Source organism: Acomys minous (genome assembly GCF_964271855.1).
Source record: "Acomys minous genome assembly, chromosome: 17".
In the NCBI taxonomy this organism is placed as follows: Eukaryota; Metazoa; Chordata; class Mammalia; order Rodentia; family Muridae; genus Acomys; species Acomys minous.
Window position 1 is genome coordinate 53,138,239 of NC_140500.1, and position 121,896 is coordinate 53,260,134.

The window sequence follows — 121,896 nt, forward strand, 5'->3', positions numbered from 1 at the left end:
TAGGCACATACATCTCATCAAGGCTGGATGAGGCAACCCAGTAGGAGAAACAGAGTCAGAAACAGCCCTGCTTCCACTGTTAGGAATCCCACAAGGACACCAAGCTACTCCGCCATAGCATACATGCAGAGGGCCTCAGTCAGACCGCAACAGACTCCCTGATCTCTGTGAACCCCCAAGAGTTCTTATACAGCATAGGCCCACCTACCTAAAGATGGCGTTGTCCACAAGTGGTTGAACTCCTCACCGGGAATTATTGATATATATTTTTTTAAATGGCCCACAGACATGCCTATAGGCCAATCCGATGGAGGGCCCACAGGCCAATCTGAAGGAGGGAATTCCTCAGCTGAGGGCCCTCCTTCACAGGTGTGTCAGCAGCTCCCGGTTACATAGGCAGTGTGTAATGAGGGGAGGGCTTGAATCTATGCTATCCTGCTGCCTGCAAGCCCTGAGGACAGTTCCAGGTTCCTACTTTTTGTGAGCTGTGTCACCACCCGGGCTGGGGTGGGCTTTCAGCGGTGTAGCTGGCTTTGTGTCATTCATGCTCCTGTAAGACGATCCTTCCCCACCTCCTGTAAGTAACGTAATACACTCACTGATCCACCAGACTGGATATGGGTGGAACTAATAGAGGATAGAAAAGTCCCTCCTCCTCTCACAATACAGGGCTGACAGCCCAGAGGGCAAGGACCTAGCGGTGGACGTTCTGAGAGCCTACAACCATGAGTGACTGGACAGGTCCCAGCTGCCGTCCTCGGAAAACCAAATGTCTACTTCCCCTCAGCTGCTGTGGCGGCAAGGGAGTGACGCGCGCACACTCACAAGAGCCCCTGGACATAGCAGGCTGTGTTTATCTACCCAAACAAGAGAAGCCGCAGCCCTCCCTCCCCTGGCAACATGGAGGGAGGGAGGGGAACAGACCCAAGTGGCACGGCCTTCATGTTTTGGCAGGCTTTCCCTTTCCCCTCCCAGGATTGACATCTCTTTCTCGACTGGTCCAGATCTGCATGGTATTTGCAGGCACACACATTCAGTAGCCAGGCTCTGCGTGCTAGACAAGGGCCCCCACCTTCAGTGGGATGAAGGCTGAGTCTTGAGGGGCTGGGCTCACATATACCCACACAGGTAGCCACCAGGAAGTTAGAGCTGTGTTGTGGTTCGGCAGTGTGAACGGCTTTTGTTACCTGGACATGTTGCTTTTTGCAAGTGGGGCTGAGACCTTTCCTTATAGCGGGGCTGTCACACAGCACAGCCTGACCCAGTTCCTCATGACCTGAGGCTAGTATCCAAGATCCTCAGCTGCAGAAAGAGAAGGAAGAATTCAGGGCCAGGTTCCTAGAGGACTCCAGCTGGCTCTAGGCGGGAGGATACTAACCTTAAATACCAGAGACACACCAATGGGAGGTCGCAGGGAACTCGCTAGGGCTCCCAGTGGCCTGTCCTCTGTCCTCCGAGAAGCCGCAACCTGCTGCTCCAGCCTCTAAGACCTGTGGGGGTGGGGGTGGGGGCCAGGGGGGGTTGGAGGTTGGGGGGCTGGGGTAGGGGGTGGGGAGGTGGAGGCGTGCTCAGTTTGCCTCTGGCTGCCATCAGGTCTCAGTGGCTGCCTTTCTATTCGCTGAATCTGTAGTTCCTGCTGAACCATCACTGCTTGCAAATGAAGTCCTTTGTTCTCTGCGCACTCCACTCTTGCAGGGGAGGTGAGAACCCGAGGGCAGAGAATGACCACCTCAGCACTGTGACTTCGCCTTGTCATCAGTTCCCTGTCTACGGTGAGTAGATGTTTGTTCGAGTCTCCACAAGAAACTGACACATGACACAGGGACTGGGAGTGTGGCTCAGTGGTGCAGCACCGCATAGCGTGTTCAAGGTACTAGGTCCTGAGTTCCAGCCACAGCATCGAAAACAAACTAAAAATCTATCTCATTGCACTTTGAGATTCCACTAAAACAAATCTGTTGGACACACAAAGGGTGCTCGCGATTAAAAACAACCCTGTAATCCATGTAAGAAGCAGAAATTGGGAGTAACTAGGAGGGGGAAGAAAAAGGAGCTGTCTGAGGGAGGGCAGAGAGGGGACAAAGTATAACACCATATGGGCCTGGAGAGAAGGCTCAGTGGTTAAGAGCACCGCCTGCTCTTCCAGAGGTCCTGAGTTCAATTCCCAGCAACCACATGGTGGCTCACAACCATCTATAATGTGATCTGATGCCCTCTTCCGCCTTGCAGGTGTACATGCAGGCAGAACACTGTATACATAATTTTTTAAAAGTGTAGCAACATGTGTATGCAAGCAGAACGAAACCAATCACTTTGAATGCTAACCTAAAAATATTAAAAGAATGAGGTTTGCAGAAATAGCCACAGAGAACCACCTACAGGAATATGCTGTGATACAGTGAGTGGCTGGTGCCCAGTGCCTGGTCCGTGTTTGGTCATAGTCACAGCTAGAAACCTTGGCGTGGTGGGCACAGCGGCTGTACATGAGCCACAGCTTTGTTCATGGCCAGCAACAGGTCCGAATAGCAAGGCATGAGAACGGAACTGGTGGCACAGGGGTGAGGCTCAATGGCTCAGAAGGACTGTATGCCAACCTGGAATGGAATGTGTGTAGCTGGTGTTTGCTACTTTGTGGGTTCTCCTTTCTTCTACCCTTCTCCACCCCTTTTCTTCTTCTGTCTCAATTCCCTAACACTAGATAGGAGAGACAAGAGGAAAGAGAGGAAAGGGGTTACCACAGGATTACTTCCTGTTGATCAGGAGTATCCTTGGGGCAAGTCAGAATATCTAATTTCCTCCCCCTCTCCTCTTCCTCTTAGTTCTTCTTTGTCCACGACTACTTAACAAACCACAACCAACAGCAAACGACAACCAACCAGCAACCCACACACCTTTTGGGGCCCTAACATTCATATACCCTCTGAAAACTCTCCAGAATTCCATAGGTCACGCAATCGCAGAAACTATCTGCAGCTGACAAAACCATGCCACTGCTAGAGCACGAGGCAAATCACAGTCAGCTGCTGCAAAGCAGCCTCATGTCCCCACATCTGGGATTAAAATGAAAGCATAGTCTTTTTTTTGTTTTGTTTTTGTTTTTGTTTGGTTTGGTTTGGTTTTTGCTTTTTCGAGACAGGGTCTCTCTGTGTAGCCTTGGCTGTCCTGGACTCACTTTGTAGACCAGGCTGGCCTCAAACTCACAGCGATCCACCTGCCTCTACCTCCCAAGTGTTGGGATTAAAGGCATGCAGCACCACACCTGGCTTATTTCTGTTTTTAAAGAAACCAAAAATTATAAAATTCTCACTACAAATGTGGCGTGTGTGTGTGTGTGTGTGTGTGTGAGAGAGAGAGAGAGAGAGAGAGAGAGAGAGAGAGAGAGAGAGAGAGAGAGAGAGAGAGAGAGAGAGAGAGAGAGAGAGAGAGAGAGAGAGAGAGAGAGAGAGATCTCCTGGCTTCTATCCCCAGCAGCAAAACCCAAAGCCAGAGAACTAGGGAGGAAGAGGAAGTGAAGTAAGGGGGAAGGAATGAAGAGGGTGCTAGGGTGATAGAGAGGGAAGGAGACTGACTTTGAATTGTTGGACAGGGTGAGAAAGATCTTATTTCCTAACATTCAGGGAGAGACACTCACAGACACAAGACTTTTGTTGTTTGTTTGTTTGTTTGTTTTTTGAGACAAGGTTTCTCTGTGTAACAGCCCTGGCTGTCCTGGACTCGCTTTGTAGACCAGGCTGGCCCTGAACTCAGAGATCCACCTGCCATGCTAAATAAGGCACAAGCCACTCCATAATTTTGTTGTTGTGTTGTGAGGTTTTTTTCTTTTTCCCCTTTAGGCATGGCCCACACCTGGGCTTTCTCTTTCCTTTGACTTGTCACCAGTTTCATTATGGGAAGGTTTAATTACCTCCCATTCATGGAGAGGGGGGGAGCTCTGCCAGGGAAGTGGTCAAAGCAATTAGCTCCCATTTTCTCCCAGCATCAGCACCAGCACAGGAGTTAAGTTCATCTTTGATTTAAAGACAAGGTCACTGATACAGAGAGAGGTTAGGAAAGGTCAGAGCATCCTGGCCTGGAAAACAACTGTACAGAGTTGTTTACAAAGGTGGTTTTAATCCACCAGACTCAATATCTGTGTCTTTTAAAACACTAATTTTAGCAGTGCTGGGTGTAGTGGCGCATGCCTTTAATCCCAACACACCAGAGGCAGAGGCAGGCAGATGGCTGTGAGTTCTAGGATAGCCTGGTCTACAATGCAAGTCCAGGACAGCCAAGGCTAACATAGACCTTGTCTCAAAAAACAAAGAACAAAAAACAACAACAACAACAAAAAATTGTTGAGAAAGCAGGAAGTTATGATGGTGAGAATAGAATGTTGCATGGGGCTTCTTCCACCAATCATAACAGCGTGCCATCTTAGATGGTGCCCTGTAGCCATGGCAACCAGAGCAGACTCAGACAGTAGTAAGTAGTAGACAGGTCTACGGTCATAGTGATGAAGTTATTGATGCTCCCTTGGGAGGGTCAAGAGACTCTTGGGATTTCAGCTATGACTTCCTCCTTCAGCTGTAAGTGATGCGATGACTAATGTTAATAGCTAACTGTATGTTTACAAGTTTAAAATCTCTGTGCTTAAGAAAACTATAAAGCAAAATTAGACCACCAAAAGTTAAGGGCTGTTAAGGGATCATTTTAACTGTTTTTTTTTCTTTTTTTTTTTTTTTCTGCTTTGTAAACAAGCTTGGTTTGCAGAAGCAGACCTTCTGCTTGAAGGAGAACAAACTGTAAATTTGTATTCTTTGCCTTTTTAAATTCCTGACTGAGGGGGTAGGGCTTTGTATCCAGGAATCCTGAGTCCTGGGTATAGCCCTGGTGCCATTATTAAGCAAAGCTTCTTCTCTGTAAAACTGTACTCCTGGTCAGAGTAGGTAAATACCTGAATGACCCCAGAGCCCAGCTCGTTTGGGATTTGGGCATTCAGCCAGATCCACCTTCTTTTTCTGGCCAGTCATGCTGGAAGTGAGAAATCAGATAGGCCCAGTGTTTGGAGGAAGACACTGGCCCGTTCTCAATGCTTAGATGATGAGAGAAGAGGCATCAGGAAAGCTCCTAAGGTATATAGCTAAGGATCTTCACTGTAGCATGCATTTGTGAGACTTTTGCAAGAGCTGGACGCAGCACCAATTCCCAAGTCAGAGGGACTGCTGGGTCGCTAAGGGCCCTCTTTGGGGTTTGGTTTGTCTTGGTGGCCACCAAATTGTTGAGTTGTGTCCATCTTTTTTGTGTTGCTTGAAGTTTTTTTGCGTTTAAGGTGTTGCATCTTCTCTCTTAAAAAGGAGTAGACCTGCTGCAACGTGCCCACGCTCCTCCCTGACTCGTGCGTCTCTCAGGCCCTCCTACTGCATCCTGTGTCTCTCAGGCAAGGCTCAAAAATGTTTTATCTCTAAAGCCTTCCTTGTTCTCAGCCTACTCTCTTCCCTCCCCCTGGTCACTGGGCTCAGTTTTGCAGGGACTCACGTGCCTTTTAGCTATGGGTAACACTACAGTGTTGTTTCATGCTGTTCTTCTTCAACGAAAAGCTGGTTCTGGACCCGAGTCATGGCTCCCTTCCAGTAGACCTAAGCCTGCTTGTTTAGAGGTTTCCTCCAAGATCTCTGTCCCAGCCCAGGAGGACCAGCTGACTGTGTGACAGAGGACGGGGCGGGGGGGGGGAGTTTGGGGGGAAATGGAGGGGGGAACAAGACAAAAGGATGGCTATTCCCAATGGGGATTGTCGCTACTCGATTCATACTCTTTGGTTTTGGTTTAATTCTTGAAAACTTTTGCTGAAGTATGAATCTTATTTCAAGATTTGCAAGATTATTGTGTAAACTTTATTATGTAAGATAGCATGTATCCGTACCTCAAGACTTGTAAGTTTATTGCTTATGGTTAAAGATCTATAAAATCTTTAATGAAACGTTAAATTAAAATTTACAGCATGAGGGTTGAAGGTTGAAAGTCTATAGGTAGATTATTGTTGTGACCTGCTTAAACTCTACAGCCCCTCCGTTGAGACCTACTTTAGTTCCTAGCATGACTGTAGCTCCTCTGTTAACACCAGCTCTTAGCATATGAGAAACCATGTTGATTCCAAGTCTCCATTTTGACTATAAGGTGAAATCAAGTTCAAGTTCTCAGGCTCTACGTGCCTGAAACCAGGGAGGTTCAACGCTTGCTGCTTAGAATAAAACAATAGATGATAAATGGATGTTCTGCTTGGGTTTAAGATAAATGTTGTTCTATTAGCGTTAAGGCCGCTACATCCTGCTGTGTTCCTTACTCCCAGAGAGCTGGAAAGCCCCCAAGAGCTTCCCTACCCTAAATCCCAGCCAATCAGCTTAAAATGCTTTATGCTTAGAACACAATTGATTCTGCTTGTGTTTAACTAATCAAAATGATGTAATGCTGTTTGCCCCCACACCCCCGGCCCCCACACCCCACCCCACCCCCTCTGCTTCCTACCTGGTTACCTGGTTGTTACTTGGTTACAGTTTTTTATTAAAAGCCTGCCTTAGGAGCAGACCAACATCAAGGTCTGATTCCCAAGTTCCAACCGTGGCCCTGACTGGTCAGTTCTTGCTACAAATATCACTGTCTGAATTTACAGGCTGTCAGTTCTTGTTCAGCCTTCAATAACTTCCATCATCTGAGTCTGGTGTTGGAGTGGTCAGTATGTGGCTATCTATTCCTGACCCTAACAATAATCTTAATTTACTGCAGTGGACTATATGTAACCTGGTTTCAACTCTTAGTGTAAAAGGCTTGGATGTTTGTGCATAACAGGGTCTACAAGATAGTTTGGATTGGGATGGCTTTGTGTATGGTGATTTTTGTCCTGAGAATGTGTGTCAAAACAAAAACAAACAAACAAACAAGAATAACAGGAGGGGAAAAATCATAAAAACAAGGTTTATTGAAACAAATTGGGAAACAACACTGAAAAGGCTATGATGATTATACATGTAATAACTGTTATTCTTCAATCAGGGCAACATAAATGAGGTTTTGTTCAGAAACTCTTTGCTCTTTTAAAAGTATGGCTAAATAACTGGTCTTAAGGATGTCTGCTTTATTTCAGAATGATGTCTTGGGTTAACCCAAAATGTTTGTCCTTGAATGTTCTCAAAAATTCATTATGTCTGCAAGTGTCAGTGGTTTGATATATGCAGAGATTGCTCTAGTAATTTTGCCAATTCTAGTTTTTACTTTATGAGCCACTATGTGGTTGCTGAGAATTGAACTTGGGACCTTTGGAAGAGCAGCCAGTGTTCTTAACCTCCGAGCCATCTCTCCAGCCCTTCTAGTTTTTACTTTAAACAGAGACCTATTGCCAGACACATACATAAGCTAATAGAATACACCAGCTCAGGACCCAGATGACTAGGCCAAAACAGAAAACGGTGCCAGAAGTAGAACCAAGTAGGAAAGCTTCACAAAGGAGTTTGTCACCGGGCGGTGATGGTGCGCACCTTTAATCCCAGCACTTTGGAGGCAGAGGCAGGCAGATCTCTATGAATTTGAGGCCAGCCTGGTCTACAGAGTGAGTCCAGGACAGGCAGAGCTACACACAGAGAAACCCTGTCCCCTGTCTCAAAGAGAGAGAGAGAGAGAGAGAGAGAGAGAGAGAGAGAGAGAGAGAGAGAGAGAGAGAGAGAGAGAGAGAAAGCCGTCAAAGGAAAGAAAGAAAGAAAGAAAGAAAGAAAGAAAGAAAGAAAGAAAACCCAATCTGAAAGTCACTATCTGGCATTTCTAGCTGGATCTATTGATTAAAATTATTACTTGGGCCAGGTATGGTGGCCCTTTAATCCCAGCACTCGGGAGGCAGGTGGATCATTGTGAGTTCGAGGCCAGCCTGATCTACACAGCAAGTCCAGGACAGCCAAGGCTACACAGAGAAACCCTGTCTTGAAAAACAAAACAAAACAAAACAAAATGACTTGGAAAAAAGGCCAGCAGAGGTTTGATGTCATGAGATAAGATCTGAGCAGAGTTTTGGACAGACGAAGATAGCAGCGAGCTTTATTATTCTAGATAAGGAATAACAGAGGCTGGAAAAAGAGGGTGAAATATGATAAAGTGATAAAAGAAAAATTAAAAGCATAAGGAAGGCGATGAGACGCTAAGGAGTTAGAACCACAACGAGGAGCACCAAAATCTGAGCTATTCCTGTCCTGTGGGGTAGCAGGACAGTGGCCTAAGCAGTTGGCCAGAGCCTATGGCTGTCTCTCGTAACTGGGACTTTTCTCAGGCCTTAAGCTTGGATTCCAGCCACCACGCTGGACACCATTTGTAGCCACAGGGTGCCTTCCCATGCCCTAGTTCCCAAAATAATGACCCTGAGACTTTATTATATATGAATAAATGCATAGGCCATAAGATTCGGCTCATTCCCCAACTAACTTTTATTGCGCATTTATTCTATACTATGTGTGCCATGTGGCTGGTTACCTCTCCTCAATTTCATCTTCCTCAGGATTCCAGGGTGAATCTCCTGCCTCTCTCTATCCGAGAATTCAGCTCTCCTGCCAGAACTGCCACCGCTCTATTTCCTGCCTCAGCTGATAGGCCTTCACCTATTCATTGACAAGTGATGGTTCCATAGAGTACACAAGAGATTCTCTCTGCATTTCCCCCTTCCAGTCAAATAAAAGGCTCTTTCTCTTACTTAGGTGAATATAAACAATAAGAACAAATATGAAAACTATCGTGTAAGAATTACATTCACGAGGTTCAGTCCATTTGTATTTGACAACTGTCTTTAAAGTTTTGTACTTAAATCATTTCCTATCTTAGTTCGTATTTATCAACCTAAAAAAAAACATGGATTTAGACATAAAATTATTTTTGTAAAACATTTTCTTAAATCCTAAACATGTAAGCTTAATTGTGGGACTATAACTATCTAGTCTTCCACCCCCATCAGAGACTTGAGAAGGAATAAATACTACCTGAGTGTTCAGGAAGTGCAGTGCAAGAAGCTTCCAATAAAATGGCAGAGGCAGCTGGCTACCTGGACAGTCACCCTAGTTTCTCAGCAATTGTTGGATCATTATCCTAGCTGTCTCGCCCCAAATATTGGACAGACCTTTTGTGAAGCAGGAATTAAGAAGGATTGCCTACGTGGTCTTGGTAAAGCTTGGCAGTTGACTTCCCTGCATCCAGTTTGTCCGTTTGGACATCATACTGTCAGCAGTTGAAGTGAGTGAAGTTTCTTGCCCATTGGCTGGCTTTCCACATCCGAAGCAAACTCCATAAGGAGATTCTTTGATGCCCATCATCTTTGAAATAGAAAGCTCAAGTTTTTTAAAATTTTCATTTGGTTGTTTTCTAAGGTACTACTTGTCTTGCTAAAACCATCTCTGTCACATGTGTGTGTGTGCGTGTGTGTGTACATAGATATATCATATCATATCTGTCCCTCCAGATTGCTACTCAGCTGATAGACAGTGCCCGTGAATCAGGATGCACACTACAAACTACTCCAAATGGCCATGAGCCCTGGACCTTCTGAAGGTGATGTAAATCAGCCCAGCCAATGTGATTGCTCCCTGCCTCTTCAGCTGGGTCAGGGAACAGATGCTTCTGATGAAAGCACTCCCTCCCTCGCCCACCTGAGACCCTACTCCTAGGCCTTTGACTAGCATTTTAGCTTTCTTGGGCCCTGACAAAAGTGTCCTAATTTCAGCTTAGAGCAGTTACAGAAAAGAGTACATTTTTCCCTTATACACAACAAAATGCTGGAGTTTTAGGTCTAAAGGAAACTGGGACCCTGCTGAAAGAGATCATACCTTGCCATCCTGACCACCAGCACTGCTGTTAAGGTAGACATGTCTGCATTGGATATATCACTCTCAGGCCAGGCATGTCACAGTGGACGACTGACCTGGCTGCAGAAAAATGGACTTCCGCCAAGGCCTGATAAGATCCAGTGAAGGTAAGACTGACATGGGTTATAGACCCATAATGTTGTTTTATCTGTTTCCTCCTGCTCTTTCATGGGATATATGCCTAGATCCCCCTTTAAGGGTAAATGCAAACTTGCCATAAATGTCTCACAGCCCCTGGCCACATTGTTCTGCCTTGTGCTGCTGTGACCAACACTGCTATAAATGTGGCTGTATCTCTTAAAGCTCCTGATTTCAGTTTTGGGGAGTATATATTGAGAAGAGATATCTCTGAAGGCTGTGATGATTCTATTTAACGTTTTGAGGAAATCCATACTGTTTTCCAAAATGGCTACACCATTTTCCCACCAGCAGCATACAGAGGATTTGAATTCTCTATGCCCCCACTAAAGGACTTGATGCTGTGTTTCAAGGTTGTCCATTTTGTGGGTGTGAAAGACCCATGCCTCCTGCAGTGCCACCTCTAGGGGTTTTATACCTTGCTGTGGTGGCTACATTGCAACAGGACCAATGTCTCCCCAGTTGCAAGCCAAAGCCCCACAGGCGTCCACTGTCTCACTTGAGCTACCCAGGTGCCCTGAGAGGGTAGAGATACGTCATCAGCACAGCCACCGGCTGGCCAGCTGCCAGATGTGTATCTGAGTCCTTCAGAGGCCTGCTAGCCCAGCTGAGAGCTAGGTGACTGGAACAGAACCCAGCCAGAATCAGCCACACGTGGCCCAGGGCAGAACTTTTCAGCTGACTCAAAGTCATGGACAAGAGTAAATCATTGTGTTGACAGAGTGTCTAGTTATGAAACTCCAGTTCGTTTTCAGTCCCCACAGACAGAGCAGCAGGTAAAACTCTTGCTTACCAGTAGTCTGAGCTGTTCCTTTATTATTATTATTTTAAAGTATCCCTACCATATATGCTTTCTCCTGTGAACAGGCATGGCTCTCACCAACACTGATGTACAGGAGTTCCTTTGTGAGTCGGTGATCTCATTTAACTTCATGAGAAGTTGACAAACAGGTCTTAAAACAGCGCTTGTGTCATTTCAAAAAGCCAACACCACCACTAGATCTTGTCTCTCTGGGTCTTATTACAGAGCTGAGACTGACCTAGAACTCCCTGTGTAGGCTACTCTCAAATTCCTCATCTTCCTGTTTCAGCCTCCGGAGCCCAGGCATGACAGGCGTGTGCCGCTATGCTGTTGTATACGTTTTTGTGAGTCCTATGCTTTACTCTCCTGTGTAAACAAGAGATTACTAGCTTATTCGATGGGTGTAATGTTTAACCTTTAAAAGTATCCTGAATAGTTTCCCAAAGTGCTTTTTACCATCTTTCCTGCCAGCACAGGGTGAGGAGCCCAGTCCCAGCACGTCCTCATCCATAGCAGGTAGGACCAGGCTTTGCCAGTTACATGACTAGATCTGTAATGAACTAAGACAATCAATTCTCCTGTCTCAGGTTCTTGTCTGTCCTCATTCCAAGAACAAATTGGGCTGACTGAGGAGGGAACGGGGAGATGTGTGTGTGTGTGTGTGTGTGTGTGTGTGTGTGTGTGTATGTATTTGTATATATACATATATGTCTATATAGACATACGTATATTTCCACAATAGAATAACAATTTGAATAAGAAAGCAAAAAATCACTTCCTCTTTAAAAACCCACACACATTCTTGAGGTGCTAATTGGCTGGGTTTGTGTGGGAGTTGATAAGTTATAAAATGGGAGTAATCAAAAGAGAGCTGTCAAACACAGAGGGGTAAGAGAAAACCCATCAAAATTTAAGGGTGTCTCAATTAGGTCGACCGCTCTATCCCCTTTTCCTCCTCCCTCCCATGTTATAAGAGAAACTTGAAAAGTTGGGGAAAGCACCTAAAATTTCTGTCTGTTCCCTGCCACCAGCAGGTCTGAACTCGGTTTTATTTAGGTTTTTTGTTTACTTATATTGTTAATTAATTAATCAATTCTTGAGACATGGGACTGGGATTCCAGTTTATAGTCTGTGGGTCAGAGTCCCAGGCTTTGCAGCAGCTCAATTCAGAAGTGGGGACAGTTTGGGGAATGAGCCCTCAGCATGCAGATGCTCTTGCTGTTGTCTCAGTTTACGTGAATGCTCTAGCTACAGTTCTGCAGTCTAGGCAGGCTTGGGGTGCAGGCCACAGGCTCACGGGCATTAGGAATCTAAGCACAAGAGGCCAGGCAGTTTCTTCAACAGCAGTAGCCTGCTGCGGCAAGCCGCCAGCCGCCTTACCTTCCTAAATAGTGTCTGAGGCTGGAAGCTCTAGCTAAGTTATATTATGTGAGAAGAGAGAAGCGTAATTGAGGAGATGCCCCCAAAGGACTGGCCTGTAGACACAAGACCTTAATCCCAGCACTTGGGAGGCCATGACAGGAGGATTTCTGGGAGTTCAAGGTCAGTCTGGTCTATGTTACAAGTTTGACGACAGCCAGAACTTCACACAGAGACCCTGCCTCAAAAAAATAATTTAAAAATTGGCCTGTAGGCAACCCTGTGGGGGCATTTTCTTAATTAGTGATTGATGTGGGAGGGCCCAGCCCACTGTGGGCACTACCACCCCGGGAAGGTGGTCATGGGCTGTATAAGAAAACAGGCTGCAGGTGGGAGGATGGGTCAGTGGTTAAGAGCCACACTGCTCTTCCAGAGGACCTGAGTTCACGTCCTGGCAACCATTACCAGGAGGCTCAGAAACACCAGCAATCCTAGCCTCAGGAGATCTGGTACCCTCCTCTGACCTCTGTGAGTACTACACACACACACACACACACACACACTTAAAATTAAAATACAGTCAAAGAAACAAACAAAAGAGAAAAGGCTGAGCAGGCCACCGGGAGCAAGCCAGTAAGCAGCACTCCTCCATGGCCTCTGTTTCAGTTCCTGCCTTGAGTTCCCACCCCGACTTCTTTTAACGGTGGGCTGTGACGTGGAAGTATTAGTAAAATAAACCCTTTTCCTCACCGAGTTGTTTATTGTCATGGTGTTTTATCACAGTAATGGAAAAATCCTCCTAATATAACCAGGCTGGCCTTGAACTCAGAGGTCCATCTGCCACCTCCTCCTCCTGAGTGATGGGAATAAAGGAGCGCATCAGCACACTGTGTCTCACAATATGCTTTTAGCAGACAATGCTACAACTATGTCATCTAACCATATTGATCCGTCGATTTGAGCCATCTGTTTAAACTGCTGTGCTCTAGTGTCTGCCTTGACTATCATTCCATGCTCTAGTTAGCCGTGCTCTGATCTTGTAGAGAGAGGAAGATTCTTCCAACCTGCTTGTCCTCACCATCTCTGGTAATTAACTGTCCCCCTTGTGTGAACTGTGAGTATGTGCCGCTATTACAGTTGTCCTTTCAGACTGTGTCCTGCGCGCTCAGATCAATTTTTTAAAACAGTCTTGTTGTTGTTCAATTTTCTTGTTTGTGTGTTTGTTGAGACAATATTTCTCTTTGTAGCCTTTGGCTGTCCTGGATTCACTTTGTAGACCAAGCTGGCCTCAAACTCACAGAGATCCGCCTGCCTCTGCCTTCCTGAGTGCTAGGATTACAGGCATCAGCCACCGCCGAGCCCAGCTTTTTTTTTTTTACCATTTTAATGAGACACAGTTCATACATTGTAAAGTTCACCCACTTACAGTATTTCTTAGTAAATTCACAGGGCTGTGCAATAGTGGCCACAGTCTAATTTAGAACATGTTCCTTGCCCCTTAAGCCTGCCACCACGAGCAAACCACGCCCACTCCCACCATCCCCATCCTCTGTGCTTTGGCTCATTCTGGACATTTCTCACCCACCAGTTCCTATGGTAACCATCCCTTCTCAGATTGCTTTCTTTCAGGACTCATCCATGCTGCAGCATGTATCAGAATTTCCATTAAACTTCTTCATAGCGAGGCTTGGTGATGCATGTTCTTAGTCTGAGTACTTGGGAAGCTGAGGCAGGGGGATTCTGAGTTCGGTGCCATCTTGGGCAACATAGCAAGACCCTGTGTCAAATAAGAATTTCTTAACCTATTACCTATTATTTTTTAACTTACTGAACATCTCACTTACTTAAATGTGTGTGTCAGTGTGAACTGTGTTTAATTCTGGATTCAGACCTGATTACCCTAAGAAATTTGGTTGGGATGTGAATTACTGGAGTTTATTCATATTCGCATTTATTGTATGCAGTTCAGGATTTCTCGCCACAATCCTGACAGCAAAAAGCTCTGAAGCCGCAGTCCTGCAATTGTGCAGCACTGTCCCTTGGCAGGGAAAAGTGGCCCGAACCGAGCTGAGTGCCATTGAGTGCAACGACACAAGCTCCTAGGCAGAAAGTCTGATACCCTCCATGTGCAGGAATGGATTCCTTTCCTTGGTTAAATTGAAAAATTTAAAGTCAGGGGGAGTTTGAAAGTCAAGCAAGGCCAAAGCTTATTCAAAGAAGATTTTATTAGAGCTGAAAAGAGAAATCCCAGGGAGGGAGGGAGGGCGGGAGGGCGGGAGGGCAAGCTGTAACGCTTAGCACCTGTTCAGAAGAGGACGAAAGAGGAGGGAAGGAGAAAAGCCATAGCACTTGAGTTAAGCCAGCATGGAAGCCAACCCTTTAGCAGGTTAGCAGCTACATTGGAAGGGGGCTTTATAGGCAGAGTAGGAAAGCCCAAAACACTCCCAAAGGCATACTTGGGCTCTGGCGTCTGAAAGAAATATAAGCAGACAAACCCAGCCCAACTTCATGGTGGCTGGAGGGACCATCCTAAGGGGCAGGAATTCTGGGGAGGAAAATGTGTTATGCCATTTAAAGGATAATTATTCCTCCCTCTTTAGTATGTCTTTTTTTTTTTTCCTTTAGCATGGCTTAAGGCAAGCCTACATTCCTAGGGGCATTCGCTTGGCCAGGAGCATGACCTGTCCAGCTGGATTAATGTGTGTATGGTTTGGGTAGTTTGTCCCATCTGGGCCGGATTTCATCTCCTTGACCAGAAGGAACTAGTTTTCTCTCACTGGACCTTTACTGTTGCTGTGTCAAGACCAGCATGCTGACAGTAGGAAGCTGCCATTGGGAGTAGAAATGTAAAAACAGCACCTCATTGTTCATTTTCTAAACTAAAAAAAGACATGTGTAAGGAAAAGTTCTCCAAATCAGCAGGACCGCTTCACCCTTCATTAGGTTCTCAGCCCCTGGTCTTTGCCTAGAGCTGACCTTTTTCTCTGGTTACTGGCCAGGATAAGAGCATGAACTCTTCTGGGCCAGAGCCATTGGATCCCCCTTGTAAAAACCTTTTACACAGCTAACTGTGTCTTCAGTGGTTTCTTGTTGTTGTTTGTTTGTTTGTTTGTTTTTGTTTTTGTTTCTTTCAAGACAGGGTTTCTTGCGCAGTCCTAGCAAAGACTCACTTTGTAGACCAGGCTGGTCTTGAACTTACAGAGATCGGCCTGCCTTGCTTCCCTGAGCACTGGGATTACAGGCACACACCACTGCGCCCAGCAGTGTTATTTTTGATTTTTAAAAATTAATCAATTTATTCACTTTACGTCCCACTAGTAGCCCCTCCCTCCTTTCCTCCCAGTCCCACCCTCTCCCCTCAATCCTCCTCCCTTATTCCCCAGAAAAGGGGAGACCCTACTCACGCACCCCACCTCAGCAAGTAACATCAGGACTGAGTTCATCCTCTTCCCCTGTGGCCTGGCAAGGCAGTCCCATCAGGGGGGAAGTGATCAAAAAGCAAGCAATAAAGTCCATTTCAGAGACAGCCCCCAACCCCCTACTAGTGGACCCACGAGAAACCTGAGCTGCCTATTGGCCACATCTATATAGAGGACCTAAGTCCAGTCCATGCATGGCCCTTGTTGGTGCTTCAGACTCCACAGGCCCCTCTGGGCCCTGGTTAGTTGGCTCTGTTGCATTTCTCATGGAGCTCTTGTCACCTCTATGTCCTTTTATCCTTCCCCCCACTTTCCCACTAGACTCCCTATGCTTTGCCCAACGTTTGACTCCTTCTCTGGCCAGGAAGAAGACAAGGACATCTTACAGGAAGTCACTGTTCCTATGACAGGAAGTCACCTGTGCAATTACAAGAAGTCTCAGGTGGAGAAGGGGCAAGTTGAAACCTGGGAGACAGACAGAAAAGCTGGCTTCTTCCCTTAGTGAACATAACAGAAAGTATGGAAAAGGAACTGAACTTTCTCTTTCTTAAAAATGTTATTATTTATTTTGGTTTGGTTTGGCTTAGCTTTTTGAGGCAAGGTTTCTCTGTGTAGCCTTGGCTGTCCTGGACTCGCTTTGTAGACCAGGTTGGCCTCGAACTCACAGAGATCCACCTGCCTCTGCCTTCTGAGTACTGGGATTAAAGGTATGCACAACCACTCTTGGCTAAAAATGTGTTATTTATTTATGAGGCTGGAGAGATATCTCAGCAGTTAAGAACACTGGCTGCTCTCCCAGAGGATCCAGGTTCTAGCCTCAGCACCCACATGGCAGCTCATAATCATCTGTAATTCCAGGCTCAGGGAATCTAACTCCCTCTTTTGGCCTCCTCGGGCAGCAGGCATATGTATGGTGCACAGACATACATGCAGGAAAATTGTACATACACATTTAAAAAATAATTAAATTAAAAATTAAAAATTAGAGAGGGATATGGAAAAATGGGGGATGGAAGAACTCAGAGGGATCAGGAGCCCCACAAGGAGACCATCAAGACTGGTGGGTCTGGACTCAGGGGACCCTGCACAAAGTGTTTGTACCAACCAGGACAAGGCATGCAGTGAACCTAGACACCCTGTTCAGATCTAGCTAATGGATAGCACATTCATGATGGTTGTCGGGGGACCAGGGATTGCCTCTGACATGAACTCTAGTGCTGCCTCCTCTTGTTAGGGAGAAAGTGCAGGCACACAGAGGAAGGGGGACGCAGGCTATCTGGATGAGACCTGATAGGCTGAGGTCAGATGGTGGGGGGAGGAGAACCCCCCTGTCAGAGGTCTAGGGGAGAGGAAATAAGGCAGAAGAGGGAGGGAGGATGAGAATGGGAAGATACAAGCAAAGGGATAGTAATCGGCATGTAATACGAATAAACTATAATAAATAAATAAATAAAGTCTAAGTTTGTGGGTGGTGTATGTGTGTATGTCTTCTGCGTGTGCAGGTGTATGTACAGGTGGAGAATAGGAGTCAACATCAGGTTCCTTTCTTTTCTTTTCTTTCTTTCTTTTTTGTTTTTTGTTTTTTGTCTTTCGAGATAGGGTTTCTCTATATGGAGCCCTGACTGTCCTGGACCCACTTTGTAGACCAAGCTGGTCTAGAACTCACAAAGATCTGCCTCCCAAGTGCTGGGATTAAAGGTGTGTGCCACTACCCCTGGCCATTGGGTGTCTTGTTAAATCACTCTCCACCTTATTTGTTCTTACGTGTGTGTGTGTGTGTGTGTGTGTGTGTGTGTGTGTGTGTGTGTGTCCCTGGGTGTGTATTTCTGTGTGTGAATGTGGCTATGCATGTCGCATGGTGCACTGGTGGAGGTCAGTGGACAGCCTGTGGTGGCTCCACTTCCTACCTTGCAGCAGGCTCACTAGGATTTTAGGTACTCACTATTGAATCCAGTTTCACGTGTGTCCTGGGAATTCAAACTCAGGTCCTCATGTTTGTGTATTATTGTTGTTGTTGTTGTCCTGAGACAGGGTCTTTCAAAACTTGCTGTTTTGGCTGGAGTGGCTGGCCAGGGAGCTCCCAGAATCCACCTGTCTCTACCTCCCCAGGGCTAGGAGCCACCATACTCAGCTCTTTTCAAGGTTTTGAGGAGATGAATTCAAGTCTTCATGCATGTAAACAAATATTTTCCTGACAGTTGTCTCCCTAGTCCCCTGACATTCATCTTAATTATGTGTTGCTACAGCTGTGGATGAACCCTTCCTGTCAGGCCTTTGCTACCAGTGTGAACCTTTGCTTGGTGCAGGGCACAGAAACCTTCCACTTTTTCCTTCTACACAGGCCCTCGGTGGGATGGATGACGCCCAGTCCCTCAATGGTGCAGCAGAGGAGTCCACAGATTCCTGGACTGATCTCTCATAGACACATCCAGGAGTCATGTTTGCCCAGCCAGCGGTACAGCCCATAGCTGGTCCACATGCAAAACTTAACTGTCGTAAAACAGCATGTGCACTGCCAAGCACTGGGGCAGTTCTGCAGTGCAAGGGGTAGGTAGGGGAACCTGGGGACTGATTGACAAGACCAGCAGGGAGTCAGCTTTAGAAGCTTCTTTCTCTCCTCTCTCTCTCTCTCTCTCTCTCTCTCTCTCTCACTTTGTAGACCAGGCTCACCTTGAACTCACAGAGATCCTCCTGCCTCTGCCTCCTGAGCGCTGGGATTAAAGGCGTGCGCCACCACACCCAGCTCATCTTCTGTCAATCCACCTCCTCAGACCCAGCAGGTACAGGTGTGTTCCCTCATGCCTGGTTACATGTCTATACTTGTAGAGGGCTCAAGGCTTTATTTCCTTCCTTCCTTTCCTAGTGTGTGTTTTTTGCCTGCTTGTATCTGTCTGTGCACCACATGTGTTCAGGTGCCGGAAGAGGGCACCAGATTCCTAGGTGGTCAAGAGCTGCCATGTGGGTGCTGGGAATTGAATCTGGGTCCTGGACAAGGGCAGCCAGTGCTCTGAACTCCAAGGGCATCGCTCCAGCCCACCGCCTACAATTTCTTACTCTGTAGCCACTACCCTTAAGAAGCTGTTGCTGGAAGCAAATGTCCATTAATCCTGGCAGAGGGTGATGGGGCTAATCAGGTTAAAAACCAACAACCTTCAGTGAGACAGTGCAGTGGGGAAGATGGACCCTCCGGCAGAGCACGTCTGGGCAGCACTGAGAGACAGTGCCTTCCTAATTAAGCACTGCATTGTCTTTAGCATGCACAGTTCCAGAAGGCACTTGGCCAAAGTGAAGGGTTTCCAACACCCGGGTACTTCCTGATTAAAGGGGACTACAAGCCACAAATATACACTGCTAAGTCTTTACTTATTTATTTGTTTATTTTCTAATAGACAGGGTCTTGCCATATATGCCTCCCAGGTGCTGGTATTATAGAGATGTACTACCATACCTGGAACAATCTTAACTTTTAAAATAAATTATATATATATATATATATATATATATATATATATATATATATATGGATTTATGAGATACTTGAACATTTCAGTTCTATGTGTATATTTTGATGTTTTTACACTTACACTTTTATTTGTGTGTGTACATGTATGGGTGTGCGTGTGCCACAACTCAGGTGGAAGTCAGAGCATAGTGTTGGAGGATGGTCTGATGTATTTTGATGCTAATTAATAAAAAGCCATCACACTTGGGCAGGGCAAATGAGATTGGTGTGGCTAAGGTTCCCGGGCTTGGAGAGACAGAGAGAATCTTGGGAAGAAGAGAGTCTGGAGGAAAAAAGAGAGAAAAAGAAGGTCGCACCATCATGAGTTAGGTGGAGGAGAAGCACATGGCTGGCGTGGATGGAGAAGCTGGCCTAGATGAAGAACATTAGCAAGTATTTGGGATCATGGATGGGAGATAACTTGATAGAAATTATTAGAAGCAGATAGCATGGGATTGGGGCAGATATGCCTGCCCCACTATAGGAAGTAGCTAAGGGTATTAATATATGCCCTGCCCCAGGTTAACTAAAGCTATTTTTAAAATATAACAGGTGTCTGTGTCTTGGTTGACTGCTAGCAGGTTGTACTGCCATAATAATAATTATAGGCCTGATAATAAACATTACTAGGTCCTCTTGGTAATTTAACAACAGGAGAGCCTGTGGAAGTCTGTTATCTCCTCCTCCTCCTCCTCTTCTTCTTCTTCTTTCTTCTTCAAGATTTATTTATTTATTATAGGTATACAGTGCTCTGCCTACAAGTACACCTGCAGGCCAGAAGAGGGCACCAGATCACATTATAGATGGTTGTGAGCCACCATGTGGTTGCTGGGAATTGAACTCAGGACCTCTGGAAGAGCAGTCAGTGCTCTTAACCTCTAGGCCATCTCTCCAGCCCCTGTTCTCTCTTCTTATCACACGGATCCTGGAAATTAAACTCAGGTTGTCAGGCTTGGCAGCAGGTATCTACCTGCCCAGTCAACTCTCCCACTTTCTATGTGCATTCACTTATTTAATTTTATTTATTTTCTTTCTTTTTTTATTATAAATATTTATTTATTTACTATCTATACAATGCTCTGCCTGCATTAGGCCTACAGGCCAGAAGAGGGCACCAGATCTTATTATAGATGGCTGTGAGCCACCATGTGGTTCCTGGGAATTGAACTCAGAACCTCTGGAAGAGCAGACAGTGCCCTTAACCACTGAACCATCTTTCCAGCCCTATTTTGTTTTTTTCGAGACAGGGCTTCTCTGTATTATCTTGGCCATCCTAGACTTGCTTTGTAGACTAGGCTGGCCTTGAACTCACAGCAATCCACTTGCCTCGGCCTCCCAAGTGCTGGGATTAAAGGCGTGTGCCACCACACCTGGCACATTTATTTATTTGAACAGGGTCTCCTATGCATCACTGCCTGGCCTAGAACTATGTAGATCAGGCTGGCCCTGAACTCAAAGAGGTCCGCCTGTCTCTGCCTCCCAAGTGCTGGGGTTAAAGGTGTGTGCCACCATGCCTAGCTCTGTGTGTGCATTTTATGACCAATAGATTGCTGTTAATTTTTCAGGAATGACAGCAGGACTGTGGTTATAGCCTATACAGAAGGGGCCCTTGCCTGTTAGATTTACAGTGAAGTCCAGATGGAGTCACCATTGTCTTTATCCTCTGTATCAAAACAGGGAAGTTGCCGCAGGGGTGTGGGGTTGACCCAGGGTTGGGGTGGCCGGCACAGCACTGGACAGTCATGAGGCTTAAGGTCCCCAGGCCTTGTCATACTATTTTGTTACCTATTGTGTCTCCGCTATAAAGTGATTTTTCAAAATTACTGAATTGTTACAAAAAAAAAAGGTATTATATACCCTCCAATATGACAAGACCCCACAGGAAAAGTTAGCTGTGTGAGACTTCTTCCTGTCCTTCAGTGCTCTAAACAAATACCCAGGTTGCTACCATGGCTCTTGGCCCTGGATTGGCGTCCTCCATGCCAAGGCCAGGGCTTTGGCTCTGAGCTCCTGCAGGGATCACTGTCTGGATATCAGGGCATCCCTTTGTTTCCTTTGTTTATTTCATGGCTGCTTCTATTTTGGCAGCTGGTCCTGGTTTTCTATTTAGAGAAGCAGTAGAGCCCACTTCTTAAACAAATAGATGTAAACACTTCCATTCAAAGACACATGGGAAATAACAGTGCAGGTGGTACTCAGATATCGTAAAAAAAAAATTTTTTTTTTTCCTTCTAGGGTGTTAAAGAAGTGACAGAAGTTTGGGAGGAACCGGATGACAAGTTGCAGGAAATATTTTCTTATTTTATTATCAGCTTGACGGAGTGTCCGCACACAATCTGTTTCTCTCCTGTCCCCTGGGATGTGTGCTGGGGGGCCACAGGGCCTGCTCCAGGATACCTTCTGAGACCTTCTCAGATGAAGTGTTTACACCCAGGGAAAAGAGTAGTGGGAGGGAGCTGAGATCTCTGCATAGGAGGCAAGGCTCGTCCCCCATGGGCATCAGACATCACTCCTTACCCTGTCTGTAAATGACCGTAACTCTGGGAAGAGGATGTACAGTGTCAAGGATACATTCCTAGATATTTCCTGATAGTCACTGGTTGTTTGGGGCTAGGAAAATGTCCTGGTTACCCAAGGAACACACAGTCAGCAAGTTGCCCTTTACTGTTTGAATAACAGGGTCTTTATATGTGGCCCACACTAGAAATCAAATCCCTGGGATCATGGGAAGGCATCCACAAGTCCAGATTAAACTATGGCTCTACCTGTCTCCCCCTCTCTCTGTTGATTCATGTAGAGTTTAAGGAAACAGGTACCCTACCTGTTTCTCCATCTGTAACATCTTTCTGTTTGTTTGTTTTTTGAGATAAGGTTTCTCCTTCACTGTCCTGGACTCACTTTGTAGACCAGGCTGTCCTTGAACTCACAGAGATCTGCCTGCCTCTGCCTTCCCCAGTGATGCAATTACAGGTGTGCGCCATCGTGCCTGGCTCCAACTGTAACATCTTATGAAACCAGGGAGTTGCTGGGCATGGTGGTGCTCGCCTTCAATCTTAGCACTTGGGAGGCAGAGGCAGGCGGATTGCTGTGAGTTCAAGGTCAGCCTGGTCTACAAAGTAAGTCTAGGACAGCCAAGGCTACACAGGGAAACCCTGTCTCAAAAAAACCAAAAGACCAAAACAAAACAAAACAAAACGAGTGAGGTCAAGACACTAACATTCCCATCACCCTGAAAGCAGGCATGTTGCCTTTGGCAGTGACGCTCCACCTGTCGTCCCAGCACCCACCACTCCTCTGTTTGCCCTTCCTGTGCTTTGTCATGTCAAGACTACTATATGGGAGGGCCAGCAGGGTGGCTCAGTGGGTACAGGCACTTGCTGCCAGACCTAATAACATCGGTTCCATTTCCAGGGCCCACACACCAGGAGGAGAACTGTGAGTGGATCTCTGGCCTGCATCCACTGGCTGTGGCCGAAGAGGGTGCTAGAGTCCCTGGCACTGGAGTTACAAAGAGGAGTTGTCCTGTGGTTGCTGGGATTTATTCTGAGTTCTCTGAAAGAACAACAAATGCTCGTAACTGCTACCCCATCTCTCCAGCCCCCGTCACCTTAATCTTCTTTTTCCATCCAGTACAGTTCTCTGGCGATTCATCAAAGTTGTTACATATGTCAACAATCCATTCCTTTTTATGGCAGAATAATATTTCTCATTATGAGCATGCCACAGTGCCCTCATCCACCAAAGGACTTCTGCCCTGCATCCAGTTTGGGCTTAACCTATGAATATTCTTACCCACAGGGCTGTGCGAACATCAATTTCTGTTTCTCTGGGATAAATGTGTTAAATAACCAAATGTGTGCACTTAGTCCTGTGCTGGGGCAGGTTGGTGGAGATCGCCCCTTTTCTGAGGAGAAAAGGAGGGGAAAGGGGGAAGAGGGTGGGGGCTGCAATAGGAATGTAACCCTTGCCATGAAGCATCATAATGTCAGTTCCCTCCCCAGACCCATGGTGGAAAGTGAGGACCAGCTCCCATAGGTCCCCGTCTGACTGCTACATGCATTACACGGCAGACAAACACAGAGAGGAAGTAGCTGGTGATTTCTACTTTGTAGGTTCTTTACTCTCTTCATGCTTCTCCACACTTAGTCCACCCTTTCAAACCCTCTCTCAACACTAGGTAGGAGAGAAAGAAGGAGAGATGGAAAAGGAGGTGTCGTTATTGTTAGACTACTTCCGGCTGAGTAGGGGCATCCAGTTCCTTGGGGAAAGTTTAATCTTCTATATTTATATCTGACTACTTGATAACCAGAGGGCTGGAACCAAAGGGCGCTGTGTTCCAAAGACTAAAGTCTCCTTGTGCTCCACCAGGCCGCTTTTATGTACTTTGCTTACCTGTCTGCCATGGGGTGCAGTCACTCTCAGCCTTACAATGCATTCTGTGTGGAAGACACCGGCTGCCCACAGGAAGGACAAGATGACAGAAGACGGATATTTCACTATGAATTTCTTTGAACCTCTTTAATCTTAGCCACCTGATCTCAGTACCTGCTGGAAAGTGAGTCATAAAAGGCTCAGGAGGGAAGCGCTGTGTGTGATCTCCAGCACTGGGGATTAGAAACAACAAAACAAAATCAAGAACACCCAGGAAGACTTTGCACAGACACCCTGGGGCCGACTTCTCCACACTTCCTTGTTTCCTCTAAGAAGCCGGTGGAGCTTTCCCTCCCACAGCGCCTGGTACCAAGCCTGGAAGACATGTCCTCTTCCGGGTAGCTACTCACACATGCAGTCCAGGGTCCTCAGGCCAGGAGGATGCTCTCCACATACTCCTCCTTCTAGCCAAATGTCCCATAACCAAAAGCAACTCGGGAAGGAAAGGGTTTATTTCTTTGGCTTTACTTATCCCAGCCACAGTCCATCCTTGAGGGAAACCAAAGCAGACACTCAAGACTCAGGCAAGGCAGGAATTTCAATGGCCAAGGCCATGGAGGAATGCAACTTATGGGCTTGCTCCTTATGGCTTGCTCCCCGGCTTTCCTGCACACCTCAGAACCGCCCCACCCCCTGCAGAGGTAGCACTGCCCAGTGAGCTGGGCCATCCCTGTATCAATCATCGATCACTAAAATGCCCTATAAACGAGGCCACAGGCCAATCTGATAGAGCATTTTCTCAATTAAGGTTCCTCTCCCCAGAAGACACTAGTTTGTGTCAAGCTGACAAACAAACAAAACCCCCAAACCAATTAGAACAGACCGCAAATGGCGGCCTCTCAGAAACCCAGTGAGGTGTTAAGTGTCCATTCCAGAGGCTTCCTCCTCCAGAAGGCTTCTCCCCAGCCAGCCTGAAGTTCAGTTTCATGTCCTTGTCCGTGGCATCGGCCTGTCTGTCACTCTTACTTCAATCTCGCTATTCTATCTAGTTTCGGGTGAATGCAAGATCACATTGCAGCAGAACTCAGGCTGCTTTCTTTCAGGGCAGTGTTGCACCCTAACTGAGCTTTGGGATGACTCCCTCCGAGCATCTATGGGTTTGGGAGAACCCCGAGACCTCCTTGGCCCCTACGGAAGTGTGGCCTGAAACGAGGGCTCGGTGGGCTCTCCTCGTGGCAACCCTCAAAGTCCTGGGGCGCCTGTCTTAGTGCGATGTCCTGGCTCCACCGCCAGAGGCTCCAGACAAGGCGGAATAAACAACAAGAGCGAGCCGGCTGGAAGGCCGCCACCGGCGACCAGTGACGCGCGCGCGGCAGAACCTGAGGCCACGCTCTTAGGGCTCCAGGGCTGAATAAGCGCGCAAGATTACCCGCGCTCTAAGGGCGCAGCACCGGGGCGCGCTCTCTGCTTCCCCCCGCGCGCCCCGCCCTCCCTGCCCTCGCCCCGCCCCCCGCGGCCACCTGCTGCCCAGCGCGCGCCGGCGGAGGGCGCGGGAGCGCGCGCCGGGGCGCTAGCGAGGCCGGGAGGATGGCGCGGGCCTGGCGGGTGCAGCGGGTGCTCTGGGCGCTGCTGTTGCTGCTGCTGCAGACACTGGGCCTCGCCGCGGCCGCCAAGCTTAACATTCCCAAAGTGCTGCTGCCCTTCACGCGGGCCACGCGCGTGAACTTCACTCTGGAAGCTTCTGAAGGCTGCTACCGCTGGTGAGGCGCGCGTGGGGGCCCCGGCGGGAGGCGGCAGGTGCGCGGGAGGGGGCCTGGGCGGCAGGTGCGCGGCGTGCTCGCTCCAGCCGGCCCCGCGTGACCCCGCGGCGCGCGCTCGTCGCCTGCGCATGGCGCCTGGGCCACTGGTATCTTGGCTGCGCGGGAAGAGGAGGCTCTAGTTGCTGGCTGCTGGGGGAAGCGCCGCACGTGGCCTCAGCCCCCTGCTGTCAGGTCCTTGAGGAGCTCCGGTCCGAACAGCCCGGGCTCTGGAGTCTGTGGGGGATGGGGGCTCACCCCTTGGCGCCTGACTAGTGTGGGAAGCGTGTCTGTGGAGACCTGTGCAAGGCGTCAGTGGGAGACACACCATACCCGTTGGGCCACTTTGGGAGGATCATTAAGTCCTGGATGAAAGCTCTAGGGGTCCACTCAGAAGTGAGAGGCTGGTGGAGTGGCATCTGCTTTGATTGCCTGGCCAGGCTCTGACCCAGCAGAGTGCTGTGGTCCAGCCTTTGGCTAGGCGGATGAGGGGAGAGCTTCTGCTGGATGCAGGCTGAGTAGGGAGGGTGTGACCAGGTCGCACCCCTGACCCACACCCTAACCTCACTAGTGATAAAAGTGTAAGTGCTTACTCCCTCCCATCCCTCAGGCAACAGTTAACAGTCGGCCTCAAGGATGTGTTGAGGCTAGATGTGTGTGTGTGTGTGTGTGTGTGTTCTTTCTATATGATGTCCAGAGCTCTGCCTGTATTCAGTTACAAGTATTCTGAAACCTATTTGTTCTAAAAGTCGGCTTCACAAGGGTGGCATTGCACCCTTGTAATTCCAGCACTGGGGAGGCTGAGGCAGGGGGATCGACTGTTTGAGGTCAGTCTGGGTTATGAGACCATATCTCTAGGTTGGCCTCTGAGCTATTAAGAGGTAGTCATTCGGTTGCGGTTTGGAGGGAAACCTTTACCCGCGAGGAGGCGCTCTATCCCTCTCTGGGGAGATCAGCTGTTAACACTCCCGAGGGATGCATGCTCACTCTCCTTTACGTTGGATGCTTAATGGATGGGCAAGAAAGAGGAAGCTAGCTATTTAAAACAGCTGCCTCCAAGTGACTCTCCCCACATGTATTTGTCTACTGCTTCCTATAAAGTTCTGTAGTCATACTTTTTTTTTTGTAAAATAACAACCTTTTCTTTCTTTACTTTCCCCCAACTGCACTTTCCTTCGAGTTGTTGATGGGTCTTGGCAGATTTTTTATTTTCTCAGCAGGAGGACTGGGGAAAGCTTTCAAAAGCCGGGATGCATCAGAGGCGTGCTAAGTACCTTCCGGGTTGTTAAGCGTCTGGTGGCTTTCATCCTAAGGTGTGGTTGACTGCTCAGCTAAGTGTCTTCTTGAAGGGCTTCGGTTGCAGTTTCCCCCTTACTTCACAGGAAGATGGGCTGCCTGTCAATCAAGCACTATTCAGAAATGTTATTGTGAATACAAGTCACTCACTGCGTTAGTTCTGAGAGTTCTCTTCTGGAAGTTTTGGGACTTGGCAAGCAACGGAGACTCAGTGCCTGCAGTCACCTCCACCTGGGAGGAGGAAAAGGCCTCTTTATCCAGGAGTACTTCAGGTGTCTGGGATGAAAAACAAAGACAATTTAACCTGCGCCAGGCCCTGGGGGCGTTGCTCAGCCTTGGGATTCACTGCTGAGCTCCAGGTCCTCTGAAGTTGCTGCAGGTCTGGACCTGTAGCTTCAAAGTTACTTTTCCTTTAGTTTCTGACCTGTAGCATCACATTCCTGGGAGGTCAGCTAGTCCACCTTGCTGCATTTGAGGGAGGGCTGAGACGGAATGGCAGCTTGCTCACACATGGTGCTGAGGCAGAAGGCCTTCCAGCCCCTGCAGTGGGATGGGGCCAGTGGGGCTGGGTGGGGTAGCACCGGGTAGTTTGCTAGGCTCCTTTGTCTTTCCAGTTGAACCCAGCCAGCCTTGCTACTTAACAAGTTGTGATGTAGCTTAGCTATCTTGCATTGAAAGTGATATGGAAAGTTACTTTATTGATTCCTTTAAAAGGTATCCTTTTATAGACAAATGATGCCCATTTGGATAGTTGAGAGGAAAAAAGAAAAGGCCTACCCTATTCGTTCTTGTTTTTGTTTTTGGAGATAGGGTTTCCCTGTGTAGCCTTGGCTGTCCTGGACTCACTTTGTAGACCAGGCTGGCCTTGAACTCACAGTCATCCTTCTGCCTCTGCCTCCCAAGTGCTGGGATTAAAGGTGTGCGCCACCACGCCCGGGCTCCAAACTCAGGCTCACTGTGGGTTCCTTTCAGTCCTGTGGTTTGTTAAGAAGACCTACGCCTGCTCGGAGATGGCGTAGGTCAGGCAGGGGAGAGGGATGGGGGTGAGACCTAGGTAAAGTCTGGGCACTCTCTGGAGTTGGTCTGTACTTAAGGCAAGGGGAGACCAAGCTGCTTGTGTGCTTGTGTGCACCTGTTATGTCTTCCCAGCCTGCTGGATGAGCCACCTTTACCTAAGGCAGCAGGGGAACCTGCCTGCTACATTTGCCTAGCTTGGTCCTGAATCTAAGAGATAGGTGAGTTAAGACAGAAAGCTAGGGAAAGTTGTGGGGAAGTGGACAGGAAGAGAGTCCTTCATCCAGAGTCTGTTGGGAGCTCTGCTTGGCTGAGAGTAAGAATTCACCACAGCTGACTTTTGCTGTGAAGACTGTCAACATAGAGTGAACATCTGTCTCTCTGTCCCTATCTGTTTATCCAGTGAACAAGGCTTATAGCCTGAATATAGATGTCTGACTGTCTGTCTGTCTGTCTGGTTAACCAGGCCTAAGGCCTGAATGTAAATGACTTTGGCTTCATTCTTTCCCCCAGAATCTCAAACAAAACTATGAGCTTTTTATCTCCTGTTCCCATGAGCTAGACTTTTACCTTATCAATTAAAGTCCTATCGGGTGACCCTCAGGAATCTTCTGTGATCTCATTTAAAGTTCTTAGGAACCCTTTGAAGATGGTGGCATCAGGACCCACTGAAATACAGCACACATTCACACACACACACACACACACACACACACACACACACACACACTCACATTCTCACACACACACATTCACACACACACACACACACACACACACACACACACACGTAGTTTATTTTTAGGTTTATTTGTTTTATGTGTGTGTGCCTGGTACCTGAAGAGGCCAGAACAGGGTGTCAAATCCCTGGAGTTACAGTTAGCGATAAGCTGCCACGTGGGGTGCTGAGCACCAAACCTGGGTCCTCTGCAAGAGTAACAAGTATTCTTTATCACCAAACCATTTCTCTAGCCCCTGTGTATATGATTATTGTAAAGACAAAGAAAGGTGACTGTCCCTTTTTGAGCTGGCACACACACTAGGGTCTGATTTGTGATGACCATGCTCCTGGGGACGTCTTGTTTTTCTCTCTGGGCATTCTGTCTTAAACCTTGTGCTCAAGCCTACTTTAAATTATCCGGGGGCTGAAGAGACGGCTCCATGGCCCTGTTTCCCAGAGGACCAGGCATGACTCCTAGTACCCACATGGAGGCTCACGGCCGTGTGTAACTCCAGTTCTAGGGGACCTGATGCCTTCTTCTGGCCTCTGAGGTCACTGTACACACATGGTGCATGCATGTACATACAAGTAAAACACCCATACCCATAAAATAAATTAGAAAAGATGATTTATCTAAAGATTAAAAGATATGTAATAAACCCTCTGCTGGCTAGTTTTTGTCAACTTGACACAAGCAGGAGTCAATTTGGAAGAGGGAACCTCAAGTAAGAAAATACCCCCCCCACACACACATACATCAGATTGTGGGTAAGCCTGTGGTACATTTTCTTAATTGATATTTGATATGAGATAGCACAGTTCTCTGGTGGCAGTGGCACCCATGAGCTGGTAGTCCTGGGTGCTATAAGAAAGCAGGCTGAGCAAGCCAGTAAGCAGCATTCCTGCATGGTCTCTGATCAGCTCTTGCCTCCAAGTTCCTGCCTTGAGTTCCTGCCCTGACTTCCCTCAGTGATGGAGTGTGACTTTCGAATTGTAAGCTGAAATAAACCCTTTCCTCCCCAAGTTAGCAATAGAAACTCTTAAGATTAACCCCAACTGCCTTCATAGACTAGCTGGTCCTAGAATTCTCTTATGTATTGAAGCCGTGAGTCTCTACTTTGGCTATGTCAGGTGCGTGAAAGTCTAGGAACTCCTTAGGCTGCTGAGAGTGACAGTAGAGTGCTGTGTGTCCTGCCCCTGCTCCCCAAACTGGTAGCAATAAAGATTCTTAGATCAGTCAGAGCTCTTTCTGGGTCAGAGAGTCATTTAACAAACAGGGGACAAGTAATGATGACGTCACTATTCACTAAATGCTGCTCAAGAAGGCGTGACAGTGAAGGAGTGGGTGATGCCCTGACTTCCTCCTGTACTGTGAGACGGTTTGCACATGGCCTGTGGCAGAAATGGATGGCAATCTGAGACATGTATTTTGGATATACCTCCCTGGAGTCCAGCTGGGCCCTGAGTAGGCTAAGGCTTCTTAGAAGTGGAAGTGCGCTTGTTGAGGATAGGGTGTTGGGAGAACACATGAACAAAGTGGTGAAAGTAATTCAGTAAGGCAGTTTCTTTTTTGCAAAAAGGGGAATGTCAGAACCCAAATGAAACTAGCTAACACATCTCCCCCCACCCCCCAAAATGCCCTGCCTCTTATCCCAGGTGTAGGTGGTGACTGTCTCATCTCATCGGAGGGAGCTGACTTTACAATTTGATTGGTTAACTGGGGGAAAGGGTAGGGGGCTGTTCAAGAATATGGACTCTTGTTTGCCTGAGTACCTTTGATTAAAACAAAACAAAACAAACCCTGCTTCTCACAAGAGTATCCGAAGGTGAAGGCAGAGAGGTTGGCAGGCCCAGGTCATGTGAGACCTTGCGGACTGTGGTTAGGGGACAGGAAAAGGGTTGCCAGGTTCAGGCATTGGGCTTAGCTTCCTGAGACCCATACACCCTGGCTCTGAGGGCTGCCTGGTGCTGAGGTTCCTGAGGAGCTAGACTCTAAGAGGCAGTCCTGCTCGCTCACCTCACCAGGCAGTTCAAGTGAGGTTCTGGAAAGTATCTGTTGACTTGAGCTGACCTGGAGCCCTGGGTGGTGCATGCATCCACTTCCCTTCTGGGGTTCCCCTATTCTGCCTGACCCTGAGGTGGCTTCTACTCTGCAGCCTCACGAGAGGTGGGCCTCGCAGATGTGTGGAGCGTGGGTTGGGCTGACCATCAGTCCACATCCGTCTTTTGTCTCTCTCATCCTCCCCTCTTGGGTTTTCTTGTTTGTTTGTTTTTAGTTTAGTTTTGTTTTTTCTCCATTATTGTTTTCTGACCCACCCTCCCTAGTCTCTGTGTTTCTCTGACTCCTTCCCAGGCCCTGGCCTGTGTTCTGAAAAAGGGGACAGCTCTCTCTTAAAGTGGCATTCAGAGAGCTGGGGCATTTTGTGTGTCAGCGGGTCTCTTGCAGCCATGGCGATGAGAAAGGGTCCCCCTTTCAAAGCTCACTCTCCCTTGTTATTTATTTAGTGGCAGTGAACTAGGACACAAGATCTGGCACCTCCTAGGGAAGCAGTGTTCCGCGAAAACACCCCCTCCCCCATCTCAGAATTCATTCTTGATCCTCTAGGCTTGCTGAAAGGTTTTCATGAGTCAGTATGTTGATAACAGTTAAAAAAATTTTTTTCACAGTGTATTTTCTTTTACGTATATGAGTGTTTACCTGTGTATATGTACGTGCACCAAATGCATGCCTGGTGTCTGAGGAGGTCAGAAAAGGGTGTTGATCCCCTGGAACTAGAGGTAAAGGCAGTTGCGAGCTGCCATGTGGGTGCTCAGAACTGAATCGGGGTCCTCTGCAAGAGCAGCAGAGTGCTCTTAACTGTCGAGCCATCTCTCCAGCCCATCTTTTATTTAAAGCAAAACAAAACAAAAATATGTAGCACAGCATTTGCCTCCGAACCATTTGCCCAGTTCAGTGCATCAGAGCACCCTGACACCCATCTCAGAGCTCGTGTCTTGTAAAACTGAAACTCCTTAGCCGTTAAACACTAGCTCCCCACTTCCTCCTACACCAGCCCCTGGCAACTGCCTTCTTACTTTCTTTTTAAAAATACTAACCAAAAGTTTTATTTCCTAAGTTACTGTCCCTTTCATAGCCTCCCCCTTATTTAGCACCCTTAACCTGCTTGCCTGCTTCTGAGAGCCTCTGTGAGAAGCGCTGGCCCCCAGGTTCAGAATGGTTTTTTTGCATCTGGTTTTCTGGGAAGCCCAGCAGAGTGTCTATTTACCCTATGTGCAGGGTTTTCCTTTTACATCGCCTTTTCAGTAAAGGAGAATTAAGGTTTTATTTGTTTGTTTTTTGTTTTTTTTTCTTGAGACAGGGTTTCTCTGTGTAGCCCTGGCTGTCCTAGACTCGCTTTGTAGACCAGGCTGGCCTCAAACTCAGAGGGATCCACCTGCCTCTGCCTCCTGAGTGCTGGGCTTAAAGGCGTGCACCACCATGCCCGGCTAGGAGAATTAATTTAAGAAAAAAATAGATAGGAAATGGGGAGATGGCTTAGCAGTTAAGAGCACTGACTGCTCTTCCAGAGGACTGGGTTTTAATTCCAAGCACTCACCACGGTGCCTCGCAGTTCTGGGGGTCCCATTCCCTTTTCTGGCCTCTGTAAGCACCAGGCATGCATATGATGGTACACAGACGTACAAGCAGCCAGGATACCCACCCAGAGAAAATAATAAAGCGATGCTAGTGGTGCTTGGATGTGGCTGTGCTGAGTCAGGTGGTGGGGAGGACCCTATGGTGGGTATGCTGGGTCTTCATTGCCATTAGAAAATGACCAAGATAAGCATCTGGGTGGGGACATTTTTTGTGTTAGTGCACATTTCAGAAGTGACAGTAGGCTGCAGTGGTTCGGCACTGTGCTGAGGCAGGACATCATGGTGGGAGTGTGTGGCGGGCCAAGGTCAGCTTACCTCATGGTGGCCAGGAAGTAAAAAGGAGGGAAGTGAGGAGGAGGGGGCTGGGGTTCTAGTAGCTTCTTCAGTGGTGTACACTAATGTCCTGACTTCCATAGAACTAGGGGTAACTTCTTTAAGGTTCTTCTGTCTCTCAGTGACTAAGTGTTCAGGACAAGGCTTTCTGGGGACATTTAGGAGCCAAACCACAGCAGCAGGGACTGTCATGAGAAGGTGCTGGTGTCCAGGCAGCTGTTCCTGGTAGCCAGAAACTGCAGGATCAGAAGGAGAAGAGTGTCCCTGCTGGTGCCCAGCAGGAACCAGGATGGTAAAGCTGGTTTGTCTTCTAATATCCGTAAATATTTTTCCTCAGTCAATCCAAAAACTATTTTTGTAAGGCCCCCAAACTGGCTCTGGAGGGATGCTACCCACAACAGTTCAGGAGGCTGAGGCCTGGACCTCCCAGCAGGGGTTGGCTGGGCTGTGGGGGGCTCCTCAGCTGGTGCCTGGCTTGTTTGGCTTCCTCAGCAAGTTTGGAGGAAAAAAAAAATCAGTCAACTTTAAGAAGCAGCATTGAGGGTGCATTTACCGGTGGGGCTGATCCAGTGGTAGTTGATGCCATCTTCTGCAGGGTCTAGGAGCCCAGCCCTGTTTGTGGGCAGCACGAGGTAGGGCGGGAAGTCCTCAGCTTTGTGTTTGCATGCTGTACCCAGTACCAAGGAGCAGGATTGTGTCCTGCCTCGCTGGGCTGAACCCATTGTTTTCTAGGGATATGCTGACATCGTGTGGAGGTTTCCCTCATGTGTCACCTTGGGTTCTAATAGGACAGTTGGGGACGCAGCTGTGCACACTACTGCTTGACACAGAACAGAATAATCATATAATAACGAACATTGCCATGGTGGCTTTTTTTTTTTAATAGTACTGGGTCTGGAGGAAGCATTACTGCAAACTGTTAGGAGCTCAGCCTGGAGAATTCACCTCCCTAGCCTTCTGATGCTGCATATGACAGGAGAAAGGCTCTTAGGCAGGATTTGCTTCAGGTTTCCTTGTTGGAATTGGGAGTGAATGCATGGTCACCAGGATCTGCTCCTTCGTCTTTAGGCCTTGGCTGTGGTGTCTCTTGGCCCTCTATTAGGTAGCAAGACGCCATTGCAACCTGATGTCCTCCCACATTCCAATCTTCGTGGGCATAAGCCACAGCACCTGTTCTGGGACCCTCCCTAGGCACATGTGACAGTCCAAACCCCTCTCTATGGCCAGGGTGCACAAGGCTTTTGTTGTCCAGGTCGCAGAAGTGTGTCTGTCAGTGTCCACAGACCAGAGTGCTCTGGCGTCTCCTGTACTGAGAGAGGAAGAAGCCTCCTTCTCTTCTGGCTACTGTTACAAACCCATAGATGGAGGCGTGGCTTGAAATAACGAGAGCGTCTTTCCCTCGGTGCTGGAAGTCACAGATGGTGTCTGAGTGGCTGTGTTGTGAGGCCACTTCCCAGTTGCAAACTGCCAGTTTCTTGTTGTGTCCTTGGGTGGAGGGAGGGAACCAGACAGCTCTGAGAGCCCTCTTTAAATGGCATGAGCCCTTCCTGGAGTGTCTGTCCCTATAACCTAATCACTCCTCAGTTCTGTCATCTTGGGAGCTTGAGAGACACACATCATCCTAGGCAGGTCCACACAGAAGAGTTAGGTGCTGTTTGAGGACAAGGTAGATAGAGGTCAAGGGTATCCCCTGTGTGAATGATAACTCAGATGTGAGTGTCTTTCCTGTGCCTGTCTGCTGGGTTGTTGGTAGGGAGAGGATACGTTGGGACCTGGTCTTCAAAGGAGGCTGTTGCCATCTGGGTATGCTGACAAGGCAGGGGCCTGTGAGGAGGTGGCGTGCTGCATGACAGTCACTGAACCTAGTGTCTGCATTTGTGAGGCTGTGTCTGACCTGCTTGCAGGGTGCAATTTTGGGGCTGGTTCTGAATACACTTGGAAAGCTGAACACCCTCCAAGGCTTTCTGAACTACTCCATATAGTTGGTACAATTTACTTTCTGCTTAAAAGCTTTGGTGTAGCTGGGCGGTGGTGGCACACGCCTTTAATCCCTGCACTTGGGAGGCAGATGCAGGTGGATCTCTGAGTTAGGAGCCAGCCTGGTCTACAGAGTGAGTTCCAAAACAGCAAGGACTACACAGAGAAACCTGTCTTGAAAAACCAAAAGCTTTGGTGTAAAGAAAACTCCTCACCTGAGTGTCCTGTGCACCTGTGAGGAGGCAGATCATAGTGCTTAGACTCCAGTCGGGGAAGGGCAGTAAACATTACCTAACGCAGTTCATGACTCCATAGTACAGCAGCTGCCCATAGACAGAACCAGTCTAGGAAAAGGAAAACCACAGTGCAAGTGTTAAATCCAGAGAAATGACGTGGCTAGTTCAGCACGAATCCCAGGAGTGCAAACTGAAGGAAAACGAAACAAAATGTTAGCAGAAAAAAAAGAAGGAAAGCCACACGGCTGCCTCCGTTCAGAAGACTAATTGGCCCTGATGGCAGTCCTGCCTTTCTTTCAAGAGCTTGGAATCTCTCAGCCACACCTAGTCTAACCAACCATCCTACTGGAAGTTGCAGGCTTCCCCTCCCTGGTTCATGCTCACCCTAGCCCTGAGTCCTTCCTAAGACCACAGTTCTCTCTCTGTTGTTTTTTCCTGTTCAGCTCCCATGAAGCAGGAGGCTCCATTGCAGAGGCAGGGGCTCATGTGTGTGCTGAACTTCTCTCACCATCACAGGTAGTCCTGCAAGGACTCACATGCTTTGGATCTTTAATGTCCCTCTGAGGCCCATGTGCTTGAGGTGGGGAGCCCGCAGAACCTTTAGACGGTGGGCCTTAGAGAGAGGAAGTGGTCACTGGGAATGTGTCCTTGAAGGGTTCCTGGGACTCCAGCACCCTATCTCCCCTTGTGAGCAGCTTCTTGGTTTCCACATACACTCACCAAAAGAACCAACTAACCATAGGCTGGAACTTCTGAGACCACAGGCCCAAGTAAGCCTCGCCTCCTTATACACTGCTTTTTTAAATAGGTATTTTATCATTGCTTTAAAAGTTGACTACTCCTCATGGATGCAGTGAGTGACTGCCTACATTAGAGATGCCAGGAGGACCAGCAGCACAGGGGAGCTGAGAGGAGGATCCCTAAGGAGGGGTTGCCCTCAGCCTCAGCTGTGTGGGCAGGATGGGCTGGTAACAGGGGCATGTGATGTGCAGGGAACAGCATTTGCAAAGGGATAGAGATGGGAAAGTTGCTGGGGCAAGGGGTCGGGGCGGGAGGCTTCTAAGCTGAGGTCTGAATTCAGATGTTTCAGGTTCCTGCTAAGTCATGTGGCCTGGGGCAGTAACCCCTGCTTGGGCCTGAACCTGCCTGTGGGTCTATGGCTGTGCGCTGGGCAGGCCTGGAGGAAGCAGAACACCAGGATCAAGGTTCCAGGAAGCATACTGCCCCACAATTCCTTCTTTCTCTTGTGGCTAAGAGTCCTATAGACATCATAGTGAGATGGTCTCCACTGACCATGCCCTGTCCCCGGCCCCCAGTTAGGTTCTTCTTGTTCCATCCCCCTCTGAGAATCAGTGGGCAGATAGCTAGAGTGCGAACCAGAGGTACTTTAGCATGAGTTCAGGATCAGTAGCTTAAATGGGGTAAAGCAACTTAAAAACATAGTGCCACACAGAATTTGTCTTAGTCAGTGTTCTGTTGCTGTAAAGAGACACCATGACTACCCTACCTCTTATAAAGAGAGCATTTAATTGGTGTTGACTTACAGTTTCAGAGGTTTAGTCCATCAGCAGCAGGCTGGGCAGCATGGCAGGATGCAGGCAGACAAGGTTCCGGAGGAGGAGCTGAGAGTTCTGCAAACAGATCCACAGGCAGCAGGAAGAGGGCGCCATTGGGCCTGGCTTGGACCTTTAAAACCTCAAAGCCCACCTTCAGTGTCACACTTCCTTTAACAAGGCCACACCACCTAATCCTTCTTAGTAGTGCCATTCCCTGATGACTGGGCATTCAAATATATGAGCCTACGGGGGCAGTTCTTACCTAAACCACTACTCAATGTTAGCATTGGGATTCTAGCCACTGGCTCTGAGAGGTGCTGTAACTCAAAGCTCTCAAAGGCCTTTGGATGACCTAGCGATCAAGATTGGTCCCTAGCAGGGCAAGGCCGTATGTCTGAGAAGTGTCACTGCTCCCTAGACTTCTAGAGTGGCAGGTCTCTGCGGGGTGGGGGGTGTGAATGTCTAGAGATTGGACATGGAGTCCCTGTACCTGCAGTTGCCCAGCTAAAGCCCAAAGCCTAGCTTGAGTGAGCTCCCTGCTGGAGGCAGAGATCTCAGGTGCTGGGGCCTGCGGTCTCTGGCAAGTCCATCTCCAGCAGATCCTGAAGGCACCCCACTCTTCCTGGGTTGAATCCATATCTATAGAGTGCATGCTGGGCCAAGCTGGTCTCTGATTGGCTAAATGTGGACACACAAATAGATGAGTCTTAGAACTAAGCAGAGAAGAGCTGTCAGACATAGCGGGAGTGGGGAGGAGCCTTGTGTCCTCCCAGAGACAGTCAGAAAGCTCTGGATGTGGCCGGTGTCCGGGAGCTCCCCTCAGCTGGCGTTGTGCTCTGCCCTCGTCCTTTGTAGCTAGGCATTGTTCCCATTGATGATGAGAATATGGTGGTCCATGTGGCTGGTGAGTGGCAGGTCCCTAAATCAGCTCTACCTTTCTGCAGATGTCAACAATGAGACAGGCCACGCTGCCTGATCCTCAGCCCTGCTGTTTATTGTGCTGCCCCAGGGTCCCAGGGAGACACAAGTGTGTCACTTCCAGACTGTGAAGCCTGTCGTGTGCTTCTGCTGGATGCTGGCGCTGTACAATCAGGGGGAGGTGCCCTGAGGACAGCGGTTGATTTAACCTGGGCATTAGGGACGCGCTGAGCAAAAAGCCATCCATGGGAACATGGAGCATGGCCCTCCACAGTAGGCAGACCTGGCGGACTTCCTCTTTGCCTTCTCAGGTTTGACAGGTCTCTCCTGATTGGTCCTATTTTCATCTCATTTGCAATCATAGCCAATTAGAGCCTACCAAGCATTCCATAACTATGACACAAGCAGCGTTTCCCCCGGTCCCGCTCCTAGCCTGGTTTCAGTTATTCCTGCTGTCTCTAGAGGAAGAAGCCCAAAGACCTCAAGAGTCCAGCTCCCAGCCAGAGTCAGACTTCCAGCTGCATCCAGTCTTCCCTATACAGGCAGCAGACGGACAAAAGATGGACAAACTTTCCTCCACTGTTTCTGCCTCAGCCTTTAAGCCCTGCTGCTGCAGCTGCAAGCCAGGGAACCAACTCCAGCCTTCAGGATGTGCCAGAGATGGGAGAACTGCTGCTCCTGCCTCTCTCATTGGTGATCCGTCCTCTGCAGAATTGTGCTGCCAGGAACAGCTCTCGCTGGCACCCCACAGCGAGGAACTTTTGAGCTATAGCACTTTGCTGACATAGTGTGAGATTTCTCTTTCTTGTCTACCTGGGGTGTTGTATCAACTTTGTTCTTGCTCCTTGGCTTCTGAAGTGCTGTCTCCTCAGAGGGCACCCCGAGCTTACCACACATGCCTTTCCTTGGGGATTCCATCTCTTTCCTCAGCGGTGGGTGAGGGTGGTTTAGTATATTTACCTTCATGTGGCTGTCACGTTTTAGGCTTCTTGCAGCAGCTCAGCTGGTACCCATGTTCTTTGTGTCACAGTGTTCTCAGTTGTGGGTGGAGATGTTGCCTGTGCCCACCTGGCCTCCAGAAAGATACCAGCTTTGGAAGCCTGGAGATGTCTGTTCAGGTGTGCTATGGACCACTGTTTTGTTTTGAGACAGGATCTTTTTTTTTTTTTTTTAAGTTTTTTTTTTTTTTTAAGATTTGTTTATTTTATGTATATGAGTATGCTGTCTTCATGCACACTGGAAGAGGGCACCAGATCGTATTACAGATGGTTGTGAGCCATCATGTGGTTGCTGGAAGTTGAACTCAGGACCTCTGGAAGAACAGTCAGTGCTCTTAACCACTGAGCCGTCTTTTCAGCCCCTTGAGACAGGATCTTATGTAACCTAAGTTGCCTCAATCTTGCTGTATAGCTGAGAAGGACTTTTCATTCCAGATGATCCTAAGGTGTTGGGAATACAGGCAAGTGCTACCGTGGTTGGCTTTTAGTGGCGCTAGTATACCTGTGCCGTGCTGGAGGGTGAGCTGGGAGAGCCTGAGGAATGAGTGCTGGCTCTCTGCTCAGTGGCTGTCCTGCCCTGCGCCCTTGGTCACTTGGTACGTGTACCCTCAGAGTACAGCATGCCTGTTGTCACCTTGGAGTCTTTGGGGGCAGGTCTTCCTGACATTTCCCCTAGCATCCATTCAGGGACACTTGCCCACAGGATTCCCTGGGACCTGTAGTAACAGTAAATTAGCATTAGCTAGCTCTGTCACATCTGGTGGGCTCTGACATTTGTCCTCAGTTCACCTTGACCTGGAACTGTTGCTGTGCTGTGTTAGGGAGCTGAGGCGGTGACCCCTGAAGACTTCCCCATCAATGTCTCAGGCTGTCCAGACTTACCTGCTGATGAGATTATCTGCCTTTCTCCCAGATGTGGTTGTGATGCCAGCTCCGAGTGCATAGGGACCCTGGATTGTTGTCATTACACTTAGTGGTCTCCAGGTCCTATAGAAGCCGTATGGGGATGAAGGATAACATCCTAGTGAACATTCTGAGTCCATCCTGGATCAGCTCCAATATTTGTTCCTCATGCATAAATCCTTTTCCTGCTGATGGCGAGTTACCTGAGTAACTCACAGGGTGAAAATACTACATGGAAAATTCCAGAAGCAAACCACTCAATTGATAAGTTTTAAATAACTTTCATTATAGTCTTGTTATAACTTGTATTTTATTATGCTACCATTCTTACTCTCTTCCTGGGCCTACTGTATAAACTAAAATTCACTATAGGTGTTTGTGTGTGTTGGTGTGGGGTGGCATAGAGAGAGAGGGGCTGCTGTGGTTTCAGGCATCTGGGGTCTTGGGGCTGCCCCATGAGGTAAGGAGGCCTCATATAGCTCTGTGGAGAAATCTCGGTTGGTGGCTATTGACTATCAAATCTGTGTTCAGCTGCCCAGTGTCTGGTTTGCTTTTGCTTAATGGGGCCTATGTGCAGTGACTCATCACCTCAGGTTGCGGAGAGCTGACTGTGGAAGGCCTTGCCTTGGCCTCTTTCCTTCTCAATTTTTCTTTTAGGTTGATGTAAGAGGTTCCTCACCTCTGCTCGGTTTGAACCCAGATTCCCAGATGGAAGCTATTGCTCTTGCTTCTGGGCCTGGCTGTGCCTTACAGTATGGCTCCAAGAAATGATCTCCCTTCTTTTCACCACAGGTCATCCACGCGGCCAGAGGTAGCCAGCATAGAGCCACTGGGCCCCAGTGAACAGCAGTGCTCCCAGAAGGCAGTGGTGCAGGCCCGCCTGACCCAGCCAGCACGCCTGACGAGCATCATCTTTGCAGAAGACATCAGTAAGGGCTTTATGTGCTGTGGGGGAATCATTGGTGGGGATGTGAAAAGAGAAACACCCCCATGAGACCTCTACCCCGAACCTAGGAAGCATCCTTCCTGGCCCTTCATCACTGATTCACACCATTTTCCCTTACGGAGCCTGACTTTCTAAACTCATAAATTAGTTATTTGTTAACCCAGGTGCTCTTAACTGTTGTCAAGGCAGATGAAAAAAAAATGACCTAGTCTAGAAAACTATGCTTTTTCTTTCTCCATATTTGAATCATCAGTCTTCCTCAGTATTCATGGTGGATTGGTTACAGGGTCTCTTGGGATGCTGTACTCCTGGGACTAGTCCCTCGTGTGTTCTGGCTTAGAATTGCCTCCCTAAGATGGTATTCCTAAACCGTCTTAGACGACATGCCTATGGTGCGATGCTCTGCAGGTTGCAAGGCTGTATGGTTAAAGAGTGATGATGGGGGAAGTGTGTGTGTGCTCGGCATAGAGGATTTTTTCCTGAGCGTTTTCAGCCCATGGTTGGTGGCGTGTGCGTTTGTGAATTCATAGATACATACATAAGGCAGATTGACCCAGGAAAACCATGTGACATTCAGTTGTGCTCCTGCACCATGATGTGACTGATTTCCATTTTACTATGTTTAATGTCATTGGTATTTTCCAGCAGTGCTGAGGTTGCCCCCTGGGCCTTGTATGTGCTAAGGAATGCTAGATCACTGGGCTACATGTTCAGCCCCTGCTGAGCATGGAATTATTCCTTTAAACATATTTTATTTTGCACTCGGGAGGCAGAGGCAGGTGGATCGCTGTGAGTTCGAGGCCAGCCTCGTCTACAAAGTAAGTCTAGGACAGCCACGGCTACACAGAGAAACCCTGTCTCGGAAAAAAAAATTTTTTTTACTTACGTGTATGAATGTTCTGTGTATATGCCATGGAGGCCAGAAGAGGGCACTAGATCCCTGAACCCGGAATTATAGGCAATTGTGAGACAGGAAATGTGGGTTCTGGGAACTGAACTTAGGTTCTCTGCATCTCTGCAAGGACAATACATGTTCTTAATCACTGAGTCATCTCCAACCTCACATTTTAAATGCTGAATACTATGCTTTTTTTTTTTTTTTTTTTTTTTTTTTTTTTTTTTTTTTTTTGAGACAGGGTTTTACTGTAGACCTGCCTGTCCTGGATGCCCTGTGTAGACCAGTAGACCAGTCTGGCTTTGAACTCACAGAGATCCACCTGTCTTTGCTTCTCAATGCTGGGATCAAAGTCATGAGCCCAGTGCAATGAGTACTGTTTTTACCAGGAGGCCATCTCACAGATGTTCCCTTGGGTTAAACCTTTAGAGCCAGCAGATTCAGTTCAGCGTTAGAAACGGTAGTTTTATGTATGCACAGAACAACTTGGGCTTACTTAGCTTATCTCCTGCCTAGCATACTTTCCCAGCTTTGCTGGGTCGAAGCATATAAAATTTGTTTATTTTTAATTGTATTTTAATTATGCGTATGGGTGTGTGTTTGTGTGTGGGTCCGTGTGTGTGAGTGCAGGTGCTCATGGACGTGAGTGGCTTCAGATGCCCCTGGAGTTGCAGATGGTTGGGGGCCATCTGACGTGGGTGCCGGGAACTGAACTTGGACCTTTAGGAAGATGTGCTACAAGTGGCCCAGGCCTCTGTGCAGGCCATAGTTTTTGTTTTGAGGTGGGTCCAGTCTGGCTCTGAACTACTAGACCCAAGCAACCCTCCTGCCTCGGCCCGTGAATAGCTGGGACTATAGGTGTGCACCATGAGCCTAACCACGTAAGAATTTTTAAGGTTCTAGGTACAGGGGCTAATCGGACGGAGCAAGTGTTTGTATCTGGTGCCTGGAGAATGTTTAGAATTACCAGTGTTGTTATCGTCCTCACGCTAGAGAGTTTGCCAGGCCCGTTGCTGTTGTCTGTTTTGTTTATGAGGAAGTAAAAAAATCTGTGCATCTACCCATGCATCCCCCCTGTGATATAGTGGGTAGTCTTATGGAACGATGATGTAAGCAAAACAGGGAGGCCAGGGAGATGGCTGCACAACCCTGGAGACGTGAGTGCAGACCCCAGATCGCATGTAAAGGAGGAAGGAGAGAACTGACTCCATAAGTTTGTGCCCTGTGTCCACGTGTGTGCTGTGCCAAGCATGCCACCCCATCATCCTCACAATAATAGTAGTAGTAATAATAATAGTAGTAGTAGTAGCAGCAGCAGCAGCAGCAGAAGCAGCAGCAGCAGCAGCAGCAGCAGCAGCAGCAGCAGCAGCAGCAACAGCAACAGCAGCTAGCAAGCCCCAGTGTGAGCCCTGATCTTGGTGCACAGCCATTGTTTTTGCCACTTCCCTTCGTGCTTACAGCCGGGGCACAACTGCATTTTCCTGGAGGAATTCTTTTCCCATACAGCTTTAAATGTGGGTCCACGAGGTGACGATGAGAAAGCCAGAGTTTTCCTGTCTGAATGGCTAGGTTAACTGCCAGGGTGTACTGCTTGGCTCGTGGGGTGAATTGGGTTCCTGTTGTGGTGTACTGGTTGGTTACTGTAGTCACTGCCACCGGAGTTGGCCCCGGGGGAGGGGAGGGATGATGGCTGCATCTTCACTGCTGACTCCTCTCTGTCTCGGCAGCCACAGGCCAGGTGCTGCGCTGTGACGCCATTGTTGACCTCATCCATGGCATTCAGATCGTCTCTACTACCCGTGAGCTTTATCTTGAAGACTCTCCACTGGAGCTGAAGATCCAGGCCCTGGACTCAGAAGGTGACTGCGCCTGCTGCCCTTTGGCCTTAGTCCCTGTTACTGTGCCTTCGCATGACCAGCTGCCGTTCCAGCCAGGAAGGGAGAGCCACAGCCAAGGGAGACATGGAGGGTATCTCTGAAGTGGCTCTATTACCTGGTGGCATCAAGCCTCAGCCCTCCTCATGTGCAGAGGCCCCACAGCCTGGCCCGCGTGTGCTCATCTTAGCTGGGATAGGCTTGACGTCCATACAGAGTTGTGTGTAGAATTGGTCTTTGGTACCACTGTCTCTGGAGCTGACCTCTGGGCAGTGGAAATGGGAGAGCTGCCCACAGAGGTGATGACCACACTGGGCAGTAGGCACCCTTCTTCCTACTCAGTCTCCAGGTTGTTTTTGATTTCCTAAGCACTCCACACTCCCAAACGCATGTATGGATGAGGCCACATGTGGGCTGCTGGCTCAGAGTATTGGGTGTCGCTTCTTGACTCGCATGGGTAGTGACTGGTTCTGGGATGGGATTCTTGTGGGTGGTCGTGCCCACAAGTGGTAGGCAGGCTGTGGTAGACAGTGATAGGCAGGCTGTCTTGGCTGGAGGCTGGGCCTCTTGGAAGTGAGCAAGAGGAGTGTGTCTTTCATCTTGTCATAGTTGTGACAGAGTACCTGGGACAGACAAGAACAGGACATTTTCATTTTGATGCATATTTTTAGCAGTTTCAGCCCATATCATTGGGCCTATATGGTGGGCAGAGCATCCTAGTGGGCACTTTAGTCACAGGAGAGTGCTCACCTTATAGCAGCCAGAAAGCAAAGAGGTGCAAGAGGGAGTGGGGTCCTGATAATCCCCTTCCAGCCCTTGCCCATGGGGACCTAACTCTTAATTTGCTTAAAAGTTTACCGCCTCTGTGCAGTGCCAGCTGTTAACTAAGCCTTTGATACATGACCATTGCCCCCAGAACCTCACTCAGGCAGTGGGGATTCTCCCTGTGAACAAACAAGGCATGCGCGTGGGATAGGCGGCCCACGTCAGAAAATCTGGAATCTGAAATGTGTTCAGGCTTAGGCTTTTTGAAGCACTTGGAAGAGTCTATGCAAATATCCCCAGATCTGAAAACTATAAAATCAGAATCACTTCCTGTTTTAGACATCTGCTGGACACTGCTGTTTATATTCAAAGTGTGGGAGACAGGAGAGCTGGGGAGGACACTGTGGGGACAGCTGAGGTGGGTGTGCAGGGTGCAGGTTGAAAACTCTGTTGAGGAGGACATGACGCTGAGGTGAGTAGTGAGGACTGTGGGTTTGCCAGCTGTGGGTGTACCTTGGGGTGGGGGTCAGGCAGGCGTGTAGCTGCCTTGTAGCTGAGCGGGAATCTTAGGTATAACTTGGCTCCAGGGGTCATGCTTTGGGTCAGGAGGCGGCCATCTTGTTCTAAGATGGACCGCATAGTGAATGTGCCCAAGCTTCTCTGAGCAGATGTCTCTGTCACATCTTTTCACCTGGGACCCTGTTGCTCCAGAGTAGCCACAGGTGGTGCAGTGATGCGTGTATAGGTCCTGATGAAACTTTATTTATAAAAGCAGGCAGGGGTCAGACTTGTTCCAGGGATTGTAGTTTGCTAGCCCCTGCTGTTTCTGCCGGAAGGTTAAAGATTGTTCCTACTGAGATTTACATGCATTCATTCACCTTGTTTTCACTTTTAAAAAAGATTTATTCATTTTATGTGTGTGAGTGTTTGCATGTATATGTGTGCACCACATGTGTGGAGTGCCCCCAGAGGCCAGAAGTGGGCTTCTGAGCACCTGGAACTGGAATTAGTGCTGCGAGCCTCCATGTGGAGGCCAGGAACAAAAACGTCAGTCCTCTGCAAGAGCAGCAAGTTATAAAGAGCAGTGCTTAACCACTGAGCCATCTCTCCAGACCTCACTCACTTTTTGGAAAGTGGGTTCTGGCTTAATTCACAAAACTGTTCCATCATCACTGTATCACTTTCTAATTTTAGAACCTGCTCCATCAGTGTAGAAGGAAACCCAAAACCTGTGGACACTTATTGCCAGCTGACCACAGCCCAGCCCATGGCGCCCCCCCACCCCCCACCCCCTCTGTCCTCCCTATGGCAGCTTTCCACAAGCCAGCCGCTATCTGCATTTCTTACTCTGGAATTTTCTGGAAGTGGGGTTACACAGCACAGCCACAGTCTTCTGTCTCCTCTCACTGCCACTGAGCCTGGTGCTTCCAGTTTGTGCATTTAATACCATGTGACAGCAGTTTGTTCTTTTTATTGTCAAACAGCATTCCACCGTGTAGACAAACCGCATTGTTTCTCCAGTCATCAGCTGATGGAATTTTGGGGTTTCCGCTTTGCAACTGTGAACTTCTGTGTAAACACATGTTTTAGGTTCTCTTGAGTAAGCACAGATGAGTGGGGCTGGAGAGATGGCTCAGCAGTTAGGAGCACTGGCTGCTCTTGCAGAGGACCCAGGAGTGATTCCCAGTACCCACACAGTGGCTCACAACCATCTGTAACCCCAATTCCAGGGGGCCTCATACCCTTTCCTGGCCTCCTCTGGACACTAGGTCCACCGCATTCATAGACATAAGTGAATCTTTAAGACGTGTCCAAGTGACCTGATTTCAGACTGGCTTTCCTCAGCCAGATGCACTTCGACCTTTGTGGTGTGATTAGGTCCAGGCCTCTTCTGTGAGTGAACTTGACCCTTGTAAGCTTTGAGCCCTTCTCTAGATCAGTGGTGTTGCTCAACACCAGCTCTACAGCTTATCAGATATTGTGTGAGATCCTGTGGGTGCCAGCCCCGGTGCTAGGCTGTGAGCAAGTTGGGTAATGCCCATTGCATAGTTAAGGAAGCTGGGGTAACTTACCCGGGTCCTAAGGCCCATAGACAGCAGAGTGTGCTGCTGTTGCTCCGACTCCTGCTTCCGTACTTTTCCTGGCTGGTGGCAGCTCTCTGCATTCCGCATAGACCATCTGCCTGCTGTGGTTTGACTATGATTTGCCTGCCTGAAACTCAGTCCTCAGAGTATGAGTGCTCAGGAGAGGTAGTCCCTTTAAGAGATGATTTGGTCATGCTGCATTGACACTGTTAGCTTTGTTTTGTGCAGTTTATACCTAGGCGGGTCTGCCATTTGCCTGCCTGTCCTTCTATATTTTCACCATTTTTTAAATTAATTTATTCTTGTTACATCTCAATGGTTATTTTCACCATTTTTATAATGCTATGAAGAAGCCTTTTTGTTGTGAAACAGGCTCATTTGTAGCCCAGGCTGCCCTCTGACTCACCATGCAGCTAAGGACGAGCTTGAACTTCAGACCTCCTTGCCTTTGCCATCAAAGTGATGGAAATATAGGCATGTTCTACCACACCTAGTTTTCTGTGGTGCTGGGATGTGAACGAAGGGCTTCATGCATGCTAGATAAGTACTGTATCTATGAGCCATGTCCCTGATCCCTCACGAAGCATCTTGACATGAGGTCTTCACTAGATGTGACACCCTTTATACATTATATCCTTTATACATTACCTGGTGTGTTAGCAGCATGCTACTAAGACTAAACACCTGAGGCAATCAGCTTAGAAAGAAGAAAAGGTTACTTTGCCTCATGGGTTCAGGAGCTTCAGTATATGGTTGTTTGACCTTATTCCTTTCCAGTATCCTCTGCAATGGCATGTCCCCACTCTTGATGGTGACCAAGTCTTTGGGGAGTTCAAGATCCAGACTGTAATGTTTTGTCTTAGATATGTTCTGTCTTAGGAACTGAAAATGGAATGTAACAAGATTCCTTAAATGTTCTCCTCTTGCAGCCCCCTCTTTTTAAAAAAAGTATTTACTTATTATTTATACAATTTTCTGCCTACATGTGCACCTCCATGCCAGAAGAGGGCACCAGATCTCATTATAGATGGTTGTGAGCCACCATCTGGTTGCTGGGAATCGAACTCAGGACCTTTGCAAGAACAGTCAGTGCTCTTAACCTCTGAGCCATCTCTCTTGCAGCCTTTTTTTTTTTTTCCCTAGCAATTTTTGTGTGGTTTCGGGTATATAAGAACTCAAAGTAGTCATCCAGTCAAATTTTTACTCATAATAAATCACACATTTATTTTAAAACAATGCTTTTGTATTCATATAATTTTGCCATTTATTAAAGATGAAAGCAAATTTGCATGCCAACAAGATGAGTGAGTTTGCTCCTTTCTGCATAAAGAGTTAAATCCCAGCTGGGTGTTTGATACTGTGGGACTTGGAATGTCTGCTGCGCTTTTCAGAGCTGGTGAATGTTTTGATTTTTGGGATTTCATGCTGAGAACGCCACTTTGCATAAATACGTAGTGCAAGATGGGAGAGATACACTTCAGGGCCATACAGAAATCCCAAGCCAAAACTCATATGCCGATTTTCTAGACAACTTTAGTTAGCAGCTCAAATAGCAATATTTTGTGGCAAGGGAGGATTGAGACAGGGTCTCATAGCTCAGGCTGGCCTCAAACTCACTCTAGCTGAAGAAGACTTGTACCCCTCTTTTTCCTGTCTCTCCTGCTGGGATGACAGATATACCGTCAGGGAGCAATTTTTTATTTTTACAAATTTTTATATTTGTATTTTTGGTTTTTCAAGACAGGGTTCCTCTATGTTATCTTGGTTGTCCTGGACTCGCTTTGTAGACTGGGCTGGCCTCGAACTCACAGCAATCCGCCTGCCTCTGCCTCCTGAGTGCTGGGATTAAAGGCATGCGCCACCATGCCTGGTTTATGGAGCAATTTTTAAAATAAAAATTACAGCACAGTATAATCCCAAAGATAAACTAATTTTATATGTGCGGAGGAATGATGGGAAAATATGGAAAGTCCTTGTTTTTCTTAATTAAATGATTATGTATTTTTTAAGAGCAGAAACCTTTGGCCATATAGTAAAAACTCTGCATTTATAACGCATGGTGGGCTCAGATCTGAGCACAGTGGCATGCCCAATGCAGAGTGCTCATGTTATCCAGATGTGGTTGCTCATGCCTTTAATCCCATCTTTGGGGAAACAGAGAGAGGCAGATGGATTGCTGTAAGTTCAACACTAGCATGGTCTACACAGTGAGACCCTGTTTCAGTGAAAACAAACCAAAAAGGGTCACCAAAGTTCACCTTGCATGTTCAGAACAGAGATTGTAGTAAAGTTGCATGGCATGGGGCTGAAGAGATGGCTCAGTGGTTGAGAGCACTGGCTGCTCTTCCAGAGGTCCTGAGTTCAATTCCCAGCAACTATGTAGAAGCTCACAACCATCTATAATGAGATCTGCTGGCGTGCAGGCATATATGCAGGCAGAAAAAAAAATATATACACATACATACATACATACATACATACATACATACATACATACATAATTTTTTTTTTTTTTTTTGGTTTTTCGAGACAGGGTTTCTCTGTGTACCCTTGGTTGACCTAGACTCGCTTTTGTATTTCAGGCTGGCCTCAAACTCACAGCGATCCACCTGCCTCTGCCTACTGAGTGCTGGGATTAAAGGCATGCGCCACCACACCCGGCTGCATACATAATTTTTTTAAAGTTGTGTGGCATAACGTGACATTACACATTTGAGTTTCTATTATTTTCTGGTCGCTGTCCCCATATAGAAATGTTTCACTGTTGTGTTTTTTGTGAACTCTGCATTCAGTCATGGTGACAGCTCATGGTTTAAGAGCTCCCTTGCTGTGTCCCGGAGCTCTCTAAGAAGGGAGAGTGAGGGAAGCACCACCAAGCAAGATGCCCCAAGGTTGACATGTTGGGTGCAAGGATTGTATATTTATAGGATGTGAATTTATAGGACTAGTATAGAATTCTAGTCGGTTCCCCATGCACATCCTTCTGAATTGGTGAAACTTGAAGAAGCGCTTAGTTCTAACGATCCTTAGAGTCATCTCGTCTATCTCTTCCCCCCCCTTGTTAATATGGGCGACCGTGGGAGAAGATGCTGACAACGGAGCCCAGAAGCCATAAGTCCAGCCACAGACATTCCATGAGACCGAGCCCTTGTGGAGCATCTGCCTCCCCTGCCCTTCTCGTAAGGCCTTCCTGCTCACTGAGGACACTTTCTTTCTTAAGATTTATTTTGGATTATGTTTAATGTGTATATGTGGGTTTGTGCATGAAAGTGCAGGTGCCCTTGGAGGTCAGGACCTGGAGTTACAGGTGATTGTGAGCTACCCAGTGTGGGTGCTGGAAACCAAACGCACATCCTCCGTAAGCTCAGTAGACACTCCGCAGCCTGCTGGAGACACTTGCTGGAACCCATCCAACAGGTCCATAGAATGGAGTTTTTGTTCCTATTTTATAGTAGAGAGAAGAGGTCTGGAGTGAGTTCTCAGGGTACTCTTGGGTATGCAGACAGCCACAGTCAAGGGAGTAGACCACCCACTAGGTCATCATATTGACCGACTGGTAGTGATTGTGCAATTTGGGGGGGGGGTCACAGGCTAGCCTCTTGTCTCCTGCTGCATCCTGCAGGGTCAGCCTGCTTGGCTCTGCCATGAAGGAAGTAGGATTGGGATGGGATGGCCTGTGTGGGCTCACCGTGTGAAAAAAGAAGGGTCCTGTGGTCTCAGCGGCGCCACAGAGAAAGGAGCTAGGCTGTGAGGTGGTGTGTGCCTTGTCTCTGGGGTGTGGAAGAGAGTTGCCATGCAATGAAAGCAGCACTCTGGGCTGATGGGAGGATTCTGGTGTCCTTGCCATGCGTATTCAAGGTGTGGATCTCAGCACCTGCCTCCTGGGTATTAGCGAGACAAGCTGCTTAGGTCTGAGGGTTGAGAGTTTGAGAACCATAGCTTCTTGTCTGTTAAACACCTCCCTGTACCCTCATCTGTTCTGGGCAAGGCTTACCTGCCTCACTCAGACCAGTTGCCCACAGAGGTGGGAAGATCCCTGGGGAACTTTAGGAAGAGGCTCTCTGTCATTTTTGTTGAGACACCATGGCCACAACAACTCTTGTAAAGGAAAACATGTAATTGGGGCTGGCTCACAGCTCAGAGGTTTAGCCTGTTATCATTATGGCGGGAAGCGTGGCCGCGTGCAGGCAGACATGGTGCTGGAGAGAGGCTGAGATTTCTACACCTGGATTGGTTGGTGGGCAGCAGCAGGAAGAGAACCGAACCACTAGACCTGGCTTGGGCTTCTGAAACCTCAAAGCCCACCCCCTAGTGACACACTTCCTTCAAAAAGGCCACGCCTCCTAATAATGCCACTCCCTATGAGTATATGGGGCGGTTCATTCGGACTACCACATTCTCTTTCCTCTAGTCTCCCCTGAGAAGTAAGGACATAGGCCACATTTCTTTGGACTTTTTGCTAAGTGTGGTTTGATTTGGTCTTCAAAAACAAAGACATATTAGTTTAGTCTTTATGTGTATGTGTATGCCTGCATAAGTTTATGAGTTGTACCTCCTGTGTGCAAGTGCCCACAGAATCCAAGGGGTGTCGGATCCCCTGGAGCTAGAGTTCCAGGCAGTTGTGAGCCACCTGATGATGTAGGTGCTGGGAACCAAACCTGGGTGTCCTGAAAGCAGTCTTAACCTCTGAATTCTGCCTGCATGTATGCCTGCAGGCCAGAAGAGGGCACCAGATCTCATTATAGCTGGTTGCTGGGGATTGAACCTTTGGAAGAACAGATGCTGCTCTTAACCTCTGAGCTATCTATCTCTCCAGCCCCCTGAGCCATCATCTCTCTAGCCTCAGATTTGGCCTTTGAGATCTTGGGTGGAGAAGGTGAGATTCCAATAGAGATCCTACTGTTCATGGTTTGGGTCTGGAAAGTCTTTCATAGGCCCATGTTGAAGACTGCAGGTGCAGGAGGAGTGTTCCGAGATGCGGCCTGGGGAAGGGAGGGGCTCCTGAAGGATTTGACCTTGTCAGTGGGTTGATGGCTTCATGACTGATGGGCTTTTGAGAAGTGATGCAAACTGATGATGGACCAGGCTGAACAGTTCCTTGGGGCATGTCCTCATGCGCTCTGCCTTGTCTCCATTTCTTCCAGCTGCCCCCTGATTCTTGACTCCAGGAGGTGAGAAGCTTTGCCCTGCTCTCCCTTTGTGGTCCCTGCGGCTGAGATGCACTCCTGTGCCATGAGGGGAGGCGTTCTCTCTTCAGCAGATACAAGGAGAGGGATTAATGGCTTAGGTCTCAATAGTCTCCTCAGGTGTTTACACCTACAGAGGGCTCAAGGTTAAATGGAAAGGGCCAGGCCTAGGTTCAAACCTTGGCTCAGTCTTTTATGGTAAATAGCAAACATCACCATTCTTTGATCCTTAGTTTCTCCTTTCTGAAGTAGAGGACATGATGTGCACCTTGCAGGGGTGTGGTGCTGAGCACAGTGGCTGTATGCAGTCAGAGTGGCCATCTCCTGTCCCTCGACCCTAGGGAGCAAACTTATGTGTTTTTGCCTCTGAATTTTTTTTACAGGGAATACCTTCAGCACTCTGGCAGGATTGGTCTTTGACTGGACAATTGTGAAGGATACAGAGGCCAATGGGTTCTCAGACTCCCACAATGCACTGCGGTAAGAGGCTCAGTGACAAGGCCTGGCTACCTTTGGGTGGATGAAGGAAATTGGAGGTCCTTAGGCTTCCTCCTGTCAGTAAAGAGGCCTGAGCGCCACCAGAATGCCTGGTACTCACAGTGACTGACTGGGGAAGAGAGTTTAGTGTGGACAACTGGCAGCCTCTGTGGCTCACTATGGTGTATTCTGTGGGAACTTGTCAGAGACGTTAGGATGTCTGACTGGACAGAGAAGACATAGAACTCTGGAAGGCTATCTTTGAGGTGTAAGGGACATGTGGGTGGCCTTAGAGGGCAGTACTTCCTTGGTGAGCAAGTTCATAGCTAAGGAGACAGGCCAGCAGTGAAATCAGTTCTTAGGATGGTCTGGGTCCCCAGCATAGAATACAGACAGACAGATTCGTAGAGAGGGGGCATCAGAGCATCTGAACTCGTTACATCTGGTCTGCCCACCTCTGACCTTTGCACTTTCCGGCCAGGGAAACTGAGGTTTGGGGAGAGTTGCGAAGTGGGCAGAGTTTGCACTCAGATCCCTGTAGCTCTGCTTTACCCAGGCAGCGTGGAGCGGCTGAGCCCATGCTGAATCAAAGGGATGTTTGACAGAATAAACAGTCCTTCTGGGTCGGCAAGATGGCATAGTGGGCAAAGGAGCTTATCACAAGATGACCCGAGTCCCTGGGTCATGCCACAGCGTGGGAAACGTCACTCCTGCAAATTGTCCTCTCACTTCACTTGAGCTGTGACATGAGTATGCACATGCATGGACGACACACACACACACACACACACATACACACACACATGCCCCTGGGATGGGTAATAAATGTAAAAGAATAAAGTGTGAAGTTTCTTTCCTGAGACATGCTTCTTATATTTAAAGCCATCGTTGAAGGCTATCTGTTGACCGGAGTGGCACTGGAGCAATTTTATTTAAAACTTAGAGAAAATACCAGAGTAATACAGGAAAAACAAAACAAAACAAAAAACAAACCACCTAAATTGCTCGAGGGCCCATTGCCAGTGTGATGTCTTGTCACCTTTGATTATTTACTATGCTTCCACTACCATCAGGATGTTTTCTCATCTACAATAAAGTTATCCAGATAAGGAAATTGGGGATGGAGAAATGGCTCAGTAGTTATGAGCAGTGGCTGCTCTACCAAAAAATCCAGGCTTGGTTCTTAGTAGCCATATAATTAATATATATATATATTAAGTATATAATTAAATAAAATTAAATATATAAATATATATATATATCAAGAAATTTGCCCAGATGCATGTTATCTTTAGACCTACTATAGCAACCCACGGTCACACATTGCATGCTGTCATTTTTCTTTTTTGTCTGTCAGCCTGGGACAGTCTCTTGGTCTTTCTTTGACTTTCAGAATCTTGACACTTAGGAATACAGCAGTCCAGGTGGTGTGTGTGTAATGCTGGGCATGAGACCTCGGCCTTGTGCACACTTGCTGCACTCTGTCACTGGCCAACTGGAAGGTAAACCAATGCATAGGGCAGCGCTGGGTTCCCCTGGCGAGACTGCAAGTGTGTACTGCAGGCTGTTCCTTCTTGGGAAGAGCAGGGAGCTTCTTGTGAATTGCAGGCAGAAAGAGAGAGGAAGTTTGGACCCCACAAGCTTGTCAGCGTGCTCTCAGTCCCTGCGTGTGACTGATTTGCTGAGCTGATCAGTGTTACTGACTCTCTTTGAGTTGGGGCCTTGGGCTTCCATCTTAGTGTGGACCCAGCTGATGGTCTCAAATTCCAGTGCATGTCATGACATATGGGTGTTGCTATGGCGCCTACTTCCAAGGCCAGGTGTACTCCACAGAGCCAGTCCACTGACGCACGCAGTGCCAAAGACGTGATTCTAAGTGTTGCGAAGCAGTATAATTCGCAACATCAGCATCTGTTATGGGATCCAGCCCTCGGCTGGAGATGAATGCCACACCGGGTTCTGGGGAATTTCGTGTTCGAGTCTCTTGATGCGTTCCCCTTTCAGAATCCTCACCTTCTTGGAGTCTACGTATATCCCGCCTTCCTACATCTCAGAGATGGAGAAGGCAGCCAAGCAGGGCGACACCATCCTAGTGTCTGGGATGAAGACTGGAAGCTCCAAGCTCAAGGCTCGCATTCAGGAGGCTGTGTACAAGGTGGGCGTAGGCTCAACTGTGCTGTCCCCACAGTGCAGTACGGATGACAGTGGATTGCAGGTCGGGCTCTAGGGTGTGATGGCTTCTATATCTTTCTGTTTGTTTGATTTCTGTGAGCTGTGGCATAAGGAAAGGGTTGAGGCTTCAAAAGTCAACATGTCAGAGGTCACAGCATGTGCTCCTCGGTTTGAAGGAGTTACCTCATTTCCAGGAAGTGCTCCCCATCCTGGTGCAGGGACACACCTTACCATCTGAGACTCAGCCCTGGGGCCTCAGCCATCTGTTTCCTAGGTTGCATCCCCCTGCGCTCTAGCTGGGGCCTTGAGGCTGGCTCGGTGGCCATTTGTGGATGGTTTGTTTTGTCTTCCTCCCTGACTCCACTTAGCAGAAGGCTTTTCCTGTCAGCCTTGCTTGGGAGCACCCATCCTGAGTCCAGATCTGTGTAGGCTATCAGGGTGCTGAAGCAAATTTATGGAGATTGAAAATGGCCATAAATCCACCAAGAACAGCCTAGGTCTATTGGCACTTCTGTCAACAAGGATTGTTCCTGCCATTAGTTTTCTTCAACAGTGAAAGCCACAGGCTGCTGGCGCACCTGACATCCAGGGTACGCTGAGCAGGAGGCTTTGCAGGCCTGGCTCAGTCTCTCAAGTTGTTTCCTGAGGGCTAAGTGGGGAAGAGACCAGGATATGGCAATTGAGGACACACAGTGCTCCCCCTTTCAGGTCATCCTGGACCTCTGAGCATTTGTGGAGTGAGAGCTTGCACACTGGTAGCTACAGCATGCATAGACATTGCTCCTGGCTCCCCCGCCACCCCCCCCCCCCCCCGCAGTGTAGTTAGTGTCATTTTAAATCAAAATAGAGCATATGTAAGGTACAGCGAGTGGTCATATGCTTTTGGCAGTGACAGTTTTGAGTGCATCCTGGTACCATACTTACGGGGTCCTCCTGAGTCCTAGCACTGCATAAAAACAGAACAAATGGGTCTGCAGAGATGCTCAGTGGTTAAGCACGCTTGCTGCTCTTGCAGAGAACCCAAGTCCAGTTCCCAGTGCCTACATCAGGTAGCTCAAAAATCTAGATACAGGGACTCCAATTCCCTCTAGGCCTCCGTAGGCACCCACACACTTGTGGCTTATACACACAGAGATACAGAAGTGTTCGTGTAATTTAAAAGGAAATAAATATTTAAACACACACACACACACACACACACACACACACACACACACACACACACACACACACACACACACACACCAAAACATTGGCTCAGCAGTTAAGAGTACTTGCTGTTCATCCAGAGGGCCTAGGTTTGTTTCCTCAGGACACACATGACAGCCCATAATCATCTGTAACTCCAATTTCAGAGGATTCAACGCCGTCTTCTGGCCTCAACGGGAAAGAGACATGCATGTGGTGTGCAGACATACATGTAGGCTAAACACCCATACACATTAAAACACATGCGCACATGCACACCCATCCACCCCCACACACTGACACACAGAGGCACATCACCATCACCATAGAAACAAACTGTCTTGCTCACTACTCCCCTGCCCTGAATCCCTACCCCACCTCAACCTCTTCCTCCTTTTCTCTGTGCTCAGAATGTCCGTCCTGCGGAAGTCAGGCTGCTGATCTTGGAGAACATCCTTCTGAATCCAGCCTATGATGTCTACCTGCTGGTGGGGACCTCCATTCGCTACAAGGTTCAGAAGATCAGGCAGGGCAAGATTACAGGTACAGCAGCGACTCAGAAGTCATGTTAGATCTCTCTCTCTTTAAAAGGGTTTTATCTAGCTGGACATGGTGACTCACGCCTTTAATCCCAGCACTCGGGAGGCAGAGGCAGGGGGATCGCTGTGAGTTTTAGGCCAGCCTGGTCTACAAAGCAAGTCCAGGACAGCCAAGGCTACACAGAGAGACCCTGTGTCCAGGAAAAAAAAAAGGTTTTATCTATTTTTTTTTTAAAAGTATCTGGGTGTTTTGCCTAAAGGCGGGTGGGGTGGGGGTAGGGTGGAGCTTTATGTGCAAGCAGTACCGGAGAAGGCCAGAAGAGGGCAGTGCATCCCACTGGAATTGGAGTTGGCTACTATGGTAGTGAGGCACTATGTGGATACTAAGAACTGAACCTGGGTCCTCTGTGAAAGCAGACAGTGTTCCTAACCACTGAGTATTACTTCAGCCGCTTCCCGCTTTGTTACTCTGATACTGTGGCACGTGAAGTTTACCACCATAAAGTTTAAATGTGTACAGATCAGTAGCATTACATTGCGTCAAAGCATTTTGTAACAGTCACCAGTGTCCATCGCCAGAACTTTTCCATATTCCCCATCTGAACTGATGGCCCCATTAAACATAACCAATCCCTCTCCTGTGTACCCAGTACCCACAAGCCCGGTCTCATGAAGTTGGCTCCTGTGGCGACCTCAGTTACATGCAATCCTGTGCGCTCGATCTGTGACTGGGCTGCCATTGGCCTTGCCCTCAAGGTTGGATCTTTGTAAAAATAGGATTTTTTTTTTCCTGTGCCTGCCCTGGATCCTGAAAAATGACACAGAAACCTTTTTTTTTTAAAATAAGCTTCCTGCACTATAGCTGGGCAGATACTGAGCGTGCTAACCCGAGTGTACTAGCTGGCTTACTTCCCAGCCATGTGGCTGGTTACCTGCCATTACCCGCCATCTTAGTCCCACACTGGCTGTTCCTTCTTCATCCTTGTCCTCATGGTAACTCTCATGGAGGCTCTCTGGTCCGCACTCAAGACCCTCTCTCTTTCTCTGGGCCCAGGAAATTCCACCTTCTCCTCTCTTTATTAACCAATCAGAAGGTGATGGTAAACATTTTTTACACAATATGAGACAGGAGATGCTTCATAAAAATGACAGTGCCAATGTCTGACTATAACCTGATCTCTTGGTACAGAAATTAGCATTTGAATACACAGTACACAAAAACTTTCTCCAACAGTTCCCCAGAGTGAAGTTTGGTGAATTTTTGCCTTGCTGTGTCCCTGGGGAGGAGAGATGGCTGTTGCTTACTTCCCCCTCTTCCAAGGGATTTCAGCAACAGGTAGACATTGCCAACAGTGTCTCACTAGGACACGAGCACCTCTGAAGCTCTGAGAACATTTCCTGTTAGGACTCAACAGCCCTGGGAAGTGAGCTTCATGAAGACCCTGTGGTGTAGGCAGGGACACAGAGGAAAACCTGAAAGTCATGGAGCTGTGCAGTACAACTGAGTATTGTCTCGAAAGAAAGTCAGACAACCGTGCTCAGGACAGTGGCTGGGCTTCCTCCTAGCAACAAGGTGGAGATGGTCTACTACACAAGGTCCATGAGAGATGAAACTGCCCAGTTAGGAGGGAGAGCCAGCATGGCTAGGAGGCCCCGGGCTGGTATTGTAAGGAGCTTATCTTAAGTCAACACCGGAAGTCACCCTTCTCTGCTTCCTGACTGCCTGTGACCAGCCAGCCACCTCCCACTTCCAATGCCATGCCTCTCAAGCTGTGAGCCCAAAAGTCTTTCCTTCCTCAAGGGCCTTTTGGTAACTAGCTAACGTAGCAGTTTATGGCTCAGAGAATTACACCTACAAAGGTCCCAAAACCCTGGAGATTTGGTGACTCTCCTGCCATAGAAGTTGAGGAGCGAGAGCCCATGAGAGGTATCCCAGAGCCAAAAGGAGACGAGTCGTGGTCATCGTCGTTGTCATCATCATCATCATCGTCGTCGTCATCGTCGTCATCATCATCGTAGTCATGTCCCCACCCCCCATCTCATCCCCTGCTCTCATCAGTTGGGTACCTGTCTCTGTGATGGATGATGGTGTTGGCCAGGCCTGGAGAGGCTTCCAGGTGGATACCCTGGCTAGTCACTGGGACATCCTTTACCTTCCAAAGCTGAATTTGACCACTTTGTTTGAATTACTATCCAACTTACATTAGCTGACATTTAGAAATTGGGAATTTCACTGAGACTTTCACATTAAAGCGATCTGTGGCTCAGTATGAACGTGAGTGTCTCTGATCAGGCCCTCAGGAGGATGAAGTGTGGCCTGGCCTGCCGGGGTTCGGCTAACGCTCGGGAGGAGAATTCTCCTGTATAGGGGCAGAACACAAGACACGAAGAAGGAGAGCAAGTCTTTGATCAAGCTCTCAAATTTTATTTTTCATGTAGAAGGTTTTATAGGCATGGGGGGTATGGGTATTTGCGTAAGCGAGGGTTGCTATGGATACCTAACTCTGGAATGCTCCAGCAGGTGTCTACCTTTACAGCTGCTATAATCACAGAAGAGGAAGAAATTCCAGAGAAAAGGGGAAGTTGTAAAAGATCTGGTTAGTCAGGGAAAAGTTCCCGGAACTGCTGCTTGTGGGCAGCTGGCCTTTAATCTAATTTTACCAGTAGTCTTACTGGAAAAGCTAGTTTATAGCCAGAAAGGAGTAGCTCTTACTACGAGCTCAGGGGTCTTAGAATGACCGTCCCCCCACAATAAACCACAACAGGTGTCTAACTGCCGAACCACGACAGGGTCAGCTGGTTTCTGGTAAATAACAGACTGCTGGAGAAACAGGAGCCTACAGGTGTAGGTTCTGACAAGATGGCTGAACATTGGCCATATGGCCTACCGTCCCCAACAAAGTGGGCAGATCATGAATGGGCCTGGGGTAGATGGAAGTTCAAAGACAGTCTGGGCTATGGATCGAGGCCTTGTGGGAAGATTCACTGAAAGTGAACAGAGAGACACCTCAGGCAGGGATTCTGAACTTACCACTGTTTTCCTAGGTGCTTTGGATTGAGTCCGAATGCTGACGCTCTGGATGACCTACACAGACCTTCTAGTTGTGTGTATGAATGCTTTGCCTGCATGTATGTGTGCGGCCCCGAAAGCCACGAGACCAGGGCTGCCAGTCTGGAGCAAGAGTGAGGTTGAGACATGTCCAAACCCCCAAAATTTCATCCTAAGACTGGCAGGAGTAGGGGTGCTCCCTCCTTGCCCCGGGCCTGCTTGTAACCCCTACCTCGGCCACCTTTGAGGTATCTCATAGGCAGGTTTCTGGTTGATCTTCCTCCTTATAAGGATGTATCTAGCAAGCACCTGGAATTCCTCTTCATGCAAATGAAGTATTCCCAGCACCTAGGCCAGGCCAATGATGTATAGTCACCCCCAAAACCTCTACCGGTTTCCAAGGTTTATAGCCCTTACCCCCAATAAAGAAAGCCGTTTCACTGAAAACTGTCTCCAGAGAAGGCTGTTTCTCCCACACTCATGACCACTGAGATCCATTCCCTCCAGTCCAGCCCGATGTGCAAAGGTGCCTGGATACCCTGATGGGAAAACCAGACCTGGCCTGCATGTATGTGCTCCACTTGTGTTTCTGTCGCCTGCAGAGGGCAGAAGAGGACATTAGATCCCTTAGAACTGGTGTCATGGATGGTGTGAGCCTCCGTGTAGGTGCTGGGGATAAATCTAACAAAGGCTTTTAACCACTGGCCACCTTTCTTGCCCCAGAACCCTATAATATATAATCTCTCTCTCTCTCTCTCTCTCTCTCTCTCTCTCTCTCTCTCTCTCTCTCTCTCTCTCTCTCTCTCTGTGTGTGTGTGTGGCATATGGGTGTTTTGTGCGTGTTTATCTTTGTATTGCTGTATGCCTGGTAGCTATGGAGGCCAGAAGAGGTTCTCAGAGCCCATGGAACTGGGGTTGCAGATAGTTGCCCATATGATTGCTGAGAATTGAAACTGGGTCCTTTGGAGGAGTGCACAGTGCTCTTAACCACTGAGCCACCCCCCTCCCCTTCTCTCTCTCTCTCTCTCTCTCTCTCTCTCTCTCTCTCTCTCTCTCTCTCTCTCTCTCTCTGTGTGTGTGTGTGTGTTAGCAGAATGCCTTTTCTGCACTGTGTATACGTGAACATTTGAAGCAGATGCTCGTGAGCCGTGTGTTTCCCTACACCATGCTCCTGCGTTCGGCACTTTTATGGGGTTTCTGATACCAGGAGAGTTTGAGGTTCTGTTGAAAGCTCTGACAGTCTTTTCTTACAGTTCAGTGTTGATGCTGGCTCCTGTCATGTCACTTAACAACAGGAAGTTTTCTTGAATTTTAGCATCTGGTGTCTTGCTCTATTGCTCAGGTTGGCCTTGATCCTGAGTTTCAGTGAAACTTACCCACCTCTTTATTTGACTTGTTACTGTTAGTGACACCAGTATGCCAATAATATCTCCTCGTCTCCCTGGCTGGTCTCCACTGGGCCACTCGCTTAGGTCTGGGTCTTCTGCTATACACTAGAACCCAAATCCATACCCTAGCTTGGAGATTTTCTCAGGTTTGTTCATGCAGCACTCAAGAATACCAGGCTGCTGCAGTTCTCCAGCATCTTCTAGAAGGTCCTCAAACAGTAGCCATGTCCCGCCACTCCTCAAGGGAAGTCCACAGCTTTGTCATTGTCCTGGTTAGTGTTTTGTCAACATTATAGTAACTAGTGCCATCTGGGAAGAGGGAACCTCAATTGGGAAAACAACTCCGTCAGACTGGAGTACACAAGAGATGCAGAAGGTAGGCAAGGTGCCTCTTTCCCCAAATCCCCTTAGGATCCTTCTCGGGGCATATTTTTATTCCAGGACAAGAAGTGGTCCATGGCTACAGCTCTGCTGATAGTGAGCAGGTGGCCACCTAGCACGTGCTAAGGGTACAGAGGAGGGAAGTTAATGCGCCTAGGCTTGGGGGCAAGGGCTGCTGGTCTGCTCCTAACTAGCTATAGGACCATATCTTAGTCTGTATTCTGTTAGACGAAATACTCCAGGCTGCTCCTGTTGTTCAGCTCTGCCTTTTGTTTGCAGCTCCTTGGCTGCTTTTCCTCAAGGCAGGTGGATCATGATGTGGCACCATGTGCATCAGGAGGAGATTACATGCTAAGAGAGGAAGCCAAGAGTTCACGAGCCAGGCTTGCTCTTTTATATCATCCCGCTCTTTCAGGAGCTAACTAGGGTTCTAGACCTGCCTTCAACCCTTTCGAGGCCAGGCCCTAGTGACCTAACCACCTTTCCCCGAGGCCACATGTTTTGCCTTTTTTTTCCCCCATTAATTAATTTATTTATTCACAGATTGATCGCAGCCCCCTCCCTCTTCTCCTGCCATTCCCTTCCTCACATCCCTTTGCCCCATTCCTCCCTCTTGGTCCCTCAGAGAAGGGGAGGCCCTCCCATGGTACATCAAGTTGCAGCAGAACTAAGCACATCCTCTCCCACTGAGGCCAGACAAGGCAGCCCAACTATGGGAAAGGGAATCAGAGTCAGGCAACAGAGTCAGAGACAACCCCTGCTCCAATTGTTAGGGTACTCACATGAGGAACAAGCTGCACATCTGCTACGTATGTGTAGGGGGCCACGGTCTAGCCCATGCACGCTCTTCTGTTGGTGGGTAAGACTCTGTGAGCTCCCATGGGCTCAGGTTAGTTTACGCTGTAAATCTTCTTGTGCTTGTCCTTGAAGCTTTTAAAATTATGTATCACTTTGTGAGTGCAGGCGCCTGCTATAGACGTAAGTTCCGCTGGAGCTAGAGTTGCAGGCAGTAGTGAGCTTCCCAAATGGGTACTGGGTATTGAACTCAGTTCCTCTGCATTCTTAACGCCTGAGCCACCTCTCCAGCCCTCAATCCCCCCCCCCCTTCCCGCCTTGCTCTCCCGCTCTCATTCGTTCTCTGTCTCTGTCTCTTTTTCTCTCTCGGCATGGAGCGTGGGGGTGTATCTAACACTGGTTTAAGACTAACCTCAATGTTGGTCTTTATTGTCCCCTTTGGTTAAAACAGCGGCTTTTGTTGTTCACTGTTAAATACATCAGGCTAGCCAACATGCAAGCTTCTGGGGATTGACCTGTCTCCCAGCTTGGCATAGGAATGCTGGGACTGCAAACACATGCCTCTGCTCCTAGCTTTGTGTTAGTGCTTGGTCCTGAACACCCATCCTCACCCTTACTTAGCAAGTGCTTTACACACTGAGCCGTCTCTCCAGCCCCAGGCCACACCTTTTGACTTGCTGAGGGGGGACATGTTTTCTAGCACATGAAGTTTGGGTTCTCAGTCAAAGCAGTCGAAGTCATGGTAGACCATGAGCTAGCTTCTCACGTGACTTGCTCAGCTCAGCCTGAAGTAGGGATGTCTGAAGTCCTTATTCCTGGGGTTGTTGAAAGACGAGATGAAGGAAGTTGGCCATGACATACCTAAGCAAGACCAGGGCACCTTCACCTTCACCGAGTCAGCTCTCACTTTACCCTTTACCGTGTTTTTTTTTTTTTAAACGCAAAACAGACACAGGGGAAGCACACTGAGTGGTCAAGACTTGAGTTATTCCTTGCCATGGTAAGCTGAGCATCTGAAACTCAGTAGGAGACCATTGGCTACAGACTTTTTGGTAAAACTAGTGAGAACCCCACTGGGGCCGGGAATGGGAAGAGCTTGCCCACTTCAGGGGATGGTCAGACGCCAGCCAATGCTAGCATTCTTCAAGCAGCTGTCTTGCCAGCAGGCCTCAAGAGTCGGGGCTGGAGATGGCTGCAGTGGTATGCAGCACTTCACACCTTCACCCCCCCCCCCTTTTCTCATCTCTCTTCACATCCAGAACTCTCAATGCCTTCTGATCAGTATGAGCTGCAGCTTCACAACAGCATCCCAGATCCTCAGGGAGACCCTGCCCGTCCCGTGGCCGTCCTGACACAAGACACATCAAGAGTCACTGCCATGCAAATGGGACAGAGCAACCTGGTCCTGGGCCACAGGAATATCCTCCACTCTGGCACCGCGTCGTGCCGACTGCTTTGAAGCCAAGTTGTTTTTCTCCCTTAAAGCCAGCCAGGACTAAAAATAGCACTGTTTTCCCCATCTGTCTGAAACTCAGAAAGAACCTAAATAGCAACCTGCTGAGTGGAATTGCTCACCTCTGTGGGTGACTCACAGAGATTCCCAGAGACAGGAGTCTCTGGCGGAGGCACACGTCATTCCAGGCCTCTGGAAGCTTCTCAGGAACCACAGCCCCCTCTGAGAGGGGCCCTGGCAGAGGCTGTGTGAATACTGGCACATGGGTTGCCGATAACCCAAGATTGATTGTATGCCAATTGGTCCCTAGGGTCCCTTGCAGAGACGGTAGATGGCACAGTAAGGGTCTTGACTCACCAGCATCTTTGCTCTAAGTGGCCTAAGCCAGGAGTTCTTCACCCACCTCTGTGCACATGATGTCTGCATGATACTCAAGCCATATGAGTCAGGCAGGAGCCGCAGCTGCTTACATTTTTGTACCTTATGTTTTGTACCTTAATTAAGAATTCAGGTATCCGCATGCAAGGAGCTTCCAGGCTGCCCAACAGCACCATCTATGTGGTAGAAGCTGGGTACCTAGGTAAGTGTGGCCCTCTGGGGTTTCTTAGACATTGATTGCTTGTGACTCCCATCAATTCAGGAAATCAAAAAGTAAAAGTAAGAGCTGAGGTTCACTTCAGCAGCAGTATATTTCTTAGCTAATGGGAGAATGGCCCTGAGTTCAATTCCTGGCACCAGCAAGCAAGAGCAAACCCACAGAACTGAAGAGGTACGGCAGCTCTCACACCGGTCACATCCTCTGTCTGCCAGGCTCAACCCCATCAGTCCTCAGCCCCAGCATCATGCAGACCTGACTGTGGCTATGGACCTGTCAAGGTTGGGGACCCTGTGCTTAGCCAAGTTACTGAGCATCTTTAGGTTGACATGACACTTGGCAGTGCCTCAGCAGGGTAGAAGGAGGCATCAGAGAGAGGAGGGAACCGCCTGTAGCAGGAAAAGACTCTGAGTCCCAGGCAGATCTGGGAGCTGCAGTGATAGGAAGCACTGAGACCCTTGGGATGTGCGAGCCATGGGAGTCACCGAGGCGGCATTTCCTGGGGTCTGACGCAACTCACCTGTGGACCACGCTGCCAGAGTTCAGTCCAGAGAGCAGTGGTCAACCTTAAGATCCTCTTGTCAGGGAAGAGCTTCTTGTGGTGCAGTAGCCAGTTGACAAGCAGCAACGCCAGAGAGGGTGACGCTTTGTGTCTCAGCAGCATCCTTTGCCTGATTGGCCTATGATTAGACTTAGCTTCACAGAAAAGGCTGGTACAAACAGGCGGCAAGAACATGGTGGGAGTCAACACCGGGGCAGATGAGAGTCTTCTGGAGGTTTCCTGTAAGACAGGTGCTGTGTCCGACAACTTCTGTGCTGGGAAGGGCGCCTTGGTAGCGTGGCTGGCTTAGCTGGAGTTATGGAGATGAGAAAGCAAACGGCACCCTGGGAATAGAAGTAGTGAGTGTGGCATCCTGTGTGGGAACAGGGCTAGCTCAGGACCCTCAGAGCCCAGGTCCAGACACCTTGTCCAGAGCTCTCAAATGCTTTAGCCTGGGATCCAAAACCTGTTCTAGCTTCAGGCTAGACCTGCCATGCCTGAGAGCTTAGACCTCTTTTGGCTACAGGCGAGACACAGCACCACCACAGGTACACAAGCTTCAGCCTCAGAGTCTAGACTGCCATGGTCTGTAGTGGACCACCAGTGTGGCCTTGGGCTGGACTTGTATTGGCCAATGGCTGGACCAGCTGAGGATTCAGAATCTAGATGAGGTAAGGCCACTGAAGCCTCAAACATACTGGGAAGTCAGCCTCAGAGCTTAACTCTGCTGAGGGTCAGATTCTGATGAGTCCATGATGAGTCTATGAGTGTTTAGAGTGGGTATGTTCAGTGTTGGGGCCAGGAATCAGAAAGATCAGGTGTGGTTCTCTAGGTCAGGGATAATGATGGCCATCAGGCTCCATATTCCATATATCCCCCTCATCCCGGCCTTGTCCAAGGAAGGGCCTGGTGAACGTTCTGGGCCCTTCTACATGGGTAAGTGTGTGTGTAAGTGCTTGGCCTCAGCCCTGCCATCCTTGTGACCTGCATGCTGAACCCCTACTTCCTGTTCTAGGGTTCACAGTCCACCCTGGTGACAGATGGGTGCTTGAGACTGGACGTCTATATGCAATCACCATCGAAGTGTTTGATAGGTCCAGCAACAAGGTCTACCTATCTGATGTGAGTGCCTGCTGAGGTTCTGATGGTGGTGGTGGGGATCATGTGAGATCAAGAGCAGCCAAAGCCACAGGGTCCACACCTAGGCAGACCAAAGCTTCCTGCCATACTCCTAGGGCCGTGGAGATAATGTCATGGGACCCCTGAAGCACTTCAAGACCCTGTTAGGTTGTGAGTTTGCATTATCTCCTCATGCAGGGTTTGGGGGTAGATACCCAGGCAACAGGGCCTGGGGGTGGGGGAGAGAGGAGGGTGAGTGTGAGGGTGAGTGTGAGTGTGTGTGTGTGTGTGTGTGTGTGTGTGTGTGTGTGTGTGTGTGTGTGTTGGGAGTGGTTTTCTCTCTGAGCACTGGCCTCCTGTTCCTTACATGGGGTCCCTGAGGCTGACAGTCCATTTTGCTTTGGAAAGAATCAGGTGTCAGGTATACCCTCTGTCTTCTAGAAGCTCTCAGGTGACCAAGGCTGCCATGTTTGAAGCCGGTTTTAGGGAACTCAGTTCTCTTTTATGTTCACTGGTTCCTTCTTGCAACTCCCACACCTGGGAGAGTGACAGTCAGCTACCAGCTGCCCTGAGCATCACACACCCAGCTAGAATGGCAGTGCTGGGTCTTGGAGCCTGACTGTGCTGTGTGGGGAGAAGTCAGAGCCCTGAAGCCTCTTTCCTTCTGCCTGCTTTGTTTGAGAGGCGTTGGGGCCACAAAGGCTCTCTCAGCCTGGCCCAGCTGCCGTTTTGGAGCTCTTGCCGTCACTTGATGTCACAGTCGCTTTTTTAAATAAGCTCCCCTTACCCACCGTTTGCCTTTCTAGAACATTCGAATCGAAGCTGTGCTTCCTGCTGAGTTTTTTGAGGTCCTGTCGTCTTCCCAGAACGGGTCTTACCATCACGTCAGAGCAATCCAGAGTGGCCAGACGACTATCAGTGCAACCCTCACCTCTGTGGTGGACCAGGTGAGCTGATGTCCTAGGCTCTGGGCGCCCATAACTCAACTCTGAGGGTGGAAATGTCAATTGGAAGGTACTTTGGCCCCAGGACCCACCACCCGCTGCCACTCCTCTAGTACCCGAGGAGACTGTCTTAGTTAGGGTTTCTATTGCTGTGAAGAGACACCATGACCATGGCAACTCTTACATAGGAAAGTATTTAACTGGGGCTGGCTCACAGTTTCAGAGGATTAGTCCGTTACTGTCGTGGTGGGCAGTGTGGTAGCACACAGGCAGACATGGTCATGCTGGAGAAGTAGCTGAGGCTTCTACAGCCAGATCCTCAGGCAGCTGGGACAGAGAGTGTCACTGGGCCTGGCTCGAGCATTTGAAGCCTCAGAGCCCACCCCTAGTGACACGTCTCCTCCCACAAGGCCACACCTTGTAACAGTGCCTCTCCCTATGAGCCTACAGGGGCCATTTCCATTCAAACCACCATAGATATAGACTTTATTGCTTTGGGCTTGAGCTCCAGATGCCCTTGACTGTCCAGAACCTGTGGGCGAGGGGATCCTCCTGTTGCCACAGGCTTCCTCTTCCACCACCCTACACCCATCCCTATAGAAGTGGTCTGCGTCTTCTAAGATGAAGGACAGAATTTGTTTGGGGGCTAGGAGGCCCACCGGCACCCCATTAACTGTTTTGCCTGCTTGAGTCCTCCAGCTTTTGTTTTTGTCTTGTGCTGAAAGACCTCTCATCCCTAGTGGGGAGCAGTATCTTACCAGTTGGCACAGTGTTGAAGGTGTTCCCCTGTCTCACGCAAGCCTTCCAGACCTGTGAGGGATAGCATGTGGAAAGACGGGAAAGGCCTGTGCCCCAGACAGTGGTGACGCATCATCACCTGCACTACAGCTCTGGGTTTGGGGTGAGATGCTCCAGGATTTAGTTTCCTTATCTACAAAGTAGGGACAGCCTCATCCATCCTGTGAGGGATACCCAAGGCCTCCAATGGAAGTTACACAAATGGCCATTAAAGGTCTATAGCAAGCCACCTTGACCAAGCCTGCTGGGTTTTGTCCATATTCTCAGGTGCACAAAGCTACCTTTTTGGCTTGGTCCTCAGGGAGGGGCAGGGTCTGAGTGACAGGAAAATAACATGTGATAATGTGGTTGTCATGGTAACATGCAGCAATCTCATTCTTATAGGATGGAGGGGTCCATGTGCTTCAGGTACCTGTGTGGAACCAGCAAGAAGTGGACATTCATATCCCCATCACACTCTATCCCAGCATCCTGACATTTCCATGGCAACCAAAGACAGGAGCCTATCAGTATACCATAAAGGTAGGTGAGATGCTTTCTTTGGGGGTATTTTCTTGACAATGGCTGGTTTTTTTTTTTTTTTTTTTTTTGGTTTTTTTTTCATGACAGGATCTAAACTATGTAGGTCTGACTAGATTGGCTTAGAATGAACTCACCCGCTGTCTCCATCTGTGTAGTGCTGAGACAGGCATATGCCACCTCTGGCTATCCTCTTGTCTTCAGTTTTATTCTCAACAGGTAAAAGACAGTTTTAGAAGAGGCAAACCTATGATTTTTATGATTTCTGAGGCGTCTATCCTAGCAGTGGAACCAACAAGATAAAAAGTCCCGTAGTAACTGTCCCAGTTAGTTTTGTTTGTTTGTTTTGTTTTTTTTGTCAAGTTAGGTTGGGGTCATATGAGAAGAGGTAACCAGATTGGCCTGTGAGTGAGGCTTTGGTACATTTTCTTGATTGATGACTGAGCCACTGGGCAGGTAGTCCTGAGGTGCATAAGGAAGCAAACTGAGTAGAGCACAGTGGGGCACCTCCTCTAACCCCACACTCAGGAAGCAGAGGTAGGCGGATCTCTGAGAAGTCAAGGCCAGTCTGGTCTATATAAGGAGTTCCAAGACAACCAGGGCTGCATAGAGAGATCCTGTCTCAAAACAAACAAACAAACAAACAAGTAAATAGAGAGGAAAAAGAAAAGAGTTAGCCAGGGTAGCAAGTAAGTAAGCAGCACTTTCCCTGCCTCTGCATCAACCCCTGCTTCCAGTTTCCTGCCTTGCTTGAGTTCCTGCCCTGACTTCCCTCAGTGATGGACTGTACCTGGAAGTGTAGCATGAAGTCAGTCCTTTCTTCCCCAAGCTGCTTTTGGTCCTGGTGTTTGTCACAGCCACAGAGAGCAATCAAGGGCAGTAACTGAAACACAGAAATGGAATCTAGGCCTGAGTTCTGCTTAGCAGTCTTTTTTTCTAAAAGATACTATTCTTGAAAGCAATGTAAATATAATTATAGGAAAAACTGAAATCAAGTGGAAACACCACCCTCCCTACCACATGCCTGGCATTAGTGCCCCTCGATGCTCCCAATTCCACATGGTGGTGGTCGTCAGGGACTGCCCTTGGCTAGGACTCAAGCCTCAGCCGTCAGCCTGGTCCCATCACTCCTGTGGTCCGCTTGCAGAAACAATGACAGGTGTCCTGTCTGCGCTGGCAGCTGCATACTAAAGTATGTCTTGACTCAGGGTTATAGACTGATCCCTGACCTTGAAGAGTGCCTTCATTCTTTCCCTGAAGATGGTTAGGAGCAGGCAGAGCTGTGTGCCGGGTGTGCTCCTATCAGCCCCAGAGCAGGATTATGCAGGTGGCTCCATGATCAGGGTGGTTTCTGCCCAGCTCTGAGCTGTGGGAGGTGACACTGTCATAGCTGTATACTTGTGTGTCAGTCCCCAAGGTCCCTAGAATAGGAGGATTGAAAATGAGATAGGATGGAGAAAGTTAGGGCCAAAAGGTCACCCCTGAGGAAGTGTGGGCCCATGCCACATTTTTCCATGGGCAGGACTTTGCCTGTGTAGGTAGGTGTAATTTTCAGTGTATGAAAATTTGTGTATGTGGTATGTTAACGTGAGTGTGAGCCCATGAGAGAGAGAGGTCGGTTTACAGTGTGAATGTGAGTATGAATGTAGGAGTCAAATGTGACTGAGTGTAAGGAGACTTATGCAGAAGGTGAGCGTGAACAGGTGTGTGAATGTGTGGCAGTAGGGATTTGTGAGCAGACGTGTGTGTGTGTGTGTGTGTGTGTGTGTGTGTGTGTGTGTGTGTGTGTTTAGGCAGCTAACACCTAGAATTTGAATAGTTGAGCTTATTTGTGTGATAACAAGTGAACGAGTGGGAGAGAGAGAGAGAGAGAGAGAGAGAGAGAGAGAGAGAGAGAGCGCGCGAGAGAGTGCGAGAGAGCACACTTGCCTCAACCCTGTATTTCCTAGGCAGGGAGGGGCAAGAGGCTGACACATCCCATGATCATTTTCTCTGTAGGCCCATGGGGGCAGTGGGAACTTCAGCTGGTCTTCGTCGAGCTCCATGGTTGCCACAGTCACCGTCAAGGGTGTCATGACCACAGGCAGTGACACTGGACTCAGTGTGATCCAGGCCCATGATGTTCAGAACCCTCTCCATGTTGGTGAGATGAAGGTACGATGGGGACAGGACATCTGGTGGAGAGGCTCAGGCAGCGGCTCCAGTGGGTCCCTCTCACCTAGCCCTCAGGCCTTGTTCAGAGCTCTTATTCCTCAGTCGTTGTGCTATGTGGGGGATTGATGGGCGCAGCCCAGCTCTGACCCCCAAGGAGTCAGGCCCCAGAAGAAGGATGGACAGAGTACTGCACACCAGACAGTGGCACAGCAGAGGACGAGGGCTTCCCGGCTCCCAGCAGGCTCCTCTTCCCCTTGCTCCCGGTTAAGGTGCAAGTTCAGGTGCCTGTTACTGGTTCTGGAATGGGATCCTGACTGGTTAGCAGGCGGAGTTGCTCCCTACAGCTGAGCTCCCCTTCTTGCCGTTCTTACGTTATTGGGATGTGGGTCTTTAGTGGGATCCGCACACATATGCTGAGCATAGGTCAGTTACATAGATGCAGGTGTATCTGCCAGGCCTGACAGAGGAAGTGCGACTGGCCCATGTTGGCATCAGTTGTGAGTCCCTTGCCCCAGTCCCTTCCTCCTCTGTAACTGGGACACATTTCATCAAAGGTCAGGAGGCAGCGTGTGTCTCAGTTAGGACTGACCGCATGGCTACATGGAACATGGTGGGGGGTTCCCCCCAGCTGTGCTTCATTGCCAGTCAGCTGAGGGAGACTGGGATTGCCTTTCTTATGGGGAGGAGAGGGCAGGGAGAGAATCCTTGCTGCCACCCCTCCCTTCCCAGACAGTGGCCTTGTCCCACCCGCTGTAGTACTTCGTAAGGACCAGCAGCCCAGCGAGCCTTCTGCCTGTGGAGGCTGATGGGCCCGGGCCTCCTCTCTTCCTCTAGGTGTATGTGATTGAGCCCAGCAGCATGGAGTTTGCCCCGTGCCAGGTGGAGGCTCGAGTGGGTCACACCCTGGAGTTGCCCCTGACAATCAGTGGCTTCATGCCTGGTGGGGCCAATGAGGTGGTCACCCTAAGCGACTGCTCCCACTTTGACCTGGTGGTGGAGGTGGAGAACCAGGGTGTGTTCCAGCCGTTGCCAGGTAAACCATTAGCAGAATGGGGTCTCGAATGGTGTGTGTTCTCTGTGGGTATGGGGGCGGGGCACAACATGAGCGATGGCCCTGGGGCCGTGTTTTTGTCTATTCTGAAACCTGCCTATTATCTGCCTGTTACCTTTGACAAACCATCTCTATGCTCTGTGTCTCTTCCAAGCATGAGTGGAATCTCCTATTCACAGTCATATTTCAGTGTTTGAAATGCAACAGGTGCTCGGACTATAATGTATACATGAGGTTTTGATCAGTTCAGTCATAATGCCTGTGATAGGCCCAGGCCACCCTTGAGTACATCCTTCTCAGCCTCCCCCGTCTTGGGGTAGAATTGGTGGTGACTGTGACAGTGTCAGCCTGTATGTGTGGGGCAAGCAGTTTGCCTGGCTGACCTCATTTAGACTGTATACCTATAACAGGAGGAGCTGCTGGTGGGCCATGTGTCCAGTGAAGACTCTGGCACAGCTTAGTTGCTTATGGCCACATGTGGCCTATGCAGAGACGGAGCACAGAGCTGCAGCTCCAGTTCTGTGAGCTGTGACCTCTCAGAGGTATAGATCCAGGCAGGGTGAGGATTAGCGCAGATTTGCAGGTTGTGGGCAGGGTGTTGGCGAGAACAGGGACAGCGTTCATTGAGTGGGTGTGCCATGTGCCAAAGGTGGGCGTTCTGCCAGGGCCTGTCACATGGTGAGCCTAGAATGTCAGGACTATTCCATCACAGAGGGCTCAAGTCTAGAGGCCGAGAGGGGTGTGAGTCTCTAATGGCACAGATGCTTCCCAGGTAGCTGTGTGTCCCCTGGGGTTATGATGGCATCCAGAGCTGCACAGAGTAGGAGGATGTCTCTGAAAAGTGCCCAAGCAAAGTCACTGGCCGGCAGCCTTGGAAACTCCAGTGTTTCCACATGTTAGCTATTGTGGATGGAAGAAGTGGCATTGAGGGAGAGGGACGGCTAACAGCCAGAGATGGACCGCCCCTGTACTGGCCCCATGCCCATCCCACAGGGCGTCTGTAGGGCTCCACTCTGTCATTAGGGGCTAGTACACAAGTAATTCAACAGTCCCAGGGCTGATATGCCTCTTCACTTACTGGCACTTCCTTCACTTACTGTTCAACCTCTCCTAGCCTTGGTTGTCCATGCATTACAGGGAACAGGTGCAAGAGCCCCTGCATCCCATGAGGGCTGCAGGTAGACCTCCCTCTCAACATCCCAAGGATTTTTTAAAGAAGTCAGCAGCCAAAACAAATCCTATGTGGTCAAAAATTTCCTTAGTGCTGGGATCTCCCTCATTGTACAGGGTGTAGGATTTATCTTAGAACTTTCACTCTGGGTCAGAGCACACAGGTGCCCATGGGAATCTCTGGGACTCCGCAGAAGGAGCACAGATATATGTGTGAGGGCCACCCTAACGCACACACGAGCCGTGGGTCAGATAGAGTGCTCAGGATAAGTTAGTACTGTCTACCCCTCCAATCCAGGGTACGTGTAACAGGACTTTGAGGAAGTGACTGTATTAGGTTCCCTATTGGGCAAAAATAACTATGGAGTGGGGCAAGTATTTGTCGATCATTTCCTAGTAAGAGGTTAAGATCTTGAATATGTAAAGAATGTCTGTGCGTCAACAATAAAACAGATACATGACTGAATAAAGCACAAAGGACTTGAGCAGTTATTTCTGTGAATGTTACATGTGGTAGTCACTCCTGTAGGAAGAGATGCCCACCGTCATCAGTCATCACAGAAATTCAAAGCAAAACCACCAGGAAAGGGCTAGAGAGCTGGCTCAGTGGTTAAGAGCACATGCTGCTCTTTTAGAGGACCAACATTTGTTTCCCAGTACCCACATCACTCCAGTTCTGGGGGATCCAGTGCCCTCTTCTGGCCTCCATCGGCATCACCTCCGTGTATGCACATTCCACTCATACAGTTAAAAAAATAAATCTCAGAGAAGAAACACAACAAAAAGTACACTCGGGGGCTGGAGAGATGGCTCAGTGGTTAAGAGCACTACCTGCTCTTCCAGAGGTCCTGAGTTCAATTCCCAGCAACCACATGGTGGCTCGCAGCCATCTATAATGTGATCTGATCATATTGTATACATAATAAATAAATCTTTAAAAAAAAAGTATACTCGTTGGGGCAACTACTATTACAGCAACAGAAAACATTAGGTTGTGAGGAAACAGGAATTGATGCTCTATTGGAGGATATTAAAGGCAGATACTGTGGAAAACAGTATGATGGGCTCTTGGAAACCATAAACGGAATCATCGCATGACTCAGGATGTCCATTTCTAGACAGACCTAAGGTTACTGAAAGTGCAAATGCAAAGACGTCTTTTGTCAGCCTATAGCAGCAGTATTCACATGTGCCGGCAGCTCAGGAGCCCATTAGGAGAGGAGTGGGCACAGGGCAGGTTCTGTTCTAGGAAGGAAGGACGCTCTGATGTGGTGCCTCACTGAGAAGGCCTGAGGACATTGTGGCACGTGGACTAAGCCGGGTCAGGAGGATAAGTGCTACGTACTTCCACTTAAGTGAGTTGCTTACAGCAGACAAGCTCATAGAGACGGAATAGTGGGTGCCAGGATGGAGAGGTTAACACTAGACATTTTAGCTTTGCAACTCAAAGGGCCTGAGTGGCAGCTGGTGATGGGACCTGTACAACCCTGTGGCCTGTGACATGTGACAGTACGTAAGAAAATTGAGGTGGATTTTTTAAAAAAAGACCAGGTCTCACTATTAATCTCTGAACAGCCTAGAAGTCACTATGTAGAGCAGGCTGACCTTGAACTCAGAGATCTGCCTGCTGCCTCTGCCTCCAGACTGCAGGGATTAAAAGCCTGCGCCACCGCGACTGCCCTACCCCGCTTCCTTGATTTGAGAAGTTTATATGTTGTGTACTTCATCATAATTCAGATTTGTTCTAGTTTGGTTTTCTGTTGCTGTGATAAATACTATGACCAAAAGCAGCCTGGGGAAGGAAAGGGCTTATGTGGCTTACAATTTACAGTCCGTCATTGAGGGAAGCCAGGGGAGGAACCTGGAGGCGGCAACCAAAGCAGAGGCCATGCTAACTTACCGGCTTGCTCAGCCTACTTTCTTATACAGCCCGGGACACTTGCTCAGGCTTGGTACCACTCACAGTGGGCTGGGCCCTCCTACATCAGTAACTAACCAAGAAAATGCCCCGACAGACTTGCTCGACTTGGCCTCAGGCCAACCTGGTGGAGGCAGTTTCTTAAGTGAGTTTCCCTCTTCCCAGAGCAACTCATTTGTATCAAGCTGACAAAAGCAAACCTGCCACGACATTAATACATTTCTTGTAAACTTAGTTAAAATTTGACAGAAAATGATTACACAGACGAAAAGCAGCTGCTAGCAGGCACACTGGGAGAGACACTTCACTGCACACACGCATGCCTGCCTGCCACTGGTCCCCTTCCTCTGGACACAGCCAGAAGAAATGCTGGGGTCCACATTGGTAACTGTGTAACACAGCCCAAGCTGGAAGCACCTGGAGTGTTCATGCTGTCGTGAGGAAGTCCTGGTGTGTATTCATCCCCACAGGACAACAGCGTGCAGAAATAAAGGACAGGCTGCCTGACCACGAAGAGTCTGAGGACTCTGGGGTGGGCACGGCTGACCAACGCAGCCCACACTCCCCACCCCTCTTAATTTGGCAGCACAGTGAGGCTGTTCTGATGGAGATGGGGAGGGGGTTGGAGACCAGAAGGGGCCTCTAGGGGAGGCTGGGCTGGCTGTCTCTTGACCTGGATGTGCACATGGGAGAGATGGGAAGCCACTGCCAGTTGTATGCATACCAGCTCTCTGTGTATGGATTATACTTTAATTTGCTTTTGGTTGGTTGGTTTTTGTGGTGCTGGGGATGGTACCCAGAGCCTTTTTTGTGCTAGGCAACCGTTTTAGCACTGAGGTACAACTATAGCCCCTGGGAGATCTAAATCATAACAAAATCAAGTGTATGCAAAGTCTAGAATGAAAAAGGGCCCATGGCCTGCCATGTCTTTCCCTGGAAGAACAAGTTCACGTTAACATCTGGGATGTTTTGGTGCAGGGAGGCTGCTGCCGGGGCCTGAGCACTGCAGTGGGGTCAAGGTGAGAGCTGATGCCCAGGGGTCCACCACACTGCTTGTGAGCTACACTCATGGCCATGTGCACTTGGATGCGAAGATCACTCTCGCTGCCTATCTGCCCCTCAAGGTGCGTTGTGCCTGCCCTTTGTCGTCTGTCCTGTCCTGTCCTGACCTTCTCTTGAATGTTCCCGGAGGGTGGGTGAGGGTGGCCTCCCTCTGTAGATCCTGTGCTCGTGTTTGTTTTGTTTTATTTTGTTTTGCCAACTTGACAACGAGCTAGGGCCATGTAGAAAGAAGGAAGCTCAGTTAGGGAAATGCCCCAGATAGATAGGTTTATATGCAAGTCAGTGGGGTACTTTGGGGAATATTGGTATGGGTAGTCCTAGGTTGTATAAAAAGCAGAGTGAGCACACTGCAGAAAGGTTGGTCTCCAAGGTCTCTGCTTCAGTTCCTGACTCCGGGTTCCTACCCTGACTTCCCTTCATGATGGACTGGGACTGGGACCTGTAAGCCAAGTAAACCCTTCCCTCTCCAACTTGATTTTGGTCATGGTGTTTATCACAGCAATAGAAAGCAAACTAGAACAGATCCCAAGTGCAGTGATTGGTGCCTGTGGGCAGGCCCCGAGTCCCTCAGCACCTCAGCCACCCTAGTCTGTAAGAACAGATGGGAGCTTTCTGCCAAAAGCTCTGGGCGCTTTCCCTTTGCTTGCTGGAGACCTTGAGGGTCTCATCGTCTTACTTACCGACTCACTGTTTGCTTCAGTGAATGTTGAGAACCGGCAGTGTGCTGGGCACTGTTCTTTGCCAAGTACAAAGCAGGCCCAGATACTCGTGCCAGGTGCCTCTGTACGCTGGTGAAGATAAAGCCATAAATCCAGGTGTGGTGATGTACACCTGTAAGCCCAGCACTCAGGTGCCTGAGGCAGGAGGAGCTTGGGTTCCATGCCAGGTGTCAGTAGTGAGACCTGTCTCAAAAAATAAAAAAATAAAATAAAAAAGGAAAGAAAAAGAAAAAAGAAAAGAAAACACGGGGCTAAAGAGATGGCTCAGCAGTTAGGAGCACAGGCTGCTCTTCCAGAGGTTTCTGAATTCAATCTCCAGCAAACACTTGGCATCTCACAGCCATCTATAATGTGATCTGATGCCCTCTTCTGGCCTGCTGGCATTCATGCAGACAGAGCCCTCATATACAACCATTCAATCAACCAATCATCAATCAGTTTTTAAAAAGAGAAGAGAACGATCCAAATGACAGGAAAACAAAAGGAAAGCGAGGAGAGCTGCGGAGCACGAAGGGCAGTGATCTGGCAGGACCACTTGAAGCCCGTGCTTTCCCTGCCTACAGCTATGCTTCCCGTGAGAGCTGTCTTATGCCCCACGCCCCACCAGCATTCTGCACCGAAGAGCAAGCCTTGGGCGTGCCAGGAAAGCACGTGACAAAATCCTCAACCCTTTTTATTTTTGTTTTGAAATGGGTTTGCTACGTAGCCCAGGCCAGCCTTAAGCTCAAACTGCTCCTACCTTTGCTTCCTAAATAGCAGGGATTACAGGCCTATAACTCCACACTGGCTGGTTTCTGTTTAAAAAACAAAACAAAACAAAACCGTGTGTGTGTGTGTGTGTGTGTGTGTGTGTGTGTGTGTGTGTGTGTGTGTGTGTGTGTGTGTACGCATATGTGGGTGGGAGCTGGAGAGATGGCTCAGTGGTTAAAGCTCTGGATGTTCTTCCAGAGGACCCAGGTTCGATTCCCAGAATTCACAAGTGGTATATAAATATATATGCAGGTAAAATGCTCATAACATACGATGATGCTGATGATAGCTGTGTGGTGGGGTTGAATGAGTTTAGTGTTGTGTCCTGCATTCAACATTTGGCCGGTACTGTCTCAGGACATGTGTGAGGAGCATCATGGCTTCTCAGAAGCCTCTTTATGGCTGTCAGTGGCTACCAGCAGGCTCTTAGCTGTGAGGAATGACCATGAAGAGCATGTTTTTGTCCACCAAGTTGTTTCTCTCCCAATTAGTCTGTGTTAGGATAGATTTCAGGTAGGAATTTCCTGGGTTTTACTTTTTTATTTTATTTTACTTTTTTCTGAGACAAGGTCTTTTTATGTACCCCTGGCTGGCCTAGAACTTACTATGTAGACCAGGCCATCCTTGAAACCCACCTGCTTCTGGCCCTGCCTCTTGAACGGTGGAATTAAACTCTGTCCCACCGTGCCCAGTATTCCAGTATTCTGCTTGCTCCAGTGACTGCCTAATTCTTCCCAAACCCCTAATTCATGGCAACCCTGTGTGTGCTGCCCACGTGGAGACTGGATTTTAAAGAGGCTTGCCCACTCAAGCAGGAGGGTGACCCGACTTCTGCCTGCCTGGCGTTGCCTGGCCCCCTGCTCTCAGTGCAATGCTAAGCCTTCCCCTTCTGTCTCCAGGCTGTGGATCCCTCTTCTGTTGCTGTGGTAACCCTGGGCTCCTCAAAAGAGATGCTGTTCGAAGGAGGCCCCAGACCATGGGTCCTAGAACCTTCCAAATTCTTCCGGAATGTCACTTCTGAAGACACGGGCAGCATCAGCCTGGCTCTCTTGGGTCCTCCAGCCTCCCGAAATTACCAGCAGCATTGGGTCCTTGTGACCTGCCAGGCCTTGGGTGAGCAGGTGAGTGGACAGCTGCCCTTAGTTCCACCTTGCCTAATAGGGAGGGAAAGCAGGCAGATCCATAAACTGGAAAGAGAGTGGTGCCTGCATGTCTGCTAGCGAAGAGACCACAGAGTCCACTGAAGGTGCTCATGCCACACCCTGACTGAGCCCTCTGACGTCAGCAATCCAAAGCTGACCGCCTTGGTGAAAGCAGGGCGTGGAGGAAGACCCCACCAGAGGTGCTAGTGGAAGTGTAGGACAATATTAAGAGCAAGAAAGGCTGGAAGAGCACTGGCTCCTCCTCTAGAGGACCCGGGTTCAACTGTATGTGACTCCAGTTCCATGGCACCGGGCATTTGGTGCACATACCTGCAGGCCTTAACCCATACACATAAAATAAACAAATCTTAAAAAAAAAAAGAACAATAAATGCATACTACGAAATAAATAACAAGACAGAGTGGCAGTGAATTATCTTGGCTTGACTGGGTCATTGGAACTCTTGTCACAGCCTATAGAAGTTTGACTCCAGGCAAGGTCCCATTTAAGGCCTTACACACTCCCAGGCCTCTGGGCTCCCTGACTTGTGGTGTCATGAGCAGACAGCCTGCTGAAAGTCAGGAGGTGCCTCCCTCCTCCCATCTCAGAGCAGACTGCTCTGTCTGTCCCAGCAGTCGTCCGTCAGTGAGGAGTCCGGGGCTGCTCGCTCCCTCTGGTGCAGCTGTTAGCTGTGTTGCACATAAAGCCAGGGGCTGCACTTGACTTGAGAGGCCTCACTCTAGCTCCGCCCCTGTGCTGTTGCATGGCACTTGCAGGTGGTGAGTGTGGCCTCTCCCCTGCCTCAGGAGCAAGCAGGCATGGAGTGGGGTGGTTCTGACTGTGGCTCTGGACTCCACTGGGCTTTGTCCTGCATGGTCCCTTTTCTGACCTATGCTTTCACAGTGAGGTCCCTTAACCTTTAGTGTACGGATTCTCGCATCAGTGCCTCACCTTGATGTGTATGAAATCAGCACAGACTCCTCTTTCAAATCTCCAGGACCAGATTCAGCTGTGGGTTTTGTTTTTGTTTTTTGTTTTTTGTTTTGGAGGGGGGGGTGTCCTGGGGAACCTGAGGCATCTCCAGACCTGCCTCTTCTCTGAGGTGTCTGTAAATGGTACTTGGGGCAGTACAGGCGTTATCACCATCCTGTAGAGGAGGGGGGTGCGCTCAGGTGTCTGACTGTTCCTCCTGCCCCTCTAGGTCATCGCCCTGTCTGTGGGGAACCGGCCAAGCCTCTCTAACCCCTTCCCTGCTGTGGAGCCCACTGTGGTGAAGTCCATCTGTGCCCCGCCTTCCAGGCTCACTCTCAGGCCCGTCTATGCCCTCCCGCAGCTGGACCTGTCCTGTCCACTGCTGCAGCAGAATAAGCAGGTGGTAAGTGTGGCCACTCCGTGGGGAGGGGGGAGACGTTAGCCTCCTGCATCTGTGGCCTTGATGTTCTGGGAGCTGGGACTCCACGTGCTAGCACCTGGATCTCAACAGCCAAAGCTGTGCTTGCGTGTTTCCAATTGTTCCTTGTGTGGGAGACTCTAGGGCCTATAGAGGTGGGAGAGTCCAGGGGCATAGCTGGTCCTGGGCCTACAGAGACATACTGATTTTCTACTTTATAGGGTTAGGAAGGTGGCACTGCTTGTTAGAAGTCTGTTTGGAGTTTTGATCTTTTCCCAGGCTAGTAATCCCAGGTAGTTCATCTTCTCTTAATGTTGTGCACAGTGAACCAGACACAGTTCCACAGTCAGCGTCACCACCACAGGGGAAACTGATGCTCTGAGGAGCTCTGGAGTCCATATATATGGCTTATGGGTAGTCAGCCCTACATCAGCGTGCAGTCTTTGTGTATTGTCAGCTGATGTCATTGCACATGTGGGTCAGACTGGGTGAGCGGAGTGGCACATTGGGCTGTGTATGGAATGGTCTGTTAGTGTGGGGTGACACAGTAGGCTGTGTATGGAGTGGCCCGTTAGCTCATGATGGGTTCTTTGGAGTGTGACCTCATCCTAAATCCAGGAGCTTCTGCAGGGGCCTGGCAAGATGCAATTCCTCTCAGCCACTTCTGATTCTGGGCTCGCTGTTGCCCTCTGCTGGGCACGTGAGGGGCTGGAGAGTCCTTGTGGAGTGTTCTGTGGTTTCATCTGTTCCCATGGGGTGTTGTCTTTGTGTGTGGTCAGTGGCATTGGAAGCCGTGAGGAGAAGGGGTGTCTGCAAGCATTGCTTAGTCATGGGGCAAGGGATTCCAAAGTGAGTGTCAAGAGGGGAAGAAAGTCCCTGGGGCCTTCAAACAGCACCTATGGGGGTCAGACCTACAGGTTGCCTTCCCCAGAAGCCGGGACCCATCCAGTCCTCAGCTCTGGAGCGCCACAGCCCAGGGCCCAGAATGTATCCTGCTCAGGGATGTAGGAGAAAGTAGCCTCAGCCCTGAATGGAGGAAAGGCGTCATCCCCCATTCCCTCCAGCACATACCTGTCCAGCAGGTCCTCCTGTCCCCTCAGCACCAGGAGGGTGAGGGGGCACCAGGAGGGTGAGGGGGCACCAGGAGACAAGAGGGCCAGTGCAGGAATGCTACAGGGAATTCAGCTGGGCGGAGCCAGTACTGCCAGGCAGGGAGGAGGGCCACGGAGGGGTAGCAGGGGGAGCAGGACAAGGAGAGCCAGCCTAGCAGAGTCAGAGGAAAGCCCCAGGGAGGCAAGGCAGCGAGAGCAACAACTCTGGCGTCAGGCCATGAGCTCCAGTATCCTTCCTGTTCACTTGGTGGCTTGGCAATTTCCCCTCTTAGTCTCCTTTACCCATCCCCAAAGCCATCTTTGAGGTGGCCTGAGTCAAAGATGCAGAACCAGCTTTATCCATCTCCAAATGCAGCAACCCCTCCTAGGGTCTGTGTTCCCCTGAAACCATCTCAGAGTAGGTACTGCTCACGTCTGTGCACCCAGGCCTCCTGCACACCTGAATGGCCCTTCTGATACTGAGTGTGTCCACAGCCTTTCCAGCTGTGGGGCAGGTGCTGTCCCCTGGTGGGTGAAGGACAGCTTTCATCCACACCCATCTGTTCAAAGCTTGGTTAGGGGAGCTGCACAGCTGAAATGCCTGGGGCTTGAGGGCCAAACCTTCATCTCTCCTGTTGGAGTCAAGCACAGCTGTTTCCCCTGCTGCTGTGGTGTGATCTGTGGGGTGGTTCTGCCTTCTCTGGCCCTTGCTTGTCACCAGAGCTGAGAATAAACACTCCACAGACCTGCACTTATCTCCTCCACTCGCCCCACTTGGGCCAGTAAGGGTGGTGTGGAGTAAGAGGTTGTGTATGTGTGTGTGTGTGTGTGTGTGTGTGTGCGCGCGCGCGCACACGCGCGCCCCCACAGTGTCTGCTGCAGAGTGAGTGATCGTCTTTTTCTGGCCTTAGATTGGGGTGCTCAGGGAAAGATTTCTCCGTCTTGACTTGGAGACCTGTTGAGATGAAATCTGGAACTTGCTGCCTGCTTCCAGGCTTTTAAGCTCTTTATTGCCACATTATTGCACGTTACAGCCTGCACTGTGGTTAATTCCATGCGTGTATGTATGTGAGCCCTCAAATCATGACATGGAGCCCTCCCTCTCAAGCATTGATGGTTCCATTGTGTTGGGAGGCTTCAGACTGTTTCCTTGCCGTTCTTTATGTATGTATTATTCTGGTACCTGGTTGCCCCACTGGGTACTCCCGAACCCCAGAGCTTACTGCTCCCTGTGTTCCGTGCTGTTTCCCATCTTCCTGCTCCTCCCCTCTCTTCCCAGCCTCTAGTGACGCCCGCTCTACTCTGCTTCTGTGAGATCATTTTAGCTACCACACATGCGTGACAGCCCACCTCTCTCTCTCTCTCTCTCTCTCTCTGCCTGGTTTGTCTGCAAGGTTTACCTTTTAATTCACATCTGCTTTGTGCAATTGTCCGTGGTAGAGGGAACAGCATTGTGCTAAGTTTGGATCCTCAGGAAACATCTGCCTGCTGGGTCCCCTGCCAGAAGTAAGGAACAAGAGTCAGTGCAGAAGTTCCACTATGAGCTCAGCACTCATTGGCTAGTTTTCAAGCCCCACCTGTTGCGGGAGACAGCCATTGGTAGTGACGGAGGCCAGTGATAGTGGGTCATGTGACTGGGATGCAGAGTTCAGAGAACAGCCATTATACAGTCTGGGGTTTCTGCTTAAACCCCGCCTGAGGCTTACAGTGGCCTGTGGGGCCCTGCTTCTCTGGTCCCCGGCTACTCTTACCAGTGGCTCTATGCCTCTCATGCTTGAATGCCTTGTCATCCCCCTCTCCTGCTATCAGAGCTTGGGGCTTAGATAGGCTGAGCCCTGGGCCTGGCCCCATGTCCCACCCCCCCACCCCCACTGCCCCTGCCCTGCCCTCCCTCATTTCTTTATCCAGATTCTCCTTTGTCTTTGGCTTCAGCACACCTGATTGCCCTCCCACTTCCCTCGCTCCCAAGTACCTCCACGGTGACCTATCACTATAGACTTTGATTGTCTAGTTTAGTCTCCACCAGTCACCAGAACAGAGCCTGGCTTCTCCCAAGAGCTCAGCAGACAACCTTGGGCAAGTGAGCAAACCAGGAGCACACTGTGGCTAAGTCCCTCTGGGAGGCACCCTCTTATAGACTGAGAGACACACTAAAACAGCAAGAGCATGGGGAGTGGGTGCTGGCCTGGAGCGCAGGGGCCTTCGTGTTGGGCAGTCTGTGCCACTGAGCTGCCGCAGGGTAAAAGCCAAACCAGAAGTTGGTGTGTCTTCCCTGTCTTTAAGCACTGGCGAGGAGCTGCAAGGGGTTCTGGTCTTTCTGCAGCCAGATTGGGGTAGCGCAGAGCTGCTATGGATTGAAAGGTAACGGCGTGACTTCGGAGCCTGACTCAGAATGGACTACGTGTTGTTGGTGTCAGCAAGAAGTAATGGGCCTTGGACACAGAACTGCCATGTGATCCATCAGCCCTTGCGCTCCTGAGCCATGAGCCAGCCATTCAGGCGTGGCCCCTTGCGATTTATGGTCTCATTAGGGGACCTTGAAGAAGATATATCCCTGAGGTGCATCTGGGTGCAGTATCAATTTAATTTTATAGCTCTCCAAATCCAAAGGCCACCTAGGACGGGTTTGCAGAGTAAATTATTGACAAGGTGAGATAGCAGAATGGAGTCCACTGGCGGGAATGGCACACTGCAGTCAGACTAGGTCCTCCAGGCAGTCAGACTAGGTCCTCCAGGCCGGCCGGCCAATGTTACTCTCACCAAGCTTGGGTGCTGCTTGTGTACGAGGGACTAATTCATCTAGGATTGGGCTAGGCTGGTGCCTAAAGAGAAACCAAAGTCATAGGAAGTCCTTGGAGAATCCAACCTTCCATATTCTGCCTTAAGCCTATGCAACTGTGAGCAAGTCCTGTAAAGCGGCTGAGCCACGGCTTTTCGTTTTGTAAAGTGGGAAAGTTCCAGTCGGCCTGCAGGCATGCTTGCAAAGAGCTGATGTCTTTCCTGGGAAAGCACTGATTTTCTACCAGAGGTTGGGAGAAAGGGCGAGATGTCTGGGGAACAGATCTCTGCAGCCCCTGCCCATGTTCTGCTCCCCAGCTTGTGTCCTGCACAGTTAAAACACTTGATGTGCCCAGGTGAAGAGCTGAGCTGCTGGCATGAAGGGGCACCTTCTGAGTTGCCACACGCTTGGTCAGGAGTTGCCTGGAACCAGGAGAGCTACCAGAGGTTACAGAGGGATCCTGGAGGTGGAGGCAGGGAGCTTGGTGGGAACCTCAGTCAGGATGGCCGTGCTACAGTAACGACCCTCACCCCTGTAGCCCCACATCTTAACTATGGAATGCAAGCTCTGCTTTTGCCCATGTGCCGCAAGAGTCTCCGTGTGTCCATCACGAGGAGCCATCGTGCAGAGAGATGTGCTTAGGCCTCAAAGGGTCCTCCAGAATTGTCACAAATCACTTGTCACATCTCACTCACCAGACTCAGTGATAGTTACCCTGAGGTGGGAGGGGACAGTCCTTCCTTCTGGGTGGTGCCTGAGTAGATTAGTTCATCTGCAAACTACACTGGAGCCCATCCTGTCCCGCTACTTCAGTGTGAATCACAGTGTGAATTTGTCTCTCCAAAGCAACAGTGCAGGATTCACATTTAAAAGGAAGTCCTGGGGCTAGAGAGATGGCTCAATGGTTAATACTGTTGCTCTTATAGAGGACTAGGTTCAATTCCCAGCACCCACATAGTGGGTCACGAGGGATCTGGTGCCCTCTTCTGGCCTCTGCAGGCATGAGGCATACATATGTACATTCAGGCCAAACGCCAGTACACATAAAATACATAAATCTAAAAATAAAATCTTTTTAAAAAGTAAGTCCCAGCGATGGGTTCTGCTTCCTACCCAGCCTGGAACAGCTAAAGATGGAGACCTTTGTGTCATCCTGGGTAGGAAGAGCTGGAGCCAAGGGTTGGTCCAGGCTTCGGGAGATGCTTCTGCCTCTCCTTGGCTGCCTCCTTGCCATTGCCATACACTCTTTGTGTCATTTTGTTAGGGGAAAAGGGAATCTTTATCACCCATGGGCAAGCACGAGCCATTTTGAGCAGGGCTTTGGGCACTTTAGTGGTGGAATTCCTGAGCATTGGTTTGTGGTCCATCTCCACCCCTTCACTGGGACTGTCTGAGCCCACTAGGGAATCCACTTGCTTCATGGCATACCTGTGGTGGACAGGAGTGTGAGAGGCCTGGGCGTAGCCACCTGCATCTGATTGTCGTTTCTTTTAGGTTCCGGTATCCAGTCACCGCAACCCCCTGCTAGACCTGGGTGCCTATGACCAACAGGGCTGGCGATTCGATAACTTCAGCTCTCTGAGCATCCGGTGGGAGTCCTCCCGGCCGCAGCTGGCCAGCATTGAGCCCGAGCAGCCTATGCAGCTGGTATTTCAGGATGATGGCAATGGCCAAAAGAAGCTACATGGTGAGCCAGAGGGCCTGGGCGGAGAGGACGGGGGAAGCCTTAAACGCCCAGGAAGATCTGCTCTAAGTTAATGCCTAGGACCGCAGGTGTCTGAGGCTTCCCTGCATTCAGCGCTGGAGCGTGGGCTGCAGAGAGCGCTCATGTACCATGCACCACCCCCCTTCTTTTGAGATAGTCTCACTGTCGCACTGGATGGCCCAGAACTCACTATATAGACCAGCTGATCTCAAACTCAGAGGTTCACTTGATTCTTGAGTGCTGGGATTAAGTACATGCCACCACAGCTGGCTACTGGTTTTTTTTGTTGTTGTTGTTTGTTTGTTTTGTTTTGAGACAAAGTCTTCCTATGCAGTCTCGAACTTGAGGTTTTCCTGTCTCTTGAATGCTGAGATCCCAGGCCTATACCAGTACACCCAGCTCCACTGTGTCCCTTTAATCCCATATAGGCATGTGAGGTAGGACCCAGGGTCTTAGGACACAGATCCAGTCCCAAGTCTCTTGCTGTGCTGTGGCAGCGACAAACTTCCTCAGCAGCCCATTGTTGCCTCAGCAATTGTTTTGGGCCTGTTAACCTTTACAGGACTAATAGTCTCCCTAAACCCAGTTACCTGTTTCTAAACAACGAAACTGAATCGGCAGCAGCAGCAGGAGAAGGTAGCCCCAAGGTAACCAAGGGGCTTGTGACCAGCATCTGTTTCCCATCTGTGCCCTCAGGTCTGCAGGCAGTGTCAGTTCACGAGGCGTCAGGAACCACAGCCATCTCTGCCACCGCGACTGGCTACCAGCAGTCCCACCTGAGCGCAGCCAGAGTGGAACAGCAGGTATCTCCCAGAGGACACAGTGGGCGGGGCCATGGGCAAGACCAGGAGGTCTCTTGGTTTTATGTAGATTCTGACCTCCCTTGCTGGGGAATCACTAGCTGGTTGATTTCTTCTCCCCTCCCCCAACATCTCTGCTTTGTGGGGGTGGGGGGGGGGTGAGGAGGGGCCATGGATACATTGAGGGATTTGAATGGTCCCCCAAGAGTGGTCCTGTCTGGATGATACCCATCCTGTCAGACCACCTCCTAGCTGCTATTGAAATAGTGTGGAGGCTGTAGACACTTGTGGGCAGGGAAAGTGGGGGTTTGCCCCCTAAGTAGCCCAGATGCTGAGAGGAAGCTGGCCCCATTTGGCAGGAGGTGGCCTGCTGAAGGCAGATAGTCACCTGTCCCTGTTCCACATGTCTTCACTCCGTTCTATTTTTACCTCTTCTAGGAGCCTGCTAGCTTTTGAGTGGCCTCGCTGGGCTCTCCACTTGGAGCTTTGTACCCGACAAATGCCCTTTTAAGACCTTTACATACGGTTCTAACCTCTCTGAGGCGCTCTGCCTTTCAGGCCTCCCCTGGGTCCTGATATTGCTTGAAGCTTCTTTTCCTGGAACGAGGCCATTACCTGGAGCATCCAGCCCAGCTCTCCTCGGAGATAGCTGGTGTTGTCTGTGCTCTTCTGGGTCTGACAGTGTTGTCTTTTCTCTTTCAGCATGACCCTCTCGTACCTGTGTCTGCCTCCATCGAGCTTATTCTTGTAGAGGATGTGAGGGTCAGCCCAGAAGAAATGACCATCTATAACCACCCTGGTGTCCAGGTACGATGACCCTTCCCCCCTCTTCCACGCAAGGTTCCGTGCGCGCTGTGCTCCCGACCACTCCCATCCCCACATCTCCCTCCAGGTAGAACTGCACATTACAGAAGGTTCTGGTTACTTCTTCCTCAACACAAGCACCCCGGACATCATCAAGGTGGCCTACCAGGATGCCCGAGGCGTGGCTATGGTAAGCTTGGGCATTGGGGTCCCAGCTGTGTAGTCAGGTTGGCGTTATTCCAGTAAGTAAGCAGGCACTTAATAACACCCACCGTGTACTGAGCAGGGCCTTGAGATTCTGAGTTGCTCGGGAGCCTCTGCCGTTCCCGTGCCACCACCTCTGCGCTTTCTCTTCCGTATCTACAATTACCCGCGCTGTTAATTACCTAATTCTTTCCTTTCAATCAATCTTCCGGTTCGTCTTTTAATTATTATTTTATTACATAAGCGGCTTTGTGGTAACCCTAAGAAACTTGCACTTCAAAGCATCTCCAGTACTCTCTTCACCGTCTCCTACAGCTATGTAGTGCTCAGCTTCACCCTCTCCCACTCCTGCAGACAAGGACCTGGTCGGACCTCTGGCATGAAAGAATAGAGCACCCTGGTTTCCTCATGCTCCGAGTCGCTCTTTCTTGTCACATTGTTGTGTAGTCTGCAGTTACCTTACCTGTACCTTTAGCCCCCCTTTTATTACACAGGATTAGAGAGAGCTCTTTAGGCTCTTTTTTTTTTTTTCTTTTCAATGATTTAGTTTTATTTTATGTGTATGAGCATTTGTCAGCATGCATGTGTACCAAGTACTTGCAGTGCCCGCAGAGGCCAGAAGAGGGCGACCTATCACCTGGAACTGGAGTTGGAGCTGGTTATGAAAGGCCATGTGGGTGTTGGGAACAGAGCCCAGATCGTCTGGAAGAACAGCCAGGCCATGCTCTTAACCACTGAGCTGTCTCTCCAGCCCCTAAATGTTCTTTTCGTAGTAGAGCCAAAGAATGGAAACAGAGAACTGTTCTATATGTCCCCATATGTGTCTGTTGGGGTGTCTATGCAGTCATTCAATGGAAAGTTCTTCCTGAAAGGAGGTCCAGAGTGACACCCACCCACACTGTGTCAGCACATGCCAGCTAGGGCTTTGCCAGCAGACACCTCTGAGCCCAAACTCTGCTTCTAAAGTTTTGGTTTTTTGTTTTTTCAGTCTAGTGCGTGAGTGTTTTGCCTGCATGTATGTATGCACCACATGCATGCAGTGCCTGCAGAAGCCAGAGGAGGGCGTCAAATCCCCTAGAGCTGGAGTGGCAGGTGCTTTGAGCTACCATGTGGCTGGTGAGAATAGAACCTCTGTCCTCTGGAAGAGCAGCCAGTCTCTTCACCAACGAGCCCTCTCTCCAGCCTGTGTATCTACCTGCCTGTCTATTTCTTTATGGTATTTTCAAGACAGGGTTTCTCTGTGTAGCTGTGGCTGTCCTGGACTTGCTTTGTAGACCAGGCTGGCCTTGAACTCACAGATATCCGCTTGCCTCTGCCTCCCCAAGTGCTGGGATTACAGATGCACACCGTGGTACCTAGCTCAGCTTTTTTAAGACCCTGGGGTCTTCCTACATTTCTTGACCTTGACTTTCTCGACTCAAGTACTCCTCCCACCTCAGGCTTCTGAGTAACTGGAGCTGTAGGTGTGATACCCGTACTTTTCCCAAGCATTTTCATTTGTTCCCTTTATAAAAGAAGGAATAATTGCACAGCCCTGGGTCTGATTGTGCCTTGTCAAAGCTTGACACTAGAAGGAAAAGCTTTAGTTGAAATTCATCCACACATCTGGAAACATACCTTATCTTTGTGTTCTAGAGATTAAAAATAACTTCCCACTATCAAAGAGGGAATTTGAAATCAGGAGAGATATGTCTGTTGCCACAGCAACCAACAACAGTTCCTTTTAGGCTGCCCTTCTTGAGTAAGCTGAGGGTAAACCTATGGCGAGAAGAAAGACCTTTCATCCAGGAGCAAGTGCTCTTGAGAGTCACTTTTGGCCTCTGCTCTGTGTGTGGGTAGTGAGCGCACCATATCTGGAGGTATTCAAATTGAAGCTGGAACCTTTGTCTGAGAGACCCAAGGATTCCAGCACTGCAGTTTCCTCTAGAGTACCTCTGAGCTCCTTCAGACACTGTCATCTGGGGTTACCCTCTGTGTGGCTATCAGTGCCCCTCCACAATCTTCACAGGGTCACAGTGGGCTGCAGCCATTCTGTCCCATGGCCAGTCTGGCACCCTGGGAAGGAGCATTTTGGAGGCAGGCCTCCTGAGTGTGGCTTCTGTCCCGGCGGGCTCTGTGGAACACTGACCTTGGGTCTCTGCGTTCTCCTCCAACTGCTTCAAGGGGAAATCGGGTCCTATCTCCTTCTCCTTCTCCTTCTCCTCCGGAACCTGCAGGATCTTTCAGAGTGTTGATGGGCTGTGACGGGTGCTCCCAGCTTCCTTCAGAGGCCTGTCTCTGAAGGACACATTTGCACATTTCTTTGGCATTTTGCAGCTGCTAATTAGCAGCATTCTCATTTCTCTTCTTCGCAGACAAGAAAGCCCACAGCCGGTCTCACGTAGCTCCTTAGACAATGCTTCCTTCTTCCCTACTGATAGGCAGCTGAGGCTCCACGGTGGCTCCTGTATGTGTGTAGTTGGCTTCTCAGTGTCTTTGGGAGAGATGTGAGTGTGTGATGCATACAGCAGGCTGTGGTGGAGGTTTTCATGCCCACACAATGAACTCCAGGCTGTGCAGGGCTGATTAGCTTTGCTCACACAGCCCCCAGAAACCTCAGCAAGGGGCCTTTATTTTATTTTTGGCTGGCCTGCACAGAAGAGTGTTTACCTGATTTAAACTTAGAGTTTCTTCCTTCTCAACAGTCCTCATATTTCATGATTCTTCTGAGCTCAGCCTGTCACTGAGAGCTTGGTGTGCCCTGAGCACTTGACACTTTCTTTTGCTGTGTTCATTTGAGAAAACTTTAGGGCAGAGTACTGCAGTAACAAGGAGTGAGGCTCACAGGCTCTGCTCTGGTAAGCCGCAGCAGTGCTTTTCTATCTCCAGGATGCCCAGGGACATACGCAGAAACACACCGGGGAGGAGTTGGTAGGAGGTCGTTTGGCTTGAAGTCAGGTGTCCCGCATCTTCTGTGAGGCTGGCTGTGGATGGTGTGGTTCCTTGCCCATTCTCACCCTTGGGGAACTGTCAGAGTTGACCACAGTGTGAAGTTTTATTCAGGTTGACAACTAGCTAGCTGTGGTTTTCATGTGAGCATCCCTCGGCATCCCTGTGATGGCGGGGTGAGAGACAGAAGATAGAGGTCCCAGTCCTTTTACATGCTAGCTTGGCCTGCTTCACGGCGTTGACGAGCACATCAGAAGTGAGAGAAGTTAATGGCCCCAGTGATGGTCAGAAATATTACTAAGGTCTTTATTCATCTGAAAATGTCACCTGCCACCACAACTTTGAAGTGTGAATGGGGCCCGGGAAGGCGGGGCTGGTGAGCTCATAGGCCATACTGTTTTCTTAATGAGTGGTAATGCATTCATCATCTCCAAATTGATGACAGGACTTTGCCTTGGGCTCAGTTCTTGATGATATTCTCAGTGGCACTGTCAACACTCAGAAATGTGAACTTATTCCAGACACCCACACTGCCTCGTCTCGGTGTTCTTGAATGTCCATCAAGAAGCGTGTGGTGACCCAGCTACACAGTCTAGTGAGGAGTGGTCCAGGGTCCCCGTGTGGCTACCAGTGAGTGGTCAGCTCTCTCTCCTGCCCTTCATGCTGTTTCTTTGTCTTCAGAGTGACCTCATGTGCTGGACTCAAAGCTTTGTTACAGGGAAAGCAGGCTGAAGTGAGTCCAGGAGCAGAGCAGGCTGGACTACGCCACTTCCACACATGCAGCCTGGCATTGTCCTCCCCGCTTTGTCATCCGGAAGGTGGCTGAGAGTCCGTCCTCCGGGAAGCCAAGCGGAAGAGGAATTGATTTCCCACTGCCATTTTATGCCTTTGTTTAAAATGTGCAAAGTGATTTTTTTTCTGAAGGACGGAGGGGGAAAAACGAAAACGAAAAAGCCCACTCACGCCTGCATTGCCCACGTGGGTCTGTCGGCTGTGTGTGCACCATGTAATTTGCTCAGGTTATAGAGGACATGCCAGCTCCTGACAGCAGCAGCTTCGGCATGAGCGTCAGACCAAGGCCCGGGTCATGTTCGCAGAGGTGTTTGTTCCTCCCTGCAATTTTGCATGAGCTTTCTTTAGGGGAAATGTAATGACTACCACAGCAAAGCCAGATGACTGGGAGCTTCTCCACCCATATTTAATGCCAGGCTGGCTAATAGCAACAGCTCAAATCCCACAGCCATCATTTCGGAATGTGCGTATGTTTCCCGTCCTGGGATCTTTGTTAATCTACTTTAAGCCATCCTATTAAATAAACCAGGCACACCTCATCTGCTTGGATGTGCCCTGGAGCTCAGTTACACCTACATGTAGCAGCTTGGCCCAGCTTTCCAATTTTATCTACCCCTAGCTACCTATGGGCTTAGGCCTCGCTCAGCTTAGCCTTTCCCTGTTGGCCCCTCTCCTCGCCTTTGCTCCTGTCCTGGATGCTGCAGGCCCTGTTTCCCTGTGAAGGAGGCAGCGCCCCGAGTGGGGAAACTGAGGTACTTAGGTAGGGTCTCCAGCTCCCCTTCAGGCTCCCCTTTGAGGCGTGCTTTGTTCTTCTGTGCCTTGAAGCTGTTGGACTAGAGTCCACAGGATCTGCGGTCTCTGCAGAGTCCTTCAGAATGTGTCATTCTTAACCAAGCTAGTTTGCTCAGAGCTGTGTGGGCCAGACCTCAGACTCTGTGTCAAGTGTTCTGGAAGACCGAGGCCTGCATGGAAGGGTACAGGCAAGCTGAAAAATCCCAAACAGTGATGAGGGGAAGTCAGCCAGTGGAGGGAAGATCACGCCTATCCAGTGAGGGAAGTGAGGCTTGAAATTGGAGCCAGCGGCTGAGGGCTAGAGGAAGAGGCAGAAAGTTGGTTATTTCCCTTTTGGTGGAGAACCTGTATCTCCCCCCACCCTTGCCCGCATGACCCCCCACCCACACACAGATTCTTGGTCTTAGAACTCCAGCTCTGCAAAAGCTGAGCTGCTTGCTGAATGCATTTATACCCACAAGCCCCACTAAAATGACGATGTAATTGCAAAGCCAGTTACAGGCTCCTCACCCTGCCCCTGCCTGCTCAGTCTAAGAAGCCACCCAGCTGAAACACACACACACACACACACCCCTAGGGGACATGTTGTGACAAGTCCGTGTTTGATAGTCAGATGTCTCCTCTGAGGAGCCACTGCAGCTTGGCCAGTGCTTGGAGCTGCAGTTGCTTAGGAGAGTCCCTGGGGCTGTGTGTCGAGGAAGGGTAAAGGGGTGCTGTGGGAGCTGAAAGACTAGGAAATTCAAGCCTGTGTTTGTTCATTCACCTAGGACTTCTTAGTTGGTCATGACTTTAAGCCCAGCTGGGTTGCAGAGATGGGCAGGCCCCCTGGAGCCCAGGACTGGGTGACCTGGGTGGTCTGTTCTCAGGTCTCTTATGCTGTGAGTTCAAACATGAGCTTCCTTTGGAAGCAGCTGCCCCCAGTGCTACCAGCTTCTGACTTGCAGCTTCACATGAGACTCCGAGGGGTGTCTGTTGTTATTAGAGCCACCTTGCCAGACCAGCCTGGGCTTGGATCTTCTGGCTCCAGGTTACCGTGTGTATTCTCATCTATCGTACTTTGGTCAACTTCCCCCTCTTTTTGTAGAATGCATAAAGTTGACATGAATGCTGCCTGAGGTCCCCTAGCAGTAATACCCCCTCTGCAGTTCATGCGCTGGCTGCTGGGGTGCCAGAGGAGAGGTGGCAGAGGATCTTCTGTGCCCACTTCTTTGAAGTTCTGGTCAGATAGTTCCCGGGAATTGGCATCTCAGGAGGCAAGATACTGCTAATGACCCCTTAAGCAGAGGTGGGACCTGCAGTCTTGTGACCCTGTCCACCTCTGTTTCACAGGTACACCCTCTGCTCCCAGGCTCATCAACTGTCATGGTCCATGACTTGTGCCTGGCCTTCCCAACCCCAGCAAAGGCCATCATTCATGTCTCTGACATTCAGGAGCTCTATGTCCGAGTGGTGGACAAGGTCAGTAGATGCTTCTCTGAATGGCCCCCCCTTGCAGATGCACGTAAAGCAGGGGCAGTGTGTCCTGGGGGGGGGGTTCCCTCTCTGCTGATGCACGTAAAGCAGGGGCAGTGTGTCCTGGTTGGGGGGGGGGGGTTCCTCATGTCCCTTGCTTTTCTTCCTGGGTCCTGCCCACCTCGGTCCCCTCCAGAGTGACTGAACTTAGGTTACCATCTCTGATGACTCCTGTGCGTCTGTGGACAACGCAGGCTGGCGTCCCTGCTGTATTTCTTCATCCCAGTTGTCATCAGCAGAGCTTGGCAGTAACTCCTGTCTGCAGGATTGACTGAATTAGCCTTGCCTTGGGAATACATGTCCTCCGGCTCACATAGGTTATTCACCAGCCTGCCATACACCTTGCTGAGCATGGAGTTTCACCCCAGAATGTAGGATGAGGAATTTGGGGGACAGATGAGTAAAGCTCAGTAGTGCCACGAGCTCCAGGGATGTGAATAAACAACAGGCCTCGGTTTCCCTTCTGTATGAACGGGAATCTGATTTAGAGCTGAGGTGGCTGGAGCAAGGCTTCCAGAGCTTTCCACCCAGCTTTCCTGTTTGCCTGTGCTGATGAAAAGGCTAGTTGTTAAAAGAGGGATGTTCAGGCAGCGTAAGCTTCATAGCTAAAAGCATCGTTAGCTCAAGAGCTAAGATTCTATCACCCAGCCTCACATATTCCCTAGCACCCTCTTATGGAGACAGGTTGGCTGTGTATCTCAAGCTGACCTCTAACCCCTCCTGAGTGCCACCACAGCCAGCTTCCCTGCAGCTTGCTCACTAGATCCCTCTTCAGTAGGCTCTCCAGGTCCTCCTTTCCTAAATGCCTGCCGATACATCGCACGGATCAGGCACTGAGCGCCTCTGTGGCCCTGCTGCTCTAAGCTGCGTCCTGTCTCCCTAAATTCCATTGGCTGCCCACAAGTGGAGAGCAGAGTCCAAGCCTCATGCTGTAGCCAAGCCTCCCACTCTCTAGCCCCCGAATACTATAAACTCATCATTTTTCACTCATTAACTCGCCAAGCCCAGCGGTCATTCTGGGTGACCGGCCCCCATCCCCACCCCCAACCCCCGCCCCCAGTTCCCAAGCTCTGAGCTGGAGTTTGGTGATGCTGTCTCTGAAAGCCTTGGGTGCTACACATTGGGGGGAGTGATCACTGAGAGGCCACCTGAGCCTGTGCTTTAGGTGGAGATCGGGAAGGCAGTCAAGGCCTATGTCCGCGTGCTGGACTTCTACAAGAAACCTTTCCTGGCCAAGTACTTCACCTTCATGGACCTCAAGCTGCGAGCCGCCTCCCAGATAATCAAGCTGGTGTGAGTCCTCACGGGAGCCGGGAGGAGGGTGTCCTGGGATAGGGCTGATTCCCACTGCAGCCTCTCAAGCAGCTCTTCCTGGAGGAGGAATGCCATGTGTCTTTCTATCCCAGGAGTCTGGATGAGGCTCTGGACAGCTACACGGCCACATTCCTCGTGCATGGTGTGGCCATTGGCCAGACCAGCCTGTCTGCAAGCGTGACGGACAAATCTGGGCAGAGAGTCAGCTCCACCCCACAGCAGATCGAGGTAGTTCTGCTCCTTTTGCTCTGTGTGGGCTGCATCTTGGTTGGGCGAGTCTTTATGGTGACAGGACAGGCTAGGATTTCAGCTACAAGGAGAGGCTACGTTGAAATCTGTGCCTTATCATGTGCAGTGAGCAGAAGGCATAGTCACCAGCTCCCGAGTATGTGGATGGCAGCAATTAGATGCAGAGCCAGAGGGAGCATGAGATGTTGACTTCCTTCTGTGGCACAGGGGCCCAGGCAGTTCAGAGAAACACTGTGCTTTGTCCCATGCCAAAGGGACAGGCTGAGAATCTTCCCTGAAGCCGTAGACTGATTTTTAGCTTGTGTAGCGCTAACTCCTGCAGTCGGTTCTGAGCCTTAGCCCAGGTCCAGGAGGGTCACGAACACCTGCCAGGCCTTGTCAGGTAGAAGGGTGGGAAAGGGCTTCCTATGGCGTGTTATTCAACAGGAGCAGCTGAGCTCTAAGGCCCCTACACACTCTCAGTGTGATGTAGGCTATCCTGCATCTAGGTTTTCACAGGTACCCCACTGTAGGCAGAGGTCAGAGAAGCCAGGGTCATGCCACCTTACCCAAGAATCCCCCAGATACCCACTGGCAGCAGCAACAGCACCATCTTCTGCTGCCCCAGCCACACAGGGGTAGCAGGCTTCATTGATCTGCCTTCAGAAGTGGGACGGAGGCGGTTTGTGCCTCCAGATGGAAGTGTGCCTTCCTCCTACTGGCGGTGAGGAATTCGCTGCTGCCTATAAATAGCGCAGCCCAACCAAGACTAATTCTCAGCGCTGAGCCGTCTCCACGCTCTCCTTGAAGCACTTCTTACGTGTTTGACAAGCAGGAACTTGTGGGGGCTGTGGGGCAAGGATGCTCCAGAGCTGTGGTATCCACCTTGGCTGCTGACTGCTCCTGAGCCCTTCTTCTTGCGGGGAAATGGTGCGGCTGCTGAGGTAGAGCTCCATCCCAAGACAGTTTGCTTTCAGTAGTGCCAGGGGCCTACTTCTTCAAAGAGGAGTCAGGATGCTGGTGACGAGAGCCAGTCACAACTTAGAGAGATAGTCTCAATGACCAGAGGACTTGTCGGGCCTCACATCACAGGGTCCTGCCTCTGCCTCCATAGGTCTCAGGTAGATAAGACCAGAAAGTTCCTGGTGTGTCTTCAGAACCCCACCAGGAAGTGCTGCTGCATGGGGCCCACACATGGAGACCTGCACTGAGAGAGAAAGAGAGAGAGACAGAGAGAGAGAGAGAGAGAGAGAGAGAGAGAGAGATCCTTATTTCTGTGGCCATAGACTTCCCCAGCACTGCCGAGAGAGAGAGAGAGAGAGAGAGAGAGAGAGAGAGAGAGAGAGAGAGAGAGAGAGAGAGAGAGAGATCCTTATTTCTGTGGCCATAGGCTTCCCCAGCCCCTGCCAGTTACCCTCAGCTGAGAGGGATGTTCATACTCCTTGTTCAGCGCAGTCATGAGCAGCCAATGTCAGTTTACAGATGCCAGTCCCTTCTCTCTTTCTTCACATCCAGGTCTTCCCTCCATTCAGGTTGATACCCAGGAAGGTAACACTGATTATTGGAGCCATGATGCAGGTAGGAGCCATTGTGGGTCTACACAAGCTTTCACTGTTAGCATCCTCACCTGAGTGGGACATGAGGGCTCTCCAGCATGGCAGATGCTGACAAAGCCACTGTTTCTCACTTCTCAGATCACCTCCGAGGGTGGCCCACAGCCTCAGTCTAACATCCTGTTCTCCATCAACAATGAAAGTGTGGCAGCAGTGAGCAGCGCTGGGCTGGTGCGTGGCCTCACAGTCGGCAACAGTTCTGTGCTGGGGGTTGTGCAGGCCGTGGACGCTGAGACTGGCAAGGTCATCATAGTCTCTCAGGTATCACATGTGCTGTTGGTAACTGGCTCTCGGATAACTGCTGGGTTCTTGCAGCTGCTCTCTGGGATAGGATTCCTGGTGTCTCCAGTCGGGCGGGCTCTGTGGTATGTAACGAGGGTACTTGTGCTGGGGAACACTGACCTCGGTACTTTGGTTTGTTTTGCTGCCCTCCTTCTTCACAGATGAATTGTATGACAAACCTGCTAGTGGCTATCGTAGTGGTTCTGAGCCATGGCCCAGGACTGCCTGAGGTCAGGGTTCTGGATCCTTTGCTGCACTGCTGACAGTGGGTCCTGAGCAGGTGGTGATGAGATTGAAGGGGTCTGGCTGCCTAGGCTCCTTGAAGGGTTTGCTTGTTTGTTTGTTTGTTGTTTTTCGAGACAGGGTTTCTCTGTGTAGCCTTGGCTGTCCTAGACTCACTTTGTAGACCAGCTGGCCTCGAACTCACAGTGGTCCACCTACCTCTGCCTCCTGAGTGCTGGGATTAAAGGTGTGCGCCACTATGCCCGGCTTTTTTTTTTTTAATAGCCAGCTGGGGCCTCAGTTGAGGCAGTTGTCTTCCCCTGGAGGCTTTCCCTGACCCACACCAGTGGGATTGCTGACAGCAGGTGAAAGTCAAGTTTTCAAAGACTGACAACTTCCCTTTCACGATTGCAGTGGGGATCATGTATACTCCCAGGAAGGCCTGAAGATAAAACCAGAGTGTATCTGGATTCCCTACCACCACCTCCTTTGCCACAGAGGCTCACACAGGCATCTTGGAAGGCTCCTGTGGTTCTGCTCACAGGAGGGCTCTTGTTGTGTGCAGTGACAAGTAGTTTATTCAAGTCTCGGTCGGTCACCCCATCCCTCTAGGAGGTCCCTTGTGGGCAGCCTGTGCAACTCTCTACACTGGGAGCTTCTAAGCACATGCCTAGGGGCCTGATGAATGGCCACCCCCATGGGCCTAGTAATCCTGGTACCCTGAGGCTGACTTTGATCCAACATTGAGTTCATTGATTGGGTCCCTTTTCTAGCAGTTTCAGTATCTGCCTCCAAGAATCCAAGTTAAACCACAAAGTCTTTTTGAATGGCAGAGGCAGCCATCCCAATTCGGTGTATCGATTTTTGTGGAGATCACAAGGAAGCAGTGAGCCAGGTGGGGCCTGGGCTCAGGCAGGCATCCCAGAGAGTAAAATGGAAGACCCCTGGAAGACCCCTGCTCTGTTGCCTCCGTAGAAAAGACCGGCTTCAGAAACAGGCTCTTCTTTTCTCCACCCATCAAGCAGAAGTGCTGGCCCTCCCCATGGCCCTTCTCTGTACTCTTGCCCCGGCACTCCCAGCTGTGCCTTCTCGCTGGTCTCATCTTGCTGGGCCCTCTCCTTCACCTGTCTCCCATCATAGTCCTTGGCAGGGTGTTGGGGTTGTGTCCCCAACTATTCTGAGAGGCTCAGCCTGGGCATATGATTCTATCAGATGCTGCTGGCTCCATCTGTCTAATCTGGAACACACTAGCCTCCCAAGGCCAACAAGTGGCCCAGAAACAGCTGGAACTGAACAGTGAGAAAGTTCAGAGAAAAGGACTTGCTGGGCCCCTCCTATGAAGCAAGCTGTTGCCTAAAATGGCACTAGGTCCACATCTTAGTTACTTTTCTATTTCCGTGACGAAACACCATGACCAAGGCAGCCCTTAAAAGAATTGGAGGTTTGGTTAATTTTCAAGAGTGTGAGTCCGTCTTCATCGTGACGGGGAACATGGCAGGCAGGCAGACATGGTGCTGGAGTAGTAACTGAGAGCTTACATGCCAGCCACAACCATGAGGCCAAGAGCAAGAGACTGAAAATGGAATGGTCCTTAGCAACCTGAAGGTCCACCCACAGTGACACGCCTCCTCCAACAGGGCCACGCCTCCTAGTCCTTCCCAAACAGTTCCACCAACTGGGGGCCAAGCAACCAAATACAGGGAACCGTGGAAGCCATTCTCACCAAACCACCACAGCAGAGAAGGAGTGTGGGCTCCACATGTGCAGTGTCCAGGGGCTAAAACACTTATTAGCCCAAGTCTCCTATTAGTTAGCAGCATCTGAAGAAGCCAGCGAAGTTGGTCAGATTAGCTGGTGTATGGAGCTAAGGATAAAGGGAAGTATAACACTTGCTGCTGTCTATCATAGATGGCCTGGCTCCTCTGTTCATCCTCGTATCCTGGTGAGTCCGAAAGGCAGATAGGCTGAGTATGAAGTTGGGAGTGTCGGAGGCCTATCCTGAGAGGTCCACCCAGCCTAGAGAAGAATGAATCCAGCTCGTGGCCCGCAGCCTATGATGCTAACCTGCAGGATCAAGCTGCAGGCCCAGGACAAAGCTTAGACTCCCAGGCTGTAGGGAAAGAAAAGACTGGTCCCATGGAGTAAGCCATCTCCAAAGCAAGACTTCCTCAAGCGAATGAGTATGCTGCTGGTGCCCTGTATCTAGACAGATGCCTCCTTCCCCTGGAGGGTTCGCAACACCCCAGATAGCCTGAACCCCAGCTCTCTTCTAGGACCACGTGGAAGTAGAGGTGCTGCAGCTCCAGGCAGTGAGGATCCGTGCCCCGATCACACGAATGAGGACCGGGACCCAGGTGAGGTGGGAGCCTGATGGGGGGTCAGGAGGCCTTAGGCTCTGGGCTCAGGCTCTTAATAGGCCTGCTGGAGCACCATGCCTTGTGAGGGAACCGTCTCTACCCTTCATCTGTGGAGCATGTTGATCTGTGGGGCTCAGATCACTTGCAGCACAGGCTTCACACTCTCCCTCAAGCTCCATGTTTGTGGCCTTCCTTACTGACACCTGCTTGTTCCTAAAGCTACTGCCTTTCAGCAGCGAGGTTGACACCTAGCCTGGCACGGTAGATCCCTGGTCTGTGGCTCTTGCTCCACAGTGTATGCGCCATTGGGTGATCATAGTAGTACTCGAGGTGGGTTTGGCTCATGACACAGATGGGCAGAAGGTGGGATTCTGTCCAGGGTCACACAGCTGGGTGTGGTTCTTTATGGTATCTGGGGACATGTGAGTCTCCTAAGGACGACGGAGTGACACTCTCTTCCATCTCCTCTGAGTGCTTTCAGTTATACCTGGGTGACTTACAGCATCTGATATGCTGTAAGTGCTTCTGTGTGGCTGTCAGGCCATATTGCACGGGTAATAAAGACGAGGAAAAGTCCGTGAGTGTCCCTGATGGACTCAGTCTTTTCTGCGCTGTTTTGGTGCATGACTGAGGCAACCTGGCTTGGTGTCCTTTCCTGGCTGCTGGCCACATTACTCTCACCAGACAGCAGGCACTTGGCAGACAGGTTGATGTGCTCCATCCATTGTGTCCATCCCCAAGAGCAGGAGAGATGCCTGCCTGAGGGCATGAGGCAGTGTGTTGTATTGTAAGACAGATAGGGCACCCTAGAGCTCCAGGGCCCATTCCAGAAAGGAACCTTACTTGCACAACCCCCTGTGACAGTGACAAGGTTGGGGGTTAACCTTACCTATGTATGTTGTTTGCATTGTGTCAGACTTCCTCGTCCTCTGCCTTGCCTTTGTCAGGTTAAGAAAGACCAGGGCACAGTTCCCACTGCATAAGGGAGCCAGGAAAGCTTTGGGGCCAGTGGGGATGGAGATGTGGGGGAGTGAGGTACCCATGCTGGAACCAGCATTACAGGGCTTGCTTCCCCTCAGATGCCTGTTTACGTCACCGGGATCACCAGCAACCAGAGCCCTTTCTCCTTTGGCAATGCTGTGCCAGGCCTGACTTTCCACTGGTCTGTGACCAAGCGGGATGTCCTGGACCTCCGAGGGCGGCACCATGAGGTAATCACCCAGAAATCCCAACTTCCTGCCTGAGTCAGCATCCCTCCTGGGTTAGGGTCCTACCACATTGCCCCACAGGAGTCTACATATTGATTGCTGTTCTGTTCTGTTCTGTTGTTTCCAAACAAAATACCAGAGGCGGGATACTTTATGGAGAAGAGGAGTCTATTTCATTCTTAGCCTGGAGAGTTTTATAGCATAGCACCAGTATTAGCACTGCCCTGGTGAAGGCCAGTTGGTCACATCACAGCATGGGAGTTGGTGTTATGGTATGAGATCTGGAGAGAGAGATGGTGTGATGAAACAGGAAGCCAGGGCTTGGGGAGAGTCTGACACAGCACTCCCCCCACCCCCACCCCCGTGTGTGTACCTACTCTTAGGGATTAACAGGAATCCCTCGAAGTCTATGATGAGTGCCCACCACAACAGCAGTCACCTTGCTCTGACCCTATCTACATTGGCTCCATTACCTCTGGTGCCCAAATTTATAATATAAGAACCCTTGTGGGGGGGCCAACCATAGCCAAACTACAGCTGCAGGTGACTATTAACAACAGAAAGCAGCAAGATTACTGACTTTGCAGGAATGTCACCCAAGTTCCAGAAGGTTCTTGGGTAGACTCTAACTTTGCTCCTGTTTTTTGTCATGGTGCCAGGCAGCCCTGGGTCTTTGCTCTGGTTTAGTTCAAGGTAAACCACTGTCCATCAGCCCTCTTCCCAGCCGCCCCTGAGACCTTGGGGCTGCACAGGGCAGACTTTGAATTAAAGCCCATGGACAGGGAAGGACTTGCCTGGGGCTCCCTGAGCTAGGGAGAACTGAACAGCGTGCTGGCTCCTATGGTTCCAGGCTCTGGCCACATCATCCTTGGTTATAGTGTCCTGGGTGAGGTTGCTTTAGAAGACCCCTTCTGCTCTTTGTCATAGATGGTGGAGCTGGCGGCAGGAGAAGGCTGAAACCAGGGGAAGGATTTCCCAGCTACCCAGGCTTACACAACATGGGGCCCATGCCAGGATATTCCCCAGATTGTTTCAATGAGCCACTAGCAGTGTGATTATTCAGATACCCTGTAATAATGGCTCTGCAAGAAACCCTGCATGGCCCAGCATGCCTCTGGGTGACTCCTGACATACTGTTTTCACAGAAGGCTTGGGACATGCTGCTCTAAAGACAGTGGCTCTTGTGTGAAGGGAGTTTTCTAAGCAGCCCCACATGGTGAAATGTCGCTCATGGTGCTGAAAGAACACTGTCTGTTCCACTCTGGCTTTTTCCATCTGACCCTAGCAGCAAGACTTTGAAAAAAGTCAAATACTTATCTGGGGCCAGTGTGTTTACCTGTCACCTTCTAGGTATGCTGGGGCCCCAGGCCCCTTCCTTGGAAACACACATGATGTCTTTCCCAGGTGTCAATCCGGCTCCCTCCTCAGTACAACTTTGCCATGAATGTACACGGCCGGGTGAAAGGTCGGACTGGACTGCGGGTGGTGGTCAAAGCTCTGGACCCCACAGCTGGGCAGCTGCGTGGCCTCGGCAAGGAGCTCTCAGATGAGATCCAAATTCAGGTAAGGGGCGGGTTGGTGAGAGCTGCATGGAAGGAAGGGGGTACCAGTGGCCTGATAGGGGCCTTATTCCACCCTAACCCTGAGGGCCACTTAGATTGCTGAGGAATTGGAGACATTCACCCTATGTGGTGATGAGGGAGGGAGGCAGATGGAGAGCAGGGTGTGTAGAGGTACCAGGGGAGGCAGAGATGGGGGCTGACTTCAGCTCCAAAGAGGGTTTGGCTTGTCAATAGCCTGTGCAGAGGCCTGGAGGTCGGCAGCATCTTGAAGCGTTCCAGAAACGCAGCCTACTCTTAGGCCTGGGAGTATCTGGTCTTAGGGACTGCTGATAGGGACAGAAGCCCATCATGTCTGAGTTTCAATCATGTGCTTCTATTTAACAATCATGCCTAGACTTCCTAACAGAGGCAGGCTTGCTTCTCCCCCTTTCTGGCACTGACGCGTCCACTGTTCACATGGAGCCCACCAGGCAGGCCACCTGTGAATGAACCAGAAGCCAAGGGGACAGAGCCAAGGGCACACGGGGTTGGAGGAACTGTGTTCTGTCCTGTAGAGAAGGAGGAGGGCCTTTGGCCAACACTGAGACCAACTCAGTCTGGCCCAGAGAATTCCCTGACTGAGCCTGCTGCTCCCATCTCTCTCTTAGACCTTTCCCTCATGTTTCTGGATGAGAGACTTTGTACTTCTCGGCCCTGTAAAGCAAGGGAGTTGGGCTGGAGAAATAGCTCAGTCAGTAAAGTGCTTACTCTGCAAGTATGGGGGCCTGAGATCGATCCTTAGCCAAGTGTGGGCCTAGAGAGACAAAGGTTCAGTTCCCGGCACCCACATGGTGATTAATAACTATCCGCAACTCCAGTTACAGGAGATCTGATGCCCTCTTCTGACCTTTGTGGGCACCAGACACACATGTAGTACACATACGTACATGCGGGTAGGACGTTACGACAAAAAAAATGTTAAGCCTAGAGTGGCAGCTGTGGTTGTAATTTCAGTACTGGGGAGGTGAAGATGGGGGAATCCCTAGGACTTGCTGACCACCCTCTGAATCTGCAAGACCCAGGCCAGTGAGAGTCTCTGCCTTAAAAAAAAAAAAAAAAAAAAAAAAAAAGGTTGATGGTGCCTAAGAAGTAGCACTTGAAGATGACCTCGGACCTCTGCACCAACACATGCATGAACCTACACAGAAACACCCTCATAGGCACACGCGCAAACACACACCACTAATAGAGGAGTTGATAACTTGCCTCTGGAAAAGGTGTTTTGCTTCAAGGGCATCTTGCTGCTGATCTGGGATTCTGTAACCCTGAACCCTTATAGGCTGCAAAGAAAGACTGAAGGTATCCCAACTACCAGGAGAAAGAAAGAAAGGTTCACGCCCCTCCTGGACAGCCCAAAAAGATGTGTTTTATTTGTTGCCAGTATGGTTTTACCACATGGCAGAATCATCAGATGAGTAAAGCCCAGCCTTCCTAGTTTACCACAAGGTCCCACTACTCTCTGACACCAACAGGTGCCGCTTCCCAAGGTGCTGGTACTCACAGTTGATGGTAAAGTGGGTTCACCTCCATCTAAGAAAAAGGACATGCTCTAAGGGAGCAGGGGAAGCCTGCTGTGGATGGTCCCACTGTGCGGTCTCAGGACAGCTCTCACTGTCCTAGTCAGTCAGTGAGGCCACTCCGTGCTCAGGACCTGTGTGGAGATGGCCTGTGATTCTGCCCCAGGTGCACCTGCGCCAAAGCCCCCTTTCATTCTCCCTTTGGGATGCACTGCCATTTGCTTCAGGACCAGCTCCTGGAGACAGGTACCAGCACCCACACTCTTTATATGAGGATCCCCTGTAGAAGATGAGCATAGAGATGCCAAAGGGAGAACTTGAGCTGTTTCTCCTCAGAGAGCTGCCTATCTGCTCAGAATCCGGATTATCCGGACTGTCCCAGACAGATGCTTACACCCCTAGGGAGGCCCATCTGGTCTCAGCATAAACTGGGAGTTCGGTGCACCTTGAGCCAGGCTGGAAGCAGTCTAGAACCCAACAGCCCTTAAACAAAAGGACTGAGGTGGCAGTGGGCTACATGGAGAAAGGATCAGATTCCCATCAAGGCTTCAGAACATCTGTGAGGGAAGGGATCAGATTTGGTCTGACATTGTCACAGCCTTCAGGCCTCCTTCCAGCCCTCACCGAGGGAGAGCGTATGCTCAGACTGGGTGTGAGTTGGGCTCGGGTAGGAAATATGGCTCACTCTTTCCCAGGTATTTGAAAAGCTGCGGCTGCTGAACCCTGAAATAGAAGCAGAACAAATACTAATGTCACCCAACTCGTTTATAAAGCTGCAGACAAACAGGTATGTGACTCAGCTCTTGTTTTCTGTGAGGACAAGAGCTGCACTCTGGTCCCATCCGACAAGCCATTTGTCAAAGTCGTCAGCTGCCCTGGGTGCATGTAGGGAGTTTTCTGGGTGATGTGCATGAATTAGAGCACCTTCTGCGCCCCTCTTTTCTCCCTGCAGACACCCTCTGCTCCACCATAGCCCTCGTGGATCTCTCTTCTGCAGCCAAAAATCGTTTTTATGAACACTGCTGAATTCAGTCTTTAAAGGGGACCAAAGCACCAACTTAGAAGTGTTGAATTTTTCAAATGCCTGTGTTTTCAAGACTCGCCACTTAAAGTAGAGCCTATGAATTAGCAATAGCAGTGGCACTGGGGAGCAGGATAAAATGCAAAGCTTTAGCCCTCACCCCAGGCCTCCTGGAGGAAAAGCTGCACTTTAACAAAGTCCCCAGGTGGTGTGAGCACATGTCAGTGCCGATGATGTAGTTTTAAAGGCTGATTCACCAGGGACGACGCCTTTCCTAATGTGACTTACACTTGAGCGGCAGTTGGTGAGTGGTGACTCTGGGCCACACGACCATGTTGCATGAGGCACTCAGGGTTCATTCAGCCAGAAATAACTCAGGACCAGATGCTGTGTGAGGCTGTGTGACCACAGAGGTGAAGGACATACAGTGCCTTCAGAGGCAGCAGAAGGATGGTAAGAAAGCTCAGGGAGAGGCTGATTTGCTTATGCTCATCTGGAGAGGTTCAGTGGTGCTAGCACAGGCGAGGGACCTGCAGGAGCTCATGGTGGGACTGGACAGCTCTCCTTGGTTACCATGTTAAAGAGCACATGAAGTGCTGTGAACACTTCCTCAGTAGTCCTTGCGAGTAGAGGCTAGCCCTTGGTCCACACAGCTCAAAGCCCTGACAAATTCCTCCACCCAGGCTGCCTCATTTCAGTTAGGGAAAATGCTGTGCCATAGAAACCATGGTTTTTACAAAGTGTGGTTGATGAAACTCTGGTCTCATGGTTTCCCCTCCTGCCGGTTGACCCTTGGATATGGTCTGTTCTCCTCTAAGTTGTGAATTTTCTATTTAGGCTTCTGTGGGTGACTGACAGGCTGCATAGCGGCAGTGTGAGGTATTGCTGAGCCGCGATACTAAGGTCAGAAGTGGCCAGAGCCACAGATGTGGAATCTCAAGATAATACGCTAGGCTCCTGCCTGCGCCCCAATCCCTCCATGCATCATAAAACAGGTCATCTTGCTTCCCAAAGGGATGGTGCAGCCGTTCTAAGCTACCGTGTCCTGGATGGGCCTGAGAAGGTTCCTGTTGTGCACATCGATGAGAAGGGGTTCCTGGTGTCCGGCTCTGGAATTGGGGTGTCTACCCTTGAAGTGATTGCACAGGAGCCTTTCGGCACCAACCAGACTGTCATCTTAGCTGTAAAGGTAAGACTGCCTTTCACACTGTCTGGGTAAAAGAGCAGTCGCTCAGAGGTGACACTTCTCCTCTCAGGTGTAGACTCACCCTCCAGCTGAGGAATTCTACTTAGGAATTTATCCAGGAGTCACTCACAGACAGCCCTGGCTTGATGCTGAGCCATTGGAGCCAGACGTCCTAGAGAGTTATTGATTCCACCTAGCTTGTGTCATAGAAGGGGAAACTGAGGCACTGTGAAGTCCACAAAAGTCCCAGAGTTGCAGTTTTGGCAAGCATGCTGATGTTCTTCCTTGCACTGACCGTTGACATTCCTACCACCCACTGTTGGACGCCTGCCCAGGTCAGCGCAGTACCTGGGCCTGCTCAGCTCCTTCCAGCAAGAAGCGCACTCAGTGCACTCAGTACCAGACGTGCAGATAATCAAATCAACTCTGAGGACATAGCAGCTCATTTTGCGCAGGGAAACTAACTCAGGGTGTCACTCAAGGCTACACAGTAGCTCTGGGCTCTGTCCACCATGCTCAAGGGCTTATTACAAGACGTTCTGTGCCTTCCACCTGCTCCTTGGGCACCCCTGTCTCATTGCAGCCACCTCCTGAGTCCTAGAAGACAAAGCTCACTCAGTCACTGGGTGCTTTGATTCAGGTCTGGACTGTAACTTGTGTTTTGTGTAGTGGGCCTGGAAGGTGCTGCCCACCTATTTTTTGAGTGGCAGAAAGTACTAGGTGTTCTTCATAGCCCAGCCTTGCCGCAGTTAGCCTGCCTAGTGGGCTTTGGACTTCGACGGCCAGGTCGGGGATAATTGTTGCCTGCCATTCATGAGGACAGGGCTCGGAGATGGCTCTAGAGGCCCACTGTTGGCCTTCATCAGCACCCTGGCTGGCAAGTGATGTCCCCTCTCTGTCCAGTGAACATTACTTCTCCTTCAGGTGCTTCTCCCACAACTCTGAACATTCACAGGCACAGCCCAGACCGTGTTCTTGCCATGACCTAAGTTTTCAGTCATGGATCCTGGCTCACCTGGTCTTTTAGAGATTGATTAGCTGTATTGGGTGATGGGAGCTGTGTCACTAGGTGGGGTCTCTTAAGAAACAAAGTCTTTCTTCTCCATACCCTGAAGTCAGCCCATCTCCTAAGTGTCCCCGAGATGGGGACCCACTCAGGCAGGTATATCACCACAGCTGCATGGTGTCCTCCAGGTCTCTCCTGTTTCATACCTGAGGATCTCCATGAGCCCGGTCCTGCACACGCAGCACAAGGAGGCACTGGCGGCTCTGCCTCTAGGGATGACCGTGACCTTCACTGTCCACTTCCACGACAACTCTGGAGACGTCTTCCATGCCCACAATTCAGTCCTCAATTTTGCCACTAACAGGTAGGGCATGGGAATCCCTCATTTCCCAAGAGGCTGATCTTGGTTGTGTCTGGATTTCATATCTAGGTACAGAGGGGTGAGGAAAGAAAGGCAGATGCTGTGCAAGGATGGCTAAAGGGATGGCCTGCTGCACCCACCACACAGGCCAGGTCTGGAAGTAGCAGGTGCAATCAGGAAGCAGAGGGAGTGAGGGGAGAGAAAGGCCGAGGCCTTTGTCTGTCTATATGTGGCAGGAAGTGGTTAGGTGACGACTTCCCTAATGAGCAGGAAGCAGAGCACAGCTATTGAGAGCTGACACTGGAGGGTTTGTGGAAGGCTCTCCATGTGACTGGGAAAGGAAATACAGGGAGATGTGAGCATCTGCAGCCACTCTGGTCCTGTCATTAGTGGGTGGAGAAGACCACGGTATGCACTCCACACTGCATGCGCATGAGAAAGAAGCTGCAGTCACTGGGCATCTGTGCACTAGCCAGCTGCTACACTTTTCTGGCTCCTCACCTAGCCCTGTTATAGAGGCCCAGAGAGGTCAAGCCATTTGCCATGAGCTATGCAGCCAGGAAGTGGGGTTTGAATATCATATTTACCTAGCTCCGAGCATGATTTCTTAGTCTGGCTCTTTTTAATCCTTGCTGCAGCCTCAGTCCTGGTGTGAGGGTGACAAGAGGACCCAGGCTTCACTGTGGCCTGCCAAATATCAGAGTCCACTAGATAGCCGTGCCTCTCAGAGTGTGGTCCCCAGTCTGGCATCAGCATCCTCTGTGGGTGCTTAAGGATACATTTCCACATGATTTTAAAGGTTGATGGCCACTGCCCTGGGACATTACAGAGGTGTGAGAGAGACACTTTGGCGGAGGGTGGGGCTTCTTGAGCTATCTAAGTGTTGGTTACCATTCTAACTTGGGCCTCCCGTGGCCCTGAAAAAGCTTGTGTCCCCTTTGCCTTAGACCCTGAAGGACAGGTATAAGGGAGAATGGTCTTGAGGGCCTCTGGACAGCTGTGGAGCTCTGCACTTAGTACATCTGTCTGTCTGCCCTGGGGGAGGTAGAACCCAGGTCTGGCCACCATTGCTATACCAAAGAAGTCACTCTGGCCTTGTGTGGCCAGGAGCACCTGCTCATAGGAACCAGCTTAGGTTCAGCATCAGAGGCATGGGGGAGGACTGGGAAGAGTCAGACAACATGGCCCTCACTCCTCCCTGCTCCAGGTTTGCCTCTGGCGTCCTTCACAGTGAGGGTTGAGCAGGTGTGCCTTCCCACTGCCAGCCTTGTCTGATCCCCATAGCAGATGCACCATGTCCATCTTTGCTCCTGCTTCACAAGACCAGACAGACAGCACAGCACAGCGGTCCTTAGCCAGCCACGCGGTGAAAGGCTGCCTGCACCTTCTTGCATGTCCTCTGAGGGTCGTTTTCCTCCCTGGGCCTCTGCTCTCCTTCTGAGTGTGGGGGTGATGGTGCTGCAGATCACTGCTGAGTTCTGTGGATCGCATCACAAGAATGACAAGGAGCGGGGCGTCAAGGCGGTACCCCCTGCAGTAGAGCCACATCTGGGGCATCAGTGAGCCCTAGTGTCACTTAGTCGGGGGTAGGGCTGCGTTGTTCTCCATATTTTCGCTCCAACTTCTCTTTTGAACTTTAGTCCTCCTCTCCCCTGTCCCTAGGGATGACTTTGTGCAGATTGGCAAGGGTGCCATCAACAGCACCTGCATCGTCCGCACAGTCAGTGTGGGCTTGACTCTGCTTCGTGTGTGGGACGTGGAGCACCCGGGCCTCTCCGACTTCGTACCACTACCCGTCCTACAGGCCATCACCCCAGAGCTGTCTGGAGCTGTGGTGGTGGGTGACATCCTCTGTCTGGCTAGTGTTCTCATTAGCCTGGGAGGTAAGAGGGATGTGACGGTTCGCGCTAGGGCGTGGCATCCCAGAAGGTGCTTGGCACCACATCTCGGGAGGTGACAGATGGAACCTAAAGGATGCTTGGAGGATACTGCCTAAAGGCTACCTTCACTCTGCCACTTGGTGATGCCTGTTCATTTGTGGCTAGGTAGCAGTGGCGGTTGTATTGGCCATGCAGCCCTCTGTGTTCCCCATCTAGTAGTTTGTGAGGAAAGTCGGCCAGCCCCTGCCTTGAGATAGATAGCACTGCCTAGTAGCATTTTTCTACTGTTGGGGAAGTGTCTGGATGTATATTATGTCACCCACTTGCCTTGGCAAGTGCATGCTTACCATGTGATTGATGTAGCTAGGGAACACATCTGCTATCAGGTAGATTGTGTGGCTAGTGGTACACGCAAGCAGTGTGGCTGTGGGACACCTGGACAGAACAGAGTGCCTACCCCATCCCACATGCCTGTCACTCATACACAGACACCTGCTTTCCTCCTGATTGGTTCCTTTTCTTTAGCCTCATTAATTAGTTCATTTCCAAAGGAAATTACATTTCCCAGCTGGGTGTGGTAGCTCATACCTGTAATCCTAGCATTGGAATGACTGAGACTAGGGGATTGACATGAGTTTAAAACCAGACTGGTCACTACAGTGAATTCCAGGTTAGCCTCGCCTACAATGAGACCATGGCTCAAAACGAGTAAAGAAAGAAAGAGAAGGTAGGGGAAGGAAGGAAGAAATAAAACTGTTTATCTGCTACAGATAAAAGGAAGTTGTTGAATTTGTATTGTTTATTGTCCTGTGTGGCATTGAGCCTAGGATCAGCATTTAAAATATGTTAACATACATATTATAAAAATGTTACTAAATCGAGTCCTTACAGAGTAAATTTAAAATTTTATCTATTTAATCCAAATAGCAATCTTATGAATATTCAGTTGGTTTGGGCTGGTCTATTATTGTTGTTGTTTATTAGGTTTATTTATGTGTATGAGTGTTTTGCCTGCTCCTGGGAACTGAGCCTGGGTCCTTTGCAACAGCAATGAGCACTCTTAACTATTGCTCAATCTCTCCAGACTGATTTTTTTTTTTTTGTAGTTTTTCAATACAGGGTTCTCTGTGTTATCTTGGCTATCCTTGACCCGCTTTGTAAACCAGGCTGGCCTCGAACACAGGGATCCACTTCCCTCTGCCTCCCGAGTGCTGGGATTAAAGGCGTGCACCACCATGCCAGCCTGATTTCTCATTTTTATCATCAACACATCACCAGTGAGGTCTGCTGTTTCTAAAGAGGAACTGATAATGCTGGGAGATGACAAGGGCCCAGAGATACAACACCCAGTCCATCCCAGTACACGGAACTGGGAAAGCTTCATGTGAAAACCAAGTTCCAGATGGGAGGATATGGGTAGGGGGAGCTAGTGCCCCCTGAGAACAGGTACAGAGGAAGAGCTGTAGGTGGCCAGAGCTGGGAAGGTGGAGGGACCACTTTAGAGGTGGCCAATGTGGATTTCTCCCTGAGGCTGAAGATGGAGACTCTCACAGGCACAGGGGCCTAGGGATCTAGGTTTGGGCTGTGGTGTTCAAATGTGAACAAAATGGATGATATCTGGGCTTGTTGTCCCAGGTGTCTCAGGGACCTGGAGCTCCTCAGCCAGCAATGTCCTCTACATCGACCCCAAGACAGGCGTGGCTGTGGCCCGAGAGGCAGGGTCTGTGACTGTTTACTACGAGATCGCTGGACATCTGAAGACATTCAAGGAGGTAGGACTTGAGAGCAGCCAGAGGCAGTTGTGGCCAACCCTGTTGGAGACAGTAAGAGCTTCAGTGTGTATGTGTACAAGGCTTGGAGACACACGTTTGCAATCCTGGCACTTGGGAGGCTGAGGCAGGAAGATTATCTTAAGTTTGAGACCATCCTGGCTTACATAGCAAGACTGACTGAGACAAGCAAGTATCGTTGTATCCCCAGGACATCATAGTGTGTTGCCCCTTGGCATCAGAAAGTGATCATGACCAGATCTCTTTACATAGAGGCATAAGACCTTATTTTTATTTTGTTTTGTTTTATGGTCTTTTGTCTGTGTGTCTGTTTTGAGATGGTCTTCCTGTTATAGCCCAGGCTAGCCTTGAACTGAATCTCCCGAGTGCATGCATTCCAGGTGTTTGCCACACTCTATAGGCTTGACATCGCCCCTGATGGCATACAGGAGCTAACTGATGCTACACTGTATGAGTGGCTATTAGCTTGTGCTGTTGACGAAGCACCTGTCCCTGCTCAGAACAAACGCACTTTTTCCTCTATTTTTGATCTGTTGTTGGTTGAATCCAAAGCTGCCAACGCAGCAGGTACAAAGGCTGGCTGTACCTCTGATTCCCTTTTCTTTAAGAAACAAATAACCAGGCCTCCTCCCAGAGCTGTCTGCAGCTGTCAAGATCTAGGAGAATCAGCCACCCACCAAGTGTAAGACGGGAACTGGTTTTCTGTTCGTCCCCAGCATCCCTCTCATGTCCAAACCAGCATGGGGAGAGAGATCTGGTCCATTGATTCTACCCATCCACCTACACCCACGCTCGTCTGGCGGCCAGTGTGACTGTGCAGCCGTTGGGGTGGCCATTTCCCTGAGGGAGTTCAGGCCATGGGACGGGCACCCTAGTGATTTAGTGTCACCAGCAAAGTTAAACTTCCCCCAGCAAGTCACCTTTGAGCCTTTATGAAAGCGAACAAAAACCTTTCTCTCCAGCCGAGAATGAATCAATGGGCCTGTTCTGGCTGAGTTCCAAACCTGTCTCATTTTTAAAGCCAGCGTGTGCTTTATCGAATCCAGCAGTTTAACCTAATAGTTTGCATATTTAGTGCTGCAGTTCGGGCGAGTGGCTGCAGATAGAGGCAGGCACTCTGATTAATAAAGCTCTTCTCCCCAGGAGAGGCCCCTGAGAATGGTCAGGAGAGAGGTCAGCAGGCACCAAAGTGTATGGGGTTTGAGAGAGAGCCTGAGTGAGCTGGATCATAGAGCGTGTGGGGGGGACTTAAGGTCTGACGCTGGGGGGAGGTCAGGAAGCTGGGTACAGTGGCTTACAAGTGGCCTCAGCCAGGCATATCCCTGCAAGTGTCACTTACTTGCGAGGCTGATACTGTAGCAACCTAGACACCCAAGTGGTCCTGTCTGGGTGTAAATCCAAGATCAGACACTGGGCAAGTTTCCTCTGTGCCCAAGGGACAGGGACCATACTGTGATGTAGCATAGTGAGCTAACACAGAGAAGGGGACAAATGGAAACAGCACTTCATGTGTCACAAGGGTTTGCTCCACCTATGTTAGGTGCTGCTGTTTCCGTTGGAGGGCAGGGTGGTAGTTTACTTCACACTGCACAGAGCTTTGGTTTTTAAGTCAGAATGATGCAGGTCAAGGCCACACATACAGTGGTGGACGTGCTGCAGGATGACCAGCTAGTGCACTGGATGGAATGGGGTGGTGTGGAGGAGGGCTTGGAACAACTCTCCTGGGTTTGTCACCAGTGGCTTGAAAGGCGATGGATGGTTCTCTACTCTGAAAAGGGAACAGAAATCAGGGTGGGTGCTGGGAGAAGATAGCGAGTGGGTCCTGGAAGGTTTGAAATGGGTGTCGCTCCCCGAGCTGAGGTGGTAGGGCACAGTTGGATGAAGGGTCCCTGAAGGCTGAAGCCCCACACTGGACTATCTAGACACTTGAGTATACTAGGTGTAGGCCAGACAGAGGAAGAGAAAGTGTGAGAAGATGCAGTGTGGCGAGGACGAAAGGAGAAAAATGGGAGACAGGGCCAGAGAGAGCAGTGGTGGGTACCTCTGCTGGTCCCTTGGGCAGCAGCCGTTCCTGGAGGAGGCAGTACAGTCATGGCTGTAAGTGCTGGTAAGGCCAGAAGGGAGCAAGGCATGTGTCCAGTGGGGCTGTGGGCTGCAGGCTAAGGGACCCCCTTCCTGCTGCCATGACTGTCCGATGCTGCAGGAAAGGGGCCCACAAGAAGCACCTCCGGTACATTTGCCCTCACCCAGAAAGGATGGCCAGCATTCTAGCCGTAGAGGGGTATGGTGCTGTGGGCCTTGCAGATAGAAGGGCATCCCCGTGGTGTGAGGCCTGTGTAGGGGATAGAGTATGTCCAAGGAGTGCCAGATGGGATGTGTCTGAGCAGACTGGCCTCTGGGGCCCTTGTTCTCTAGGCATTGGGGTCTGATTGATCCATTCTGAACAAGGATAGTAAACTAAGTGTATCCTCTGTCCTTGTTGGCATATTAGTTAACCAGATCTGTAAGCAGAGGAAAGGTGATGTCAGGAGCATGCAGCCTGGCCTGGACCACTAAGTAGGCTAGCCTGTTAGCCCTGCTGTTGATCCCAGCTATTCCAGGTGTCCTGGCTCTACCACATGTCTTTGCTGTGAGTTCCAGCTTTGCCATCATAGGGTGGGAGAGTTGGGGTGCCACTTGGGCTCTCCTGGACACGCTGTCACAGTCCACCTAGGTGTCTAAGATGTGAGCTCATTAGGTTTTGTTGCCTGGGGTACAGGTGATGCAAGGTGCAGGTGAGGTCATGAAAAACACCCAGCACAAAATAGCCTAACTGCCTTGTTTCCGTAGGTAGTTGTCAGCACCCCTCAGAAGATAGTGGCCCGTCGCCTCCATTCTGCCCAGACCAGCATCCAGGAAGCCACAGCCTCCAAAGTGACCGTCAGCGTGGGAGACAGGAGCTCTAACCTGCTTGGTACAGAATGTGTGGGCTCTGGTATTTGGGCTTACCTTGCCAGGCTTGGGGACTAGGGAGTAGCATCTGTGCCCTTTCAGCAGGGTTTCGTCTGTTTGGGGTTGGTTGTTTTGTGGTGTTGGGGACTGAAGGAACCCAGGGCCATAATATACCACAGGCACATGCTACACCACGGAATCACAACCACAGCCCTGTTTTCCATATTCAGACTCGCCCCTAACTCCAGAGAGAAAGCCTTCAGCCCCAGCTCATCTGCTCCTTGCAGCTTGTAAGAAATTTGAGGCCTCCATAAGCCAAAGCGTGAAGGGTGCCTTCAGAAGAGCACAGCTCCAAGACACTGCCTGCGCTGAGTCAGAGCTGTGATTGCAGCCCTAGGGCCTGAGCAGGGCAAGCCACAGTCCACCGCAGCTGATGGTGGAAACTAATGACATCGCAGGCTGGTGGCTGCTTTTGATTTTTATAATTACCTCTCCCAAGTCATGCATAGAACATTCCATCTCACTCTTTGCCTATGACAGCCCTGGATGGCAAGTGCCAGAAATAAATATGTCGATACAGATTTTTTTGGGGGACCACTTAACGGATGAATTAAGTTCCCCCATTCTCATTGTGATTAATGGGGCACACTTACTACATCATAGAAATGCTGTTTTCTTCCTTTAGTGCAAGTGGGAAAATAGTCTACTATTGCCAGAATTATGTGCAGTGTGTTTATGAAGAGCCTCTGCCCTCCCAGTGGCTGTTCTCCTTGCTGGTTGCCTGTCACTGTGCCTGCTGTGCAGGCTTAGCGCCCATGCAGGAATTGTCATCTGAAGTGGCCCTGGCATTCAGAATAGCCCCTCCTCTGAGGCAGGGTCTTTAGCTTGAATGAAAGACATGGAACCTTTACTAAGCTCCATGGCTCCCTGCATGGGATTATTAGGGGATACCGGTGCCATTCATGCCTGCCCAGCCTCCATAGGGCCTGCCTGTTCCCTCACTTAAGGTGGTTCTGGGTGTGGTGGCCTTGTGCTTGGTCCAAGCTCTTCTCTCTCACCTGATCACTGCCCTCCACCCTGTGCCTTTAGGTGAGTGCTCCCCTGCTCAGAGAGAAGTCATCGAAGCCTTACACCCAGAATCCCTCATCAGCTGCCAACTCCAGTTCAAGCAAGATGTCTTTGATTTCCCTGCTCGTGATGTCTTCACTGTGGAGCCAGGATTTGATGCTGCTCTGGGTAAATTTGCAAAGAATTTAAAATGCAATGAGTGCCTGCTAGATGTCTGGGGTCGGTCAGAAGTGTGTACTTCATGACGGCCATATGTCCAGACGGGCAGCGGTTGTTGGAGTCCAGCCTGAGGCCGTTAACAGGCTGTACTCTCTGTTGCCGCTTCTTGCCTGCCAAGAGGGAATAGCGTTTGGCATCTCCCACACCCTGCGGAGCTCAGCACCAAACCCAGGCTAGAGCCCTTTTCCCATAATCCCACCACTCAGCTCTGGATAGAGGCTCGCCCTCTAAACCTCCCTCTTTGAACTGAGGATGCCCTGTCGTCCACTGCCTGCACAGAGCGAGGTGACTGGCACCATATGAAATAGTCGTGGGCTATATTGGAGCATACTGAGACACAGCTCAGGACACTAGAGTGACCAGGCTGATGACCAGCACTGTAGGCTGGTGAGCCTGCTGGCCCCACTGCATGCAGGGGATGCTGCTGGCAGAGAGTATGCAGGTGTTTCCCACTGGCACACTCAGGGACCCGCCCAGCATCTAACACAGAGGAGGTCCTTGCTGAGCAAGGAAGGTAACTCATCTGGGTGCCTCTAGTGGTGTGTTATTGATGGAGTCTGGCCCATAAGTCCAGATTGAGGTTGCCCAGCTGCCTGAGGCCCTGCTCATTCCACCTGGCTCACCTGCCCTAGGCCGGGATCAGGGACATCCATTGTCTACACGGCCTCCTGCTACACTGGGAACAGGGGCATCTTGGAGTCAGCTCTTCCTTGCCTTGTAGCCCAGGGCTGGATTGTGTGTCTGTTTGCTATTATCTGTCCTCATTCTAGCCTAGGCTGGCCCCAGCATGATGCCTGCCCCAAGAGTACTATTAAGATGGAAACCTCACACACAGAGGATTTCAAGACAGTGAGAGGACCCTGGTTACAGAAAAGGTGTCCAGGTTGTCCCAGGGCTTCTGAAGGGACATTCTTAGAAGGCCTCCCGGAGGAAAGGACTTGTCAGCTAACTCTCAAAAGTGTGTCTAGGAGGCCCTCTGTCAGGGAGCGGGGCCAGGGAGGCGATAAGTGCGCACACGGGAGAAGAACAAGCCTTGTCTCCACAGGCCAGTACCTCTGCTCGGTTACTATGCACAGGCTGACAGATAAGCAGCTGAAGCACTTGAGCATGAAGAAGACATCACTGGCCGTCACTGCCTCCATGCCCAGCAGCCGCGCCTCTGTAGAGAAGGTGGGAGCTGAGGTCCCCTTCAGCCCAGGGCTCTATTCCAACCAGGCAGAAATCCTTTTGAGCAACCACTATACCAGCTCCGAGGTCAAGATCTTTGGTGCTGTGGAGATTCTGGAAAACCTGGAGGTAAGCGGCTGCAGGGGCTGCAGGTCAGGCAGAAGTGGAGGCTACGGTTAAGATTAGGATTTAGAGTTCTGAGGCTAGGGCTAGAGTTAATGCTGGGGCTAGGGTTTGGGGTTTGGGGCTTCAAGTTAGAAATATGTTTAGTTGCTGGGTTTACAGAGGGGGGTTAGCATTAAAGGTTGGGCTTAAGAGTATAGGATGTGTTAAAGGTTAGGATTAGTGGTTGGGTTTAGTGGCTGGAGTTAGTGGCTGGGGTTAGAGGCTGGGGTTAGAGGCTGGGGTTAGAGGCTGGGGTTAGTGGTTGGGTTTAGTGGCTGGAGTTAGTGGCTGGGGTTAGTGGTTGGGTTTAGTGGCTTGGGTTAGAGGCTGGGGTTAGTGGTTAGGCTTAGTGGCTGGAGTTAGTGGCTGGAGTTAGTGGTTATGGTTATATGCTGGAGCTAGGTTAGAGATTAGAGTTAGGAAATAAAACTTGGGTCTGGGATCAGGGTTAAGGTTTAGGTTGGAGTTGAGGGCTTAGATTTAGATGTTGGTTTTAGGGTCTGATTAGAATTGGGGTCAGGCCCCATGGGGGCCTGCACAAACTGCTGTACCAACCAAGGACAATGCATGTAGTAAACCTAGACCCCCTATTCAGATCTAGCCAATGGACAGAACATTCTCCATAGTTGTAGGGAGAGCGGGACTGCCTCTGACATGAACTCTGGTACCCCCTATTTGACTACTTCCCCTTGGTGGGGAAGCCTGGTGGTACTCAGAGGAAGGGGAAATAGGCTATCTGGATGAGACCTGATAGACTGTGGTCATACAGTTGGGGAGGAGGTCCTCTTCTGTCACATGTCTAGGGGAGGGGAATAGGGTGACAGAGGGAGGGAGGGTGGGAATAGGAAGATACAAGTGAGGATGTAGTCTGAATAAATGATTTACAAAATTTAAAAAAAAAATAATTGGGATCAGGCTTCGAGTTTGAAGATTGTGGTTTGTGTTAGGGTTAGATCTAGGAAGACCCTAAAAAAGGAGCTCGTGCACCCTAGGGTCCGGCTCTTCAAAGTTAAAAATTCAAATAATCTTTATTTATTTTTTTATTACACAGTACTGTAGTGCTCTGCCCATCCTTTTGGTTTCATTTTTTACTTCACACACATATGTAGAATGTGCTTGGTAGAGTCAGAGCAGGAGCGCATTCCGGCTTGGTGCCCTGTCCCATGTGGGCATTAGGCCTCCGCTCTCCCTCCGTTCCTTCCTGCTGGTGTCACTTCCTCCTCCTCTTCCTCCTTCCTCTGGCTGATGTATGACTGATCTCGGAGGCTCCAGTCCAGAAAGCCTCTACTGAGAGCTCTGATGTGTGAATGGAGGAGTTTAGGGGCGCTGTTGCCTGCTCCTCTTGTCTTGCCATGGCCAGCTGCTCACAAGAGGTTGAAGCGTGTAGTTGCTGTGGTAGCCAGATGAGCGGGGATGCTGCTTTGTGGGGATTGGGCTTTAGGTGCTGCTTTGTTGGGACTGGGCTTTAGGTGCTGCTTTGTGGAGACTGGGCTTTAGGTGCTGCTTTGGGTTAGCTTAACACTGTTGCTCTCAAGTAGAATGCAGTAATATTGACTGTGTCCTCTTTAGCAGACCCTGAATATGGACCACGCTTCTGGGCCTGAGGTCCCACCTGGTCCTGGGAGAGAAGTCCAGCGTGTGCGGTCAGAGATGAGCTGGACACCTGCGGTCCCACCTGCGGTCTAGCCTCTGCAGAGCATGCTTTCTCACCATTGCCTTTTTCCCCAGGTGAAATCCGGGTCCCCAGCAGTGCTGGCCTTTGTGAAAGAGAAGTCATTTGGGCTGCCCAGCTTCATCACGTACACCGTTGGTGTCTCGGATCCCACAGCTGGCAGCCAGGGCCCTCTGTCCACTGCCCTGACCTTCTCCAGCCCGGCCACTAACCAGGCCATCACCATTCCAGTCACTGTGGCCTTTGTGATGGATCGTCGTGGGCCTGGTCCTTGTGAGTCACGGATGGGACATCGCCTGACCTAGACTTGGCAGGGAGAGACAGGCCAGAGGCCCTTGGGTATCGGTGGGCACCAGCAATGTGAGAATCGGAGGAGTCAGAAACATAGAATGTCTGTCAAAGTGACAGTCACCACACCGCACATCGCTCCCCCTGTCACCCCATCCTCAACAAGGCCCTCTGCTCAACACCCTACCATGGCCCCATCTCTCAAGGGCACAGCCCACATCCCTCCAGCGGCCTCTCTTCCCCTTGCGCTTCCTGCTCTAGCACTAACCTCTTGCCTGTTTCTGAGACAGAAAGTCCTCAACCTGAGTCATTGGCAACGCTGTTTCCTCTGCTTACAATGTCATTTTCCTCAGAGAACCCAATGACTGGCATCCCCAACTGTTGCAGACTGTCCTTTAAGTATCACTCGGGAGATTAGAGTCTCACTCCCAGTCATGTGTTAGCCAATGAGGAAGTAACTTTATTCATGAGTGGGACTCCTGCCCAGCTGCCCCAGGAAGTCCAGTGTGAGGACAGCACTCACCTCAGGGTCCTCCTGATGCCACGAGCTACTCACTTCCTACCCAGCTGAGTTCAAGGCTTGTCCTGCTTCAGCCACCTGTGGGCATACAGAGGACAGAGCTACAGAGGGATAGGGCATAGATCCAAGGGGCCAGTACCCAGCGGAAGGCACTGCTGCCCGCTGTCTCCCCACTGGAGAGTACTTGGGGATGAATGGAGAGTGTAACACTGTGACAGATAGGTGTCAGGGAGCTGGGACTCAGGCCGCTCCACCACCGAGGTGGATAGCTTTGGGGCAGAAGTGCCTGAGGCTCTTAGCAAGGAATCAAAGCAGGGGTTCCTATCCTGTGAGCCTCTGTCCCACCAATCCCTCAAGCTCTAAAGCCCACAGGGCATTTTTCAGAGCTGCTTTTCTTTCTTTGGAGTAAGCCTAGCTGCCCCCCTGGCAGAACGGGCGCCAAAACCTGAAGTGCCGAGCCAGAACCTCGGGATACTTTCTGGAAGGAAGGATGGAGATATTCCAATGAAGGCAGAAGGAGACACCTCACATCTAAGACAGGCTTGCCCCTGCATCCCAGGCAGTGGGGCATGGAGGACCATGCAGGTGTCTAGCAGCACAGGAGTCCAGGGGGACCCCAGCTATGGCCCTGGCATTTCACGTCTGCCCTTTCCCTCTTGCAGATGGAGCCAGCCTCCTGTCACACTTCCTGGACTCCTACCAGGTCATGTTCTTCACCTTCTTTGCCCTGCTGGCTGGGACAGCGGTCACCATCATAGGTGAGGCCAACCACGAACCCTTCTTGACACTTGGCACCCTTTCACCCTGCCCACCCTCACCAGCCTGTCCTCTTGCAGCCTACCATACAGTCTGTGCACCCCGGGAACTTGCTCCGCCCCTGGCCCTCACACCCCGTGCCAGCCCTCAGCACAGCCCCCACTGTGAGTACACCATCCACAGGCACAGCCTGGAGAGCCTCCACAATAGAGTCATCTCCTGGGGAAGGGTGGGATCCAGGCCCTGAACCCCAGTCTCAGCAGTCTGTGTCAGAGCAACAGGGGCAACTAGAGCCGAGCCCCAGGGACGGATGTGGCAGGGGAAGGGGGTGTTACGTGGACTCAGATACTAGTCCTGACTCCACAAAGGCTTTCCCAGCAGGCTGTGGGATGGGAGGAGATGGTAGAGGCAATGCTGTCTAAGCAGGTGGATTCCAGGATGGACAGACAGACAGACAACTGAGAGCTCAAGCTGGATTGGGAAGATGGAGATTCTAGACATAGAGACATAGAGAATGCTGGGAAAGCCCACTCCTTTCAGGAATCCCTTTGTCTCTGGCGGCCTAAGGGCTTGTCCACCCTCTACAGCACCTGGAGTACCTCTTCTCCAAGAGCCTTCAGTTCAGTGACCTGCCATGCAACAGTACCCAACAGGCCTTTTGTCCTGATTCCCATTTGGGAGTCTGTGTAAGAGGCTCTTGAGCTAGAGTCTGCTCATCTCTGTTATGGGGTTTTGGACAGAGGACAGTTTTATGTCCAGAAGCAGTGTCCTTGAGAGACAAGACTCCATCACCCACCCACACACCCTAGAATCAGAGCCTCTTCCTGCTGCCTCTGGTCTTCAAGGCAGGACTCCAGAGTACCCCAGCATGCTGGGTGGTGGCTGTCCTCGTGGCTCTGGCTTGTTGCACAGCTGTTCTGCTAAAATATCAAGTCCTTTCTGACCTTTCTTCCCAGTGTTTGTTAAAGTCACCATGGGGTCTTTGTACCGTCCCTCAAAGGACCCTCCACTTGCCTCCGGGTCTTTGTTACTACAGCATTGTGCCTAAGAGTCTGGCCTTTCCATCCTCTTGGCCCCACGCAGAGATATAACACAGTATGTCCTGAGCTCAGGAAGGTCGGGGTCATCTCCAGGCTGGGTGGATATATATGGCCTTTGTCCCAAGGACCATAATTTTATCCTCTTTGAGAAGCCCTACACATCCCTGTAAAGCTCGTCCACTGGACACAGACTTCCTCAAGTGGGAGTCAGGAGAGAGAGAGAGAGACAGAAGCACAGGTTGAGCGGTGTAGTTTCCCTGCCTCCCCTGCCCCTGTCAGTTTCCCTCTGCTATTTCAGGTACAAACCCCTGGCATGCTGCACGCACTTAAATATGTATTTTCCTGAAGAATGTGGTGGGAATGTTGACTGTTACTCCTCCGCGCTCACTTTCCCTTTCCTCCCTAGATCTTGCCTCATCGCCAGCCACTTTCAACACACTGCCTCCTGGTCGCAAAGCCAGTCCTCCCTCAGGGCTCTGGAGCCCCGCCTATGCCTCTCACTAGCCAATGTGCAGGACTGGTGTTGCTGCGCAGCTAAACTGACACCTCGGTGGAAGTGTCCCGGTCGTGTTCACACCGCACGTGGGCCCTGGGTCATCCTCACTACTCTGGCCGTGCTGAATGAACCACTGCCTGATTCACACGAGCAAGGGTGTTTAATCTGTTTGCTTTTAAACCTCCTTCCCGCTCTTGAAGGCTAGTCCTTCCTGGATCCCCCTCTTCCTGTATGGCAGTATGCAGGATTTGGGGGTGCTGCTTAGTCCTGTGTTTATTCTCCTGCTAGAGGAAGCTCTCTCCCCGCTCATGGCTTTGAGTAGCTGGAAGCTGTTTCTACATTGTCTACAGATGATGTCACTGTAGCGATCTCAGGGAAAGGGTTTTCTCACTACTCCTGGGGTGTTTGTGGTGCCGGGCGTGGAAGCCTGAGTCTCATGCCTGCTAGGCAAGCGCTTGTCCACGGGCACATGCACACGTTAGCCCTCTTGTGTGGCTTTTTTCCTTTTTCCTTTGTGAAAACCCATTCTTCTCCTTGTCCTACTGCTGCTAGGAAATGTGGGGGACAAGCAGGTGTGGGTATCTCCTGGGGGACACTATACCCAGAGCCATGTGCTGTCTGAGCCTTCTTACTGTGATAGTCACTGAGCTTCAGCAGAGTGGCCCTCCCCTCAGAGCCCTGTGAGGATCCTAGTGTAGTTTCATGGCAGGAGGGTCACTGGCGTGTTGGAGTGCCTCTCCTTCTCCCTGGGGCAGCTTGGGAATAGCCAGAGCATCGTCAGCCCTGGCCGTACAGCCACTGGCGGGGATCTTCTGATCTGCTCGTTTGTTCTGAGATGCTGCTGTGCCTGGCGGAGCACAGAGACCCAGTGTGACCTGCTCTTCTCTCTTGGAAGACACCTAATACAGTACCTCAGCAGATCTGAGCCACCCCATTGGCCCTCTTCTCCCCCTTCTCTGCCGTCAGCGCTCTCCTAGCTGGCCCAGGAACAGAAGGGGATGCCTGTTCCATTCACAACTTCCGTTCACGTCTGAGCTCAGGGACATGGCCTCTCTGATTTGGGTCCGGATGTTGCCTGGATGCTGCACCACCATCAGAAGGAGCCGGAGACTCGCCTCTTAAGTGGACGTGTGTGGGCACCACATCTCCAGGAGTTCAGTTGGCCTTGAAGGTCGTGTGTGATCCCTTGCATCCTTTGAGCCTGGGCCATGGCATGGACTTGTAGGCAGCTGGGGACAGAGGAATTGTGCCCGACCTGCCGCTCAATCTCCCATTGGAGCTGTTATGGAGCCTTCCCTGTTTGTTTAATAAAGTTCTGTGTAGTTTCTTAAGAATGTGATAGTTTTTTGGGTGCCAACTCTGCCTAGGTGTCCACTGTGGCTGATGACCTGTTTCCAATGGTGCCGTCCCCTCCTGTCTGTCACAGAGCCTCCCTACCCTAGAGGCCTGGGACAGTAGCAGGGCCTTGCTGCAGGAGGACTGCATAGCCCCCCACCCCCACCTGCCTCCGTCTCCTTCCTTCAGTGCCATCTTCCCCTATCCTGCCCACCGTGGGTGTGCTCACAGGACCTTGAATGCCTCAAAGGATCAACACTGCCACCCTCCCTGTTCTCTTCCACAGCCACACACCCTTAGTCTCACCTGTCTCCCTGGAGCTCTCACAGGCCCAGCCCGATCCAGTGCTGGCCCCGTCACATTCCTCCTGGGGCCTCTGCACTTGAGCTGGGTGCTGCCCATTCATCCTTGGCCACCACACACAGCAGACAGGATCCCATCAGGCCTTGCTCCATTGTGTCCTTATCTCCCTGTGCTTTGCCCTCCCTCTTCTTTCTGTTTCGTGCAGCATTTGTTTGGGTGTTGGGGGGGTGGGGCGGTGTAGGTGCTCCTTCAGTCTCAGGAACCTGTTAACCACAGCACTGCCCATGCTAAAAACATCATGTGGCCCCCACTTTGATTCCCAAATAGGACTTCCATGTGAGTGAGTGATGGCAGCTGTCATCCCCAGGACATTACATGAGAAGATCTGCAATATCGAACGTTAAGTACATTTAGTACTGTACTTACTGTACATATGCCTTCCTGGTACAACATACATGGTGTTGGTGTTGCCTTAGGTACGACCCCTCTGAAACACAAGATGGCTGCCAGTATTCAGGCAGCAAGCACATCACATCCGGACATGGCAGTGTCCAGAAGAACAGAAACTCTCCTGTCTCCTAAGGACTGAAGGCACTCTTCAGGGCTCAACAGTTTCATTATCGCCATCACTAAAGTCTGTGGCTAGAGAATACAGTGCAATGACCATATCTTGAGGGCCTCTGGATGTCACGGAGCTGACTACTGGCTCCTCCCAGATGAAACAGAAAGACTGCAGTGTCCACCGGTCACCTTTGTTTTAGGGTACTGAGTTTCCTCTCTCTGCCCATCTGGAACACTGGGGACCTGATGGGGCCAGCAGCCTTTCAGAACACATTGGGGGAACACAGCCAGGTCTTTGTAATAGTAAATCTGACTGGGATGCTGACAGCCCGGAGGGACCCACACAGCTTGAGTGGATTCCCACGCCCGCTGAGCAGCGCTCACTGAGGATGCCAGAAGATGCTTTTAGCACCAAGATACAGAATTGCAAAGAGGTGTTTTTCTCTAGAATTCTCGTTTGAACAAAAATTAACCCTC

At 50.1% G+C, this 121,896-nt stretch overlaps 1 protein-coding gene and 1 long non-coding RNA gene across 4 annotated transcripts; both read left to right on the plus strand.

Annotated features, from left to right (window-relative positions):
- The first annotated feature begins 9,346 nt into the window (after window positions 1-9,346).
- LOC311588094 lies at window positions 9,347-21,874 on the plus strand. 2 transcript variants are annotated; one of them, XR_014776087.1, is made up of 3 exons: window positions 9,347-9,973; window positions 11,096-11,150; window positions 21,322-21,874. It is a non-coding gene; the product is annotated as an uncharacterized lncRNA (long non-coding RNA). The 2 variants fall into 2 exon arrangements; XR_014776088.1 differs by lacking the exon at window positions 21,322-21,874 and adding an exon at window positions 15,949-16,073.
- Window positions 21,875-25,016: 3,142 nt separating this feature from the next.
- NUP210 (nucleoporin 210) lies at window positions 25,017-120,554 on the plus strand. 2 transcript variants are annotated; one of them, XM_084766765.1, is made up of 40 exons: window positions 25,017-25,217; window positions 39,634-39,770; window positions 42,410-42,541; window positions 50,975-51,071; window positions 53,073-53,223; window positions 54,839-54,971; window positions 61,840-61,998; window positions 62,545-62,613; window positions 64,185-64,291; window positions 65,095-65,235; window positions 66,415-66,552; window positions 68,548-68,703; window positions 69,538-69,736; window positions 73,821-73,966; window positions 76,273-76,494; window positions 77,717-77,890; window positions 83,270-83,462; window positions 84,177-84,283; window positions 84,983-85,087; window positions 85,173-85,274; window positions 91,130-91,258; window positions 92,478-92,605; window positions 92,719-92,854; window positions 94,370-94,432; window positions 94,549-94,728; window positions 97,245-97,325; window positions 98,408-98,539; window positions 99,941-100,099; window positions 102,350-102,441; window positions 103,690-103,864; window positions 105,056-105,231; window positions 106,891-107,111; window positions 108,744-108,880; window positions 111,728-111,851; window positions 112,919-113,065; window positions 114,162-114,412; window positions 116,177-116,393; window positions 117,591-117,686; window positions 117,765-117,848; window positions 119,131-120,554. In XM_084766765.1, the coding sequence occupies exons 1-40, from the start codon at window positions 25,045-25,047 to the stop codon at window positions 119,226-119,228; spliced, it is 5,667 nt and encodes a 1,888-aa protein (XP_084622891.1). In that variant the 5' UTR covers window positions 25,017-25,044; the 3' UTR covers window positions 119,229-120,554. The 2 variants fall into 2 exon arrangements, with proteins under 2 accessions (XP_084622891.1, XP_084622892.1); XM_084766766.1 differs by lacking the exon at window positions 117,765-117,848.
- Window positions 120,555-121,896: the final 1,342 nt, after the last annotated feature.

Coding starts and splice junctions, on each gene's coding strand:
- NUP210 (XM_084766765.1), top strand. CDS start 25,045: ATGGCGCGGGCCTGGCGGGTGCAGCGGGTGCTCTGGGCGCTGCTGTTG. Junction 51,072..53,072: donor GACTCCCACAATGCACTGCG/GTAAGAGGCTCA, acceptor TTCCCCTTTCAG/AATCCTCACCTTCTTGGAGT. Junction 113,066..114,161: donor AGGATTTGATGCTGCTCTGG/GTAAATTTGCAA, acceptor TTGTCTCCACAG/GCCAGTACCTCTGCTCGGTT.